The 140,845-nt window shown below is 49.1% G+C and overlaps 4 protein-coding genes and 1 long non-coding RNA gene across 14 annotated transcripts in view; 4 read left to right on the top strand and 1 right to left on the bottom strand.

Moving 5' to 3' along the window:
* The window catches only part of AKT2 (AKT serine/threonine kinase 2), a 47,778-nt gene extending 4,330 nt beyond the window's left edge, over window positions 1-43,448 (top strand). For 2 of the 7 annotated variants that reach the window (XM_040252727.1, XM_040252725.1), the window contains 14 exons: window positions 8,772-8,911; window positions 15,673-15,802; window positions 23,708-23,836; window positions 25,204-25,315; window positions 33,717-33,870; window positions 34,334-34,465; window positions 35,881-35,946; window positions 37,168-37,236; window positions 38,453-38,575; window positions 39,624-39,752; window positions 39,857-40,071; window positions 40,571-40,658; window positions 40,770-40,872; window positions 41,908-43,448. In XM_040252727.1, the coding sequence (XP_040108661.1) occupies window positions 15,757-15,802; window positions 23,708-23,836; window positions 25,204-25,315; window positions 33,717-33,870; window positions 34,334-34,465; window positions 35,881-35,946; window positions 37,168-37,236; window positions 38,453-38,575; window positions 39,624-39,752; window positions 39,857-40,071; window positions 40,571-40,658; window positions 40,770-40,872; window positions 41,908-41,987 (1,446 nt within the window). In that variant the 5' untranslated portion in view covers window positions 8,772-8,911; window positions 15,673-15,756 and the 3' untranslated portion in view covers window positions 41,988-43,448. Of the gene's footprint in view, window positions 1-2,721; window positions 2,909-8,771; window positions 8,912-10,457; window positions 10,748-12,142; window positions 12,265-14,892; window positions 15,002-15,672; window positions 15,803-23,707; window positions 23,837-25,203; window positions 25,316-33,716; window positions 33,871-34,333; window positions 34,466-35,880; window positions 35,947-37,167; window positions 37,237-38,452; window positions 38,576-39,623; window positions 39,753-39,856; window positions 40,072-40,570; window positions 40,659-40,769; window positions 40,873-41,907 lie in introns of those variants that run through there. The other 5 variants (XM_040252723.1, XM_040252722.1, XM_040252726.1 and 2 more) reach the window with 5 other exon arrangements.
* A 1,500-nt stretch (window positions 43,449-44,948) lies between these two features.
* Window positions 44,949-52,749, top strand: LOC120872471 (cyclin P). The gene is given in 6 exon segments (XM_040252859.1): window positions 44,949-48,766; window positions 48,769-48,983; window positions 50,470-50,559; window positions 50,637-50,792; window positions 51,378-51,536; window positions 51,650-52,749. Coding segments are annotated over 6 exon segments (918 nt in total). The 5' UTR covers window positions 44,949-48,699; the 3' UTR covers window positions 51,881-52,749.
* A 589-nt stretch (window positions 52,750-53,338) lies between these two features.
* On the top strand, window positions 53,339-57,618 carry TTC9B (tetratricopeptide repeat domain 9B). Its single transcript, XM_040252818.1, has 3 exons — window positions 53,339-55,739; window positions 56,314-56,496; window positions 57,400-57,618. Exons 1-3 carry the CDS (start codon window positions 55,325-55,327, stop codon window positions 57,507-57,509), a joined length of 708 nt encoding a protein of 235 aa, XP_040108752.1. The 5' UTR covers window positions 53,339-55,324; the 3' UTR covers window positions 57,510-57,618.
* A 158-nt stretch (window positions 57,619-57,776) lies between these two features.
* Window positions 57,777-74,256, bottom strand: MAP3K10 (mitogen-activated protein kinase kinase kinase 10). Of its 2 annotated transcripts, none has more exons than XM_040252691.1 (10): window positions 73,020-74,256; window positions 69,157-69,337; window positions 65,781-65,929; window positions 65,123-65,298; window positions 64,255-64,501; window positions 62,156-62,272; window positions 60,404-60,581; window positions 60,174-60,286; window positions 59,113-59,802; window positions 57,777-58,378 (listed from the first exon to the last, which is right to left on the bottom strand). In XM_040252691.1, exons 1-10 carry the CDS (start codon window positions 73,699-73,701, stop codon window positions 58,056-58,058), a joined length of 2,856 nt encoding a protein of 951 aa, XP_040108625.1. In that variant the 5' UTR covers window positions 73,702-74,256; the 3' UTR covers window positions 57,777-58,055. The 2 variants fall into 2 exon arrangements, with proteins under 2 accessions (XP_040108625.1, XP_040108624.1); XM_040252690.1 differs by lacking the exon at window positions 57,777-58,378 and adding an exon at window positions 60,043-60,079 and having other exon boundaries at window positions 59,300-59,802.
* A 91-nt stretch (window positions 74,257-74,347) lies between these two features.
* On the top strand, window positions 74,348-107,281 carry LOC120872474. Of its 3 annotated transcripts, none has more exons than XR_005723259.1 (4): window positions 74,348-74,567; window positions 94,959-95,083; window positions 97,708-97,797; window positions 107,239-107,281. It is a non-coding gene; the product is annotated as an uncharacterized LOC120872474 (long non-coding RNA). The 3 variants fall into 3 exon arrangements; XR_005723258.1 differs by lacking the exon at window positions 107,239-107,281 and adding an exon at window positions 98,134-98,546; XR_005723257.1 differs by lacking the exon at window positions 107,239-107,281 and having other exon boundaries at window positions 97,708-98,122.
* The last annotated feature ends 33,564 nt before the right edge of the window (window positions 107,282-140,845 follow it).

The following is a 140,845-nucleotide window of genomic DNA, read 5'->3' on the forward strand; positions in this document are numbered from 1 at the left end:
AGATGGGCAAGGTGACCTGAGGAGAAGGAGCAGCCTGGGGGTGTGGGGAACCACGGCGCAGAAATCGCAGGAAGGACAGGGCTTGGTGAGGCACAGGTAGGCTGCACAGAGGCCTGGGCGGCGTGCAGGGGGGTGGCCAGGCCAGGGGCTGAGGGCAGGCAGGGTCACTTGGAGCCTCACGAGACCGTCTTGAAGAGTGGCTTGGGCAGACTTAGGGTGTTAGAAGATGCCTTTTGCCATCTGAGAGGTTCTCAGGCTTCTCCCTGGGGCGGGGATAGACTTTGGAGCCTGTCAGTTTTCCCACTTCCCCCTTGAGTAGAATCTCTGATAGAGAAAGAGCAAAGACCTTGATGGTCGCCACCTCCTCTGTGGTTTTCGCACCGTGTTCCCCAGGGCCCATGGCTGTTCCCTTTAAGGGACACATGGGGGAGGCTCAACGGGCTGATCTTCTGCTCACCCCTCCCCAGCCCAGCAGCTGGGCTAATCTCAAACAACAGCACAGAACAACAGTAATGCCTGATAACAACTATACCTGCGGGTTCTGCCTTCCACTCCCCGCCTATGTGCCTGAGGGCCTGCGGCATTCCTGGCACTGCTCTAGAACTTGGATGGCGGGGCCTGCCTTCTAGTGGAGGCAGGTTCGCAGCAAGCAAGCCAGTGATAGGACTCAGGTTGTGATTAATGTTTCAAATTGATCAGCTTTCCCAGAGCTCTCAGTGGAATGAATGGAGCTCAGGGGAAAGAGGGAGTGGGGACCTAATGTTTTAGCTGGAATGATCTGCGAAGGCCTCCCAGGGGAGGTGACGCAGTGAGAGCCGTGGGAGGACGTGCATGAGTGAAGATCCCTCAGACGGAGGAGGAATTGGCTCCGGTTCCCACCTCCCTTGGACTTCCTTGGTGGCTCAGACGGTAAAGTGTCTGCCTACAATGCAGGAGACCCAGGTTCAATCCCTGGGTCAGGAAGATCTCCTGGAGAAGGAAATGGCAACCCACTCCAGTATTCTTGCCTGAGAAATCCCATAGACGGAGGAGCCTGGTAGGCTACAGTCCGTGGGGTCGAAAAGAGTCAAACACGACTGAGCGACTTTACTTTCCCACCTCCCAGGAGTGAGAACTGAGGCCTGGAGAGCCCCGGTAACCCATGCTGGTTCCCCCAACACTGACAGGCTTTGTATTTGGGCAGAGTGGCTCCCAAGGCCCTCCTCCCCCACGAACCCAGGAAGGTGCTTGATAACCAAGGGTGAGGGTGACCTCTAACCCCACACCTGAGCCTGGAATTTAAGGGTTAGTGTGGTAAGCAGGAGCCTGGCTCTTGATTTTCCCAGGCTCTGTCTGGAGTCTTCCTGAAAGGAGCAGAGCCCCTCAGAGCAGACATCCTTGGGCCTCTGGTTCCTTGGGAAGGGGGATTGGAAGGGAGCGTCTTTGGCAGTTGATCTCCAAGCCTCCAGGGATTCCAGGGACACCCTCCCCTCCCTAGGCCTCTCTTCAACTTCCCAAGAGCTTTCAGTGGAAGACTGTCAGCCACCAGGCCTCTGGGCTGCACAGGGGGGTGGTTCCGTGGCAGGCTCCTCTGGACAACCAGCCAAGCAGCAAGAGGCCCAGCTTGGGGAGATGGCCCTGGGAGCAGGACCAGGAGGGAGGGAGTGAGGGAGCTGGGGTGGGAGCTCAGCCTGGCCCCCAGCTCGGCATCCCCCGGCGCCCGCCCACATCGAGGCCTGGCTGCCCTAGGTGCGGGAATGGGGGACAGTGAGCCAGGCTGGCCAAGGGGAGCCTGCATGTCACAGGTTCCCTCAGGAAGTTCCTCAGGCCCAGCTGTCCTGCCCAGGACTCGCCTCCGCAGATGTTTCTAAGGGTGAGGCCAGAAATCCAAGGCTGCCCTGCTTTGCCACCTTGTGGGCCCTTTTCCGAACAGGCTGGGGTGCCTGCCACTCCCTTGCCTCCCTTCCACCCCCACCCCCGGCCTTTCCAGCCCATGTTCATCATCTGTGGGTCATCGTGTAGGAGTTTGGACTGGGGGCAGCCAACCTGGGTGTGAACCCTGCTCCTGGCTCCTCTCTTGGTTGCCTTGTAGCCCTGGGGCCTCATTTCATCTCTCTGAAAGGGGGCTGTCCCTGCCGAGAGGCCCTGGAGGGAGGTTCATGGAGCTAGCGTGTCCAGAGAATGTGCTCAGCAAATCTGAGCTGCTACTGCTGGAGATTGTCAGGCTGAGTACCTGTGAGTGGAGAAGGGGCTCTGGATGCGGCCAACCTGGGCCTGGGGGTTGGCAGGGAAGGAGTGGCAGGCCAGTCACTGGACAGGAATATTCACCACGCCGATCACCCAGCAGAGGCTCTGAGTACTCTGCATGAGCTCCCGCAGACACTCAGCAGCCTGTGAGGCAGGCAGCAGTCCCCCCATTTTGTGGGTGGGAAATTGAAGTGCACGGTGCCGCATAGGATGCCGTGTGGTGGTTGAGAACTGGCAGAGCGGGCTCTCTCTGCCAGGCACTGCTCCCCAGCAGTGCCTGGGAGCTTGAGGCGGCTCTTCTCCCCAGACAAAGGCTTGGAAGGTTATCTATTGGCTTTACCCAAAGTTAAAAGTTTGAGTAGGTGACAGATGTGAAATCTGAACCCAGCTCTATCTGGGGTCAAGTCCACCTTTTTAAGACTGGCTCTTCTGCTTGTGACCAACACCATGGCCACTGTTTCTGGGATTGCTCCTGTTGGTCTAAAGATCTTTTCTTTGCTTTCTCTCCTTCTAGACAGAGCTGACACAAAGCAAGCCTCAGTTGTCCTGGAAATGACTGAGTTAGATCCATGCGATGTCTGCTTGGGAGACGGCATGCGGCTGCCTGTGTCTATCCACCAAGGCCCATGGAGCCTTGACCTTGGCCAGCCCCATCCTCCCCCTGACAGGCCAGGGGGAAGGGGTGAGGGGTCCCCTACCCCCGCCTTGGCGTCTGATTGCTGAGTGGCTGTGAGCCAGCCCGTGGCCGTGTCTGGTTGGTTCTGTGCCCCTTCTCTCGCCGGGTGTCTCGCTTTGTGGCCTGTGCAGCTCTGGCCACCAGGGAGCAGCGCCTGCTCTAGAGGCGGACGCAGATAGGGAGTGCGCCTGTGAGCGCCCCGGGGGAGGGGGCAGAGACCCGGCTGGAAGGGCTGGGAAGGGCCTGGCGGGAAGGGCCTTGGGGCGACCTCCTGAGGCGAGGCATCCAGGCCGGCAGGGGAGTGTGGGAAAGGCCCTGAGGTGGGAGAGCCGGGCTGTGGTGGTGACCCGAGAGTAGGCCACGGTGCTGGAGCTGGGGGAGGAGGAGAGGAGGGTGGCAGACCCGGGTCATTTGGGCAGGCCTGGGGTTCCCTAGGGTCGTGCTTCTCAAACTGGCGTCCAAAGACCTAGTGGGGGGGGGTGCCGGTGCGGGGTGCCGAGCTCGGGTTTTGGGGTGGTGTCTGCGGGTTGTCTGCTCTTTTCATGTGTTTTCATTTAGCTGGTAGTTTTGAAAAGTTAATATGGGCCTGTCATGAATCATCTGGGTGAGTCCTTTCAACCTGCTAGTAATAGTATTAACATAGCTGCCACTTCCACCATAGCTCTGGCTAACTGAGGCTCAGGCTGGCCTTGGCTTAGAAGAGTTCGCCGTGGTGTAACTGCTGCTTGTCTTCCAGAGCACTGGCCTCACTGTCAGCTGTGCTTGCAGCAAGCTTCGTGGGGTCCCCATGACAACCCTGGGTTGTCAAAAAAAGGCATCTTTTGAAATAAAATAAATGCTTGGTCAGGTTGGTGTCAGGATCCATTCTTGTAGACAAGAATGCTGACGTTTGGAGAAGCGTCCCTTGCAGCCTGGAAGTGGTGGTCGGGATTTGAATTGAACAGGAGCAGGTGTGGGTGTGGGTCTCACCCTGGGGTGAGTGGGTCAGGGTCAGGCCCGGGGAGGGATGGTGTAGCGTGGAGTGGCTCCTCGGCAGGCCGGGATGATCGAGCCCCGGGCCGCTGAGCACCATGGTGCTCACCCTGACCCGCACCCCTGCCTTCAGGCTCCTGGTGCTGCACCTCCACTGTGCTGGCCACTGGCCACGAAGGGCTATTTAAATTTTAAGTAATTACAATTAAAGGGAGAATTTACTTCTTCAGTTGGGCTAGCCCTAGTAGCCACGCTTGCATCATTACAGAAAATTCTCTTGTCTGCATCTGCCTGCCATTACAGTCTTGGGCACACGGTTTATTCTCTCTGGATCTGTTTCTTCTTCAGAAGAACGGGTAGTCAGAGCATCTACCTCGCCGGGTCGCGGGCAGGATTGTCACACGCGTCCAGGCCTGGCTTGCTGTGAGCACTCAGCACCTGTGCCCACTGGCCCTGCTCAGGACCCTGTGTCTTTGCTCCAAGGTGCCCTAGGGATAGGGTGGGGACTCACACCACCAGCACCCCCCTCAGCTCGTGGCTGGGGCGGCAGGCGGAGGATGGCGATGTGGAGCAATGTCTATGAGGGAGGAGCCCCTCAGCCAGACTGTAGGGGCTGTGTGTGCGAGCGCGCAGACATGCTTGTGTGTGTCAGGGGCGGCCCAGTTCCGCAGGGCATGCAGGGCGGTAAGGGAGGGTGGTGGGGCTTGGTTTCTTGGGAGTGAGGGAAGAGGGAGGTGCAGAGGCTCGGGCTGGGGTGCTGTGAGCCCATCCATCAGCCGTGGCCTCCTGTGCAGACTCCTGTCCTCAGTTCCCCATCTGTGAGGTGTGGGTCCTTTGGTCCCCAAGGGAAGCAGGCAGCGGGAGAGTCAGGCCAGTGTGCAGTGCTTCTCCTGGGGACGGCTCCGGCCTCGCTGGGGCCGGGGCTCCATACACTGCTCCCTCTTCACGCTGGCAGTTCCCGTCCCTCCCCAGGAAATAGCCACAGCCCACTGTGGGGTCTTTTTTTGTTTCTTTTTTTGGCCATGCCACGTGGTACCTGAGATCTTAGTTCTCCGACCAGGGATTGAACCCGGGCCCTTGCAGTGAGAGCACCGAGTCTTAACCACAGTCCTGCTGGAGAATTCCTAGCCACAGCCCGTGTAGTGGCCTCCCAGGCCCTGCCCAGCCAGGTCCCCGGCTTTCTCTGTAGCCACGTGGTGCCTTGCTTCCCCCCGACCACCTCCTGGCTGTGTCTCATACAGTCCACACTTTCGTGCTGTTCTTCCTCGGCCTGGACCGCCCTCCCCCGGGTCTCCATGAAGCTGCCGCATCTCTTTCAGATTTCTGCTCAGATTGCACCGTGTCAGTGAGCCCTGCTCACCACCGTTTACAAAATCGGAAACTCTTGACCCGTTCCCACACACCTAGTCCTCTGTATGCCTTTCTCCACAATGTTTGTCAAACCCTGCTGTACTGTGTAGCTCACCTGTTTGTTTAACTTGTTTGTGTTTTAATGCCTGTCCGCTCTCCTCCTCCCTCCCCCTCTCCTCCCCCCTCCCCCCTGTAAATTCCCCTGGGGCAGGGAGTGCTGGTTTGGTCTCTGCTGCCTCCCCGGGGACCAGAGCAGTGCTGACCCAGCACGGGCGCCATATTTGTGGAATGAGTGGAGGCAGGATTTTTTGTTTCACCTTTACTTGGCCGAACTCAGAGCTCCAAAGCTGTGGTTCTGTTTGCCACCCCATCCTGAATTAATGAAAGCTCTGGGCCTGGGCCTGGCTAGGTGGGGCTGGGGACACAGTGTGGATCAGGGCCAACCCTGTCCCTGCTTTGCAAGGCCCCTAGTCTTGGGGGAGGCACTGTTCCCGGAGACTTATAGGAGTGCCTGAGCACAGTAGAGGTGAGCTCTGTGAGCAGACAGGACAGCTGCGCTCAGGAGGCCTGTGGCTTGGGGGCTGGGGCAGTCAGGACAGGCTTCCCTGAGGATACAAGGGTTTAGCACGTGAAGATGGGTCCGCACTGTGTCCAGCAGGGGAACTAGCATGTGCCAAGGCCCTGGGATGGATGCGGGGAGAGAGCAAGGAGTGAAGGGGGAAGTTGGTGGGGGGAGTATGCTGACCAGTGAGGCTGGAGAGCAGGCAGGGACTTCCTCAGGTGGGCCCTTGCAGCCTTCATAAGGGTCTGTGATGTGATCCCAGAGCTGTGCTGAGTTTCAGGGTCCCTCTGGCTGCAGATGGTGACTGCAGCCATGATATTAAAAGATGCTCACTCCTTGGAAGAAAAACTGTGACCAACCTAGACAGCATATTAAAAAGCAGAGACATTATTTTGCCAACAAAGATCCGTCTAGTCAAAGCTATGGTTTTTCCAGTAGTCATGTATGGATGTGAGGGTTGGACTATAAAGAAAGCTGAGTGCCGAAGAATTGTTGCTTTTGTACTGTGTTGGAGAAGACTCTCGAGAGTTCCTTGGACTGCAAGGAGACCCAACAGTCCATTCTAAAGGAAATCAGCCCTGAATATTCATTGGAAGGACTGATGCTGAAGCTGAAACTCCAATACTTTGGCCACCTGATGCGAAGAACTGACTCATCTGAAAAGACCTTGATGCTAAGCAAGATTGAAGGCGGGAGGAGAAGGGGACGACAGAGGATGAGATGGTTGGGTGGCATCACCGACTCACTGGACGTGAGTTTGAGTGAACTCCAGGAGTCCGTGGGGTCGCAAAGAGTTGGACATGCCTGACTGACTGAGCTGAACTGGCTGCAGCGTGGTGCTCTCAGCGTGTTTCAGGTCTGCGGCCAGGCAGACTCAAACATTTGGCGTGGTTTCTGTGGGTGCTCTAAGGCCCAGGTTGGCAGGGAACAGAAGGAAGCCTGCTCTGGTGCCTATTCTTGTCCCAGTGTTGTGTGCAGCCCACCCACATCTTCAGCCTGTCTTCAGTCCTGCCTGCTCCAAGTGGACAGATGGGGTGGCTGTGGGGAGCGTGTGGAGATCAAGAGAGAGAAAGGTGCCTTCCGTGCTGCCTGCTTACCGCGAGGCGGTGTAGGTAGAGGTTCACGGTGCAGAAGCGTGTTGTGGGACCGTGTTTCTGCTTTCAGGGGAAGGGACGACAGGAGACAGGTGCTGTGCGGTCGCTGTCCCAGGCACTGGTTGAAGGACCTCACGGGGATGAACTCATTCAATCCTCACAGCAACCCTGGGGCTTTGTTGTCTAACCTGCGAATGATGAAACTGGTGGGGCTGGGGGGCCACCTGCCCAAGGTCACGTGGCAGGTGGAGGGGCTGAGGTCGAGGTGCATTTGGTTCCCGAGGCCACCGTCACTCCTGCTCCTGTCGGCTCAGTTCCTTCTCCGAACGTGACATTTCCCGTGGACCTCCTACCCTCCTGTGAGAGACTCAGTTCCCCAGAAGATCTGTTGTTGATCGTGTAACTGCTTTGCTGCCAAGGATGCTGCAAATGAAGTTATACGTGGATTGTGTGATGCCCATTGATCTCAGTAACATCAGCTCGTGGAAAAAGAAGCAGGTCCGAACTGAGGCGGTGTGGTGGGGGCACGTTTGTGCTGCAGAAAGGGATCAGATGCAGGAGCGCACTGAGGGCTGACGGGCAGTGTCCGCACCTCAGGTCGAGGTTGGGTCTCGCATGTGCGACGCCTGGTTGTGTTCTGTTGGGGGCGGGCCCTCGTGGAGGATGGGGTGCTATGCTGGGCCCTTCCCACACAGGAGCCTGTAATGGAGGCACTGCTGTCGTCCTCACTGCACAGAGAATGGAGCTGAGACTTGGGGAGGCTAGAAGTTGAGGCGCAGGGACCTGAATCCAGGCCTGCCAACGCCACCAGCCTGAACATTCATTGAAAGGGCTGAAGCTGAAGCTCCAGTGCTTTGACCACCTGATGTGAAGAGCGGACTCTTTGGAAAAGACTGATGCTGGAAAAGCTTGAGGGCAAGCGAAGAAGAGGGCGACAGGTTGAGATGGTTGGATGGCATCACTGACTCAGTGGACCCGAGTTTGAGCAAGCTCCGGGAGATGGTGAAGGACAGGGAAGCCTGGTGTGCTGTAGTGCGTGGGGTCGCAAAGAGTCGGACGCAACTGAGCGACTGAACAGCAACTCCACCAGCCACGTGGTGCTTTGTGGCCCCAGCCCAGCTCCGTACTTCCTGATCTGGTGATGGGGCGAGTCATTTCACTTTGGTGGCTTAGTTTCTTCATGAGAGTGGAGAGGATAAGTGGGCTGTGGGAATTCCCTGGAGGTCTAGTGGTTAGTACATTGCTCTTTCACTGCAGAGCTGGGGTTCAGTCCCTGGTTGGGAAACTAAGATCCTGTAAGCCATGCGCGGTGGCCAAAAAACAAAACAATTTCAATGTAATTATGCAAGAAGATTAAAAAAAAGTCCTCAGCTAAAGAGTACCTGCCACATAGGGTTTCTGTGAGAGTTAAATTGGCATGTACAAAACACTTAGGTGTGCCTGACGTGTGCCAAGTCTTGTGTAGGCGTTGACGCTTCTTAGTACTGGCATAATGTCAGCCGTTGGGATGATACCAGACCCTTGTTGTGGGAATTTAGACTGCTCCCTGGGTTTCACTATTCCAGCAACAATATCCTCAGAACAGCATTCTCCCCTTTTGGCTTGGCCCCCAAGGGACACTGGGTTATGTCTGAAGACATATTTGATGGTCAGAACTCCTGGGGAGGTCATGCTGCTGGTTTTTTAGCAAGCAGAGACCAGGATGCTGCAAACCCCCTCCAGTTCTCAGGACAGCCCCAAGACAAGAATTATCTGAATGTTCCTGGTGCTGAGGTTGAGAAACTCCACCTGAGAACCTCTGTGCACCCACATAAGCGATCTGTGCGAGAGGAATTGCTCTAAGGACATGTGCGTTTTCTACTTTATCAGTTTTGCTGATGGGCCCTCACAGAACATGGCGCCGGTTCCCAGAGCTGCAGGTGGTGAGTGAGGGAGTCGTTTTGCCTGCCCAGATTCCCACCAGCAGACGCTGCCTGTCGAACGATGGGTGCCTATTGAATTTCCCTCCCGAGCAACTCCTCCTGGGAGTAGGTAAGCGCAGGTTGCAGGGTGGGTGACAGGCTCCCGGGGGATCAGGGTGTCAGGAAGGCGCCCCCTCCTCACTGTCTGCAGCTCCAGGAGATGCAGCGCCTCCAGGAGATGCAGCGCCTCTGCCTCCCCCTCGTCCCATCTGTGCTGTCTGGTGTAGAAAGCAGGTCAGGGAGAGATGAGAGGAAAAGACGAGTGGCAGGGAAAGGAATTTAACTGATTCTGAGCATGTTCTGGGCACAGGGCTCCCCTCTTCCACACATTCATTCCACAGATAGTTACTGAGTGCCCACTGTGGACCCAGCACCGTGGGAGATGCTGAGAACCCAGCGGTGCCCGAGCAGGCTGGAGCCCTGCCCTCGCCGTGCTGACGTCACAGTGGAGCGAGGTCGACAGTAAACTTGTGAACAGGTAAACGTGTACAGTAGCGTCAGTGGCGATAAGTGCTTCACTTTTGTGAAGGTAGCAGGTACACTCTTGACCGTGGAGGACAGGGTGACTTCGCACAGGAGGAGACACGTGAGCAGAGGCTGAAGAAGCCAGGCAGGGCCCGCAGGGACTTGAAGACCGTGCTCACTGAAGGGGTAGCGTGTGCAAGGGTCCTGAGGTTGGGGGCGGGAGCGCAGGTCGGGGGAGCCTCTGGTGTGTCTGAGGCACCAGTGCTGTGGAGTGTTCGGAAGAGTGAAGAGGAGGTGATGCAGAGTAGGGCTCTGGGGCTCCCGGAAGGACTGTGGCTTCTTTCACTCTAGGTGAGGTGGGGACATGACAGGGTTTGGGGGAGAGCAGTTTCCTCTGACCCAGGTGGTCGAGCATCCTGGAGTGTAAGAGGGGGAGGACAAGCACTGAGCTCACCTGGGCCACACAGTCCCCCTAGTGGCAGGAACCACAGCGATCCTGATTTTCCATTTGAGGAAGGAGGTCTGGAAGGAACCTTTCCAGGGCCCAAGCCTTTCCGATGGCTGCCAGGTAGGATGCGACAGCCTCTCTCCCCGGCCTTGTCATCCGCCACCCTGCGTCATCCTGTAAATCGCCTCTAACGGACATGGCACCAGCAGGGTGAGCGGAAACTCGGAGGCAGTTTGGAAACCGTTGAGAAATAAGACCTACGAGGCAGACAGGCAGAAATAAGGCCTGAAATTAAAAAAAGAATGGAGGAGAGCGTTTGAGACATACTGTGGAATGCGTCAGTGATATTTACCAGGTATTTAGCAGGTATTTGATTTAAAAATCAAACCCTGCTAGTGCAGTCGGAGTCCCTTCAGGGACCTGTCTCCAGTCACCTCTCTCTTCCCTGCTAAGAGCTGACCGTAGCAGGTGGTGATTTTCATTCCTGTTCAGCTTTCTTCTGTGTTAAAAAGACTCACCCAAACTCGAGCCCTACCCTTCAGGGTGCAGGTCCTTCCTCTGGCTGGATCATTGTGCAGATGGGAGCACTAAGGCTCAGAAGGGCCAAGGAGCAGCAGAACCTGGGGTTGAAATCCAGACCCTAGAGTCCTCTTCCTTATTCATTGGCGACTGGCCTCACGGTGAAACTCCAGGCGAGCTAGCCTGGGGTGAGAGGGGGCCGTGGAGGCTAGGAGGCCTAAGTTTAACTTCCTGTTATCATCCAGGCTCCCAAACCCAGGTTCTTTTGTTGTTGTTATTTCGTCATAAAATACAGAAAGATATCTTCAACATGTTTCAAACCATACAGTATGACAAATAACTGTAAAAGTGATGCTCTGTAATCACAACAATATTGTCAGCTCCCAGAAACCCCCCTCCTCTGTCACTCCCAAATGTAACAGCTCTCCTGACCTGTGGATATTTGCTTCCTGGATCTTCTGCACAGTTTCACTGGTGAGAAACAAGTCGTGTCACGTTGCCTGTTTTGAGCTTGCAGTCTGTGGACTCGTCCTCAGTGGGTTGTTCCGCATCTGGCTTCTTTCACTCTAGGTGAAGTTCTCACGCTTCATCCTGTTGTAGGCTTCAGGAGTCGGATCCTCTTTCTTGCTGAGTGGCCTCAAGCTCTATGAATTTACCTTAGTTTGTTTATCCATCCTCCTGTGGGTGGACACCTGGTCTGTTTCCAGTCTTGAGGTTACTGAGAATGTTGCTGCTGTGGATGATCTAGTACACGTCGTTTAGTAAACAAATACACCCATTTCTGTTGGAGGGCATGGAATTTGCTGGGTCATGGGTAGGGATATGTTGAGCTTTAATTCTTATTGCCAAACGGTTTTCCATAGTGGAACTGTTTTATACTCCCACCAGTAGCAATTCCTTTACATTCTGTTAACAGTTTTTACTTACTGATTTTTAAAAAAATCTGTTTATTTGGCTGTGTCGGGTCTTAGTTGCATCATGCGTGATCTTTCGTTGTGGTGCACGGGCTCAGTTGCCCCTTGGCATGTGGGATCTTAGTTCCTTGACCAGGGATTGAACATACATCCCCCACATTGGAAGGCTGATCCTTAAGCACTGCACCACCAAGGAAGTCCCCCTTGAAGACATTCTTTTTTGTTGTTAATTGTATTCACTTACTCCTTTATTTATTTTTGGCAGTGTTGACTCTTCATTGCTGTACAGGCTTTCCTCTGTTGCGGCGAGCAGGGGCTAATCGTCACTGAGGTGCACGGGCTTCTTGTTCCAGCGGCTTCTCTTGTTGCGGAGCATGGGCTCTAGGGCGCTCAGTAGTTGTGGCGCATGGGCTTAGTTGCTCCGCGGCATGTGGGGTCTTTCAGTACCAGGAATTGAACCCATGTCTCCTGTGTTGGCAGGTGGATTCTTTACCTCTGAGCCACCAGGGAACCCCCTAGCCCCCAAGCCCTCTTACATTCTTGACCACATTCTTGGTGGTGTCAGTTTTTGAATTTTTAGCCATCCAGGTGGATGGTTTCAATGTGCATTTCCCTGTAACACAGCCCTCCGTTGTGTGTGTGTTCCCTCCTGTGAGGTGCCCTTTCTCTTTTCACCTTGCCTCCCAGGTGGCTCGCCTCTAACCCACAGCTCCAGCTCCTACCCAGACCCTCAGCCGAGTGAAGCCCAGATACCCCAGGCAGCAGTGAGTGGGGTTGGGCCCCCGCCATGGGGCACGCAGGCCACGGCCCAGCAGGCCCTTGCGTGCTGGGTGTCAGCTCCCCAGGGAGCAGGCCATCTTCTTGGCTGCGGTGCTGGTGTTTCATCACCACAGGACTGCGTCAGACACCTCAGCGGAGGCGCCACCCTCCGTGGGAGGACGGGCAGGATCCAGGCAGGATGCAGGGGCTCTCCAGGTCCTCCCCCTGCCCTGGCTGCTGCTGGCTGCTTAGTTGCTGAAGTGAGAACGTAACAAGTGGCTCTGGTGTGCCGAGCAGCAGCCAGTTGGGAGACCCAAGGTAAAGCCTCCCCTGTGTCAGCGTCTGCTGTCCCTGGGCACGGGCATGGCCCTCTGGGGGTGTGGGGAGCGGGAGCGATCAGGGGAGACTGGAGGCGCGCCCTCGGGCTCAAGGCCACCCGGCTGGCACCGGCTCTTGGATTCTGCAACCTCGGCCACACCTGGCCGCCTTCACGTCTGTCTCTCTGATCGAGGCAGCCACGTGTTTGCATTTTCACTGGGGGCCAGGCAGTGGGCTGAGCCTCTGTGCACAGGGGTGCTGCTCACAGCGGCTCTGAGAGGGGAAGTTGCTGGGCCAGGGAGGGTGTGGGGAGGGAAGATGAGGGGAGGGCTGCAAGTGGACGTGGGGTCCCTGTCTTTGCTTGTACATCCGCTCTTCCTTTGGCCCCTGGGTTCTCCATCTCAGCCGAGTTTGGGAACCCAGCCCTATTCTGAACAGAGCTCACACCTGGAGAAAGTGTGGTGTTGGCCCCTGTGTTGGAGAGGAATTCCGAACTCCCCGGCACACCTGCCTCCAGGCCCTGAGCGTTCTCCTTGTCTCAGCTCTTCACTGGGCCAGCCTCTGGGCCCTTCTCCGCACTCCCAGAGCTCCTTCCCAATCCTCAGGGCTTTGCATTTGCTGTTCCCCTGCCTGAAATCTGTTCCTTAATGTGTCACCCCCCGCCCCGGTTAATTCAGGGGTTGGCTTGCGTGTCTCCCATACTGTATGGCTAACGCAGCACCCGTCCCTGTCCTCCTTTCTCCTGTTCGTGTTTCTTTGCCACCATCAGACCTTGTGTCCTGTATATCGTCTGCCTCCCGCTGGAATGTGACCTTCCTGAAGGCAGGAGCTGTGTCTTAGTGATGGACCAGGATAGAGTCTGAAGCTTAGAACATACTCAGAGGAAGATTGGTGGCGTGAACAGACCCTGGAATTGTTTCTGTGGCTGTGTTTGGTCCTGGGCTGGGGATCTTTTGGGGAGATTGTTTCTCTTTGTTCGCTTGACGGACAGACCTTTACTTTCTCCCAGGTCTCAGGGCTGAGAAGCCCACGCTCGGGGCATCCACAGGACTGGTCCCTGGTGGATGCTGACTTCCTGGCCACTGATGGCTGCCATCTTGGCGTGTCCTCACGTGGCAGAGGAAAAGAGCGAATTCTTGTGGTGTCTCTTATTTATTTATTTATTTTGAATCGGAGGATGGTTACTTTACAACGTTGTGTTGATTTCTGCCATAATCAGCATGAATCCACCATAGGTATACACATGTCCCCTCCCGAGACTTGGGTTTATTCATTGTGCCTTCAGTGACAGCCAGATGCTGGGCTGGTGTGCTGAATTAGCGCCTGTAGGTGTGGGGAGAGTTGATCACGGGGCACACAGCACCCAGTGCAGCCTCTGAGGTCAGGAAGGCTTCCTGGAGGAGGCGTTGGTTCAGCTGAGACCTTAGAGAAGAGGGAGAACCCCAGTACATGAAAGGTATTGGGGGTGGAGGCCTGAGGAGCAGAAGTCAGGCAGAGGGTGGGAGTGGGGGAGGAGGACCTGGGGAGGTGGGTGGTGGCTGGTGTGTGATCATCCTTGCTGTGGTTATTAGCCTTTCTTGAGGGCTTTCTAGGTGCCTCTCGACTTACGTGGGGCCTTCTCTGGTGGAAAAGACTTTGTTCCTTTTTGTGTATTCTGTGCATTCTGGGGAGCCATGGAAGAGTTGTGAGTAGAGAGGGACACAGTCAGATCCAGGTGGAGTATAGGGGTGGGCAGTGGAGGCTGGGAACCCAGGGAGAAAGCCTGGGTGGGAGGGGAGGTGGGGCAGGAGAGGTGATCTGGAAGCCGGTGGATGGGTGGTGGGGACCGCGAGGCTGAGCCAGGGTGGCGGGCAGCAGAGGCCAGGGCCTGAAGGCCCTGGAATCCCAATCTGGGGGGCCTGGGTCTTTCCCGAGGCCTGTGGGAAAGCACAGGTCAGATTTGAGGGTCCTCAGGCTGCTGAATGGGAAACAGATTGGAGGATGGGAGGCCCAGAAGGAGGTGGGGTGAGTCCTCATGGGAGGGGATGGTGCTGGACCTGAGCCACCTGGTCAGGAGGCTGGGGTGGAGACCCTGGTCACATTAGGATCAAAGCACAGACTGGGGGACATTTCGGAGTGAGGGTCCGGTGGTCCTGGGTGTGTTCAGTCCGTGGGCGTGAGCCCCTGGGGTGCCGCCGTACTTGCCAGGGGAGGGAGCCCCTTCTGGGTCCTGTCTTTGCAGCCCCGAGTCCAGGACATGGTTCCTCACCCGCTGTTTACTTCCCTGTCACTGTCCATCTTGTCTTCCTCTGGCTTCCTCCCGCTCACCTCCCTTCCCTCTGCCCGGGGCCTGGGCAGCCTGCCACCGTCACATGCCAGGCAGTAGTGTGTCCGGCCCACTAGCTCCCCTGGGGCACGAGAGAAAGCTGATGCCCGTGGTGTCCCCAGGGCCAGCTGCCGCTTCTCTGGGGGCCACCGTAGCTCCTGACCTGCTGTCCGCAAATAACCCCAGGCCAGGAAAGGCGAAAGGCGCCTTGGGCTCCATGGCCCCCGGCCAGGCCTGTGGCTCCAGGTAGGGGCCCAGCTGGTGGCTGCCTCCCCCGCTTCTCCCCTCCGCCCCGGGAACCTGAGACGAAGCAGCGGCCTCGGCGTCCGTCAGTCTGTCGGCTGCCGGTCCGTGAGGACAGAAGCAGAGGTCTCGGGGAAAGACCAGGGCCTTGTTTCAAGCCCCCAGGACTTTCTCCCAGGCCCCAGATAAGTGTGTACGCAGTTGGTTCCTTTCTTGTTGAAGATCCGGAGCACTGAGACCTTCCTTTCCTTTGTCAGCTGGTGGGGACCAGGAGGCTGAGGGAGTGACATGAGGTGGCCTGGTGCTGGGTAGAGGGGTGGTACTCGGTTTGCTAAAGGTGGCAGGTTGGTAGCACCTAGTTTGGAAATGAGAGTGTGAGCGTGTGTGTGTGTGTGTGTGTGTGTTTGGGGGTGGCAGGCAGATCCTGGTGGCTTTGAGCACGCCCTCAGGTGCCCGGGGCTGTCTGATTCATCCCAGGTGACCTCAGCGCTGGGCCTGGAGTGACGCAGGGGCGGAGCCTCCCACCCAGTCAGGAGTGGCAGTGGTGGGGCTGCCCTGCTGAGCAAGGGGTCCTGAGTACGGGGCGAGGGCACAGCCAGGGCCCCCTGCTCCTTCCAGAGGAGGGCTCTGAGGGCAAGGTCGTGTCCTTTCCTCCCCAAGACTGGGTCCCTGGGGACCCGACTGCCTCTCACTGGCCCCCTCCACCAGCCTGGGCCCCAAGTGCTGGTCTCTCCCCACCCTCCCTGGCTCTACCCTCGCAGAGCTGCCAGAGGGGCTTCAGGTGGGGTGTCTTGAGGGGAGGGGTCGCCACCAAACCCCCCTGCCTCTCCTGACGGGTGGGCTCCTCTCTTGTCTTGCAGACTGTGCTCTGTCCAGCGCTCCTCCCGCATGTCCTGCTGCCCCAAGCTGTCCCGAGCGAGGTGACAGCGCGTCACGCTGCCACCATGAACGAGGTGTCTGTCATCAAAGAAGGCTGGCTCCATAAGCGCGGTAAGGGGCTACGTTTACTCACAGGATTGCACGTCTCCCCCTTTTGCCCCAGCTCTCCTGGCAGCTGTGCCCTGAGAGGCAGAGGTACAGGGTCTTTACCACCTGAGGAGCCAGCATTCCGAGCCCTGCCTGCCCGCCTCCGCCAGTGGCTTCTTTCCAGCCCACGTCATGGACTCTTTGAAAGTAGTCTGGACGGAGGAGCTGTGGCTGCGCCTGGGCCTGAGTCTCCAGGCCTTGCTGACCCCCTGCATGAACCCCCAGGCCAGGCCTCAAAACTCTGCCTCTGCATAAGTGTTCCTGCTCATGGTCCCATTTCATAGATAAAGAAACTGAGGCCTAGAGTGGGTAAGTCACTTAGCTAAAGTAATACAGAGAGGCAATATCCAGCATTTACTCATCCAGCAAACACTCATAGAGTGCATAGTGTGCCAGGCTGGCCATCCCAGGCTCTGGGGGCGCTGTGGTGTCCTCTTAGAGTCTGCGATCCACTGAGGGGCGGGGGACAAACAGTAAACTGATGGACACGATGTCAGGTGACGATAAGTGCCACCGTGAAGAGCAGGCGCTCTGAGGGGAACGCTGGAGAAAGGAGGGTTCATGCAGTGGCTCTGAGGAGGGACTAGTATATGGAGGCCAGAAGCAGGTGAGGGAGCAAGCTGCACAGATAGCCAGCCAGGGGGTCCCAGGGAGTGGGTCAGCGAGGAATGGGGGCCGTGGGCCAGGAAATAGAGTGGGCCAGGGTGGCCAGAGCAGAGCGAGCGAGCGAGCGCGTGAGCCGCAGGAGGCGGGCAGAGCCGTGACACAGCACCAGACCACTGGCGCCTGATGCTGTGGCGGGGCTGGAACTCGTCTGGCATTCGGAAGCCCAGGATGTTGCGAGCGAGCTCGGGACCAGGTCTGGTTGTGCTGGTGGGCATCTAAGAGATGAAGTCACTTACAGGGGAGACACAGAGAGACTCGACCCTGGGACCCCAGGCCTCTGCCCCAGCACTGCCTCACTGAACAGGCTCACTGCTGTTTGAGGCAGCGGGGAAGAAGCATGTGCCGAGAGCCAGCTTGTCCAGGCACCCAGGAGTGAAGGAGACCGGCTGTCCTAGCTTCCGCGGACCTTCCCCTGCAGAGTGGGGCACCCGGCCTGGGGGGGCCACCACTTTGCACGCTCTCATTCACTCGGCAGACATGCATCAAGTAGCTGCCGTGTTTTAGGCACATTCTGGGCACTGGGGATACGGCAGTGAACCAGACGGGCCCACAGTTGCCATCCTGTGGGGATGTCATACATTAAGTGGGCGAGACCAGGGCACCTGAGTAGAGGAGTGGGTCCAGCGGGGCTGGTGCTGTGGAGAGAAGCCCAACAGTGTGAGGAGGGGGTGAGGGAGCTCTCAGAGAGGGGCTGGCCAGGAGGGCCTCACTGAGAAGGGGAGGTTTGCATAAAGATCCGAAGGAGGCAAGGGAGTGAGCCCCACAGTCAACGGGGGCATGGGTGAAGGGGACCGAGTTCACGGAGGGGGTGGGCTGGGCATGCTTGAGGTGGGCCGGGAAGCTGGTGGGCTAGCCCTGCCGAAACTGGAGAAGTGCCTGCGCACTCTGCACGGTGCCCAGCCCGCCCACCTGGAGCAGTGCCGAGGGTCCCCCACCGCAACCTTACCCCCCACCCCCACCCCGGAATGAGCAGGAGAGGAGCCTTCCCCATCCCCTTCCCAGGCAGGGTGGCATCCAGGGCCTCTTGGCCTACCTGCCTGGATTGGGCCCTGAGTTTGGGGCTGTTGATGGAGGTCTCTGCACCTTGGCAGGTGTCAAAGTTGTAACCCCAGCTCTGCCACTTCCTCTCAGTGTGACTGTGTCATCTCTCTGAGCCTTGGTTTCCCCTCTGTAAAATGGGTCAACAGCCCAGGCCTCTGGGAGTGTCAGCTTCATGAGAGCAGGGGTTTTATCTGGCTTGTTCACTGGGATAGTGCCAGTGCCCTAGAAAAGTGCTTGGCGTGCAGTAGGCACTTAATAACTGTTGGATGGATGCTTGGGATCGTGCGTGTGGATGGTATGAGTATAATAGGGTGTGCCAGGTCTCAGGCTCCTGAGTTTTCTGAGGCCCATGGCTCTCTAGGCTGGGGTGGGGCCTTCTCCGGAGGTGGCTAGAGAACTATGGCTGGGCAGTGGCTCCCGAGGCTGCTGGTGGCATTGAGTGAATCTCAGCCCCTCCCAGGCCTTCAGTGTCTCCGTTCGTCTACGGGGGCCCAGACAAGCTGCTGAGATGACCTTCTGTCTCGGCTTTGTACCGTACCCACACACACTCGTGCAGCCTCTCCTGGGTCTCCCAGTGCCTGTCGCTCCGAGCAGCAGCCAGAAGCGGTGGGCAGGGCAAGGTAGGCCCTGCCACCGTTCAGACACGTGCGCCACCCCGCCCTACTCCTGGTGGTTGAAATAACAGCAGCCCAGCTTACTGTGTGCCCACTTGGTGCCGGGCCTGGGGCTGTGTTCGCAGGAGGCCCAGTTTTGTTGAGTTTCTGTTACTGCCCCGTGAGGTGGGCACCGTCTTGCAGACCGGAAGCTTCAGCTCAGCAGGAAGGCTGAGTTGCCTGGGGCTTCAGCAGTGGGTGGCAGCACCAGGGTTCAGGCTCCAAGTCCTGAGCCGGTGCCTGGCTCACATGCTGCCTCTGGCTCGGCAAGGCCCACTCAAGGATCGGGTCCTTCATGCCATGTTCAGGTCCCCTTTCTGACACAGCCTCAGCACACTGCCAGGCCCCACCGGGCCAGGCCACGTCTGCCAGTTTACAGGTAGACACTGTCGATGACTATGGGCAGAGCGAACCCAGGTTCTAGTCCCAGCTCTCCCAGTTAACAGCCATGAGCCTCAGGCAAGTACTGGAACCTCTTTGTGCCTCAGTTTCCCTATCTGTAAAATGGGATTGTTGTGAGAATGTTTTCCCTTCCAGTTTTTTTGTAGCTTGTTACCGACATATAAAACCCCACAGGTAAGTGCCCAGATCATAAACTCACTCCAAAACCTGTGTCCAGGTCAGGAATTAGAGTAAGTCAATCCCCAGAAGGCTGTCTGCCTCTTGCAAGCAGTAACCACTCTCCTAACCTCCAATATCATGGGTGAATGTGTCTCGTTTTGTTTTTGTTTCTCACATTGAGGTAAAATTTACACAACACAGAATTAAGTGTTTTAAAGTGGACAATTCAGTGGCCTTGAGTACTTTCACATTGTTGCATAACCACTAGCTCTGTCTGGCTCCAGAACATCTTCATTTGCCTGAAAGGCTGCCCTCCGCACCGTGAATAGTCAGCTCAGTCTCCCTCCTCCCAGCCCCCGGCAGCTGCCAGCTTGTTGTTTGTCTTTATGGATGTACTTACTTTGGACATTTTATATACATGAATCATACAATATGTGGCTACTGAAGTCTGGTTTCTTTCACTGAGCATAACGTTTTTAAGGTTCATCTACGCTGTAGCGTGTATCAGACAGCACTTCATTCCTTTTTATAGACAAACAATGTTCCATTGTATCAAGATATCACATTTTCTTTATCCGTATGTCCGTTGATGGACATCTGAGTTATTCCTACCTTTTGGCTGTTGTGAATAGTGCTGCTATAAATACTTGTATACAAGTGTTTGAGTGCTTGTTTTCAGTTTTGGGGGGTACACACCCAGGAGTGGAATTGCTGGGGCACACGTATCAATTGTTGTTTAGTCACTCGGTCGTGTCCGACTCTGACCCCGTGGACTGTAGCCCACCAGTCTCCACTGTCCATGGGAGTCGCCAGGCAAGAATCCTGGAGTGTTGCCGTCTCCTTCTTCAGGGGGTCTTCCAGCTCAGGGATTGAACCCGTGTCTTCTGCACTGGCAGGTGGGTTCTTTACCACTGAGCTGCCAGGGAAGCCCCAGTAGGCATCTATGAGTATATATTGCTTATAATCAAATGTATTCTGTGTAGTTAGATAATATAGAAAAAAATATGTAATATCTGGATGGCACCTTCTGTGCACGTGACCCACACTGTATTCTGTCTGGCTCTCAGGGGGAGCGCCCAGGTTGCACAGGGCTGTGCCATTTTACGTTCCCACCAGCAGTGGCTCCAGATCCTCACCCACACCTGCTAGTTTTCTTTGAGTTTTTGTTTGTTTTTAATGAAAGCCATCCTGGTGGGTGTTAAGTGGTGTTTCAGCATGGTTTTGATTGACATTTCCCTAGTGACTGATGGTGTTAAGCGTCTTTTTATATGTTTGCTGGTCCTTGTTTGTTTTGGAGAAACACCTTTGTAGTCCTTCATGTATAGTGTTCAGACACTGCATGCTCAGTTGTGTCTGACTCCTTGTGATCCCTTGGACTGTAGCCCCCCAGGCTTCTCTGTCCATGGGATTGTCCAGGGAAGAATACTGGAGTGGGTTGCCATTTCCTCCTCCAAGGAATCTTCCCAACCCAGGATGGAGCCCATATCTCCTGTATCTTCTACGTTGGCAGGCGGATTCTTAACCACTGAGCCACCTGGGAAGTCCTTCACCCATTTTTTAAATTGTTTTTTTTTTTTTTTTTTCGGTTGTTGCTGAGTTGTAAAGTTCATTATGTATTCTGGATACTAGACTCTTATGAGACATGTGATATGCACATGCTTTCATCCATTCTATTGGTTGGTTGTCTTTTTATTTTTGTGATAACATATTTTGCACAAAATTTTTTATTTCAATGAGTCCACTTTATTTTTTTTTTCTTTGTTGTCATATCTAAGAATCTGTTGCCAAGTTCAGGGTTACAGAGATTGACCTGTGTATTCTTCTCACAGTTTTTATAGCTTTAGCTCTTATTTTTAGGTAGATGCACTTGGAGTTAATTTTTTAAACATGGTGTAGAGCTCCATCTCTGTTCTTTTGCATGTGGGTATCCAGTTGTCCAAGCACCATTTGTTGCAGAGACTGGTCTTCCCCAGTGGAATGGTCTTGGTACTGTTGTTGAAAATTAGTTGCCCATAGTTGTGTAGATTTATTTTTTGACTCTCAGTTCTACTCTTTTGGTCTGTATGGCTATCCTGTACCACACTGATTTGATTATTGTAGCTTTGTAGTAAGTTTTGAAATCAGGAAGTATGAGTCCTTTCCCTTTGTTCTTTTTCAGCATTGCTTTGGCTGTTTGGAACTCCTTGCCACATGAATTTGAATTCTGTGTAAATTTGAGGGTTGGTTCTTCCTCAACAGCAAAAAAGGGCTATTGGAATTTTGATAGGGAATGTTAAATCTGTATGTAAATGGCTTTGGGTAGTATTGCAGTCTTAATGTCAAGTCTCAATACTTGACACAGGATCCTTGCATTTTTTTTAAGTCTTTAGTTTCTTTCAGCAGTTTTTTTTTTTTTTTTTTTAATAATTTTTGTTTATTTACTTCTGGCTGTGCTGGGCCTACGTTGCAGTGAGCAGGGGCTACTCTAGTTGTGGTACACAGGCTTTTTAATTGCAGTGGTTTCTCTTGTTGCAGAGCACAGGCTCTAGGGCACACAGGCTTCGGTAGTTGTGGAACATGGACTCAATAGTTTTGGCTCCTGGGCTCTGGAGCACAGGCTCAATAGTTGTGGAGCACCGGCTTAGTTGCTCTGAGGCATTTGGGTCTTGCTGGACGAGGGATTGAACTTGGGTCTCCTGCATTGGCAGGCAGATTCTTTACTGGTGAGCCAGCAGGGAAGCCCCTGTTTTGTAGTTTTTAATGTATGAGTCTTTGCCTAGTTGTGTTGTTGTAAATGGATTTGTTTTCTTTAATTTCTTTTTTGGATTATTCATTGCTAGTATGTAGAAACAGTTTGTTTTTGTGTGTTGATCTTGCTGAATTTGTTAGCTCTGGTAATTAATTGTTTTGTGGATTTTTGTGCTTTTCTGTATATAGGATCCTGTTATCTGCAAATAAAGGTAGTTTTACTTACTCCTTTTCAAATTGGATACTTTCTGTCTTTTTCTCTGGCTAGAACTTACACTACAGTGTTTCGGAGCAGTGGTGAGAGTGGAAATCTTTGTCTTGCTCCTGATCTTAGCCAAGGGGAAGCGTTTGTTCTTTCATCCCTGAGTGTGATGTTGACGTGTGGGTTTTTCATAGATGTCCTCTTGTGAAGGAGAGTCCCCCTTCTCTTCTTAGCTTACTGAGTATTTTTATCATGAAAGAGTGCTGGATTTTGTCATACGCTTTTTCTGTGTCAATCTAGATGACCTTGTGTTTTTTTCTCCCCACTTCATTCTTCTGAGGCATACGATGCTGGAGGGTTGTATTCATAGTTTTGAACTACCCTTGCAGTCCTGGGATAAAGCCCACTGGGTCGTGGTATATGGTCCTTTCATGGTGCTGTCAGATTTGTGGTTTTGCTAGTTTTTGAACTTTACATACATCGAATCATTTAGTATTGACATTCGAAAGAATTCAACAAGTTAAAGCCTCTAAGAAACTTCGGATGGTGCCTGGCAGGCATGTGGTACCCTATAGTATTATCTAATCATCACCGTTGCTTACTGGGTGTCCTCCTCATGAGAGTAAACAAAGACTTAGAAAGCACACCTTGGCTTCTGGTGGCGACTTAGGGAGCCCACCCTCCACCCCAGTTACGTTGTGCACTTCGCTTGACCGGTGGGCTGATGATGAAGAGCTTTCGTTGATTTATTGGTGTGCTGGTCCCTGGCGAGGCTGGGCGCTTTGTGTTTGCTTTGTATTTGCCATCTCTCTCTCTCTCTCTTTTTTTAAAGCAGCTTGAGACACAGTTCACATACCATGTAGTTCAGCCACTTGGGGCCTTGAGTGTGTTTAGAGCTGTGCCTCCATCACCACAGTCAACTTCGGAACATTCTCACTACCCTAAAAAGGGACCCTCCAGTCCCCGCCCAGACTCGCCCCCTCCTCAGCCCTAGGCCCAATAATCAAGTTTTCATCTTGAGAAGTTTCCCTGTTCTGGACATTTTATATAGATAAAATCATAGAATTTGTGGTCCTTTGTGACAAGCTTTTTTCAGTTAGCATTGTAATGGTTCATCCACCTTGTAGTGTGTAAGTTATGGTTCATCCACCTTGTAGCGTGTATTAATACTTCACGTATCAATACTTTTTTGGGCCGCATTGCATTGCATATTGGATTTTAGTTCCCTGACAAGGGGTCGAACCCTCACCCTCTGCATTGGAAGTGCAGAGCCCTAACCACTGGACCGGCAGGGAATTCCCAATACTTCGTTTCTTTTAATGACCAAGTAATACTAATATTCCATCATGCGATATGCCACATTTCGTTTATCCGTCTGTTAGTGGCCGCACTTTGGAGTTTCTCCTCTTTACTATTAAGAGTAATGTTGCTATGGGTACTTATATATATATAAGTTTTTGTGTGGATATGTGTTTCACCGTTTCATTTTAGTCCTTAGCCACCCCTCTGAGGAGTGTGGTGTGTCCATGCGTAGGTACGCCTGGTGCTTAGATACTCGTGGTCAGAACAAGTGGAGGGAGTCGAGGAGCACATGGAGGGGACAGCAGCAATAATACCGGCCTGGCACAGTGTTTTGACATTCGATCCCCGCGCACAGCTGTAGAGTGAATACCCGCCCATGGGATTTGGCCCTCCAGGGCCACAGGGCATGTATGTTAGAGGCCTGGGCCTCCCCTGGGACTGGGCCATGCGCTGGCGAAGAGGGCTCACTGCTGGCCACACTGTGAGGCAGCTGGTGCCCCGGGGCGGCGCGGCGCCTTCCTGCCAGGCGTGACCTCTGGATCACTGGGCCCAGCCCAGCGCCCAGCCTGCGTCAACTGGGGCCGCCTGGAGGGTTTCTCTGGGAGAAGCACAATCCTCACCCTCTTGTCCATCTTCCTCTCAGTGTGGGGCCCCTTGCCAGGCACTGCCCTGGGGCTGGCTGCCCTGACCTCTCTCCCTCCTGCCCTGCCTGTTCAGGTGAATATATCAAGACCTGGCGGCCCCGGTACTTCCTGCTGAAGAGCGACGGCTCCTTCATTGGCTATAAGGAGCGGCCTGAGGCCCCCGACCAGACCCTGCCCCCCTTAAACAACTTCTCTGTCGCAGGTGCGTCTTGGGGGCACATGGGGCGTGTTCGTTCTGGACTGTAGGCCTGTCTGGGGTCTGTTTGCCTACCTTTCCTGCTCCACCTCTCTTTCCTGGGCCTGGGGGCTGTGTTGATCGCCAGTGGAGAGCTGGAGGAAGAAAGGAGCCGGGGCACTTCCCAGCCTTCTGGCCCCTCTGTGGCACCTGAGGCGGAGCCTTCTAGCCGGAAGCTGACCAGTGGAAGCCTGGCCCGTGCAGAGCCCCTGCCTGGGCCTCAGAACCTGCCCCCCCCCCCCGCCACCACCTTCCTTCCCTGCTGACCCGATGAGTCACCACGTTCTTGTCACACCCCCTAAGAACGTTTCAAAGTCACTCATCTCTACTGCCACTAGGTAGCCCAGACACGGTCCTCACCCCACCAACTCTCTTCTCTAGCCTCGTCCCCAGCCTTGCCTCTCGAGCAGCCCACCTGCCCTTTCTGGAATCTGGCCCTACTCCCCTCTCCATCCTGCCTAAAGCCCTGCCTTGGTGGCTTTCCCGTGTGCTGGTGACCCTGACACGGCCGTCGCTGGCCCCGGCTGCCCTCCCGAACTCCCCGCCTGGCCTGAGCTGCTTTTCTGCACGTCTCCTTGAGTATTCCCGCCATGAGATCCCCTCCGTGAGCCACACCATCCTTTGAGTCCCCTCTCCCTCCCCGAACCTCCCCCCAACCCCGCCCCGGCTCCTCCGGGAGGGCCTTACTGCCTCTCACCCTCAGGCCAGGGCAGCAGCGACCCAGATGCTTCTATGCACCCCACTGTGGCCCTGTGGTCTGCCTGTCTTCCCTCCCTTCCCCTCCTCTGGATGACCCCATGCCCTCCCTGGGCTTCCAGCCTCCCCTCTCTCTCCTCTGCCCAACAACCAGAGGGGACTCTTTAAGTCTGTTCTTGGCTCTTCCTGCTCCCTCAGGACACAGTCCAGGTTCGTCGCCATGCCCCCGAGCCCTGCAGGCTGGTCCCCGCTCACCTCTCCAGCGTGTCTCTCCCTTCTCTCCTCCTCACACGGAATTTGCTCTTCCCTAAGTACACCAGGCCCTCTCTCACCTCTAGGCTTCTGTGCCCAATGCCTTCTTCTGCCTTCGGAGCTCAGTACAGGGATGCCCTTCCTCTGGGAAAGCCTTCGGAGCCCCTGGACGGGGTTGGCTGCCTCTTTGGATGCCCCTCCACCCCCCATCACAGCCCGGATCGCTGAGCCATCGCTGTTGGGTGGGCTGTCCCCCTTACACACACACACACTGGACCTGTAGGGACAGGCTGTCTTGGTCAATAGTATCACGGGACTGGCACACGGGGGGTGACTTGGGGAACGCGGGCTGCCGCTCGCACTCTGCTCACATCCCTCTTCTGCAGAATGCCAGCTGATGAAGACTGAGAGACCTCGGCCCAATACCTTTGTCATTCGCTGTCTGCAGTGGACCACAGTGATCGAGAGGACCTTCCATGTCGACTCCCCGGACGAGAGGCAAGTCGGGGCCTCAATGTGGCCGCCCTTTAGGAGGGGCCAGGCTCAGTTTGAGGCGAGGGGTGCAGAGGGACAGATTCCCCTGAGCCCCTCCCTAGGAGTTTCCCATCTCAGCTCTTGTGCAAGCTAAGAGGAGCAGGGGTTCTCCCCATTCTGTGTCCTCAGATGGGAGGGTGTGCTGGAATCACGACAGTTTGTTAGCAGTGAGGCGCTCTGGGCCTCTGCTTATCCAGAGACCCGCAAAGGGTCAGGGAGCTTCCTTTTTAATGAGCATCTCCATTGATATAGAGGCAGGTGGTCCAGAGATTCCATTTTTTAAAAGATCATCTTATTAATCAGAAGAGATAGCAGTTTCACCTAGTTCACAAATGCAAAACAGCATGAGGAGGTGTGTAGCGAAAGCTTCATTCTCACTTCAGCCCTGCACGCCATATCCCCCACCGCCAGGCTGACTGCTGCTGTTGCGTGTCCTGCAGGAGCTGCTTCTCAATGAGTGTGGACAAGCTCCTTCAGACATCACTTCTGTGCCCTGCTCCTCTTGTTCTTTCTTTTTATATAAAAGGTGGCACCGTGCCCAAACTGTTGTTTTATTTAATGTGTCTTGGGGACTCTCTCTGCTTGTGTGTATATATAGAGATGCTGTGCTGCATTTTTCTTTTCAACAGGTGCACATCTGTGTCCCTGAGTTTAGCAGTTCTTTATTAATGGTGATTGGGGTTATTTCAACCTTTTGGGCTTATTAGAAGCAGTGCCACAATCTACGAGCCATGCCACCCTGAACACGCCTGATCTCGTCTAATTCAGAAGCTAAGCAGGGTTGGGCCTGGTTAGTACTTGGATGGGAGAAGCAATGCCACAGGAAAACAATGTGTGGTTACCTTGTTTGACATACTTGCAGGTGAATCTGTAAGGTGGATTCTTAGATGTGGAATTGCTGGGTCACAGGGAACATGCATTGGTAATTGTTATGACCAATTCTGTTGGTATTAGGCGTAATAGAATTCTAATTCTAAGAGGGTTATGCCCGTGTCTGAGGGTTCTCACAGCCTGTGTTTTCAAACATTCAACTTTGCACCGAACGTTTGGTGAGTGTGTGTCCTTATGTGTCCTGTGGTTAAGGGCCATGTGAGTTTCTGTTTCTGAATTGTCTGTTTATGTCCTTTGTCTGGTTTTCTTTGGGGTACTTGGTCTTTTGCTTATTTATTTCTGAAAGCTCTTTATATATTAGAGAGCTTAGCCCTTTGTAACGAGTGGCAAATATTTTCCCCTCATGTTGTTGGCCTTCACTTTTGATTTTTTTTTTCCTTTTTTTTTTTTTTGGCTGTGCTTTGTGGCATGTGGGATCTTCATTCCCTGACCAGGGTTCAAACCTGTGTGGCCTTCATTTCGAGAAACATTTTTTTTAGCTTGTCTTTGGGGTGCGCATTCAGCTGATCCTCTGGAGTACCCTAAATCAGTGCTGTCCAAGAGAAGCTTCTGCCGTGGTAGAAATGCAGTGTCCAGCAGGGTAGCCACTAGTCACGTGTGCCACTGAGCCACTGCCTAGTAGCCACTGAGCACGTGAAACGTGGCTCATGAAGCTGAGAAACGGAATTTTGTATTTTATTTAACTAATTCGAATTTAAATAGCCACCTAGGGCTAGTGGCTGCCCTTGTGGACAGTGCATTTCTAGAGTGAAAAGACATGCTACTATAATCTAAACTGTGTCATTGCAAAACTTCCCAAGGTTGAAAATATACTTGCCCCACTATGGGGAACAGAATGGTCATCTCAGGCCCCCTGAGATATTACTCAGATGAAAACTGGGCACAGGAAACACGGCCTGCCAATAAAAAGCCAACTGGGATCAAAAGGTGCATAGGGTCTAGGCGTTGGGCTGAGTTTTGAGGAATGGGGGAGGAGTCAGCCGCCGAGATAGGAAGAAGAAGGTGGCTTTGGGAAGAGAGACCAGCCTATGAAAAAGCCTGGATGCGAGGCAGCTTGTCATCCCAGGGACTGCAGAGGGTTCTGCATGACTAAAGAATCAAGAGCTAAGGGTCTTGGAAGAGGGGAAGCGGAGGCCTTGAAGCTGGCGAGCTCAGCTGGCGCCTGGGCTCCAGATGGAGGTCCCCACAGGGCTTGGCAAGCAGTGAATCAGTTGGGGTTTGTCACAGGGTTGCCGAAATATTCAGGGGGATGATAAACAGGAAGCCCTGGACTCAGCAGTACCTGGCACACACTTTGCAAGCCTGGAGCAGCCTTGGGGAGCCGGCAGAGTTTTAGTAGCAAGAGGCCTGCTCTAGTTTCCATTTTCATAATGCCATGCTCTTTGGCGTGGGGAAGAGTCCCTTTACTGAGACCGTAGGGACTGGAGAGCCCCCACTTTCCTCCTTTTCTTAGTACCTGCTGCTGCCACTGGAGAGGAATCTGATGGGATTGCTCTGAGACCAGACCCCAGATTCCTGACCTTAACCCTAGGGAAGGCACGAGTCCGAAACCCAGGAGAGGGAGGCTGCTCTGCTCGTGACTGTCCTCGCTGCCCTGCCAGGCCTGAGCCTGGGGAGCGAGGGTGGGGCGGGGGCCGACGGGGCCACTCCGGTGACCGGTCGCTGCTGCAGCAGCCTGCTGGCTTCCTCCCTCAGTGGGCTCTCCCCAGGGCACCTGGAGCAATTCCCCTACTCCCTGCCATGACTTGTTGTTTCAGGCGGACGAACAGTTTACCACTGTCGTAAATGAACAGCTAGATACCCTGCACTTAGGTTCAGCAGTTGAGCATGTGCCGTGTTGGCCTCATCTGGCTGTATTTTGTACTGAATCTTGAACTTCTGTTCATACTTTGTGAGACTTTCCTCCTTAATACATCAGCAGGCATCTCCTAAGAATAAGGAGCTGCTTCTACAGAATCTTGGTGCCCTTATCACACCAGAGATGATTATTTGTAATATTAATACTTTACTAACATCCTTCCCAGATCTGAGCCATAGTTAAATTTACCCGGTTGTCCTCAAAATGTTGTTTTTCAGACCAGGATTTGATAAACCAAGGTACATGCTGTCTGTGTCCTGTTTTAGTTTAACCTTTGTGTCTCTTCCCCCGCCACAACCCTGATTTTTTTTTCTTTTTTGACAAGCCAGACTGGTTGTCTTGCAGGATGCCCTATACCCTGGATGTGTCGTATTATTGTCTTTTGGCACTGTTTTCTTTGTTCTTCTGTGCCTGTATTTCCTGTAAACTGGAAATTAGGTCTGAATTAAGGTTGGCAAACTGTGGCCCAGCCTCCTAGTTTTATAAATAAAGTTTTATTGGACCACCACGCCTATTCACTTACCAATTATCTGTGACTGCTCTTTGCTGTCCTGTGGCAGAATTGAGCAGTGACCGAGTTGTAACAGAGACTGTGTGACCTGCAAGGCCTAAACTATTTACTCCTCGGCTCTTTCCAGGAGAAGTTGGCAGACCCCTGGTCTTGGCAGGAATGTTTAACAGGGCATCACATTAGTGTGATCTTTTTTAATGGAAATCTTACCGTGCAGTTTCTGTTTGGAATTCTGAGGCTCTTAGTCTCACTTGGACTAAACTCCAAAGTTGATGCCCTGTTCTATAAAGACCTGCATGATCTGGCCTCAGAGTACTTTCCTGCCACCAGTTCCCTCACTTTAGCCACCGTGGCCTCCATGCTCTTCCTTAAACATGCCAGGCACACTTCCTACCTCAGGACCTTTGCACTTGCTATTTCCTTTGCTTGGAATCCTCTTCCCCCAGATGTCATTATATTTCTGCTTTTAACTTTGTGGAGTCTCTGCTCAGATGCCACCTTCTTGGAGGGTCCTGCCTTCCTTCCACGACTGTTACCCTTAGCCTGCTTTATTTGTCCTCATAGCATCTGTCCTACCTGGTGTGACATTTTCTGTTTGTTTATTTGTGCCAGGAACAAAACTAGGTGTTCAGTAAATATTTGTCAAATGAATAAAAGAACAGTTAGGACTAATGCTCTGTTGAGCCAGACCCTGTTCTAAGGTCTTCACATGTATCAATTCACTTATCCTCACTACACTTCTAGGCAGGAGTTCCTCACCTGCTTAACAGACATAATGATGGTGAGACCGAAGCCTAGAGAGGTACAGAATAAAAAAAGAAGATGATCTGAAGGGCCTGTGTTTTCCCTGCCAAGCAGGGCTGGGCGCAAATCAGCCAGGGCAGCCCATCTGAGAGTGTCTGAGCAGAGGGGGGACCCCAGATGCCTCCAGCTGTGAACGCCCCTCTGATTCTGAGGGGGACCCTGGTTAGGGGAGAGGGCCCCATGTGGCGTCAAGACCAGCAGTCAGTTGTTCTTCCCGAGGCTGTGACGAGGACAGCCCTGTCACCTCCAGGCCACTGGCCTTCCCGCCAGGGTGCAGTTCATTCTGCACAGCTGGGTGGGCCCAGGATCTGGAGTCAGACCAGTCGCTGTGCCGCTCTCACGGTGGGGCTCAGCGGTTGTGAGGAACCAGGAGGATGTGGAAGCGTCTTGGCTCGGGGGCCCCGGAGACTCACGCCACCTTTTCTCACCTTGGAGTCGTCTGCCACCATCTCCTCTTGCCGTGGGACTAGTCTTGTGCTTCCTCTTGAGACTCTCAGCCTGTACTCCACACAGCAGCTGTTGACTTAGAGCAAAAAAGTCAGGCCCCGTCAGCCCCGATAGGCCCTTCCAGGACTTCTGTGATGTGAAGGATCCAGATTTCACTCCTTCATGCCATGGCCTCCCTCCTGCTCTCATCCCTTCCATTCCTCTCTGTTGGCTCCAGCCAGGCTGGCACCTGCTTGGCCTTCCACAGACACCCCAGGCTCCCTGCTCAGGGCCTTCGCCATGCTGGGGGCTCTGCCTGGATTCTTTTCCCTCCTGGCACTTCACAGGGCTACCTCCTCCCCTCTGTTTCACTTATTTCACAGCCAAGTGCCCGTTCTTGGCCCTGGGGAGCCCCATGTTCCGGGGAGGTCCTCCAGGTCCTGACTTACATGCCACCTCCTTGGAGAGGCCTTCCCAGACTACTCTCTGAGCAGGGTCTTCCTCTCTGGCCCCTGCCTTGGAGCCTTGACACAGGTGTCTTGCATGTTAGGCCTGAAGCTCCAATGGGGCTGGTTCCCTGCTGCACCCCCAGCTCCCGGAAGGTCTGGCACACAGAAGCCACTCAGGAGGGACTGGCTGGGTGACTCCTTACAACCCTTTGAGGTGTTTGCTCTCTCCTGAGCACTTGATGTTGGTGTCTCATTCCTTCCTTGGACAGCCCTTGGAACGTCAGGTGGCCTGCCTGTGGTTGCCTCAGGAAGGGGCAGAGCCCGGAGTCCCTGCAGGCCTTCCAGCTTCCGAGTCTGTACTCTCAGCCGTGGTGTTGGGCCCAGGGAACGTGGAGGGCAGACGGAGGTCCTAGAAGTGAGGCCGCCCAGCGTTCCATGGCCATTTGGCAGTGGGGTGAGGTCAGGCCCAGCTCCCCCTGCCTGACGCCGCCCTGCAGAGCCTGGCTGGGTTTGTGACCCTGGGCCTCTGCTTGCTGATTGCCACTGGGTAACTGTCAGCCCCTCTGTGCCTCGGTCTCCTTGTTTGTAAGAAGTGAATAATAGTACCTTCTTCAGAGGTATGCAGGGAGGACTCAAAGAGTTACTTCACATGAAGCATTTCAGCAGCTCTGGGAGCAAGCAAGTGGAGGGCCCTTGTGTTGTTTAGTGAGGGAGGTCCTCTCAGAAGTTGGGCTAGAAACACGGCGGGGTCAGGGCTCCTGAGAGGCAGCTTGCCTTTGCCACGCCCTTGGGCTCTGTGGCTGCAGCGTGGTGTCCCTGAGCCCACTCGTGAGCGCCCCCAGCGACATTGCCCTGGGCTGGAGGGCCTGGAGGAGTGCCGAGTGTGGGTCTCAGCGCCATGGCCCCTGACTGTGGAATGCCCACAGGAGACCCCACCTCCGTGCGCCTCCCTACTTCCCCTACCTCTGTTCCCATCGGGAGCATGGCTGCTCCCTCTGCAGCCCTCTTAAGGAGCATGGTGGTGTGTCTGGAACCATTATTTTCCTCAGCGTTTCCCTGGGAGCTTTCCTTTGAGGGGGTGGAAGGCCCATCAGCCGTAGCCTGGGGAGGAAGCTCCCCTCTGCCCCAGACACCATGTTGCAAACCCTTGAGGAGTATCCTGGACAGAGGCCCTTGCCTTTTCTCTGAAATTCTGAGTGCCGCAACCTTGCCACCTCGGTCCAGTTGGAACCAGATCCGGGGCGTGTCAGGCGGCAGAGAGTCACCCCCGACTGGCCTCCGTGTGCACCCCCGTTGGTTCCGGCTCCAGGTGGGATGGGTCTAGGCCCCTCCAGTGGAATCTTTAGCCCCTTCCTTGAGGCGAGAACTTTCTCTGGGTGCAGATTTTGTACATGGCAGCTCCCCAGCGTCTCAGTGCTGCCTGGGTACTGAGGAGGGGGCGAGCGGTGGGGAGGGGCTCGCCCAGTGCCAGAGCTGCTGTCTGAGCCCCAGCTCTGCTGTCCCCTGGTTCTGGTGCCCTCCTTTAGTGAGGAGGCTCCATCTCTTGTCCATTCAGACTCCTGAGGATGGACCGTCTCTTCCTCCCTTACAGACAGACGATAGTACACGCACGTCTTGGCCTGCAAATTGCTTTCCCATGTGGCAGTCCCTCACGGCCTCTACATGTGAGGTATATGCCTTTTTTTTAGTATATTCAAACTATTTTAGGAGATGGGTGATTTTTTTTTTTTTTTTCTCAATCCATGGCCATATACCCAAAGTCAGCATTTTCAGATTTTTAAGAGGACAGTTCTGATCGGATAGAGCATGTCGCTGGGTATGCTCCCCTCCCCCCCAGTTTTTGGAAACAGGAATATTAATGTAGGGCCAGGGATTTGTCCCATTACTTGTTCCAAGGAGGGCTTGGGTGAAACCTGTTGAGAAATGCCAGCCTAAGGTATTGGGTCGGGAAGGGGAGAGGCTCGCGCCGCTTGGCCTGGGTGTGCAGCAGGCTTAGGGCCACCCAGGGCTTTGGCTGCCTTGCTCAGCCGTTCCTCACATGTCTCCCGAGTACCCGCCAGGGCCCGGGTCACAACCAGCCCCAAATCCCCGCCCTCGTGGGGCGGACACGCATGCCGTCCGGGGCCCCCAGACTCTGCTCGGGCTTGAGGAGGGCCCCTTTGCCAGCCCCTGATAATCGTGCTCCCAGAACTTTCGCGACTGTCTTAGGAAGCAAGGTCTTCCTGAGTGATAGAGGCAGAGCTTCTAGGTGTGAAGTGGGATCCTGGGACTTGGGTGCTGCTTTTGCTCAGCAAACTGTGGAGCTCAGCCAGAGCTGGTCACATGGCTTTTATTGACATGATCAAAATCCGTAGGGGGCTCAAATGTTGGGCTAAACCCTTAAAACTGTGTGGTGGGTCCAAACTAGAGGGACGAAACTAGTGGGTCTGAACAATTGAGTGTCATTCAACCTCATCCTTTTCTGTTTTTGGTGTGTGGTCTTTTTCACTCGGGCTTCCCAGGTGGCCCAGTGGTAACGAATCTGCCTGCCAGTGCAGGAGACGCGGGAGACGGGGGTTCACTCCCTGCGTCGGGAAGATCCCCTGGAGGAGGAGATGGCAACCCACTCTAGCATTCTTGCCTGGAGAATCCCATGGACAGAGTAGTCTTGGTGGGCTACAGTCCATGGGATCACAAACAGTCAGACACGACTGAGCACAGCAGACATTTTTTAACTTATTTCTCCTAGGTGTATTTTTCCCCTCTCTACAGACCAGTCTGTTGCGAGTATCAAAAGAAAATTCTTTCCCAGCAAGTTTAAATCATGAGTGACAGAACTAGCTTATTGTTCTTAAACCTGCCTCCCTTCTGCTGGGACCTGCTTCCCTGTTTGCCAGAGTCCCCCTCCCCCCGCCGCCCCTCCCCCCAGTCCCAGCAGGATGGCCCCTGAGCTGCCCACCCCCAGACAGGCACTTCCAAGGGGTCCTGTTGGTCAGCTCTTGCCTTGTAAGATCTCCACCTTCTTTGGCGAATGAACGCTTCCTTCTGTTCTTGGTTTTCTTTTACAAAACACTGGTCACTTGTATGCATGAGCTCGTCATTTGTGCCCAGGGCCTCGGAGGAGCACTGTCTCCCTTGTTCAAGGCTCAGGAAGGCAGCTTATTTTCCAGAGCCTGTGAGGAAAGGTGGTCTCTCCTCTAGTCATGTAATTGCTCCTTGATTTCAAGTGGCCCTCGGGTCAGGCTCTTGCTGGATACACAGATAGTCTCTGTTCTTATTCTAGTCTCGCCCTCCCTGACCTGCCACAGCCAGAAGCTCCCCTCGGTCAGGCATATCTGCCCATAATGCTGGAAGGTGTTTAGTTCTTGGCTCGTGGGGCTCAGCCCCTCCTGCCCTGAGGCCCAGGCGCCCCAGGACTCATGGTTCCCCTGACGCATCCTCACACAGGGAAGAGTGGATGCGGGCCATCCAGATGGTTGCCAACAGCCTCAAGCAGCGGGGCCCAGGGGAGGACCCCATGGACTACAAGTGTGGCTCCCCCAGTGACTGTTCCGCAGCCGAGGAGATGGAGGTGGCAGTTAGCAAGGCGCGGGCCAAGGTGGTAAGTGCCGGAGTGGGGAGGAGAGGGCCTGCCAGTCTGTGAGCACCGCTCTCGCTCTCAGCCCTGCCCCGCTGGAATTCCACACCGAGAGCGCAGGGCCCCGGCCAGGACAGCTCCTGACTGCCTTGTGGGTGTGGTGATTTCAGGCGGTAGATGGCGCAGTACTGCCCTGGGCCCACGGGATGCGGGACAGCCTCATCCTGAGTGGTGGTGAAGACCCCTGTGCCCCCACCTCAGAGCCCTAGCCCAGCCCCCCAGGGCCCCGTGCCTGGGAAAGCCGATGGTGGGAGAGCCTCAGTCTGAAGGCCACTTCAGAACAAACAGTTGCTGCCTGGGGCCTCCCTGCTCCTGCCTGGGCATTTTGGCAACAGTGTCCTTTGAATTTTCTCTTCTCTTTGTTAAAATTTCTTCCCATGGGCCACATGCCAAGCTCTGACTGCCTGACTCTCCCCATCCCGGGCAGACCATGAATGACTTCGACTATCTCAAACTCCTGGGCAAGGGCACCTTTGGCAAGGTCATCCTGGTGCGGGAGAAGGCCACTGGCCGCTACTATGCCATGAAGATCCTGCGGAAGGAGGTGATCATCGCTAAGGTAGGCCCCCCCGGGCTGCTGTGGGCCAGCCACCGTGGGCCCAGCCCGGAGCGTGCCTGTGGTCGGGAGCACGCCCCAGGCGGGACACCTCCTGTGTCTCTTGCCGTGTCCCCCCACCCCTAGACCCACTGCTTAGCCCTGTGGGGCCCTGCCTGCTGAGTCCCCACTCTGGACACCAGGGAGGAAGGAGAAAAGAGTCTGACAGGGGCCTCACCCAGCAGGGCCTGGGGGGCCCACTAGGGCGGTAGCTTGGCTCAGGGTGTCTCAGGAGGAGGCTGGGCTGGAAATGGAATTCTGTTCCTTTTCTCTTACTTAAAGTTTTTAAACTAGGAAATTCTTAAAATACGTTAAAACTTTTAAAGAAAAATACAGTGGATTGCCCCATCCAGTCGCCTAGCTTCAGCGGTGCCGTTTGGCTGGTCTTATGTCCTTAGCACTGCACTCATCTCTTTCTGTTCTGGAGCACCTTAGAGCGCGTTCTAGGCACCAGAGATTCCCAGCCATCCATGCTTAGCTGTGTATCTTTAACAGGTGATGATCTTAAAGACTGTGGTCATGTCCAACAAAAATTAACAAGGCCCAGATGTCATTGGTGCAGGGCAGGGCTTCTCAGCCTCAGCTGTGACATTTGAGACCAGACCGTTCTCTGCCAGGGGGGCTGTGATGTGCCCCTGCATCCCTGGCCCCTACCAGGGCAGCCCTCCACCCCTGAGCTGTGAGTCAGAAACGTCTTAGACATTGTTACCGGTGTTATCACAGCATCCCTGGAGACAGACTTGCCCTATGGAGGGAGAGCAGGTGTCTGGGCACCGCAGCTCTCTAGGTACACTCAGATACCAAATCCGAGCCCGTTAGAGTCCGGGGGGCCCCTGTGACACTGCTGCTGGGCCTGCACCCCGAGTTTCTGATTCATGGGTCCAAGGAGCGGCCTGATAATTTGTGTTTTCCCAAATTCCCAGGCGACACTGATGCTGCCAGCATAGAGACCACACACCGGGAATCATTGCTCACAGCCTAGAGTCCTGACTAGGTCTGGGTCCTTCAAGAATGTGTATAGGGTCGCCGCCATTCATAGGAACACCACGGCCTGTGGCGTCACCTCAGGGCCCTCAATGTCTGCTCCCCCTCCTGCAGAGTCAGACTTGTCCCGTGGGTGCAGGTGGTGACAGCGGGGTCCTCCCTTGTCAGAAGTCTCCATCAGCTTTTCACTGGGTGGTTTTGACCACGAGTCACTGCGTGGCCTTGTCTGGCCCGGTATTTGATTAGGGCTTGTGAAGGATCATTCACGTTCTCTGTGTTGGTTAGGAACTCAGAGGAGTTCACCAGCCCGCTCCTCCTCCATCTTCTCAGGCTGGAGAGGGGTGTGAGGCTGGCGTGGTGCTGCCCTCCAGCCCCTCACCTGCCTCTGTCTGCAGGATGAAGTCGCCCACACGGTCACCGAGAGCCGCGTTCTGCAGAACACCAGGCACCCATTCCTCACCGTGAGTAGCGCTCTGCCGAGAGCAGGGTGCGCATGTGGGGCCCGCAGGCCGCCCTTAGGACAGAGCTCGGAGGAGGCCACGCCCTGGCTCTGTGGAGCGTGGGTTGGTGTTGGCTTGGTGGTGGGGGTGCCGCTGTATGGGCTCCCCAGGTGGCCTGGACTGAGATGCCAGGGTGGCAGCTTCTCTATAGATGGTGGCTTCGTGTCAACCCCTCGGCCGTCTGGTGATACCAGATTATGAAATGGCCCCAGGAGAGCATGGCTTCTCTCTGTACTGGTTAGAGGTGCTTAGTCCAGCGGGCTGACTTTTAGGACGTAATCCTAGAAGCAGATGCACCATTACTGTCCACCTAGGCTGAGCAGATAGACGCCTCTTGGGCAGCAGTCTCCATCGAGGCTGGCAGACGTCAGTTGGATGGACTAGGTGGAAAGTGGTTTAAGGGTCCTTTCTGTAGCTCACTCGCTGTTCAGGTGTCCTGCTGAACCAAAGCACTTGTTTAAATGAGACCTTACGAGGTTCTTCAGTGTAGCAGACAGGCAGCAGTGGAGTTGCTTGAGCAGGGGTCACCTAAGGGTCCTCTGAGGAACTCTGTCGGGCTCCTTAGAGCACAGTTTGAGAACTACTTGTTTGTTGGAGAATCACTTGTCCAGGCTATCTGGGGAGCTGGCTCCCAAGCCACTGCCAACCCCCAGCCAGCAAACCTCGCGTGTGTGTGTAAGTTTAACATTCCTCTGTCCATGGGATTCTCCAGGCAAGAATACTGGAGTAGGTTGCCATTCTCTTCTCCAGGGGATCTTCCCCACGCAGGGATTGAACCTGGGTCTCCTACGTTGCAGGCAGATTCTTTACTGCTGACCCACTGGGGAAGCCCCGAAATTTAACACACTGGACTGAAAAATGGGAGGCAGAGAGGCGTGAGGCAGCCATGGTTGCTCAGAACATAGTCTGTGCCCTGGCTGTGTTTCCTGGAGGCTTAATTAGAGGCGGAGGACAGGGTCGTTGAGCCCTGTAACCCCTTCCCTGCTTTCAGAGCCAGGAGCTCACTCACTCCCCACAAAAGGTGAAGATGCGATTTGAACCCTAGTCAGGTTATTCTCATGGCCCTGGCCGGGGCTGCGGGGGAGAGAGCGAGGAGGGAGTCAGCAGCGCCTGTGTCTGCTGGGACCCAGCAGAGAGCCCGCCGTCTTCCCACCTCCCATGCCGCCACCTTCTTTCCCACAGGCGCTGAAGTACGCCTTCCAGACACACGACCGCCTGTGCTTCGTGATGGAGTACGCCAACGGTGGCGAGGTCTGCCCCCAACCCCCGGCCTGCCCTTCTGAATCCTTCTGTTCCTGGGTGTGGGGGGCAGAGGGAGACTTACTGGAGTGTCTTTTTCCTTTCGCTCCCTCCCCCTGAGGCAGGTGGGGAGACAGGCTCAGAGACGTTAAGTGGCTCGTCCGAGTTCACACGTTTAGTGAGTTGAGGGGTGGGATACAGACTGAGGTCGAGGGCTGTGGGGTGGTGGCCGACAGTGCTGCAAGGATGTTCTTAAAGGCTGCAGAGAAAGGGTCTGCAGGTCAGGAACCCCGTCCTCTGCTTTCAGCAAGGTCTCCTGATGAGAGACATCTGCCACTCACCGTGCCCACCTGGCACCCGCTCCTCGCCCCACACCCTCTCTCGCTGCCACTCACCGTGCCCACCTGGCGCCCACTCCTCGCCCCACACCCTCTCTCTCTGCCACTCACCGTGCCCACCTGGCGCCCGCTCCTCACCCCACGCCCTCTCTCTCCACCACTCACCGTGCCCACCTGGCGCCCACTCCTCGCCCCACACCCTCTCTCGCTGCCACTCACCGTGCCCACCTGGCGCCCACTCCTCGCCCCACACCCTCTCTCTCTGCCACTCACCGTGCCCACCTGGTGCCCGCTCCTCACCCCACGCCCTCTCTCTCCACCACTCACCGTGCCCACCTGGCGCCCACTCCTCGCCCCACACCCTCTCTCTCTGCCACTCACCGTGCCCACCTGGCGCCCGCTCCTCACCCCACGCCCTCTCTCTCCACCACTCACCGTGCCCACCTGGCGCCCACTCCTCGCCCCACACCCTCTCTCGCTGCCACTCACCATGCCCACCTGGCGCCCACTGCTCACCCCACACCCTCTCTCGCCGCCTGCTGTGACTCACTGGCTTCATCCCCCATGTGATCTCGCCTCCCAGCTTGTTGCCGCTTGCTCACGAGTCGTGCTCCTCTGCCTCCTTCCTGTCACTCCCTCATTCGTCTGCCCCCTCCTGCATCCGCCCCCCCCAACTCTCTGCTTGGCGCCTGTCGTCTAGCCATCTCTCTATCCCTTGCTCACTTTCTTTCTTTGTCTCTCACATGAGTTTTCTGTGCTCACCGCGCCTCGCTTGGTCCTCACCATCACTCGCCGTTCGCGGGGCAGGTGTCACCGTGTCCCTGGGCTGGGTGCCATCCCCCCTCCTCTGGGCCAGGGGTCTCACCCTCCCTGCCTCCCTCCATCGGCAGCTGTTCTTCCACTTGTCGCGGGAGCGTGTCTTCACAGAGGAGCGGGCCCGCTTTTATGGCGCAGAGATAGTCTCAGCCCTGGAGTACCTGCACTCGCGGGACGTAGTGTACCGCGACATCAAGGTGAGCAGGCCACGCCCGGGCCGCGCACCCGTCTGCTGAGCTTCCCCTCCATGGAGGGTCTGTCTTGTCCTTCTTGGAGCTGAGCCTCCCACCCAGGCCCAAGGTGGTGGTCTTGGGCAGGTGGCCTGTGTGGGGCCCTTCCAGGCCTCCTGGGAGCAACAGCAAGAGGGCGAGTTGGTCCAGGCTCTTCAGAAGATGGCCGGGCAGAGCCCACCAGCGCCCAGCACGCACGTCCACTGTGACCCGCCACTGTGACCCGCCACTCTGCCCTGGGAGCACGCGCCAAAACAGGCGCCTGTGTGCATCTCCGCGTGGACACACACGCCCTGGCAGCTCTGTGCACACTAACCCCAGATGGAAGCCGCCCAAGTGCCCGCTGTTGGAGAGGGGATAGAAGAGATTGTGGTGGGTCCACACCGTCCGTACAGCAGTTCAGGAGGACAAGCTCTGGCCTCACGGGCTGAGGCCGAGGGGCCGCCCGAACAGCCGGGATGGGCCTGTGTCACCACAGTGTACGTGTAGGTGGGAAACACTGAACAGAAGCAGAAATGAAGTCCCTCTTCTGTTGGAGAAGGTGGTGGCTAACAGTGCAGCGGGGCGCCGAGGGCTGGTGAGGTTGTTTCTTGACTTGGTGGAGGTTACACAGAGGCCCACGGAAGTGCCCGTTTGTGTTATGTTCAGGAAAAAATAGAAAGATAGTGTTCAGTGTTCCTCACGCCTGAAGTGTGACCACCACTGCCCACAGTGGGGGAAGCCGCTCGGGCAGGACCTGGCTCCCATCGCCCCCTGCCCTCCCTTGCCAGCTCCCTGGGGGCGGCAGGGGCTGGGGAGGTGCTGGGGAGGTGCTGACCCCAGCAGGTCAGAGGGCCTGACCCCTGGCTGGGGGGCGGGTTGCTCTCTGACCCCTCCCCCCAGCACCCTGGCCCTGCCACCCCCCCAAGGCCACGACCCCCCACCCCAGGGAAGGGCAGGGGCGTGTGGGGTTTCGGGGGTGGCAGGAAACCCTGAGATACATGCTGTGTCCCTGACACGCTGACTTTTCCTGCAGCTGGAAAACCTCATGCTGGACAAGGACGGCCACATCAAGATCACCGACTTCGGCCTGTGCAAGGAGGGCATCAGCGACGGGGCCACCATGAAGACCTTCTGTGGGACCCCTGAGTACCTGGCACCCGAGGTGTCTGGGGCTGGAAGGCCAGGGGAGGCGGGGCCCCTCAGCCCAGGCCTGTGAGGGCCAGCTGCGGTTCCTTCGGTGGCCCCTCATTGCCCCTTCCTGCTCAGGTGCTGGAGGACAACGACTACGGCCGGGCGGTGGACTGGTGGGGCCTGGGCGTGGTCATGTACGAGATGATGTGCGGCCGCCTGCCCTTCTACAACCAGGATCACGAGCGCCTCTTCGAGCTCATCCTCATGGAGGAGATCCGCTTCCCGCGCACGCTCAGCCCCGAGGCCAAGTCCCTGCTTGCTGGGCTGCTTAAGAAGGACCCTAAGCAGAGGTGAGGGCTGGCCTCCACCCCGCGCAGCCCAGCCCAGCGCCGCCACTTCCCTCGGCCTGCAGGGGGCAGTGTCCACAGGTGCACGCGCCCCTGGAACGCTTGGTGTGTGCTGATTGACGGCCCCACAGCTGGTACTTAGGGGCGCTCCCTTGGCCAAGCCTGTCCTTAGGCTCCGCCTGCCCTCCCCTGCTTCCTGGGGACGCTGAGGAACAGGGTGGCCGTGCCTGGCCTAGGGTGACAGAGCCAGGATGTGAGCGGCTGTGGAGCCCATCCTCTCAGCTTGTATCCCCGTCCCTGGGGCCAGGTTGGAATCTCCAGGTTCTGACCCTGAGCACAGGGACTCCCTCCCTGAGCCGCAGATCCCTCCTCTGTGAGGTGGTGGAGTGTCCCGGGATGTTAAAGGTGGAGTCATTAGAAGTTATCAGGGCCCACACCGAAAGTCCGTCTCCCAGGACCCGGCTGCCCCGGGAAGTGGGTGCTCATGGCCGTCTCTGCCCAGGCTCGGCGGAGGGCCCAGCGATGCCAAGGAGGTCATGGAGCATAGGTTCTTCCTCAGTATCAACTGGCAGGACGTGGTCCAGAAGAAGGTGAGCCCCACTGCCTGCCTGCTCCCCACAGGAGCCCAGCCTCTCCTGGGTGACCTTGGCCGAGGCCTCCGCTCCCCAGGGACCTGAGGCTGGACTCCTCTATCTCCACAGCTCCTGCCACCCTTCAAGCCTCAGGTCACGTCTGAGGTCGACACAAGGTACTTTGACGACGAGTTCACCGCCCAGTCCATCACAGTCACGCCCCCGGACCGCTGTGAGTGTCTGAGGCTCCCCCTCCCGTGGGCCTGGCTTGGAAGCGGGGCTCGGCGGGGTCTGCGCTTGACTCAGTTCTCCAGGAGGAAGTTCACAGGGCCCCCTCCGTGTCTGGGCAGTTTACCCTGCAGTGAGCTCGCCGGGGCTCTCACTGTCGGCCCGCCTGTGGACCCAGTGAGGGCCACCAGGAGCCAGTGGCTGCAGCGCTTAGAGGGGGGAGTCTGGGCAGGAGACCCAGAGGAGTGGTCAGGGCCTGTCGTCATGTCCCGCACCACTTGGGGCTTTGGGGCTGCATGGATGGTTCCAATGATTCTGTAGCTGTTTTGAGTTCTTGCTGCCCCACCCCCCGACCAGTGCTGGGCCGTGCTAGAGACAACAGCAGTGATGAGATGGCCCTGGGCCCTGCCCTCAGGGAACTCAAACGTCCAGCTGGGGTGACACCCCGCAGTGATTGGGCCGATGCTGTTAGGAATACAGGTCTGGAGGAGCTCAGGGGAAGTGCCTGCCTCCTGGAGAAGGAGACAGGGCAGCTGAGTTCTTAGCAAAAGGAATGGCACACAGGACTCCAGAAATGGGAGCATTGCAGAGGTCGGAATAGAGCAGGGAAGGGTGAGCAGGAGAATCTTGGGGGCCACCTGGGAGAGTAAGGATGAGCCGGGGAAAGATTTGAGCAGAGGAGGAGAGGCCTTGGGAAGGTAACCCCACCTTGGCTTCACGTGGAGGAAGGGTGGTTGAGGATGGGAGTGGTGCCCAGGGCAGGAGACGGGACCACAGAAATCTTGGTGAGACCCTGGTGTGACCGAGTCAGAGAAGCTGGGGGGACGCTCGGGAGGCTGGGTGAGCAGGCCGGGGTCCCAGCCCCACGGTGGGGCTGTGCCTGAGAGGGAGGGAGGCTACTAAACCTCGGTCCACAGCCGAATTCTCAGTCTCTGGGGGTTGCGCTGTGGCCTGGCTGCAGCCCTGCCGGGGGCTGGCCATGGGGCCCGGGCCCTCTCCCGGCCAGCTCTCCCCCATCTATGTCCACTGACCCCCGCAGACGACAGCCTGGGCTCACTGGAGCTGGACCAGCGGACGCACTTCCCCCAGTTCTCCTATTCGGCCAGCATCCGAGAGTGAGCAGCCACCCGCCGCCGCCACGGGACGCACGCAGGCTGCTGCCATCACCACCGGGGGCTTTTTCTTTTCTTTTTTTTTTTCTCAACTTTTTATTTTGCCTTTTTTGTTTGTGTCCCCATCCCTCACCTCCTCTCCCCCATTTCCAGTTTTCCCCTCAGCCCTCCTCACCTCAGCGGTCCTCGCGGCCCTGCCTCCAGGATCCCGTCCTGCCCTCACCTTTGTTACAGACCAGGACTCGGGAGCCTCTCCTCTGCCTGCCCAGGACCAGGCCTTTGGGCAGTGGGAGAGATTCCGATTTTTAATCGACATAAAGCCCCCGTGAGGGGCGAAGCGTGGAGCCGCGGGGCCCGCAGGCAGCCCGCCTCCGCGCAGCTGCTCCTGTCAGAGGCTGCCTTCCTGGCCCTGTTGTCAGGCTCCGAGTGGCCTGGCGGGGGCAGTCCGGCCCCCTCCTCCTGTGGGGGTGAAAAAGCAATAATGTCCAGGGACCGGGGGTGGGGGAGCATCACCGGCCTGTGGAGGCTGCGTGCAGGATGGGGGTCCAGGCGCCCTCGCATGGACGGCCTGCTCTCCCCTCGGGGAACCCAGAGCGGGCGCGGCCGCCTGACCGTCTTCCCTGCCCCTCAGCTGCTCTCCTGACCCTGTGGATGAGGCAGGAGGAACACGGAGGGGCTAGCCTCCCCAGCCACCAGCCCCGTGCCTTACCAGGGCTTCCTTCCGGCCGGCCTTACCTCCCGCTGGAACCCGGGCCTGGCCCCAGCCCCTTCCGAGGACGGGGGCTGGGGTCTCCCCCCTTCTCTCTGCTTGGAGCGGAGGGGCGCCAGCCTCGGCTGTTACACATCTCGCACCGAGACAGTATTGGGCCCGCCCGGTGGACTTGGGTTGAGAGGGGGTGGGGTGGGGGTCTGGTACGTGCTGAGGGAGGGAGGGCCCCCTCGCTCTCTCCCGCTCTCTGGGCCTCACATTCTGCAGCCTTAAGGTGAACGTGTCGGTGCTGTGGGCACTCGAGTGTGTGCCTCAGACTGTGTGTGTCTGTGGGCGTCCCTGTGCATCTGGGGTGCAGATGCGCGTGGGGTGTGTGTGTGGGTGTGTGTGTGTGTGTGGTGTGAGTGGGCTCGGGCCCCACCCCGGCTCAAGCACTTCATCCCGAGGGGGAGGGGCGCTGGCCTAGCAGGGGAGCCTCGCCTGGGGCCCACTTGTTGCCCTGCCCCCCTGCCTCCCAGCATCTCTGGGTGTTTGGACTTAGTTTCTGTGGTTTTGCTCTCCCCACCCCACCTCCTGTAGGTAGTTCACAGAGAGACCTCCTGGGGTGGGGCGGGGGTGGGTTTGGGTGGGTGGGGTTCTTTTTTCCTGTGTGTGTATGTCGTTAATCTGACAATTCTTCTCCCCACTGGCCTGTCCCCATCTCCTCGTATTTGTACGGTACAAGCAATAAAGACACTCATTTCAGACTGGGGCCCACCACCCCAGCCTTTCCTTGCTTCCCGAGTCCAGCCCCTGGCACTGGCTGCCTCCTGCTCCCATTGCTCTGGTCACAGGGCCTGTTGAGCCACGAGGTGGGGAAGCTGGTAGAGGAGGCACCTGGAGTGCTCAAGCGCAGGTTGGGGGGTGAAGGTTACTTCGGCGGGGAGCTGGTGAAGAGTCTGTGGAAGGTGCCTGGACTGGGGGTACAGTGGACAGAGACCATTCTGGTCCCCCAGGAACTGCTTAGGCAAAAAGAGGCGGGGTGGAGAGATGGGTGGAAGGGCTGGGCCCTGGGAGCCAGTGTGGGAGGGAGTGGACTCATTTCCTAGAGGGGGGCACTGCCTGCACACACCTTCTCATTTATGGCCCCCAATTCCGATAAAAGTGAAGTCACTCAGTCGTGTCTGACTCCCTGCGGCCCCATGAACTGTAGCCCACCAGGTTCGCCATCCGTGGGATTTTCCAGGCAGCGGTGCTGGAGTGGGTTGCTATTTTCTTCTCTAGGGGCTCTTACTGACCCAGGAATCGAACCCACGTCTCCCACATTGTAGGCAGACCTTTACCATCTGAGCCACCAGGGAAGTCATTTTTCCAATACAAAGCTGTTAGAGGATCAGTGGGGTGTGTGGTGGCTGTCAGCCGGGGGCACCTCGGATGGGTTCATAACCCTCAGGGCTCTGTGCCCCTCTTGACGCCTGGCCTTTTAATCCTGGGGCTCCTGTGCTTGAATCGTTCCTCACAGCCCCTGGGCCAGGGCTGCCCCTCCTGAGCCGTGGCACAGGTGAATTTGATGTCAGATTTTCCCAGACGTTGGCCTTCACACACCTGGAGTCTTTGAGGTTGTAAATGAGGGTAGAGAAAAAAATCAGACCGTACAACAAAAGCTCAGATTCTGTTTTCTAATTTTATATGAATGTTATTGAGCTATCAAAGTGTGTCCATACGAGAAATGGCAGAGAGGTTTATAAAGAGAAGTCTTTTGATAGCAACTACACTCTGATGAATATTTTTTTTTAATAAGGCCTTCTGGTGCAGCTGCTGGAGATGACCAGTGCTGGGTCTTGTCACACTGTCGCTCAGACCTTCATCTACCTCAGCTGGTTAGCACCTGTCTGGTGTCCACGGACGGGCTCCCAGAGGCTGCTCAGCTGCCGCCCTCCGTTGAACGAATCCCCTTAGACGTAATGGTGGTGCTTATTTCACTGGCAGAACTTTTCCCAAAGCGTTTTAGAGGGAAGAGTTGTAATAAGATGTCATCAATTGTGAAAATTAACTTTTGAATAGGTCGATCTTTTGTCACATGCGTATAGACCGTTTCACGCGTTTGGGGAAAGGGGGAGGAAAGTCCGAACCACCCCTGGCCTTGAGCACTTGAGCAGTCATTCGGGCCCTCACGTCACCCCTGTGCCTGTGACGTCAAGCCACTGGGTTCCATCCTGCCAGTGTACCAGCACCCGCAGGCCATGATCCTTTCTCAGCTCCTGTTTTGCATCTGAGGGTCCTCCAGCCGCTTCACAAACTTCTCCAGGTGGAGGCGCCTCAGCTGGCTCGGCTACCCCCCAATGACACTTGGTCTCCAGTTTGCTTGCTGCTGTCAGCAGTAATGTAATAAACCTCAGTGTAACAAGCCATCTTACTGCGCTTGTGCTTTTTAAGTTTTTGAGGCCTAAATTCTAGAATTGCTCTATTTAAAAATACATGTCAGATAGCTTTCCCCTAAAGCGTAGCAATTCAAGTATTTTAAACTTTAATTTTGAAGTAACTGTGGGTCCTTTGAAGACTTTTGAAGCTTTCAGAATTACCACAGTGATTCTACGACTGGAGTAGGAGATGGTTCAAGATGAATTCAGAGCATCTTGTGCTGGAACGTAAGGAGCTGCTGAAACCAAAACCTCACTGATGGGGTATGTGAAGGGGCACGGGAGCCAAGGGGGAAGAGCCCCCAGTGGCCACAGCTGAAAGCAATTTGAGCAACAATAAATAGCATAATACTGGGTTACACCCAAGGGGTAAAATACTTTAAATGAGTTTGTGCTGATGGAAATGGTGGGAAGAGACATACCTGCACAGACTTACAGATAATTTCTGTAAATACTCTGCCTTCAAGGAGGGGAAACATGACCCTACCCCGCCCCCCCACCCTCCACACCGCTGCATTCCTCTGATGTGGGCTGCAAAGACACTCCACAAAGTACAGTGTGAAAAGTGAGGGAAGGCAACTTTTCAGTGGAGAAAGTGAAGCTATGTCAGCCAGGTGATCAAGGTCAACACAGTGGTGGATCATGTGGGCTGTGTGTGCCTTTGATAGGCGATTAGAATCTTACTTTACCCCTGGGCTCTTCCTTCCTAAAATGCATACTCTCAATCTAAGAGAAAATAGCCACCAGAAAAATTCCAGTTGAGGGATGTTCTGCAAAAGACCTGACCATGGGTTCTTAGAACTGTCAAGGTTCCAAAAAAGAAAGCCTAAGAAGCTGTCAACCAAAAGAAGTCAATGGGGTCCTAGGACAGCGAAGACACTAGGTAAAAATTCAGGAAGTCTGAAGAGTGCATGGGTTTGATAATACTGTATCCATATTGGCTTACTAAATTGTAATAGACCACACTAAAGTATTCATAGGGGAAAGTGGGTATGGGGTATATGCGAACTCTGTCCTCTCTACAACTTTCCATGAATCTCCAAAGTTTTATTTTTTAAAAATTTATATGTCTGTCCCCATACCAGAACATTCTCTTAACCACAGTCCAGTTACCAAAGTTCAGAAGTTAACATTGAGATGCTTTTCTCTTGGACCTTAATCAGATTTTCATTAATGATCACATTAGGGTCCCTGAATACAAAAAAAAGTAAGTCCCAGCCAACGACTCAATCCACACGTAACACGCTGCATTTCCATTGTCTGTCCGACGCTTACAGGACGGTTATTTTGCAGCGTGCCCGTGCTCAGTCGCTCAGTCACGGCTGATTCTGTGGCCCCGTGGACTGTGGCCCGCCAGCCTCCTCTGTCCATGGGATCCCCCAGGCAAGAATACTGGAGTGTGGTTGCCATGCCCTCCTCCAGGGGATCTTCCCCACCCAGGGATAGAACCTGCCTCCTGCATTACAGGCAAATGCTTTACCCACTGAGCCACCTGGGAAGCCCGGTTATTTTGCAGAATGCTTTTTGATCAGGTTTTGTTGTCTGGTGTTTCTTTGTGGTTATATGTAAGCTGTTTTTGAAAGAACTTCCTTGAAATGAGGTGCCCTTCTTGGTGTATCCTATCAGGAGTTACACAGGCAGTCTTCTGTTTCTGATGACTGACTCCTCAGTTACAGTGTCTGTCAGATTTTGTCCCTGTAAAGCTGCTACTTTCCCCTTGTAGTAATTTTGTTACAGCATTTTATTGTGCTTCGCAGAGACTGCATTTTTTTTTTAAAACAAATTGAAGGTTTGTGGCAACCCTGTTTTCAGATGATAGTTAGCATTTTTTTTTCAATAAAGTATTTTAAAATTAAGGTATGCACATTTTTTCTTTAGATATAATACTGTTGCACACAACAGACTACAATAGTGTACATAACTTTTATATACACTGGGAAACCAAAATTTGTGTGACTCACTTTATTGCAGTATTTGCTTTACTGAGTTGGTCTGGAGCCAAACCTGCACTACCTCTGAGGTCTGCCTCCCACTGCGTAGAGGTCCTCTGAGCATATACATATCCAGGTTCTCATCCGGTTCAGGCAAAGGAATGGCAAGTGCAAAGGTCCTGAGGCAGGCAGGTGTCTGATGCGTTTGGGGAATATAAAGACAGAGTGTCTCAAGGAGTGAAGACCTAGGAAAAGTAGAAGAAAATGAGGTTAAACAGGTAACTGGGCCAAAAAGACCTTGGGCCCATGGTAAGATGTTTGAGTTTCAAGTATGACAGGAAGCTACTGGTCCAGCATCTCACACTGTTCACTTTTCCCACCTCAACGACCTCTCAGTACCTGAAAATAGCAAGCTCTCCTGCCTCAGGGTCTTTGCTCATGCTTCCCCTGAAACCAGCCCCCACCCCACCCCCGCAACGACATACACACCTGGAACATTCTCCTATCTGCATTTCTGGCTCCTCTGACAGGTTTCAGTTTCAACATAACCTCAGAGAAGCCCTTCCTGTCTGTTCACTCATTCATTCAACAAATATTTACGTACTGACACTGGCAAGCCTCCTCGAGGCACTGAGAATACAGCAATGAAAAAAAACTAGATAGGCCCTGCCCTCATGGGGTTCACAGTCTAGCCAGGAGGGAGACAATAAATAAGGCAGTAAGTGCTAAGGCAAGAGTACGTGCATAGAATGGGAACAGGAAATGCTCGGGATGTCATTTTTTCATGGAGAAGGAAGTATCTGAGGAAACTGCCGGAAGTGAAGGATCTCTGAGGGAGGAGGTTCCAGACAGAGGGAACAGCCAGTGCAAAGGCCTTGAGGTAGAATTGTGCCTGGTGTGGGTGAGGCGGAGCCAGGAAGCCAGTGTGATGGGAGAGGAATGAGTGAGGGGGATAGGAGATGGGCTCAAAGGTATGTTTGGGGGTGGGAAGATAATAGGGCCTCTTGGACTTTGCACTTGAGGGCTACGGGAGCCCACAATGTTTTGAACAGAAGCAGAGCATAATCTGATGTATTAGGGGTCACAGCATCATTTCCGGCTGCACAATGGGTGGTGATTGTGGAGGGCAGCTACAGGAAGAGCAGTGAAGAGGCCACTGCACTAACCGAGCCGGATCGCCGGTGACTCGTGAGGATCAGCTACCCTGGAAGCTGTGGGTTTGGTAAAGGCAGCGACCACAGGCTCATCCCTGAATACCCACCACAAGGGACAGAGGCCTTCTATCAATACTTGTTACATGATTTTATAGCTCCCTTGCCTTGAGCCTTTAAGGTTTTGATCCCTGTGATGGACATTTAACAATCTTACAAATTCCTCAGGACCACTGTGTCGGGTAAGTTTTGAAATCCCTGCTTTATTGCTGAGGAGAGTGAGGCTCACAGGGCCTGCTTCTGATCGTAGTAAGTAGCAGAAAGAAGGTTTGAGCCATCTGCCTGACCTAGAGAGTTTGGATGGGGCAGAGACAGCCTGTGTAGCATTTTGTCTTTGCCTCTGCACCTGCCCAGGTGAAGCGTGCTCAGCACGCATGCGCCCACGCGCATTTAAAGCACCTGTCGCGAGTCCTCCGCTCCAGCAGGAAGAGGCGGGCTCTCGGCTTGACCCTTGACGCCAGCCCGAAGGATGCTGGTGAGATACAGGAGCCAGGTTCCCGTCTCTCGGCTTGGGCCTCTCTCCAGGCTCTTGACCCCAGCCCCTCTCCCTTGCAGAGTCCAAACGCCTGCCTTGACCCAGAGCCTCGGAGCACCTCAATCCCTGATGGCGTCCTGGCGGGCAGGAGCGTCTCCCCAGGACGCCCGGAGAGGGCCCTGGGGCCTTGCGCGCCGCCGGGGCTGGAGGAGGCTCTGAGTGCGCTGGGGCTGGAGGGAGAGCGTGAGTACGCCAGGGACATCTTCGCCGAAGTCATGGTGAGTGGGGTTGGGGTGGGGTTGGGGGGACACCCGTGGACCAGAGGGCTTTGGGCAACTCTAACGCCTCCCACATCCCTGGAGGGCAGCAGAGGCGGACGTTTGGGTTGGAGGAAGCCAAAGCTGACTCCCTGACCCAACACCCACTCAACAAGTCTTCCCTAACTCCCACCTCACCAGCCTCTCACGTCACTTCCCGCTGACTTTGCAGCCTTTACACTGCTGCCGCCCACAACTCGGCCTTTCTCTCGTGCACTGTACCTGTGTGGAATGCCCTTTCCCGGCCTCCTCAGCTGTTTGCAGCCCCTCCTTTGGTATACATAGTCTCTCACATTGGAGAAGGCAATGGCACCCCACTCCAGTGCTCTTGCCTGGAAAACCCCATGGGCAGAGGAGCCTAGTAGGCTGCAGTCCATGAGGTCGCTACGAGTTGGACACGACTGAGCGACTTCACTTTTTTCACTTTCATGCATTGGAGGAGGAAATGGCAACCCACTCCAGTGTTCTTGCCCAGAGAATCCCAGAGATGGGGGAGCCTGGTGGGCTGCCGTCTATGGGGTTGCACAGAGTTGGACACGACTGAAGTGACTTAGCAGCAGCAGTCTCTCACATTGACCCACTTATCAATTATTCGGTGAGTCATTAGCAAATGTTTCTGAGCATGTTCTAGGCACTGGGGATGCCGTGATGGACACCACGAGACAGTCTGCCTCAATGAGCAGAGACAAACAAGCAAATGTAGGCAATAATTTCAGAAGGGCCACAAAAACCAAAACACAGGCTATAGTTGTCCACAGATTCTGAGACAGGCATTGCCAGAAGAAATACTGAAGGGATACGTTTACTTCACATCTTGTGAGCATCTCTCCCATGCCAGGGTCTCTGTTCGGAACCAAGATACGGCTGTGGTCTGGACAGAAATCCCTGCCCTGCTGGCAGTCTAGTGGGGCAAAAAGACAAGACTTTGAAGTAAACACCAGATATCTCCAGGCTGAAAATACCATGAGGAAAATAGAGCAATGAGATAGAGATGAGGGGATAGGTGATGCTGGAGAAGGGCCGGAGTCTGAGGGCAATTAGGGTTTTCTCTTAAGGGTACTGAAAGCCACGGAAGGGTTTTAAGCTGGGGAGTTCCTTGGTCAGATTTATACTATAGAAAGACCCTCTGGGTGCTCTGAGGAGGATGGGTTGAGGGTTGGTGACTAAGACTGGAGTCTGGGAACCCAGGAGAAGATGTTCAGTAATGAAGTCCTGTGTCCTTGGGGCTAAACTGGAGACCTGGAAAGTGAGGCGTCCAGAACAAAGTCCAGGGTTCTAGATGGGGACACCCAAGAGGAGCGTATTCGGAAGAGGTGTTGGAGGCCAGTTTGTATGTGGCACTCGGGACGTCGAACTGATGCGAGGAGATTGAGGCACCCAGGGCTGGAACCCGGGAGGGAAGCCAGGCACAGGTGTGGAGACTGAAGCCGTCCTTGCCCGACCGCAGGTGTGCCGCGCGTTGCCCCGGAGGGCCCTGCCCCGCACCGTGACCCCGGAGATGCGCGCGCTAGTGGTGGACTGGCTGGTTCAGGTGCACGTACGTAACCGGGAGGGGGCAGGGAGGGGCCTGCGCAGCAGTCTAGAACCTTGGTGCTCACTCGCGCCCCTCCCCAGGAGTACCTGGGTCTGGCGGGGGACACGCTCTACCTGGCCGTGCACCTGCTTGATTCCTACTTGCGCGCGAGCCGAGTGCGCCTACACCGCCTGCAGCTGCTGGGCATGGCCTGCCTGTTCTTGGCGTGCAAAGTGGAAGAGTGCGTGCTCCCCGAGGTACTTCCGGGGCGGGGCTTGGGAGGGTGGAGCCATTCCTCCCCGCCTCACAGATTAAATGTCTAGTGTGTGCCAAGCCAGCACTTTACCTAGTCTTGGAATCCCAGCATGTCTCTATGTGGTAGAGGCTACCAATGTGTCCTTTTAACAGAGGAAGAGACTGAGGCCCAGAGAGAGGAAGACATTTGCCAGAAGACAAGCATTTGGGACTTGGACTCAGTCTTGAGGAGTTATAGTAGCTATAGTCCTTCTTGAGTATAGTTAACATGCATGAACGCAGTGCCTTACCAGAACTGCCTGGTGAAGTAGGAAGTCATATCTCCGTTTTATGTGAAGACACAATCTCAGAGAGCTTCATTGGATGTCCATGTCAGACAGTGAGTAAACGGTAGGGTTTGAACCCAAGTCTATCTGGCTGTGAAGCCTCTGCTTTCCGTGACTTCCAGACAGCAAATCAATGGCCCCATTTTACAGACCGGGAAACTGAGGACCAGAACGGGGATTGAAACGATCCCAGGCGCTCAAGTCCAGGGAGTAACGAGCTAGGGTCGAAGATTTCCCCACCTCTTTTCCCCCAATTCCCAGCCCTCCTCCCTCTGTCTCCTGGGCGCTGGCTCCTTCTCGCGGGCCGAGCTTCTGCGCGCGGAGCGCCGCATCTTGAGCCGCTTGGATTTCCGGCTGCACCACCCGGGCCCGCTACTTTGCCTCGGGTTGCTTGCTGCTCTGGCCCGGAGCGGCCCCCAGGTGCAAGGGGCAGGAGCGCGGCGCGGCCTCGTGGGTCCGGGCATGGCTTGTGCGGGCGGGCATGGCCTCGCGGGTAGGGGTGTGGCCTGACACGCTACCCGCGGAAACGGCAGGTGTGGCTTCTCGCCACTTACTTCTTGGAGCTGTCTCTGCTAGAGGCCGAAGCCGCAGGGTGGGAGCCGGGTCGCCGTGCAGCTGCGGCGCTGAGCCTGGCTCACCGAGTGCTCGACGGAGCAGGTTCCGGGCCTGAGCCGGCGCTTTACAGGTATGGCCGCTGTGGAGGGTCTCTGTGGCTGCAGGGCCTACCTTCTTTGTCGCCGTCTTTACTGTCTCAGAGAATATGAGTCAATTATGTGGGGGCGGGGCTAGACTTGTTTCCTGAGTGCGAGAGAATGGGGTGACTGCCTAGTCTGGGTGGGGTCCCATTTGCTTTTTCTCTGGAGGTGTCTCAGAGAATGGGGTGTTTATACAGATTTGGGGGCCCTAAACTTTGTCCTAGGGTTAAAAATAGGATTTCCTCAGGCCCAGAAGATGCTCTAACTGCGTTCCAGAGTTGCGAATGAGGGGTCTGCAAACCTCGAGTTCCCCAACTTTCCTCCTGGCCGCGAATGCGATGACCCTTTAGCTGCTCGAACCCCGTCATCGGGGCAGAGTGATCATCTTTTCCTCCAGTCCGTGCGCCTAGGGTAGAGCTGGATGTCTGTCTGTCTGTCCACCCTCAGCCCCACTCCTTCCTCTCCGCGGGTGCTGGCTCGCCCATAGCCGCGCCCTGAGGACAGAACAGAGGGTCCGCCCCTCGGCGCCCCTCCAGTTGCTCTGGAGGATGGGTGGCGTGTCTGACCCCGAGAGAGCCCCTGAGCAGCCCCGGGTACCCAAGTCAGCTTGTCTTCTCAGCCTCAAGCTCCGAGGACAGGTCGTGTCGTGTCCCTCGCTATTCTTGCCCCACCTCCCTTTCTCCTTCTCTCCGCCGCAGCCGAGCTGAGCTGGGCCCGCTCGAGCCGTGCATGGTCCGCGCTGCGCTCCGAGGCCCCGCGCCCGGCCGCGCCGCCGTCTTCCTCAAGTACGCGAGGCCCCAGCGCCAGCGCACCAGCCTCGCCGCCGCCTGCCTGCTCCGCCACTCCCCACCGGGGCCTCCCTGATCCCGGAGACCCCAGCAAAAAAGACTCTTCTTGTGCGTTGGTTTCCCACTTCAATAAAAAAGTTTTTATTCCGAGCGCTCTCTATCCTCAATGGTCAAATTCTGGCCCTTCTCTAGTTTTTGATTGGTCACTTCCGGGCCTCCCACTCACCTGATTGGATGTTCTCACGCTGGAGACGAGATGAGAATTCTGGATTACGCCGCCAGGGGGCACTGGCGGGCTTCCACAAGCGCCGCTGAGCTGGGGAAAAACGCGGATCTCAAACGCAAATACTTGGGGAAATTAGAGACGCTGAGAGGAAAATAGCAACGCGGGCTAATGAACCTTGGTCTCTGGGTTGGGGAGAAACTAGGAAGGGCGACTGTGAGAAACTGAGAATGCCTTTCCTAGTCATGAAGAATGTCACCTTCATGGTGCCAGGTTTTCAGATTTTGTTCGTAAGGGAAGTTGAAAATCTGCGATTCCATAAATATCTCTGCTTTTATATGTTGGCAACTAATTCAGTATTTTTAACGGTTGCATAAATCCAACACATCACATATACTGGCCTGCGAGGGTCATCAGTTTGTGATCGTATGGGCCTTGGATAGCAAGAGTTTGTTAAATGGGGTCTGGTTTATTTAACATCTGAAGTGCCCCAGTGTCAGTGGGTATAATTATAGTACCGACCTCATGGTGGTGTGATGAGGACGTGAGTTAACACAAACGTGAAGCTTTAGGACCGTGCCTGACACCTCGTAGGTACTGTGGAAGTGCTAGCACTGCATCTTAGCAGAACTGTGAGCTGGTACCGTTGTCCCCTCTTTCTACTGAGCCTGTAGCACTCAGACATTAGTAGGTTTGCTCAGAAAATAGTTGTTATGAATCAGTGGGTTTCCACATTTTCAATTAAAAACACGTCTGAGGTGCAGAAAGGTGACTGATGCTGTTCTGGAATATAGTCTCGGGAATATTAGACTCTTAACTAAGCCTAGGTTTGGAGGTGCTGAGAGGAAGTTTTCACCACTAGGGTGTTCACAGGATCAGGGAGCGACTCAGACAGTAAAATATAGAAATGCAGTTGGAATGAGAGGTGTCATGTTCCGACTTGGGTCTGTTGGGTGGGAACTGCTGTGGGAGGGGGAGGGGACAGTGGAAATGCAGGGTTGATGCTTGGGAATGAGACCCAGGCTAGGGTCTTGGTGGGGGTGGTAATGGTGCTATACATAGTTACTCATTCACTCATTCATTCCACAACTATTCATGAATGTGCCAGGAGTTCCATGGTGCTCCAGTGGTTAAGAATCCACCTTACAATGCAGGCAATGCTAAGTCGACCCCTGGTCGGAGAACTAAGATCCCTCATGCCTAAAAGCAACTATACCACACACTGCAACTAGAGAGTCCATGCACTGTAAGGAAATATCCTGCATGCTTCAACTAAGACCCAGTGGAGCCAAATAAAATAAGTGAAACTAGTTTATGTGGACGCTGACTCCGAGTCAGGCACTTACAATCATATATCTCAGTCTCAAGAATGATAAGGAACACTGGCTGCTATTTGGTCATTACTGTCCCACATGCTTTACCTACATAACACGATTCAGCTCCTGCAGCTACTTGGGAGCAAGCTCACTTGCTATCCCCATGTTACACACAAGGAAGGTAGAGGAAGACCGAGGAGCTTACTCAAGGTCTCAGCACTAAGCGGCTAAGGAGGGTTGCAGGACAATCATTCTCTGTTTTTCTCTCGAAAATCTCTCGTGTGTTTCTTGTTCTGCGCATTTTTTATGACTGTGACCCTCACGCTGCGCTGTCACTTGACTGCTTTCTCGCTGTCTTGTTCTACCCAGACAGTGAGCTAGCTGAGGGAAAGCAGCAGGTCTCTCTTGTTCATCGAGTTCTCCCCTCCTTCGGGAAGTCTTCACTCACCATCTCAGCCCATGCCGGGTGTGCCTCCTGTGGATCTGCAGAGCTCGTTGTGTTTCCCCCATTGCAGCCCTGGCCCCTCTGCCTCTACCTCCCAGGTTAGCCCACTCTGGGCTTCCACTGTCTGATCACCGGTCTGTCTCCCCAGTTGCCAAGGAACCCAGTGAGGGTAGACTCTGAGGTGCTCTCAGTCCCGCCTATGTCCCAGCATCACCCAGTCCCAGAACTGGGCACAGAAAGATATCAGTCAATATTTGTTTGTTGCACAGATAAACGAGTGTGTTCCACATTTGCTATCATAGCCCCGTGTCACGGATGAGGATACAGAATCACAGGTAATTTGATTTGTCCCAGTCAACAACTAGTGAGAACATAAGCAGGAATTTGGGCAGCTTGAATCCATGGCCTGTGTTCTTACCCAACTATGCCAGATGCCTACCGGTCTGAAAACCAGCTTTCCGTGAGGTTATCTTCCTGCTCTTTCCCCCCAGACTTGTTCTTTCCTTCTAGAAAGGTTCGGGAGCTCTGGGCATAGGGGAGGAGAGCAAGCAGCAGGGTGGGGAAGGTAAGAGGAGTGGGAAGAAGGGTTTTGAAAAGAGTGGGGTTTTGAGGGGTTTCTCTAGACCCATAGGGGGCAGGCGGAGTCGGCTGTCGGAGGTGCGGGGGCGGAGAAAGGGTGGGGACCAGCCCCGCGGGGGGGCGATGCGGTAGCTGCAGCGGCGGCCGCAGGAGTTTCCCACAATGCAGCGCGGCGCGCTGTCCCCGGTGCTGATGCTCAGCGCTGCCCCGGAGCCTCCGCCGCGCCCGCCTCCCGCCCTTTCCCCGCCGGGCCCCAGCCCCCGCCATGGATCGGCTCGGTCCAGTCCTACCCCAGAAGCGTCGGGAGCCCTGGGTGCGGCGCTCGACAGCAGCCTGCGGGCCGCCGTGGCGTTTAAGGCGGAGGGTCAGCGCTGCTACCGGGAGAAGAAGTTCCGGGAAGCCATCGGCAAGTATCATCGAGCGCTACTGCAGCTGAAGGCGGCGCAGGGAGCCCGCCCTGGAGGCCTGCCCGCCCCCACCCCCGGGCCTGCCACCAGCCCCGGGCCAGCCCGCCTCAGCGAGGAGCAGCGGCGCCTGGTGGAGAACACAGAGGTGGAATGTTACGACTCTCTCACGGGTACGGGCCGTCGGGGAGCGCAGAGTGCCTATGTCAGAGGGGCAGGACATGAGAGGCACTCCTCAAGCCTTGGGGTGGGGGCTGGAGGCTTGAGGGGGTTAGGACTGGGGTCTACGTGGTGGGGGAAGAACTAAGAACTTGATTAGGGAGAGGTGTTGGGAGTCTAGGGGACCACAGGGATGGAAGGAGCTGGGATGCAGGAAATGGGCTTTGGGCTGCCACCTGCGAATCCCAGGTGAGAACAACTTACCCTGGAGGAGTCATTCAAGGGCCCATCCCTCACCATCTCTGAGATCGCCCTTAGTACTCTCCCTAACAGACACCTCCCAGCTAAGGAAGCTCCGAGAGTCCCGCTGTGTGTTTTTCGCGCCCTCTAGCGGCGGCGCAGATTGATTCTGTCTTGATTGGTCAGAAGCTTGGCGTTCCCTGGTGGCCGGAGCAAGCCTGTAGGCTGGGCTCCGCCGTCTGAAACGGAAGGGATTGATTTTCTGGAGCCTGAAGGCCGGGCTCCTCGCGATCAGCCAGGCCTCGGTGTCGACAGGCTGTGAGAGCACCGGTTCTGGTGCTCCCGCAGCCTGCCTCCTGCAGTCGGAGCTGGTGAACTATGAGCGGGTGCGCGAGTACTGCCTCAAGGTGCTGGAGAAGCAGCAGGGCAACTTCAAGGCTACCTACCGCGCCGGCATTGCCTTCTACCACCTGGGCGACTATGCACGCGCCTTGCGCTACCTGCAGGAGGCCCGCAGCCGGGAGCCCACAGGTGAGGGGCGGGTGGGAGCAAGCGAGGGTGGGAGAGAGGCGGAAACAAGGGAAGGAGCATGAGGGCAGAGCGGCTTCAGGGAGTGCTGTGCCCCCTACCCCACGCCCACTCTTTACCCATCTACTCCTCACACACACACACTCATCCACTCACCTGCTAGTGATTCGTGTCCACTCACCTGTCGTTCCTGGCATTCACCCAACCACCTCTCAGCTCTTCGGTCATTAACCCACCCTGATACCTTCTGTTCACCTATTTAGTCACTTTCCTGGCCACTCACAACCTCCGCCCCCCGCCCCTCCACCCTGCGCCTCCGTCTCCATTTACCTATCCCCCCTCAAACTCATTCACCTACTTCACTAACCCATTCACACACTCACCTATTCATTCACCTTTCCTGGCAATGCCAGAAAATTAGCAGGGGGAGGGGTTGGCAGACGTGGAGGCTTGTTCCTTGCCTGGTGGGAGATCATGGGGCGGGGGTGGTGTGTGTGTGTGTGTCTGTGTGCACGCGCACATGGGGTGGAGGAGGCAGAAGACTCAGTTCTGTATTAATAACCAGTGAACAGGTGCATGGCCCAGGGTGTGAGGAGAGCTTTCCTCTAAGGGCTTTGGCGAGAACACACTTCCTCCAGTGTTGCTGGAGGGTGAGAAGTGTGACAGGAGTCTCTGAGCTCAGGCGTGCCTGGCTGAAGGCATGACAGATAAGAAAGTATGGAGGTGTGACACGTCCTGCTCTGCCTGCTTGGCTGGGATTTGTGAGAAGGGCTCTGGCGACACAGGCTGTGTGGGGGAGCCAGTGGAGGATGGGGACCATGACATATGAGCCAAGGTGGTGTGGATGTTACCTGCTGCCCCAGGACACACAGATAATGCCCTGCCCGCCTCCCCTGCTTCCTGCAGACACCAACGTCCTGCGCTACATCCAGCTGACTCAGCTCAAGATGAACCGCTGCAGCTTCCAGCGGGGAGACAGTGGGACCGGGCCTGGGACTGGGGACGTCGTTGGCTGAGGCCAACCTGGGGGAGTGTCCCTACTCCCCCCCCACCCCACTTCACCTCACCGTGTAACTTCTCCTGACTCATGTTCTCTGGTAAAGCACTCATCACTGGTGACCATAACCTCTTTGTGTGGTATTCTTGTGGGGACAAGGGCCTAGGCTACATCCCCTGGACTCAGAAATCCAGAGAGGCCCGGGACTGAGCATGGGGAGTGCTGCGCCACTGGGGATGATCTAGGACCTGGGCCTAGGCCAGGGAAAGACACACAGCCAAACGCGGTAGGGGGCAGGGGTTACCTTTAATGCTGCATTCTGTGCCGAATCCCCTATGACGCCCTGTCCCTGAGTACCCCTGCCCACCCTCCCCCTACAGCAGGGCAGGCACAGGGCCCCACCCCTGGGGTACAAAGGAATAAATTAAGTGCCCTCCCTCCCCCCTTCCCCAATAAATAGTGAGTATCCTGCCCAGGGCCTCCCCTGCCGTGTGGCACGGTGGGCTGGGGCGGGGCCTGGGGCGCTACATTCAGGGCCGCCCAGGTGGGCGGCTGCGGGTAGGCCTCAGCGGGAACCGTGGGCCCCGCACAGGGGCACTGTGCTGTCCTGGCTTTGCCCCTCCATGTCCATGTCGAGCAGCGTGGGCTGCATGCTGGGGAGCCCTGGGCTCTCCGGAGTGTCCGGCCTGCTGGGAGGTGAGATGCTGAGAGTCTGGCCGAAGGAGACCAGTTTCCAGGGGTCCAGGCGGGGACGGCTGGCGGCTGGCCGGGGCCTTGGGGCGAAGGTCAGGGTGGTGGGGCGGCCCGGGAACTCGGGGGGCCGACGGCGGGTGGGGAACAGGGCCTGGGGGTCGGGCAGGCGGGGGAAGTCCAGGGGATCTCGAGGGCCTGGTAAGAGAGGATCAGAGGAAGTGAGTGGGGTGGGCCAGAGGGTGGTGTTTAAAAAGCAGGAGTATTTACATGAAGATTGGAATTGGACTTCTCTTGACAAAAAAATCTGATTTTGTTGGGCCCGCTGTCCAGCAGAGTTTGGACCTTTACCTTGCCACCCCCACCCGCCCCCACCCCTAACTGCTCACTCGTCTGGATGCGACTCTGGGCAGCCCTTTATCTCTCAGAGCCCATCTCCTTGCTAGTACTCCAGACAAAGCCTCATCCCTCCTGCCTCTCCAACCCTGGGCAGGCTCACCAAGACCCAGACACCTTAGGCATGTTGCTGTCTGTGAATGGGGATTTCAGCACCTCACTACATAGGCCAGGATTAAATACAGTAATGGTAGAACAGGTAGCACAGTGCCTTAGTTCTTTTCTGTTCTAATCATCTTTGTCCTGTTAAACTATAGAGAATGGGTACCTAACACGTGTTAGCGCTAGTAATCATTCCCATTAATGTCACCTGCCTGGCCCCTGTAGTCATTAGAGTTGCCACCCCTGCTTCCTCCTGCGTCTCAGTTACCCAGGGATCCACAAAGCCTCTTGAAGCAGTGGGGACCATGGGGACACTCTCCCCACGCCAAGCAAGAGGACTCCGCGTCCAGCGGGTCCCTGCTGGGCTGGGACATAGAGCTTTGGCGGGGGCAAGGGAGATGGGCCCTTTTCTGAGCGCGTGGAGCGTCACTCACCAGGGCCGGGGCCCGTGGGCTCCGGCGCCCCTCGCTGCCCCAGCGCCCCATCCGACGGCGTCCGCCGGTGCCCGCGGCTCACAGCGCGCGCAGCCGTGACGTGGGTGGGCGTGAGCGACTGCCGGGGGTCCTTCTTGAAGCTCTCCAGCTCCAAGTCCACCAGGGGGTTGGTGCTGGGCTGGGGCGGGGGTGGGGAGGGTGGCGGGGAGGGCGCGGCCGGCGCGGCCTCGTCACTGTCGGAGCGCAGGAGCGAACGCGTGGAGTTGCAGTCGGACACCGACGACAGTGACACGAGGGTGGCGGAGGGCGCCAGGCCCGGGCCGGGGGCCGCGTCGTCGCGGCGGCCGGGAGAGCGCCCGGTCGGGCTCAGGCCCCGCGGGAAGCGGCCGCCGCGGGGGAAGAAAAGGCCGTCGAGCCAGCGCCGCTGCTCCTCGCCTTCCGCCACGCGCGCCTCGGCCACGTCGGCGCCCAGGCCCACGGCGCCCAGCAGCGTGGCGCAGCCCAGCAGCGCGAGCTCGCAGCGCCGCCGGGAGCCGTGCCCGAGCCGCGCGGGCGGCGCGGGCGGACTCGGCTCCCATGGCGCCCGGGCCCCCGGGGAGGGCTCGGCGGGCAGCGGCACCGTGAGGTAGGACGGGGTGGTGTAGGGGGACGGGGGCACGCTGTTGCCTTCGTCCGCCTCCGCAAACTCCTCTGCAACCGGAGAGGGCCGTCACTGGCCTCGGACTCACTTAACTCTGGGCCCGGGGCCCTTCGGCCCATCCCCCCACCCCGGTACTTGGAGGCAAGGGGTTGCCCCCAGTGACCCCACCAAGATCAGCAAGTCCCACTAAGCGTGGTTCTTGAGCATTTCTCCTCCCAACACCCCTCCCCTTGGGAATGACCCCCACCACCCAGGGACCAGCTATCTCCCATTCCAGGAATGCGTCCTACCCTTTGGCCAGTGAAATCCGGCTCCCTCTGTGCAACCCTGGAGAATGGTCACCCCTAGGTCTTGGGTTATGTTCCCCTTTGCCAGGGAATGTCCCTCTCCCTCCCTTTTAAAGGCACCCTCACCCTCTTACCCATTTCATTGAGGCTGGCAAAGCCCGGGGCGATGGGTGTGTGTTTGGGGGATTTGCCCAGGTTGGGGGCACTTGATGACCACTGTTTGCTTCCTTCTCCCAGGGCTTTCAGCCTGCAGGGGGCACCAAAGATTAGGGGGGGCAGTCATAGGCCTCCTGGCTGCCAAGGGCCTAGGAGAGAGGCACGGGGCGGGGGACGGGGGGCGGGGGTGGCTCCATGCGGCCAGTACCTCTCCTCTCCACCAGCCCGTTCCTTCTGCAGCGTGGAGCTGGGCCCCCAGGTCCGGCCCTTCTTCTTGCCCCCGACCAGCTCTTCCTTCTTCGGGGGGGCGCTGCTGCGGCCCCACGTCCCACCGCCACCACTGCTGCTGCAGCTGGTGCTACAGCCACCACCATCCACGGGGGTCACTGGCCCAGAGAAGCCCCTTGGTCACTGGGTCTCAACCTGTCCCAGTTGATCTCCAGCCTTACTCTCCCCGCCTTGGTCTCACCCTCCACCTGGAAGCCCAAGGGAGCTGGGATTCTGACTCCAATCATGACCGGAACGTCCCTGCTAGCCATCCTCATATAGCTCCCCCCAGATGTCGGGATGATGTCCTGGCTTCCTCAGTGTCATCACCTGTCACCCCTCACCAGTTAACTCTTCAGCCATCCCTTAATTCCCAAATGTTCACTAGCACCGTCTACGTGCCAAGCCCTGTGGGAGATGCTGAGAAGACAGCAGTGGTACGAGCAGACCAGACACTCTGCCCTGGCCCTGGAAGAGTTTACATTTTAGAGGCTGAGGACAGATGATCAACAGGAGTCACCCTAGGTTGTCCCGAGTCGGGGGCTAGAAGGTGGTCAGCAGTGTGGGGCATGGAAAGCTGGTAGGGGGGTTGGGGGAGTTAGGGATGGTCTGGTGTGTGAGAAGGAGAGATCTGAGCAGAGACTTGAAGGAGGTGAGGGAGGGAGTCAGGGGGACACAAGGCAGAGGGAGGAGCAGATGCCAAGTCCCTGTGGAGTGTTCCGGAACAGCCTGTCCCCTGCAGAGTCGACTGCTCTCTCTCCTCTGTTCCCATCACACGTTGAACATCCTGACCACCATGGTTTGGTCATTATTTGTCTCTGTGTCTGCCCAGGAGAATGACCTCTGGGTACAAAGCAGGTGCCCAAACAGCAGTGTGTGTCAGGGGTGGTGTGTGGGGCAAGGCCAGGGGTGAACGATGGAGCAGAATGGAGTGGGGAAGCTGACCGGGAATCCTTCACCTCCTCAGTGAACTCTGTACCTCTGCCATGCAGCTGACAGGCCATCTGCCCCATTCAAGGTCCCTGCCCTGGCCCAGCACCCTCGTCTCACCTGTCTCCCATCTTGACTCCTGCCCGCCTACAATCCCTACTCCTCACGACAGTCAGAGGGAAAAGGTCAAGTTTCCTCCATCACTGCCTTGCTCACAGCCCTCCAGAAGCTCCCCCTCAGATTTTAGATAAAATCCAGATTCCTTATCCCCACTCTTAAGGCCCAGGGCAATCCTCTCCTGCTGAACCCTTGACCATAAACTCACTGCTCTCCCTCCCATTCTTTCTACTTCATCCAAGTTGGCCTTCCCAGCTGATAATCAGCATACTTGTTCCTGCCTCTGGGCTTCCGCCTTTGCTGTTCCCTCTGCCAGGGACACTGTTCCTTCAGATCTCTGCATATGTTACCCCTCCTGACCATGCAGGTCCCTACTTAAACCTCAGCTTCTCTGACAGGCTTTCTTTGTGATTTAAAAATAGCAGCTCTTCTGTTTTAGTCCCTCCCCTGACTTCCTTGAGGGTGCATATCACTACAGGAAATTATCCTGTTCACCAGTCTGTTTACTTGTTGTCCGTTTCCCCCAATGAGAATGAGGGAGGGGGGTCCTACCCGCCTGCAACCCTGATGTTGCTCTGGCTTGGTGCCAGGTATGTGCTCAGGGAAATCTGTTCACTGACTGGTCAGGGCCTTGGGAGATACTCACAGCGAATGGCCCTCAGCCGGGGAATGATGCTGGGGCTTGCGGGTGGGCTGGCCCCATCTGAGCCTTTCCGCTTGTCCAGGGTTGGAGAGGCCTGGACTGTGATCTTATGTTCAAAACCTGCAAAAAGAAAGAGACTTTCCTAAGCACAGGGTTCCATGAGTAGCCAAAGAAAAGTTCCCTTTGAAGGAAGATAGAAGGAATGCCACCATTTCACATTCCTTAATGTGGTGGTTCTCAAAGTGTGTTCCCAGACCAGCAGCATCGATGTCAAGTGGAAACCTCTTGGAAATGGAGATTCTTGCTGCCCTCCCTGAATCAGGAACTGTGGGGGTGAGGTGCAGCAATCCAACTGCTGTGTAACAGTACCCAAGTTACCTCTGCTGCTCACTCAGGTTTGAGAGCCGCTGCCCTGAGGATCTAGGCTTGAGTGTCCAATATGGCAGCCATTAGCCACACATGGAAAGTAAGCACTTGAAATGTGGCTTGTGCAACCGAGGAACTGGAGAGTGTTACCTTTAGTTATTTAGTTGTAAGTAATTTAAATTTACTTTTAAAAACAGATACTCAGTTCAGTCATTGGAAACATTTAAGTATGTTTGGAACAACTTTGGTATGTGAATCTGCTCTTTCAACTGTACATTTTATGAAACCTAAATATAGGTCAAGAAATTTTGAGGAAAATTTAGAGCCCAGATTGAGATGCACAAGAATATAAAATGAACTCAGGCATAAGAATGCCTGAGTGAAGTCGCTTCAGTCGTATCTGACTCTGAGACCCCATGGACTGTAGCACACCAAGCTCCTCTGTTCACAGGGATTCTCCAGGGAAGAATACTGGAGGGGGTTGCCATGCCCTCCTCCAGGGGATTTTCCCAACCCAGGGATCGAACCGGAACCTCTTACATCTCCTGCATTGGCAGGCAAGTGAGTTTTTCATAACTGGTGCCACCTGGCTTCCCTGGTGGCTGAGCTGGTGAAGAATCCACCTGCAATGTGGAAGACCTGGGTTTGATCCCTGGGTTGGGAAGATCCCCTGGAGAAGGGAAAGGCTATCCACTGCAGTATTCTGGCCTGGAAAATTCTATGGACTGTATAGTCCATGGGGTCGCAAAGAGTTGGACACGACTGAGCAACTTTCACTTTCGGTGCCACCTGGGAAGCCCATAAGATGCATGCTGGATTTCAAAGATTTAGTGTGGGAAAAAAAGGTAAAATGTCTTATTTTAAAATTTTCTTGTAATGACTACATGTGAATATTGGGCTAAACAAAATACACTATTAAAGTTAATTTCACCTGTTTCCCCCCGCCTTTTTTCCATATGGCTACTAGAAAATGTAAAATGACACACACAGCCTGCATTATTTCTGTTGGCTGGTGTTATTCTAGGCACTGCTATAGGGCTTGTAACATCTCTTGTAACAGAGAGAGAATATCAGCATGAAGTGCCTTCTGACGTTACCTAGAAAGCAGTCTCCCCCCCCAAAAAAAAATCAAACCTGAAATTAAAACTGATTAAGCCTTGAGATCCAACTCTTAGGTTGAGCCATGTGAAACTTCTGTTTCTGTAGGTCAAAAATGGCTGAACACCAGCAATTTCACATGGTTTAACCTAATACCAATTAACAGGAAATTCAGGGGACAGAGGGACATGTTAAGAGATACCAGGGAGCTGCAAGCAGCAAAATCCAGACTATGGGAAATGCTCTGGGACAAATGAGGCAAGGAGGACAGAGAAGAAGATTTAAAAAGATATTAAACAAATAGCTGGGAGACAAAACTATGAGGAAAAGTAAGGAAGTGACGGCCCTGAAAGTCAAGGCAGGCGTTTACTCTTAGGGAATGGCAGGGGGATTGTTTGGAGGGGGCCTGTGCAGGCATCTGGGGTGGCTGTAGGGTCTCTCTGCTCTCCTGGGAGACTCTATTAATGCATTAAGCTATACAGTTTTTTGGGGGTCATTTTCTGTAGTTGTGATATATTTAGTAATAATAATAATAATAAAAGGCTTGAAAAGTAAAGAAATAAAAGGAAGAGATGACCCCTGGGTTAGCGCTGCTCCCAGCGGCCTCTCGGGGCTGCTGAAGGGGCGTGGCCGGGTACCGGAGGGCAGGCTGATGTGGCTGCCGCCTTCCCGCAGCTTTAGCAGGCGGCTGCGCTTGAAGTTGCCCTTGCGTTTGCGGACCCGGGGCTTCTCCTGGCTCAGCTGGCACATGAGCAGGTGCAGCTCCCGCTCCACGATGTCCATCTCGCGCTCGGCCAGCTCCTGCTCGCGCCGCCGCAGCTGCTCCTCCTGGAAGCGCTGCTCCTGAGCCGCCCGCAGCAGCTCCTCTTCGCGGCTCCGGAGCTCCTGGGGAGGAGATGGGCGGCTTGGGGAAAGGGCCGGAGCTACCCTGCCCCCGGGGATGGTCCTGGGGCTGCTGGGCTTGGTTGGTGTCCCGCACAGGCCATCCTGCTGTGGGACAAACTGGGGGCACAATCCAACTTACTCTTCACTAACCAGGTTGGGGGCCAGGGCAGGAGGCTGTGTTGGCCCAAAGAAAGGGCTGGCTTTTCTTTCTTTCTTTTTTTCTCTTTCTCTTTGATTTTTAATTTTTGAAGTTTTCAATTTGGAAATCATCCACAAAAGCATCAGTGCATCCGATGCACCCACCATCCATCCAACTTCGACAGTTACAAATCTTTTTTCACGCATCACCTTCCTGCTCCTCTCTCCCTCTCACTTTTGCTGTGGGGTTTTAAAGCCAATTTCTAGACCTCATGCACTGTCACCTGTAAATACTTCAGGGTAGGGTGTCTTTTTCTTATCAATCTGCCAACAGGAGGCTCTATGCTTAACATGCGAAAAAGGCTCCCTCACCCTGCATGGGACCCGAAGACCCCCGGGCTCAGGGGAAGGGACTCTGCCCCATCCATGGTATCAGAACTCAGGGATCTTGCTCCATCCCTCCCACCTCACCCCTGCCTTCACCTTCTCCTTGGTCCGGAGGTCATCGAACATGTGCTGAATCTCCAGCTTCCAGTCTTCCTGCAGCGAGTGAAAAGACTCCAACGGCATCTGGAACAGGGCTGACTGTTCGATGACTTCAAGTTGCTTCAAGATGCTGCCAAAATCTGGCCGCCCGTGGGGGTCTGGGTCCCAGCATTCTGGGGTTGGGGTGGGGAGGACAGCAGTGGGAGTGGAGATGTCAATGGCCATGCTCTGGGGGCATCAGCCTGCTCAGTGGAGGCAGGACTTTACGGGACTGTGGACAAATAGCTCCCATGGAGCCCGAGGGAAGGAATTCAAAGCCACGTTCTTGGCAGCGTTTCACTTGGTGAAACTCTGGGGAGAGAAACTCAGGGACCTGTTCCCTGACTGGTAGTAGGATCAAGGGTAAGGGAGGAATCCCAGGGCCAGTGAATCCTAATAGACTGCCCTCAAGCACTGTGGGCTTGCCTGGCCAGAACAAAGGTCTGGAGGCCATGGAGGTCTGGAGACTGATCATGGTCCCATGGTTCCAGCCCCTTCTCCCTCACTCCTGGGCCCAGTGGAATGTATGGGTGTGAAGGGGTGGATGGGTGTCTGGGCCTGAGGGCTCCTTGCCACCCCAAGCTGAGCCTACCCTCTCCATGGGGCCCTGGCTCACCCTCTAGTAGGCGGGCAAAGGGCTCGGGGCATGTGGAGGGAATGGGCAGAGTCAGCTTGTTCATAGCCACGCCATATGCCACGGCCAAGGCGTCGATTTCACGGTAGGGGACCTCACCCGTCAGCAGCTCCCAGAGCAGTACCCCGAAGCTGCAGGTGGGGGAGAGGGAGGGGTGATGCCAGAGCCCACCCTCATCCTCACCCACACCCCAGCCCTGCCTCCAGTCCCGTGGTGAGCCTCCCTCCCCCCAGCATCCAGCCCCAGCCAGTGAGGCCACAACTGGCTTTGACCTCCACAGCCTGATCTCAAACAGATATGGTGGGGTTGGTCCTCTGGTGTCTCTCCTTTGCTCTGTCCCTCTTTCCTCTCCCCTGCCTGAAAAACCTTCGGTGGGTTCCTTGTGCCCACTGGGCAAATCCACCCTGATCTTGCTGACCCTGCAGCTTCCCCCTCTAAACACTCGGCCCCTGTATGAACCCCAGCTGCATCTCACAGCCCTGCTAAATAGTTGAACAAATCCTGTTTTTCCTAAACTCTGGCCTTTGCACACGTTGTTCCCTTGGTTGAGAACACCCTTCCCCTTTGCCTAACTGTCCTTTAAGTCACAACTCAGGTGCCCTCTCTAACCAGGAAGGCTTCCTTGATTCCACAGCCTCCAAATCTGGGTCGGAGGCCCCTTCATTACATTGCCATTGAACCCTCTGCACTTACCTCTAAATACAAGTTAACACTATTTAACATTTACAGAACACTCACTCCAGGCCAGCATTACTCGAGTCCTGTAAGGCAGAAGGCACTGGGTAGGACCCCTATTTTATCCAGTGAGTGGGTGCAGGCTCAGAGAGGTTAAGTTGTTTGCCTAAGGTCACACAGCTTGTAAGTGGTAGAGCCACACTGCACTCGGGCCCACCTGAAGCCCACAGCAGCTGCCTTGGTGGCTACACATTCCAGAGCACGCGTCACTATTACTGTCACCTGCAAGTTCATCTTCTCCAGTAAACCGTGCTCCTTCTGGCTCCTCATCGGTGTTTTATGTAATGCCTAACACAGAGTAGATCCCCATGCTCCCCCATATCCAGGCATGCGTTCATTCATCATACACTTATTAAATGTCTGCTGTGTGCTAGGCACTGTTCTGGGTACTGGAATAAGATAGACACAGCCCCTGCCCTCATGCAGCTCACAGCCTCTCCTTTCTCAGTGACAGCTCTGGTAAATTTGAGCTGGAGGAATGCTGCCTGAAATAATTTTCCATCCTCCTTTGCATCAAAGTATGCCCATATGGCACGGGTTCTGGCCAGTGGGATAGGGAAGTGTGTAGTGTGCAACTCAGAGAAGGCAATGGCACCCCACTCCAGTACTCTTGCCTGGAAAATCCCATGGGCGGAGGAGCCTGGTAGACTGCAGTCCATGGGGTCTCGAAGAGTCGGACATGACTGAGCAACTTCACTTTGACTTTTCAGTTTCATGCATTGGAGAAGGAAATGGCAACCCACTCCAGTGTTATTGCCTGGAGAATCCCAGGGAAGGGGGAACCTGGTGGGCTGCCGTCTATGGGGTTGCACAGAGTCGGACACGACTGAAGTGACTTAGCAGTAGCAGCAGTGTGCAACTAATTTCCAAAAAGTCTCCTTAAAGGGATGGGGTCCCCTTTCCTCTTTTCTCCTTCCTACTGGTTGGAGACAATAAAAGCTGGAGCTCAAGCAGCCATCCTGGACCATGAAGTAGCCTTGGGAATGGAGGCCATACAAGGTGGAGGAAGATAACAGTGGACTGTAAGTGCAGGTGGCCAGACCTCAATCCCTCTACCTCTTCTACATCTCTGGAAACCTGTGGGGATGTTTTCATTGCCCAATGTGAATGACACTCCCATTAAAAACCCTAAAATAGGATTCTGAATTCCTAATTGTATATCAGTCCTGGGCTTTTACATGAGAGCAAAAGCATCCATATTATTTTTATTTTGGGTTTTCTGTTCTTTGTCACTGAAATATGGTTTCTATAAATGTTTGGGATCATAAGTGAATGCCTTATGTGAAGCAAGACTAAACTTTCCCCCAAGGGCTGTGCTGCTCTAGTTGAGACTTGCTGTCTGATCTGTCTGCCCCAGGACCATGACTTTGCTGCTTGTTCCATGTGGAGCCTCAGCTGGGGACTGACCTGGGTTTGGCTTCCTCCCAAGAGAAGGCTGAGTTTCTGCTGTCACCAGGTCCTGCGGGTGACAAACAGCCACCTCACTGGCCTCCTGCCCCCTCTCCTGTCCCCTGAAGTCCATCAGCCGAGGGAGCCTTTGTGATGCTCCATCAGATCATGTCGTTCACAAATGCCTCCAGTGGTTTTCCAGGGCACTTGGAATAAACCTGGAGTCCGCTCCCTTCTCTGCAGAGCCCTCGGCTCTCTCTCTCCTCCGTCATTTCCCACGACTTTCCTCCCTGCCTGCTCTGCTCCAGCCATGTGTCCTTTTCTGGAACACGTCATGCCTGTTCTCACCTCAGTATTTCCTTTGTGGCAGCTGCTCCCCCTGCCTGGGAAGCTTCTTCCCCTAAACTCTGCATGACTGGCTCCTTCTCGTCATCCAGAACTGGGCTCGAGTGCCATTTCTCATAAAAACCTTCCTCAAAGTCATCACCAGACCGCAGAGTGCTTTTCAGTTAGCTTCTTAGCTTGTAATACTGTCTAATCCTTTATCTGGTGGGTTAACTTATTATTTTTTAAAAATTATTTTACAATTTTCTTAACTTAAAAACAGCCTTTTCAGCTTCACATGTATGTATGTGAAAGTGAAGTGAAAGTTGCTCAGTCGTGTCTGACTCTTTGTGACCCTTTGTACTGCAGCCAGCCAGACTCCTCAGTCCATGGGATTCTCCAGGCAAGAACACTGGAGTGGGTTGCCACGCCCTCCTCCAGGGGCTCTTCCCGACCCAGGGATTGAACCCATGTCTTCTGTGTCTCCTGCACTGCAAGGGATTCTTTTCCCACTGAACCATTAGGGAAGCCCGTGTATGTATGTATTATTCCTGTGGGCCTGTTTTTATGTGCTGCTGTATCCCCTGAGCCCAGGGCAGCTGGATAAATGAATGAATGGATGGTTACCTATAAAGGTCTGTTTCCTGTCTGAGGAGTGGGGGCCGTGTCATGGACGGTGTTTTAAGGGTCTTTGGTGCTGACAGCTATCTTTATACCACCTCTGCTAGCAGAGCAGGCACCTGCTTTGGTGCTCATCTGCTGGTCTGACCTTGCTGGCGGCCCCCAGACCCAGATCCCAGCTCCCAGCGGCTGTGGCAGCCAGTCCCTCCCACTCTGCCCTTCTCCCCCTTCCTCCCTCCTCCACTCCCAGGAGGCCTCCCCTCCCCCTCCCCCACCCCACCGTCAGCACCTCCAGACGTCACTGCTTTTGGAGAAGAGGGAGAGACGGATAACCTCTGGGGCCATCCAGGCGTACGTCCCCGCAGCGCTCATTTTGGTGGTCTTGTGCCACTCGCGGGCGAGGCCAAAGTCCGTGATCTTGAGCACCGTGTCTGCGAGGTTGTGGTTCTCTATGGCCTCCAGGATGAGGACTGCAGGGTGGAAAGAAAGGGGGGTCATCCTGGATCTGCTTGGCTGCAGACCTGTGTCCTACCCCCACCTCACCTGGAATCTCCTATTTGTTCTCTCCTTGTCACCGTGGGTCGCCCCCTTCTGCAGTAGCTCCTTCCCAGGCCAGAAGCCCATGAACCCTTTCCCCCGGGTCTAATCGCTGCCTTAGCCTCCCATCAAGGGTTGGGGGGCTTCTCCTGAGTTCAACTGGCCTCCTGAGTCTAACCTGGGCTCCCAGGAGCTCAGTGAAAGGTTGATAGCCATGGCCTTGGTTCTCCTTGGTCTACGTCTCAGATTCCCAACCACCCCAGAAGTGGCAACTGCAGACGTGAGCAGGAGGGGATGGTTTTCCTTCCCCTTTTGTCCCCTGCTGTGCGGCCTTCGTGGCCCCAGTTCTACTCTTTTATTCGTTACACTCTTTGCCATGTGACTTTGAAGTTCTTTCCACTACAGAGGCAGCACGTATCTCCCCATCCTTTACTTTGGGTTGGCTGTATGACTCAACTGGTCTGATAAAATGAGGCAGAAGAGACAGAGTGCCAGTTCCAAGCCCCGGCCTCTCATGTCTGCTTGCCCTCTTGCCCTTCTGCCATCACCACGACAACATGCCCTGGCTAGCCTGCTGGTCCAAGGAAGATGAGCCCCAGCTAAATCAGTTTACCTCCAGCAGGCCTGCAAATGTATGAGCAGTAACAAAGGACACTGAGTTTTAAGACACCAAGTTTGCCGGGTGTGTGTGTGGGGGTGGTTTGTTACACAGCAGTATTATAACAAAATCTGACTGACTGATCTATCCCCCAAGCATATTGAATGGTTCCAACTTACTTGCTGCCTAGAGTGATTACTAAAAACAATAACAATCATGGCCAGTGTTTATCAGGAGCCTATTAAATGGCAGGTACAGGGCTAAACCCTTTAAACAAATTAACTAGCAAGCAACCCATTTTATTGACAAGCAAACTGAGGCTCTGGCATGTGACTCTACCTTCTAGAAGTCTTCCCTTCTCAAGTCACCAACTCCTGTTTGTGGTGTGACCCTGTGACACAGGGAACACTCCATGGTCTTACACTTTATTTCTCCCATGCTGGGCCTAATTCAATTCACTTACATATATATATACTGTACACACTATATATATATATATATATATATATATATATATATATACTAGTATAATATATAGTTAGTTAATACATATATTATATAGTATAATTTATAATATACTATATTAATACAATATACTATAAATATATATTATAGTATATAATAACATACATATATATATACTATACAGCCCATGGAATTCTCCAGGTCAGAATACTAGAGTGGGTAGCCATTTCTTTCTCCAGGGGATCTTCTCAACCCAGGGACTGAACCCAGGTTTCCCACATTGCAGGTGGATTCTTTACCAGCTGAGCCACAAGGGAAGCCCATGTTACATATACGTTATATAGAATAACATAATTATATATGTATATATAATTATGTTACCCCTGCTTGAAACCCTCTAATGGCTTCTACTACATTGAATAAAATATCCAAAGTCTTCACCAGAGCCCCTCAAGATTGACGTGACCTGGCCCTTTTACTTTTACGACCTCCTCTCCTTCTTCTGCCTAACTCCTGCTCTTCCAGGCACCTTAGGACCTTTGCCCTGCCCGGGTCTTCATAAAGCTGGGTCCTATGGGTTCAGGTCTCTGCTCAAATGTTGCCTTCCTGGACCATCTGATCTAAAGAGCTCCCTCTGCCCCATTCTTAATCTGCTTTATTTCCTTCAGAGCCCTTGATACTCTGAAATTTTGTTATCTATCTATTTAAACATCAACCATCTATTTCTGCCCACTAGAATATAACTTCCATTAGTGAGTGTGTGGGGTAATCTTATCTTGTTCACTTCTGTAATCCCCAGAGCCCAGGACAGTGCCTACACTTAATTCTGCTTCAGAATTATTAGTTGAATGAACCAGTGAATGAATGACATCAGATGAGGAGCTCCTCAGGGGAGGCTAAACGGGGGAAGCTGTGCTGTGGAGGCCCTGTTTCCTCTGTCTCAGGCATGTGTCCAATCAGTAGGGGGCCCTCTTGACCCCTTGTCCAAGTGGCATTGGCTACAGAGAAATTTGGGGCCGTGGGAGCATGTCCTTACACCCCACCTGCAGGCTGTGAATCAGCAGGGCGGGGTGTGGGGGTGGGGGAGGACTGAGAAGGGACCCTGGGCTTCAAGAGGAGCGTGTTGGCAGTCCTGCCTCCATTTACCCAGAATTTCAGCGTGAGAGCGTGAGCGTCAAAGAGGACAGGGGCCGTCTGTCTGTCTTGCTCAATTCTCCGGCCCTGGAGCAGGACTGGTCACACCCTGGGCACATGGTAGCTGTCTGTTGAGTGAATGCCAGACCTGGAAAGTGTGGAAGACCCCACCCCTCTACTCCAGGGGCTCACAGAAAAATAGTGGGGTGGAGTCAAACGTTTCAAGATGAAGAACTGACATGAATCAGAAACAGATGAGACGTGAGGGTTGAGGGCAAAGAGAAAACCCTCTGATATTATGTGAGGGCAGGGAACATGTTGGCCTCACTCACAACGGACCTCTCTTTCTTAGTATATGATCTGATCCAGTAAATACCAAACGGCAGAATAAACAAATCAACGCAGACAAGAAAGGGAGTGACATGGGGCAGAGGAAGGATGGGAGAGCCAGAAGGTAGGATTTTTCTTTCCCTGCTGTGTCCTAACAGTCAGGACAGAGTCTGGTACCCAAAAGGTGCTCAGGAAATATCCAGGAAATGAATGAAACCCCTAGATGGTGAGTGCCATAAGGGCAGAAACCATGGCTGTTTGGTCCCTGTTGGGCTTCAACGTAATAGCTACTCAGTTAATATTAACTGACATCATGAGAAGCTGGTTGATCTAGATGTAAGTTCTGGGGAACCTTGCCTTCCATCTGGCCCCAATACTCTGTCAACCAACCAATCAACTTTTGAGAGTCTTATGATAGGCCAGGCAGCCTGGAAGGTTTTACATAAGCCACATCCCTTTTCTTCCTCCTCCTCCTCTTTCCCAGTTTGTCTTGGCTAGCTGGGACAGAGGCCCAGGAGGACACCAGGAAGTGGTTCTCAACTGAGGGCTATTTTGCCCTACGGAAGACATTTGGCAATGTCTGAAAACATTTTTGGTTCTCCTAACTGGGGGGTGGGGAATGCTAATGGCATCTAGTGGGTAGAGGCCAAGGATGCTACTCCATAACTTACAGCACCCAGGTCAGCCCCTCTGCAACCCTCCGGTGCCAAACGTCCATAGCACTGAGGCTGAGAAACCCTGACTCTGGGCCAGGCTCCTTCTGCCTCTGCCTGGTGGACTATGGTAGCGCTGGACTGTAAGGGCCATGAGGGCAGGCCCTGTACCTGTCCTGTTCTCAGCAGGGAACATAGGGCCTGTCACAGTGTTCATGGATACATGTTTATAGAGCTACTGTGACTGTAGTCTTCAACCTTTCTGGGCTTCCTTTTCCTCCCTTAATGGGACAAGGACTGTCTCAGCCAGCCCTGAAGGTATACTGCTGCCCCCTCTTGCCCCAGCCAAGATTTTCTGGTGTCCCCCTCCCGCCACCAAGGCTTGACCTCACAAGGTTCAGTGGAAGCAAGTTTTTGGAGGAGGACACCACTTACTGTTGATGGACTTGAGGTCCCGGTGGATGATGGGCACAGGGGCATCATTGTGTAGGTAGTTCATGCCCCGGGCCACCTGCACAGCCCAGTTGACCAGCACGTGAGGGGGCACCCGGCGCCCTGCCAGCACCCTGCTCAGGGCGCCCCCTCTGGCATACTCCATCACCAGGCAGAGGTGTGGGGGGCTGAGGCAGGCGCCCCTGAGGGCAATGATGTTGGGGTGCTGTAGGGCTCCGAAGAGTCGGGCCTCCTGGCGCACCTGCTCTGCTGTCACTGCCGGGTCCCGTTCAGGGTCCAGCCGGGCGGCCTTGACCGCCACCTCCTCGCCTCGCCACAGGGCCCGATAGACCTTGCCAAAGCCCCCGACGCCGATGATCTCCTCTAGCTGCAGCTCGTGGAAGGGGATCTCCTGGGGCAGCTGGAGGCCGGCGGGCGCGGCGGGGGTGCCGAGGGCCACGTAGTTGCTGGGGAAGACGCCCACACGACCGCTGGGTAGCTGCCCGGTCCACCAGCCCTCGTCGCCCGACACGGCACAGTCCTGGGAAAGCACCTGGACGCGGTCGCCCCTCCGCAGGGTCAGCTCCTCGTCGCCCGCCGCCTCGTAGTCGAACACTGCGGTCCAGACGGGCCCCGCGGGGGTCGTACCCCACTCCTTGGCCGCCCCCCACTCCTCCTCCTCCATGGGGGAGGGGCCGGGGGCTGCGGGAGGCCGCTTCACACAGGCTGCCCGCGGGATGCAGAGGGCGGGCCCCGGCGGCCAGGATGGGGGGCAGTCCCTGCGGATTCTAGGGGACTCCTGGGGGCCATGGCTGGGGGCCCCTCCACAGGAGCAAGAAAAAGCCTCTTTAAAAGGGCAGGGTCGTGTCCCTTGATTCAGCTGTCCAGGCAGGGTGGGGTGGGGGAAGGGCAGCGGGTTCACCTGTCCCCCCTAAACGTCAGGGCGCTAAGAAGGCCTGGCCGCGCAGCTGCCGAATTCCTGCCGGGGTCCGCCGGTGGGGGACGAGGGTGAGGGAAGCAGGCAGCCCCCTTCCCCGCGCCTCTCACCCCGCGCAGCTCCACCGGCGGCCCCCGGCTCCGCATCCCGGGCCACAACCTCCGGGGGGGGCGGGGCTGGCGGGGCTCTGGGGGCGCCCGCCCCAGGACGGGGTGGCGCGCCCCTCAGCCTCCTCACTCGCGGGGCGGCCGGGCGGCCCCCATCCTCAGCACCGGCCTCCCGCTTGGCCCCAGCCCCTGCCCCCGCCCGCGCCGCTTCCCGGGGCCGCCGGCGGTGCCTGAGTGACGTGCTCGCTGCCGCCGCGCCGCGGTGCCGCCTGGGAGTTGTAGTCTCCGGCAGCGCGGCTTCGAAGTCCGTCCCCGTCCTTCAGTCTCCAGAGCCTGACTGCCGGCCTCGGGCCGAAATGGGGACTACGCGGGGCCGAAGGAATCCTCCCGGGTAGATAAGCCTGGCCTCGGACCCTCCCTGGGACGCGGTGGGCCGGACGCCTGGAGGAGGAGAGGAGGAAAAGGGCCGAGCGCTCCTCACAGTCCCTTCGAGGGCCGCGGCCCAAGGTGGGGTTGACGGTGACTGACTCGCTTCGCAAAGGGAAAAGTAGGAGCTGGGTGAATGGTGGTTACTGCCCCGAGCCGCTAACGCGGCCAGGACGAGGTCCCCACCGCTGGACTGCCCCTCGGGGGCCCGACCCGAGGTGCACGCCGGGAAGTGTAGTCCGTTCGGACTACACGCTGTACCGGCGCTGTGGGGAGGCAGCCCCCGGGAGAGCTCCCACAAGCTCGCGGGTCGGGCTGACAGGGAGGCCTCTGCTGGGAAGACGGGGCTGGGAGGATGTGTGGAGTGTCCCTGAGGAAATCACCGCCACATCTGCTTTCCCCACCAGCCCTGAGTTCCTCTGCCTCCACAGTCACAACTCGAGAATCCCCGCCTTTCATAATGGGAACTCAATGGCACCCCACTCCAGTACTCTTGCCTGGAAAATCCCATGGACGGAGGAGCCTGGAGGAGCCTGGTGGGCTGCAGTCCATGGGGTCCCTGAGGGTCGGACCTGACTGAGCGACTTCACTTTCACTTTTCAGTTTCATGCATTGGAGAAGGAAATGGCAACCCACTCCAGTGTTCTTGCCTGGAGAATCCCAGGGACGGAGCCTGGTGGGCTGCTGTCTATGGGGTCGCACAGAGTCGGAGATGACTGAAGTGACTTGGCAGCAATATGTATCTTATTGCTAAGTGCCTGTACACACGGTAGTACTAAACGCTCTCAAAGCCCCATTCTACAGATGACGCCTAGGGAAGCAAAGTGTCTTGTCCAAGGTCACAAATGTAAATGACAAAGCAACAATTTAAGGCAGATTTTTTTTTTTAAGGCAGATTTTTAAATGAAAACCCACCACGACCGCAACGACAGTAATGATTAAAAAAAAAAAAACAAAACACCATGCCTTCCCATTTAAAGAGTGGGTAAACAGTCCTGCAGAGGTTCGGCGAATTGCTCAAGATCCGAAAGCTTGTAAGCAGCAAAATTCTGGATCTTTTCACTAAGCCTCTCCTGACTGGTTGTGGGGGTCTGGCGCGAGGAGAGAAGAGGACTATGACGGGCTCTGGTGCCTGAAACCTAGAGAACTGCCCCACAGTCTCCTGGGAAATTGTTCCCCGCTCAGAGGGAAAAGGGTACCTGCTCTCCTGGCTACCTGTGAGGGACGCTCAGGAATTCTCAAGAATTCCTTGCTTGTTACAAGAGAGGCCCCAGCTTCTTGAGGACAAGTCTTGCTGCTATAACCTGGTACATGCTTTCTTGAAAAACCTGTAGTTCTGCAAAACAGTGCATGTTAAAAATAAAAAGGCTTTATGGGAAAAAACAGAATTAGGGACAGCTTGCTGAAAACAAGTATATGCAACTGTATAATGAGTTATGCAAAACCAGTAACGAATTCCAATAAAAATGTGCTCAGCCATCCCATTCTTTTTGACCCCATGGACTGTAGCTGGCCAGGCTCCTCTGTTCAGGGGATTTCCCAGGCAAGAATACTGGGAGTGGGTTGTCATTTCCTCCTCCAGGGGATCTTCCCAACCCAGGGATGGTGCCCACGTCTCCTGCCTTGGCAGGCAGATTCTTTTATCACTGAGCCACCTGGGAAACCCTAATAAAAATATAATCCCAGTTAAATCTCCATAGGGCATATGCACTTAGTAATACTTCCTGTTCCTTCTTTGCAATTTTAAAGGCTGGGGTTTGTAACTCCTTCACAGAGATGCCCATCTGGGGATACTTTCTCATGGAGATCATTTTCATCAAAAGTGAAAATCTGGAGAATTCCCTGATGGTCCAGTTAGGATTCCGCCTCCACTGCCATGGGCACGGGTTTGATCCCAGTCAGGGGACTAAGATCCCTGCAAGCTGCCCAGGGCTGCCAAAAAAAAAGAAAGAAAGAAAGAAAATCTGATTCAAGGTGTAGTCTTCATTAATCTGTTATTTTAATGTGGGAAAATATTGTTGCAGTTTCTTCACCTGCTTTCACAGCTTTGCCACATCCTATCTCATTGGAAAAGACCCTGATGCTGGGAAAGATTGAGGGCAAGAGGAGAAGGGGGCAACAGAGGATGAGATGGTTGAATAGCATCACCAACTCAATGGACATTAGTTTGAGTAACTCTGGGGAATAGTGAAAGACAGGGAAACCTGGCTTGCAGCAATCCATGGGATCCCAAAGAGACAGACAGGACTTTGTGACTGAACAACAATATCATTGTAGTAAATGTTATGGTTTTTGAAATCACTAAACCATCCATTGTGGATCTAAAGGAAGACATTTCAGTAGAATTGCAGCTTTTCCCTTTAATATCTTCTTTTTTTAAAGAATATCTTCTTTTATTACTAAGTCTTCCCCTTTAATTATGAGAAAATTTACCTCTGATTGCTTCAAAACATTAGCCTTCTAGAGAAAATTGCCTATTAACCAATATGACGGTGATATGCTACCATCTTATTTTGTTTACCAATTGTTTATGGGGTGATTCAAGTCAAAGAAGGTGAGCAGCAGAACAGGTGGTCTCCAAGCAGATACCTAGACTTTGGTGAGGAGGACTTGGCTTGGTTCTAAACCTGGGGGACTCTGCGATGGGAATGGGGAGTGGAGTGGCATTTGTGAAATCCATAAAAAAATCCTTCAGATTTTGGTTGGCAATGTAATGAATAATTATTAATTTGGGGAGAATCTATTACTTTGTAATACTGAGTCTTCCGTTCTTGGATGTAAATATAATTTTTTCCTGGGATATCTTATACGTGCTTTTTGTTTCACTGGCTGGACTTGACTGTTTTTACTTTTTTACTAATGGCTGGGATTTTTTTTTTTTTTTTCCTAATCAGTTACTGCTGTTTTTAATGCTGAGCTTGGATTTGGCTGCCTTGTTGAACTCACTCTTATTCATTCTAGAATAGCTTGACAGATAATTCTCCATACTATTCTAGCTAGATGGCCCTGGTGTCAGGGGGGGAAATAAAAGCTTAATTTTTCCAATCTTTATAACTCATTTCTCACCCCTCCCTCTTTGTTTCAGAGTTCCAATACAGTGTTGAATGACAGTCATGATAATGGACAATCCTTGTCTTGTTCTAGACTTTTTAAAAGAATGCCCCTAAGGTTTCATCAAGTATGATGTTTTCAGTACATTTTAAAAATTTATTCCTAATTGCTATGAAGTTTTTCTTTAGTAGGTATTGACCCTTATTAAATGCTTTCTATACGTTTATTGATATAATCAGATGACTTTTATGTTGTTAATGTAGTATCATCCTCCTCTCTTTCACTATTGCTGGATTTGATTTAATACCATTTTATTTAGAGTTGCTGTGCATTTGTTTTCATGAGTGGAATTGACTGACTCATGGTTTTCTTTCTTGTGCTGTCCTTGCCCAGTCATGACGTAAGGGAAGCTAGCGCTGCTCTGTTCTTTGAGGGAGGGAGCCGCCTACCTTTTCTTACACTCTGGAATGGGTTGTGATATATTAGAGGTATCTGTCCCTTGGACATTTGAGTGTAGAATTTGAATGTCATTCATGTTGGGTGCCTTTTTAGTAGGTCTTTGACTACAATTTCAACCTCTTCTGTGGATATTGGTTTACTCAGATTTATTACTTTCTCCCAGAATACATTTTTGTAATTTATATATGCCTAGAACAGTAATTTATCTGGGATTTCAGATTCATTGGCATGACTTTATGTTTATTATTTCTGATGAATCATATGGATCCGAAGTTATATTTCTTTTGGCTTTCCTGATGTTTATTTATTCTTTCTCTTATCTTTCTGGATCAGATTTGAAAAAAAATTTACAGTTTTATTGGTCTTTAAAAAGCTTTCAGCTTTTTGTTTGCTGAAAATAAGTAGGAGATAGTCCCTTTTACTAATTTTTTGGAGGGATATTTTATTTCATTAATTTCTGCCTGTTGACTCATTTTTTTCCATATTACATTTATTTTATTATTATGTATACCCCAGGTTTTGATATGTAGTGCTTTCATCGTCATTCAGTTCCAAAAAAATGTAATTTCAATTCCTCTTAACCCCCAAATTATTTAGAAATGGGTTTTTAATATCTAGGTAATGGATTTTTCCTTGATTTTCTTTTTGTAGTTGACTTCTAATTTTAATGAATGTATTTTGAATGACATAAATTCTTAGGAATTTATTGAGATTTCATTGACCTAGTACACAGCAATTTTTGGTTTTGTTTTGGAAGTGTTCTTCTTTTTTTTTTTTTAAATTTAAATGGTTTTATTTAAGTCAATTGTAGAGATCCTGGATGTTGCTTTTTGAACACAAACATGAAATTAACAAAACAAGCATTCATATTTCTAGTTTTAAACAAACACTTTAGTTCTACATGTGGAATGCGGATATTTGAAAGAGATTTTCAACAGTCAACACAATGCATGAGACAGTACACACTGAATTAGACTAGTCTTCACCTCCATCTTCATGTCTATGATCCCAAGTTGGCTGGAGGTTTGTGTGTGTGGAGGGGGTGCTGTTTTGCTTTTTCATTTCACAAATGATTGCTCAATACAAAATGAAATACACCAAAAGAAGAAAATAGTCTTTTTATACCTAGGGAAGAAGCTATTACTCTTAAAATGATCACTTCAAGGTAACAGACATCCACATTGACGTGGTTTTCTTTGAAACTTTGGTAAATCATTTCTTACACAGTAGGTTTGGCATTAACCCTGAATTTAGGATAGGTAGTGTTATGGAGGGCTAGCTGCTGTATTCCAACATCAGTATCAAGTTCATTGTCAGGAATTAGAGACTGTCCCAGATACCAAGCAGGACAACACTGGCCAAAAAAACAAAAAGTGAACTGCAGATAGGTCAAAACAAGCTACATTTACTCTTAGAAAAATATCATAAAATGTTATTCGATATGTTGTTTTAAAAGCTAACATAATAAAACACAATGGAATCTTCTATTTTTAACATCTTATGCTCAAATGGTCTTTATATAGGTTGTGTTTTAATAAAACACCTTAGACAACATACACACCCAGAGAACAAACATTAGAGACTTGCCATTTGGTGAAGGTTATTCTTCTACTTACTATAGAGCTCACATTTCTCTATTTATCAGATCAGTAGACAGGTTGGACTGTCATCACATTAAAAATATACAAAATTGTTTGCTCTATTAGACGATCTTCAAAGAAATATGTTTTCTTTAGTTTCAACAGGTTTTTGACAATAAGAATCTTATTCAAAGACGTTTTCCTCCTGGGTTAAGTTATTATTAGTCCAAGTGCTCTGAACACTCCCCCTTTAAAGGCTTCCATGAACTTAGTGTTTTTCAAGCTATAAATTTCAATAGTGATGGTAGAAACCACACCTCAGAGGGAAAGGCAGTGCCCTTTAGAGTTATCATTCAAACAAACAAAAGAGCTCTACCAATTTGTCACTTGTCCAATTTTACAGAAATTCCATTCACGTAACTCATTAAAATCAACCACAGTTTTACCATATCAAATGACCCAAAGAACACCGCGGGCATCCAGGGGAGATAGTTCACCAGTGCATCCTTCAGTTCAGTTCAGTCCAGTCGCTCAGTCGCGTCCGACTCTTTGCGACCCCATGAATCGCAGCACGCCGGGCCTCCCTGTCCATCACCAACTCCCGGAGTTCACTCAGACTCACGTCCATCGAGTCGGTGATGCCATCCAGCCATCTCATCTTCTGTCGTCCCCTTCTCCTCCTGCCCCCAATCCCTCCCAGTATCAGAGTCTTTTCCAATGAGTCAGCTCTTCGCACGAGGTGGCCAAAGTACTGGAGTTTCAGCTTCAGCATCATTCCTTCCAAAAAACACCCAGGGCTGATCTCCTTGAGAATGGACTGGTTGGATCTCCTTGCAGTCCAAGGGACTCTCAAGAGTCTTCTCCAACACCACAGTTCAAAAGCATCAATTCTTCGGTGCTCAGCTTTCTTCACAGTCCAACTCTCACATCCATACATTACTACTGGAAAAACCATAGCCTTGACTAAGCGGACCTTTGTTGGCAAAGTAATGTCTCTACTTTTGAATATGCTATCTAGGTTGGTCATAACTTTTCTTCCAAGGGGCAAGCGTCTTTTAATTTCATGGTTGCAGTCACCATCTGCAGTGATTTTGGAACCCCAAAAAAGTAAAGTCTGACACTGTTTCCACTGTTTCCCCATCTATTTCCCATGAAGTGATGGGACCAGATGCCATGATCTTCATTTTCTGAATGTTGAGCTTTAAGCCAACTTTTTCACTCTCTACTTTCACTTTCATCAAGAGGCTTTTTAGTTCCTCTTCACTTTCTGCCATAAGGGTGGTGTCATCTGCATATCTGAGGTTATTGATATTTCTCCCGGCAATCTTGATTCCAGCTTGTGCTTCTTCCAGCGCAGCGTTTCTCATGATGTACTCTGCATAGAAGTTAAATAAGCAGGGTGACAATATACAGCCTTGACATACTCCTTTTCCTATTTGGAACCAGTCTGTTGTTCCATGTCCAGTTCTAACTGTTGCTTCCTGACCTGCATACAGATTTCTCAAGAGGCAGGTCAGGTGGTCTGGTATTCCCATCTCTTGAAGAATTTTCCACAGTTTATTGTGATCCACATAGTCAAAGGCTTTGGCATAGTCAATAAAGCAGAAGTAGATGTTTTTCTGGAACTCTCTTGCTTTTTCCATGATCCAGCAGATGTTGGCAATTTGATCTCTGGTTCCTCTGCCTTTTCTAGAACCAGCTTGAACATCAGGAAGTTCACAGTTCATGTCTTGCTGAAGCCTGGCTTGGAGAATTCTGAGCATGACTTTACTAGCGTGTGAGATGCGTGCATCCTTAGCTTGATTTTAAAGTCAATCTTAGAGACGGTCTGGATGTCGCAGTTCTCAAAGAGACAAACTGCCTATCCATTGGCTAAAGATTTTTCAAGTTAATGAACATTTCATTTTCCACACTTTTGGTACCAAGAGATTTAACCAGAAAAAAGCTCAAACCTCAGGGTTCAAACTATAGCATGGAAAAATAAAGTATATAGCAAGCACCATCTACCTCCTTTGCTCTCTCAAAGATGTCAATACTCTATTCCAGTCACAGGGTGGGGTGAAGAGGCTGAAGCCCTGGAAGGAAACTTCACCAAAAGGGGGAAGAAATCTGTTTGGTAGCTATTTCAAAACAAGTTCCCAAACTGCAGAAGGGACTCCAGCCCCTTTGACTTGCAGGAACCACACATAAATAAAGGACAGAAAATACTACAAGTTAGGCTTATTTTAATCACCCAGAGGTTTCCAGTGCAAAGCACGGCAACTTAAATGCATATTCTAAATTCTTGCTCCAAAGCCGTCTTCTTTGTGCACATTGTTTGAGCTCTCATTGACCCCAGGTCCGGATTAGGCAGCGGCTGATTCCTGCTTTACAGCCCTGCCGGCCTAATGAGGTGACAGGGCACAAAGCATCCTCGGAGCCCGGGCGATGGCGGATTTACAGCCGCCAAGGGCCCTGAGGGTGAGAGGTCAAAGGGTCAGCTGGCTGAGACCGCAAGAGAATTGACCCTAGGAAATAAGGTCTTTTCCCTCTGGCCCCAGCTTCGACAGGTCCTTGCAAGAACTTGGTGTATGCATAGGGACCCCAGGCGCCCCGACGAGGGTCCCGAGGACCCGAGCAGGAGCCCTGACCTGGCCTCGGCCTGGGGCTGAGCCCGACTGTGTTCTGTCTTTAAATGATGTGCGTTTCAGTTGTTGGGATAAGAGGTCTGACCATACAAGTTTATTAATGATCTAATTCTTAACTATTATGTCTGTCCTTTTTCCCCCCTCTTTGATCTATTGGCTTCTGGAAGGTGTAATAAAGTCTCCCATTATGAGTAAGGCTATGTTCATTTCTCCTTTTAACTGTATCAGTGTTTGCTTCATGTATTTTGAAGTTACGTTATTAGGAGCATAAGGGTTTATGTTGTTAGGAGCATAGGGTTTATGATATTAATATGACATAAGTGAATTATTTCTTTTATCAATATGAAATAGCCTTTGTTGTCTTTCCTAATGATTTTTGCTTTTAATGCAACTCTTTTCTTAACATTTCCTTGGCATTTCTTTTTTCATTGTTTCATTTTTCTTCTTTTTTTTCTTTTCTTTTTCTGAGAGTTGATTTTACCATGCTGTTTCATTTCTGATACACTATAACAATAGTTTGTATGACGTTATTCTCTTATTTTTTTCTCCATATTCCCATTCCAATTTTCCTTTCTTCCTCCTCCTCAAAAACACACTTTGTAATGTGTTTGTGGTTCTTGGATATGAGAACTTTATTTCTTTTTTTTTTTTTTTAATATAGTAGTACTTTTATGTCTATATTTCTAAAAGATGTATAGTGCTTTGTATATGTATATGGTTTTAATTTATAGAAACTGAACCAGCTATATTTCTGTTTTTACATTTTTTGCTCAATATTGTTTTAAGAGCATCCCATATTGTTTGTGTATCTAGGTAATTGCTTCTGTTTGCTGCATAGCACTCTAATTTATTAGTTCACCATCCTTAATTATTCACCTACCAATGAAGAAGACCTACATTGCCTTGAATTCTTTGCTACTACAAACAGCACTTCAATTAAGAGTCTTGTATTTATATCCTTTGGGATGTGAGTGAGAGTTTCTCTGGATTATACACCAAGGTTGGGGTTGCTGGCTCATACGATATGCATACTGAATTATGCTAACCAAAGTGCATGATAGTTCCAAATTCTACATGTCTTCACTAATACTAGTCCCTCACTGACCTTTTCATTTTGACCAGTCTGATAGATTTTAAATGTCGTGTTGTAACTGGCCATACCGCAATACAAAATAAAAAGTTAAAAAAAGTTATAATTTTCTAACTGATTATTGTTAAGCACCGAGCCCATATCTCCGTACCAACCGAGAGAACAAGTCCACCACAGTAATGCAAAGGCAGGAAGGGAGTTTTATTTCTAGCGCGCTAGGGCCCAAGTCTCATCCCACACAGTGGAATCCGACAAGAGCCCTGAACAAAGGAGTATGGCTGCTTATATACAGGCAGGTCTTTGTCTCGATTACAGGGGTAGCTGGCATTACATGATTGGCCAGGCAGGATGAGCGCATATCCTGTCTCTTTTGGTTGGTATGTATGGGGAGTTTTCCTAATTTGGTCAAGGGATGCTCTGTTAGGAAGACATGACTTAGGTCCTGTGCCGAATATACCTTGCTGAGCCTGTCACGGCTGGAGTTTGACCCCTAACAATTATGAAGGAAGTTGAGCATCTCTTCAGACTTGTTAACCAGTTAGATTTCCTTATATGTTAATTGCCTATTCATATCTTTAAAAAAATTATTTCTCTGGCTACACTGGGTATTCATTTCTGCGCGTGGGCTTTCTCTAGTTGTGGCGAGCAGGGGCTACTGTCTAGTTGCGCTGCGTGGGCTTCTCACTGCAGTGGCTGCTCTCGCTGCAGAGCACGGGCTCTAGGGCACCGGGCTTCAGTAGCTGCAGCATGTGGGCTCAGTAGTTGCCTCTCCCTGCTCTAGTGTGCAGGCTCAATAGTTGGGGCATGGGCTTAGATATCCTGGAGCATGTGGGATCTTCCCGGACAAGGGACATGCATTATCAGACAGATTCTCCTTTTTTTTTTTAATGACACAGTTTTCATTTATTCAAAAAGAAAAAGTAGAAAGAAGGTATACCAACAACTTTACCCTTGATTCCAGGTATACCTTGGGCAAGCAAGTTGACAACTCTGAACCTCAGTTTTCCGAGCTGTAAAATGCAGAGTTATGATAGCTTAAAACCTCTCGGGGTTCTGATGTTGGGTAATTCTGATTCCATTATTCAGGGCACGAACTGTTCTATTGGCATCATGTCATCTCTGTTTTTGATAACCATTTAATTCCTCACTCAGATTTTTAATAAAAATGTGAAAACAAATATGTTGAAAGAAGTTCTAATACGTACTTTCAGCAGTTTTCCACATTGCAAACCTGCAGGTTAAGTGTGGATTAATCTACTCAGATAAGTGTTTTTTTTACCCTGGGTGGAGAAAACCATGGATATAGCCGTTACTGATAATTCTGTGCTTGATTCAACTTTAAGATTAGCTTTGTCTTTAAATTAATAAACTCTGAAATTTCTGGATTATTCAGATCGATCAGAGACAGACAGATTTCCCTCTTCAGATTTCCAAGCGGAGTAATGACCATGACTGAGACACAGTTTTTCAGGGAGTGAGATGGTGGACATGCCTGTGCTTCATCCCTGCCTCTGTCTTTTTCCAGATGTGCCAAGATTTTCCTTTGGGGAGTTCTGGTAGGATTATGTTGTGGTTTGTCAAATAACACTCAGTTCAACAAGATATACATTTACTTTTGTATCCCAGAAAGAAGACGATTCATGGTTGACTTGTCTCCATAGTGTTAGGGACTCAGACTCCACCATGAGTTTCCTCCATCCCCAAATCACTATGTAGTCAAAGATGACTTATTTGTCTCCAGCCATCCTGTCCACATTCTGGACATAGGAAAGGAAGAAAGGACAGATAATCATGACATATCCATTTGAGGACATTTGCTGGAAGTGATCTCATCACTTCCACCTGTATTCAGTGGATCTGAACATTGTTGCCCGTGTTGCCCGGCTTTTTAGCGTCAAGAGATTCTTTGAAATGTAATCTTGATTCCGGATGGGTATATTCCTGGCTAATACATGAGTGTTTTGTTACCCAGAAAGAACTTTGTCAGGCAGATTCTTAACCACTGGACTACCAGGGAAATAGGCCTATTCATATCTTTTGCCCATTTTTATATTGGGGTTCCTGACTGAGCAATTGAGCATGCATGCATACATTCTTAAATATTTGCAGGATCTTGTTGTATATTCTGGATTTTAATCACATTTTTTTTTTTTGAAGCTAGAAATATGTTCTCCTGGTTTGTCACTTATTAAACTTTTTCAATCATGTCTTTGTTTGCAGGAAAATTTTAATCTTAATATGGTCAAATCCATCTCATTATATGGTTTCTGTTTTCTTGGTTTAAACATCTTTATTCACTCCAAAGTCATAAAAATATTCTGCATTTTTCTACTAGCTGTTCTGGGTTGAATTACGTCTCTTAAAAACAGATATGCTGAAATCCTTACCCCGAGTAGTCCAGAATGTGCTTTTATTTGGAAACAGAGTGGTGGCAGATGTAATGAATTAAATTAAGATGAGGTCATACTGGAGTAGGGCAGGGCCCTAGCCCAATAAGACTGATGTCCTTATGAGAAGACAGCCACTTGGAGACAGACACCCAGAGGGAAAAGTGCCCTGTGATGAGAAAGGCTGAGACTGGAGTTCCGCAGTGCAGCTGCAAGCCGAGGAACTGCAAAGATTGCCAGCAAATCACCCAAAGCTAAGACAAAGCAAGGAAGGAGTCCCCTACAGATTCCAGAGGGAGCTTGGCCCCTTCACACCTCAATTTTAGACTTCTAGCCTCCAGAAGTGGGAGCCAATAGATTTCTGTTGTGTTAAGCCACCCAGTTTGTGGTACCTTGTTCTTGCAGCCTTGTGAAAGTAATATGCTAGCTTTATAGACTTATTATCTTTCATGTTTAGGTCTCTAATCCATTTGTTTGACCTTTGTATTGTGGTGAAAAGTAGGGAACCAACTTTTCTTTTCTCCTTATAAAGAATCAGTTTTCACGATGTTATCCTTTAACAGTCCATCTCTTCACTTCTGATTAGGATGCTTATTCTGAAATATCTCAAGGTTTTTCATATTCACGTGTCTCTTTCCTGTCCCTTTGATCAGTTTGTCTGATCATGTGCCGTTCCACCTTTGTTTTCTTTCTTTACTCTGGCTTTTTGGTATATCTTTTCGATAAACTATTTTTATTTATTTATTTGTTTGGCTGTGGCAGGTCTTTGTTGCAGCATGTGGTTGAACCCGGGCCCCCTGCATTGGGGGCATGAAGTCTAAGCTACTGGATCACTTGGATCACCAGGAAGTCTGTTTGGCATATCTTACTTGATACAGATCCTCTTATCTATCTGTGAGTCTTGATTTTTCCACATGCATTTTTTAATCCATTTATTTTGTTTCTTAAAAAAATCTTTCTGGAATTTGGGCTTGCGTTGAATTTATAGCTTGATTTAGATAGAAGAAACATCTTAATAATATTAAATTGTTGCATTCATGAACATGGTGCATCTCCCCTTGTTAGATTTCTTCTGTTTCCTTCAATAACATTATTATTATTTTCTTTTTTGGCCATGCCACATGACTTCTGGGATCTTAATTCCCAGACCAGGGACTGAATCCAAATACTTGGCAGTGAAAGCTCGGAGTTCTAACCATTAGACTGCCAGGGAATTCCCTAAATTTTTTTTCTTCATAAACATCTTGTGGATTGACAGATGAATTCCTAGATTACCTTTAAATTTTGTTACTATTCTGAATGGGATCTTATTTTTTGTTAGAGTTTCTAGTTGTTTACTATCATATCAGTTCAGTTCAGTTCAGTTCAGTCACTCAGCTGTGTCCGACTCTTTGTGACCAGGCCTCCCTGTCCATCACCAACTCCCGGAGTTTACCCAAACTCATGTCCATTGAGTCGGTGATGTCATCCAACCATTTCACCCTCTGTCGTCCCCTTCTCCTCTTGCCCTCAATCTTTCCCAGCATCAGGGTCTTTTCAGATGAGTCAGCTCTTCACATCAGGTCACCAAAGTACTGGATTTCAGCTTCAGCATCAGTCCTTCCAATGAACACCCAGGACTGATCTCCTTTAGGATGGACTGGTTGAATCTCCTTGCAGTCCAAGGGATTCTCAAGAGCCTTCTCCAACACCACAGTTCAAAAGCATCAATTCTTCGGTGCTCAGCTTTCTTTACAGTATAGAGAAGTGCTATTCATTTTTCCAGTTTGATTTTTTATTTGGCCAATCTGCTGACTTTCTGATAGTTTTAATGGTTTGGAGTTTCTGTGTGTGCATGTGTGCTTACTCGTTTCAGTCATGTCAGACTCTGTGCAACCCTACGGACTGCAGCCCGCCAGGCTCCTCTGTCCATGGATTCTCCAGGCAAGAATACTGGAATGGGTTGCCATGCCCTCCTCCAGGGGATCTTCCCCACCTGGGGATCGACATCTCCTATGTCTCCTGCATTGCATGAGCGTTGTTTACCGTCTGACCCACCAGGGAAGCCCCTGGAGTTTCCATATGGAATACCAAATCACATCCAAATAATGACAATTTTGTCCTCCTCCCTCTCATCCCTTATATACATATTTATAGTGACTTATTGCAGTGGCCAGGACCCCTAGGAGTAAACAGTAGTGGTGATTGTATTATATCTTCCTTCTGATCGGAAATGAGCTTAAGGGTCTATCTTAAGTGTGTGGTGTGTAGTAGATTTTGGTAGATAGTCCTTATCAAATTATGGAATTTCCTTTCTATCCCTAATTTTCTGAGAGCTTTTATCATAAATAGATGTTGAACGTTATCAAATGATTTTTTCAAGCCGTAGATGTGACCATCGGACTTTTCTCCTTTATTCCATTATTAGCTTTCTGTTGTTCATTAAGACTTACTCGATGATATTTTATTTTTCATACATTTATTGTATTTGCTTATCTAATATTTTATTTCGGAATTGTATTTGTATTTAGAAAGTAAAATGGGCCTTTAATATTCTTTTCCCAAATTGTCCCTATTCTATTTTGGAGTCAAGGACACCAGCTTCATAAAATAAATATCTTTCCTTTTTTTCCCCTGTACTAAGTTATATACTGCAGGTGTTACTTTTTCCTTGAAAGCTTGGTAGAATTCCCCTGTTAAACTTTCTGGTGCTTCTTTTAACTAAAGTTTCTTTAATGGCTGTTGGTCTCTTCAGAGTTTCCTGTTTCAGAACTGGCGTTTTCTATTCTTGTGGAAATTTGTCTGTTTTGTCAAGATTTTCAAGTGCACTGGTCTATATAGTTCAAAAATTTATTTTATCATTTGAAAGTATATCTATAGTTCCCCCCTTTTCAGTTATGCATTTTGTTTTTATTTGCATCTTTCTTTTGCTATCAGTTTTGCCTGAAGCTTTTCTATCTTATTAGAATTTCAAATTGCCAAGTTTTGAGGGTTTTTTTTTTTTTTGGTCTTCTCTGTTTTTTCACTCTATCAATTTCAGCCTTTAAATTATTTTCTTTTTCCTTTTTGGATTTTTCTCTGTTGTTTCATATTTAAGTTCTAAACTGAGGCTTCCTCCATTTGTTTTCAGTCTTTTGATAAAAATGTTCAAAGCAATGAATTACCCTTGAAACATTGCTTTTGTAGTGCTTTTATTGCCGTTCAGTTATAGGATTTATTTCAGTTATTTATTTTTGGCTGCACTGAGTCTTTGTTGCTGTGTATGGGCTTTCTCTAATTGCACAGAGCAGAGGCTACCCTGTAGTTGCGGTGTAAGGGCTTCTGGCTGCAGCAGCTTGTCTTGTTGCAGAGCTCTGAGACATGCTGGCTTCAGTAGTTGCGGTGCTTGTGTGCTGGACCTCAGGCTCAGTAGTTGTGGTGCATAGACTTGATTGCTTCATGGCATGTGAAATCTTTGTGGCCCAGGGATCAAACCCATGTTCCCTGCATTGGCAGGCAAATTTGTAACTACTGGACCACCAGAAAATTCCTATGTTTTCTTTTCTAAGTCGAGAGTTATTTGTAATATATTATTTAAGTTTGGGGGATCCTGTGTTTTTGGTGTTTAGAGCCATTTACACTAGGATGAATGACGATGGTATAATAAAGAGAGTCTAGAACAGGCTGCTTCAGAAGACATTCATTTCACAAAATGTCCCAGAGTAGGGGGGTGGCCCCACCCCAAGAGGTCATCAGGTCCCAGCTATCTTACTGCTTTGCTCGAGGCATCATCCTGGCTCATATGGGTGAAGCCATTTTAGGGTCACTAAATCTGTTCCCCTGTATCAGAAGACAGAAGGCAGAAGTATGGAATAATTAGCTTCATTTTAAAGACAAGACCCAGAAGTTACCTACCTTACATCAGCTCTTATTCCTCTGGCCAAAATTTGGTCATATAGCTATAGGAGACAATATTAACTAGGGTTTGGTCAGAAAAACAGAAACTGTACCAGTTATTTTAACAGAAAGAGTTTAATATAAGGAATTGGTTGAGTTGGTGAAATAGATGTTGAGATGACCAAATGGGGATGTTGTATTAGTCAGAGATAACAGATGCAGGCATTCACCCCCTGGGACTGAGGCAACAAAGGGAATAGGTTTCTAGTTGTTTATTGTTGTTGTTGCTTAGTCCCTAAGTTGCATCCAACTCTTTTTCAACCCCGTGGACTAGAGCCAGCCAGACTCCTTTGTTCTTAGGATTCTCCAGGCAAGAATCCTGGAGCGGGTTGCCATTCCCTTCTCCAGGGGATTTTCCCAACCCAAGGATCAAACCCGCATCTCCTGCGTTGGCAGGCAGATTCTTTACAACTGAGCCACCAGGAAAGCCCTGTTTACTATGATGTGAACATCATAGAGTTATTAATCATAATAAGGTTATTAGAATCTAGAAGGTTGAAGGAATATTCCTGTAGAGCCAGAACCCAGTCCTCTGACGAGGGGACAGCTGGTTTCGGTGTTTCAGAGAGAGAGAAATGAGACTGAGAATGTGGAAAAGACAGGAGTCAGCTGCTGCCATCAGGGAGAACTCCTGCTGGAGTAATGCTGACAGGAACAGCGGGCGAAACAGGAGGAAACATGTACTTTCTCCTTCCAGCCTTTTGTCTTTCTTGTGCTCCCTCTCAGCAGAATCAAACAGGCAGCTGGCAGCCTCAGAGCCAGAAAGTGGAGTGTGAAAGGGTGGGTTTGGGCTAAGAAACAATTAGTCATGAAGGCAGTTCACCCACCCTTTTGACTGCTCAACATCCATACATATGTTGGGTTATTTTTTTTGGCCATGCCATGCAGCAGATGGATCTTAGTTCCCTGACCAGGGATCAAACCCTCGCCCCCCACTTTGGAAGCATGGAGTCTTAGCCACTGGACCACCAGGGAAGTCCCATATGTATCTTTCTACATATATTCAGACTTCCATTTAACAACTATTAACATCATGTTTCACCTGATCTTGCACAAAGATGCTCTTATCTATTCTCCAAAGAGGGGAGATACAGAATTCCTCCTGTCATATTATCCATTTCTGTTTTGCCTTTCCTATTATTCTCCTTCTGGCATTCATTTGGATTGAGTCTGCTCCCAACATTTCCGTTTTCCCCTCTATGCTATATTGAAAGTTTTACACTTACTGTCTGTTCTTTTAGTGCTTACTCTAAAAATATCATCATGTGCATTCTACAAAATCTTCTCCATTTATAAGTTGTTCAAGATTTTAGTTCCTTTTTAAACACTAAAATTTGACATTGTTAGTGTACTTTTGGTAGAGTTTTGATATTTTTGGTATGTTTACCTCATGCTTTTATTTACTTTTTCTTTTCTTATTCTTTCTTGTGTTCCAGAACTTCATTCTAGGATTAGTTTTCTTCCTGCCAAACTATATCTCTTAGCAATTCTTTTGAAAAGGGTATGTTGGGAATTAATTCCTACTTTTTAGTTTGTCTAAACAATCATTTTCTTTTTGTTCTTGAAAGATATTTTGCTGGGCATACAGTTGTAGTGTGACAGTTATTTGATTTTAGCCCTTTGAGGATCTCATTCCACTATCTTCTGGATTATTGCTATTGAAAAATAAAAAGTAATGCTTGGGCTATTCTAATGATATTCTCTTTAGTGGGCTAAGGTTTACTAATTACCTACTGTGGATATATTTTTTTAAATATTCTGCTTGGGATTCATTGGGTTTCCTGAATTTGAGAAAGAATCTTTCTTATCAATTCTGAAAATTTTCCAGACATTATCAAATGTGCTTCTCTCCCTTCTATTATCTTTTTATTTGTTTTGGCTCTGCTGGGTCTTCACTGCTGCCCGGGCTTTTCTCTAGTTGCAGCAGGCAGGGGCTACTCTCTCGTGATGCACAGGGTTCTCATCGCAGTGGCTTCTCTTGTTGAGAGGCACAGCCTCTAAGGTGTATGGTCTTCAGTAGCTGTGGCTCCCAGATTCTAGAGCACAGGCTCAGTGGTTGTGGCACAGCATGTGGGATCTTCCCCTACCAGGGATCGAACCCATGTCTCCCACATTGGCAGGCAGACTCTTTACTACCAGGGAACCACCAGAGAAGCCCCTATCTTTTTTTTTTTTTAACCACAAGTTAGATGTATGTTGGACCTTCCTACTCTGTTCCATATTTCTTAACCCATTGTTCATAATATCCATCATTTTTTCTCCCTATGCTGCACCCTGTGTAATTTCTTCAAGTATATATGTGTTCTAGTTTCTTCTCCTTTCAATGGTGATATAATTTATTTCACTTGTCCACTGGGTTTTTAAATGTTCACATATGTAATTTCTAGTTTCCCTTGTTCAAATCTTCCTTGCCAGTCTTGATAGTCTGTTTTTTCCTTCAGTATTTTCAAAATACCATCTTTGATTTCTTAAAACATTAATCTATTTTGTATTCAATACCTTATAATTTAATATTCATACCAGCTCTGAGCCTGACTCTGAGGTTTGTCACTTCTGCTTGTTAGGTTTGTGGAACTCATGTTCCTTGGGATTTTCTGTGGAAATTCTTTAAAGCCTGGGTTTAGCATTTCCCTGGGTAGAGTTAGTGTCTACTTCTGCCATGTAGCTGTGGGTTGTTATTCAACCCCTCAGTTGAGTTGACTCTTTGAGACTGCATGGACTTCAGCACGTCAGGCTTCCCTATCCTTCACCATCTCCTGGAGTTTGCTCAAACCCATGTCCACTGAGTCGGTGATGCCACCCAGCCATCTCATCCTCTATCATCCCCTTCTCCTCCCACCTTCAATCTTTCCCAGTGTTAGGTAGGTAGAATAAGGAAAAGGAGTCCAAAATGGCGGTGGCTAAAAGACAAGGCAGGGAAAAGCCCACGAAAATAAAACAAAGGAAGGTCCGAGGACCAGAGTGAGGACCTCAGGTAAAACAAACAACACTCCTGGCGGACCCAATTTACATAGGACAGGCACAGGGAGAGAAACATGTATAAAAAGAGGAGCCAAAGCTAGCTTTCTCTCTCTCCCGCGCGCTGGGGCACTCTTCTCTTCGCGTCTTTGGATCAACGTGCCCTCACGCCTTGAAGATGGATTTTCCTGCTATCTTCTAAATAAAATAGAGCTGTAACACTGGGCTGTAACACTGATTTGTCTAAGAGCTATAACACGGTCTGTTTGAGACCTGAGAGCTATAACACGAGTCTGTCCCAGACCTGAGAGCTGTGACATGCCGAGGGGGCTTTAATGTCCGTCACTCCAAATCTTTGTTGTGACGAGACAAAGAATCGAGGAACATACACTCGCGTGACACCAGCATCAGGGCCTTTTCCAGTGAACTGGCTCTTCCCATCAGGTGGCTAAAGTACTGGAGCTTCAGCTTCAGCATCAGTTCTTCTAATGAATAGTCAGGGTTGATATAGCCAACTTGGGACCACTCTAAAATTTTGTCTGGAGGTCTTTCAGGCTACATAGATAGTACAAATTTAGACTTTAAACACACAGGAATATGGACTTACTGTTACGAATTCTCAGGGGAAATTTTTCTCTTGCTTTACTCATCATAAAGGCAGAGACAAACGTATATTCCCATCGTGTTTTTCAGAGGGAGGGATTTAAAAACGTACCAATCAAGGGTTTGCTGTCAGGTTCTAGAATTTTATATCAAGAACTGTGGTCTTTCCTTTCACTCTGATTGAGTCCCAGGATTTTTCTTCTCTGAAAATGGCCCTTTAACATCCTAGCTTTATGCTGATAACCCCAGAAAAAGCACCGAGTCTAGAGCTATCTTTACTTCTCTAGATTCATTTGTTTCTGGGGCTGTAAGGATATACTTCAGAGAAGGCCATGGCACCCCACTCCAGTACTCTTGCCTGGAAAATACCATGGACGGAGGAGCCTGGTCGGCTGCGGTCCATGGGGTCGCTAAGAGTCAAACACTTTTCACTTTCATGCATTGGAGAAGGAAATGGCAACTCACTCCAGTTTTCTTCCCTGGAGAATCCCAGGGATCGGGGAGCCTGGTGGGCTGCCGTCAATGAGGTCACACAGAGTCGGACACGACTGAAGTGACTTAGCAGCAGCAGCAAGGATATACTTAAGGCACACTCTCTCTCCTTCAAGACTGGCCCAACCAAGAGAAAATGTCTCCCCCGCTCTCATTGAATTAGAGTGCTAGTTTACATACAATTAATTGTACCCTATTCATTTTTAAATTAATTATACCCTGTCCCTAGCATTCACAGACAGCAAATTCAATTACTCATTAATCTAATCATTACTGCTTTTATTCAGAGAACACTGAAGATCTGTTTTTTTAAATTAGTTTATTTTTGGCTGCACTGGGTCTTCGTTGCTGCGTGTGGGCTTTCTCTAATTGTGGCAAGAGGGGGCTACTCTTCGTTGTGATCGGGGCTCCTCATGCCTGGGGCTCAGCAGTTGCAGCATGTGGGCTCAGTAGCTGTGGCTCTCAGGCTCTAGAGCTCAAACTCAATAGTTGTGGTGCACGGGCTCCACAGTTGCCTTGTGGCACGTGGAATCTTTCTGGACCAGGGATCAAACCCAGATTCCCTGCATCGGCAGGTGATTCTTAACCACTGGGCCAACTGGGAAGTCCCTGAAAGACTGTTAATATCCTAAAACCAAGGAATGTCTCTTATGGGCTGAACTGTCTCCCTCCCATCCCCACCCCAAATCATGTGTTGAAGCCCTAATCCTCAATACCTTGAAATGACTTTATTTGGACATAGGACCTATAAAGAGGTGATTAGGTGAAAATGAGGCCATTAGATGGGTCCTAATTCAATCATGATTGGTGTCCTTACATGAAGAGGAAATTTGAACACACAAAGAAACATCAGGGATGTGTGTCCACAAAGGAAAGAAGGCAGTCATCTACAAGCCAAGGAGAGAGGCTCAGAAGAGGCCACACCTGCCCTCCCCCTATCTTGGGCATTTGTCTCTGGAACTATGAGAAGTGAATTTCTATTGTTTAATCCACCCAGCCTGTGGTACTTTGTTATGACTGTCCCAGAAGGCTAGTCCTAGCGTCTCTGACGCTGTGATTTCAGGCACCATCTTGGCCTCGAGGGAAGAAACTGTGATTTGATACAGGGGCCTTGTCAGGCTATTCCAAAAAACAAACAACAACAACAAACAAAAAAAGGAAAGAAAAAGCAAAAGCTAACCAAATAAATAAACAAAACCCCCAAACACCAAGCTGTTCCCATCACACCCATTGCACGGCCTAGTTTGGCAGACAGACTTCTTCCCAGGCCTGGGATGTGTCTCACTCATGCAGAGTGTTTCTTTTTCCAGGGCCCTTCTGCTCAGGAATGAAGCTGAGGACGGGCAGCATCTTGGGGATGGGATGCTTCAGCCTCTGCAGATGACTTGGCTTAGAGGACCTGTGGGATGTGCAGAGAAGGAGAACTGGGGGAGAGGTGAGAACAGCAGGAGCTAGGGAGGGGGACGAGGGACGGGAACACTCTCTCAGGCTTGAAACCAGATTCTCTGAATAAGTGTGGGTGAGGAAGGCATTTTCTGAGGTCTAGAAATACAGGGGGAAATGCAGGAAGGGAATGGTGTCCGATGAGTTCAGGACTAAGTGAATCAGAGGCGGTGCAAGCGTCCCAGCCCTCCTCTGCCTCTCTTGATTATCTTGGGAAGCTGATTCAGTCATATATAATCGCATCTAGTTCACCTTTACTATTTCCCTTCCTCTGACTTCATGTATGACAAATTCATTCTATCATTGGAAAAATATTTCCTGAGCATGGTCGATGTGTTGGGCACGTGGCAGTGTCTGCCTTCATCCAGCTCCAGATCTGGGAGAGCAAGCGCTCACAGAGTGTTTCACCAAATGGCTTAAAAACTTAAACCTAAGATGTGACACCATAGAGCTCCTAGAAGAAAGTATATGCAAAACATTCTCTGACATATTGTTGTTGTTGTTCAGTTGCTCAGTCGTGTCTGACTCTGCAACCTCATGGACTGCAGCATGCCAGGCTTCCCTGTCCTTCACCATCTCCCAGAGTTTGCTCGAGCTTATGTCCATTGAGTCGGTCGTGCCATCCAACCATCTCATTCTCTGTTGTCCCCTTCTCATCTTGCCTTCAATCTTTACCAGCATCAGGGTCTTTTCCAATGAGTCGGCTCTTCGCATCAGGTGGCCAAAGTATTTGCCTTCCAGTGAATATTCAGGATCAATTTCCTCTAGGGTTGACTGGTTTGATCTCCTTGCAGTCCAAGGGACTTTCAAGAGTCTTCTCTAACATCACAGTTCAAAAGCATCAATTCTTCATCACTTAGGCTTCTTTATGGTCCAAATAAAAACAAACAAATGAGACCTAATCAAACTTAGAAACTTTTGCACAGCAAAGGAAATTGTAAATAAACAAGCAAGCAAAACCTGGAAAAGACAACCTATGGAATGGAACGTAGGGCTTGCAGTAATATGGGGTTTACATGGGATTGCAAAGAGTCAGACATGACTTAGCAACTGAACAAAACAAACAACAAGGATTTTAGACTCTTCCTGAAGGACATGGGAATCTACAGAAGTATTAGGCTGGGGAGCAACAATTAGGTCATGAATGAACTGTAGAGCAAGATCTGAAATGTTGCTGTTGTGTTCAACAACATCTTATGGAAAAACTTGAATGAATTTTTAGGGCAACTCAGTAGTACAGGTGAGAGATGATGGTGATTTGGAAGAGGGTAGATTCAGTGGGGAAAGAGAGAACTGACAGATTTTGAACCTCTGGAACATTCTAAAGGGTCTGATATGGAATGAGAGAGTGGGAGGAGCTAAGTGTGACTCAGATTTCTAGGGAGACTAAGGAGTCAGAAGAGAAGAGAGAAGAGGATCTAGCTGTTATTCTAGGAGGTCTGTCAAGGGGAAGAAAGAACTTTTTTTAAGAGCACGGAGAAGGAGGGGCTTCCCTGATATCCAGTGGTGAAGAATCCATCTGGCAGTGCAGGGGACGTGGGCCTGATCCCTGGTCTGGGAAGCTCCCACATGCTACAGGGCGACTAACCCTGTGCCCCATAACTCCTGAGCCTGCACGCTCTGGAGCACGTGTACTGCAGCAAGGGAAGCCACTGCAATAAGCCTGCCCACCTCAGCTAAAGAGTAGCCCCTGCTCACCACAACTAGAGAAAGCTTGAGGAGCAACACATACCCAGCATAGCCAAAAGCAAACAAATAATTAAAATTATTAAAAAAAAGAGTAGCCCCTGCTTGCCACAACTAGAGAAAACCTATGCACAATGACGAAGACCCAGCACAGCCAAAAATAAATAGATTAAAAAAAACCTGGATGAACCTAGACAGCATATTAAAAAGCAGACATTACTTTGCCAACAAAGGTCCATATAGTCAAAGCTATGGTTTTTCCAGCAGTCATGTATGGATGTGAGAGTTGGAAAGACTGATGCTGAAGTGTCAATACATACTTTGGGTACCTGATGCAAAGAGCCGACTCATTGAAAAAGACCCTGATGCCGGGAAAGATTGAAGGCAGGAAGAGAAGGGGATGACAGAGGACAAGATGGTTGGATGGCATCACTGACTCAGTGGACATGAATTTGAGCAAGCTCCGGGAGATAATGAAGGACAGGAAAGCCTGGCAAGCTGCAGTCCATGCGGTCACAAAGAGTCGGACATGACTTAGCTAATGAACAACAACAACAAGATTTAAAAAAAGAGTGTGGGGAAAGATTAATAATATCTGGAAACAGCACTGAGTTGCTAAGGGATAGCAGAGTCTAAAGACATTTGATATCAAGCTTGGCCACATGACCTGCTTTAGCCAATGAAATAACGCATCGATGTATATCTCTTTTGAGCTGAAACTCCAAGAGCCAGCTCATGGCTGTTCACATCTTTTTTCCCTCAGCCAGGAGATCGGTGGTGTTTTAGACACTGCTCCATCAGTCTGGGTGAAGGAAGGAGCATGTGGAGAACTTGGGCCACCCAGGTTGGACATGGCGCATGAGGGAGTCTCTACCTTTATGCGAGTCACTGGGATTTGGGTTCATTTGTTACTCCCCTCTCCTCCTCCAGACCTTGAAGTGTTTGGCGAGTGGGTGGATGAAGCGCCTTCAGTAAAGATTGTGGGCATAATCTCTGGAGAAGGATCTGGTGTTAGTTAAGGTAAGAGTCCAAGGGAACATCGAGTGAAAGACTTACAGGGGTTGCAGTAGCAGAATTTGGGAAGGATGGAGGGAGGCAGGAGCAGGTAGAGCAGAGGACAGCACAGAGAATGATGGAGATGAGAGAACCTGAGAGGACAAGAGGAGCTTGTGTTGGGGGAATTACCAAGGGAAAGAAAAGATAGGGAACATGATGAATTTGGTTATGACACTCTTCGGAGGGCAGTGGGTTTTCAAGTTCAGAACCACATATTGCTTCAGAAAGTCTCCTCCCCACCCTGTCCACTTCCTCTCACCTCTCTCTTCCTCTCACCTCTCATCATCACTTTCATCATAGTGGGCTGACTTCTCAGTTGCTGGTGTCCTTCTGGTAGAATGTGACTTCCATGCTGCAAGAGCCTGGCCTGAGTTGTTCATCACTCTACCCTGAATGCTGAACACAGGGACCCAGCTACCTGTGAGATGAATGAAGGAAATTTATGGATCCACCCTGTTCGTCTCTCGCATCAGTAAAGGGTGGTTCTCAGCAATATGTAAGCCTAAGTTTAGCTCTAGGCTTATGTTTTTCTGTCTTAGTCATTGTGGGCAAATTACTCAACCTCTCAGACTTTGTTTCCTTAGGTTTAAAATGGGATGCTAGGGACTTCCTTGGTAGTCCAGTGGCTAAGACTCCACCATCCCAGTGCAGGGGGTCTGGGTTAGATCAGCTAAAAAAGATCCTACATATCGCAACGAAAACTGGAGATCCCAAATGCCACAACTAAGACCTGTTACAGCAAAATAAATATCAATATTTTGTTAAAATGTTTTATTAAAAAATGAGATACTGATAGTTATCTAAATCATAGGGTTGTTTTCAGAGTTAAATGAGATGATTTATCTCATTTAAAAGACTCAGCATGTTGAACAACTATCCAGTTTTTGGGTACTTGTCCTAATTATAGAAAGACATCTGATGTCTTTCCATCTATGCTGATGACCATTGCAGACAAATATGCCAGTCCTCGGGCTTCCCAGGTGGCTCAGCAGTAAAGAATCCTGCAATGTAGGAAATGCAGGAAACTTGGGTTTGATTCCTGGGTTGAGAAGATCCCCTGGAGAAGGAAATGGCAACCCACTCCAGTATTCCTGCCTGGAAAATTTCATGGACAGAGGAGCCTGGGAATCGCAGAGAGTCGGACACGACTGAGCGACTGAGCATGCGCACACCAGTCCTCTTTATCAGAACTCCACCTAGTTTCCCCAGTCTCCTTGCTTATCAACTTTAGTACAGAGGAAAGGTTTGAATAGACCCTCTGGGGCTATTGAAGACCCAGCCAGAACTTGCCCTACTACACCTTAGAAGGAAGTGGCTCTCTCAGCTAGTGAGGAATGTGACTCAAAGAAATACCCAGAAAAAAGAAAGGAAAGAAGGAAGAAGGAAAGAAATATCCGGCAGGCATGGGAGTTTCCTACAGCTCCTGTAACAAATTATCACTGTCTCACTTCTCACACGGTTTGCTGAACCCAGGGTAGGCCAGGCATGAGAGAGCAAGCTGGAAGAAAACTTGAGGAGACGTAGAAACTGCAGACATGTTTATTCTTTCCGGGCAACAGCCATAACATAACCTTCTCTCCTAGCTTATGCAGCAGCTGTAACAGCAGCCATAACATAAAGGCACATACCTGCAAGGGCTTATATAGCCCCACAGACCAAAAGTAGCCCTTGGTCAAGTGAGTACCTCGTGATACACATGTGCAGTGCTTTAAATAATCTCAGCTGTGACATGATCATTATTTACAAAATGTGGGGCAAGAGCAAGAGGCCGAGGGGCAAGAGAGCCTTACTAAGCCATCTTGGCTAATTTGCTCTTTCCCTACAATCACAAACTTAGTGGCCTCTAACAACACAAATTTACTGTTTTACAATTCTGGAGGTTGGAAGCCTAAAATCACTCTCACTGTAATATCAAAGTGTCACAGGGCTGCATTCCTTTTGTGTGTGTGTGTGTGTGTAATTTTTTTTTTTTTTTGAGTATAGTTTCTTTATAATGTTGTGGTAGTTTCTACTCTACAGCAAACCCATGTCTTTTGCATCGCCTGCATTGGCAGGTAGATTCTTTAGCTCTGAGCCCCCCGGAAAGCCCCATTTTATACTTCAGCACATCTCAATTCAGACTAGCCATGTTTTAAGTGCTTCATATTGAGAATATTTTATTGGACAGTGCAGGTCTAGATCCTAAACTCTGCAACAGCCCCAGGGCCTAGAACAATCCCTGGTCAATGGGCATTCAGATTTGGTGGACATAGGAATTTATGGACTGCTCTGTTCAGGTTTAGACTCTTTTTCAAAAGCCTTGGACCACTGACCCAAAGAAAGAAGCCTAACTGGGGTATGTGTGTGTGCTGTCATTTGCATCTAACTTGCATACTCTCTCCCAGGTGTGTTTGCTCTCCAGTCAGCTTCTCTTTAGTGATTCCCACTGCGTCTGCTCTTACCTGGGCAACTTTTTTTCTTCTGGCCGAGCTGTGCTATGCAACTTTTGGGATCTCTGTTTCCCCAACCAGGGAGATTGAACTTGGGGCATAGCAATGAAAGCCTGGGATCCTAACCACTATGCTACCAAGGAATTAGGATTCCAGGCAACCTTGAAAAATGCACTGTTGAGCTGTGCTTAGTCCTGCCTGAAAGGTAAAGGACAGAAAGGGGACTCTGCATGGAGCCAATTCCCCGGGGACCTTCACAGGTAGGTGGGTCAAGAAGAAACTCCCAAACAGGCCTCCCAAGGCCCTTTGTGATCTGGTTCTGCTCCCTGCTCACCTCCAGCCTTGGCACATTGTTCTGGATTGAAACATGCCCTCCCCTTTTCAAATCCGTACACTGAAGCCCTGATGCCCAAGTATGACTGAGTTTAGAGATAATTGAGCTTAAATGAAGTTGAAAGGGTGGAGCCCTAACCCCATAGGACTGGTGTCCTTGTTAGAAGAGGAAACGACACCAAGGGCATGTACACTCAGAGAAAAGGTCATGTGAGAACACAGGGAGAAGGCGGCCGTCTGCAAGCCGAGGAGAGAGGCCTTGAGAGAAACCAGCCCTTCTGGCACTTTCATGCTGGACTTACAGAACTGTGAGAAAATCAGTTTCAGTTGTTTAAGCTATCTGGTTTGTGGTACTCTGTTATGGTAGCCCTGGCAAGCTAGCATCTACCTTGGCTCTCACCAGTCCTCAATGCTGCCCTTGAACTCCACTCTGTTAGCTTTCCTGGCATAAGCCAGCAGTCCTTCTTTTGGAGAATAACATTTTTCCCCCCCTGGGTGATAAACAAGAAGTAGCAGAGCTAGCTGCTCATCTGGGTGCATTGAAAGGAGACAAAACTGCCTCAGAACAAGTAAAAGAGACAAGCAGGAGTGCTCCCTTTATGCAGATTAGTGTCAATCACTGAATACATCACTCCTTTTAGTTCTTAAAACACAACACTATGGGGCTTTCCTGGTGGCTCAGTGATAAAGAATCTGCCTGCCAATGCAGGGGACATGGGTTTGATCCCTCATCCAGGAAGGTCCCACATGCCTCAGAGCAACCATTGAGTCTGTACTCTAGAACCCAGGAGATTCAACTACTGAAGCCCGTGTGCCCTGGAGCCCAGGTATGCATGCTAAGTCACTTCAGTTGTGCCTGTAGCCCACCAGGCTTCTCTGTCCATGGGATTCTCCAGGCAAGAATAACAGTTCTGGAGTGGGTCATTATGCCCTCCTCCGGGAGATCTTCTTGACCCAGTGATCAAACCCACCTCTCTTTCTTCTCCTGCTTTAGCAGATGAGTTCTTTACCACTAGCACGCCTGGGAAGCCCCTTGGAGCCCATGCTCCAAAACAAGAGAGTAGCTCCTGTTCTCCCCAACTAGAGAAAAACCCAAGCAGCAATGAAGTCCCAGCACAGCCAATCAATAAATAAATTAAAACTATTAAAGAAAACATCGTGAAGTGAGTACCATAGACCGTATTTCCATAACTCTAACAGCGAACATTTACACTTTGTCTAAAGTCTCAAGCACTGTGCTCTGAAGGAAACATGCACCACTTCATTTAATCCTCACTGGGACAGAGAAGGTAGGAACCATCATCACCATCCATATTCTGTATGTAAGGCCGGCAGGCCCTGGGCAGTTCAATCATTTGTCCAAGTCTGCAGAACTGGGCAACTGCCAAACCGAGCAATCTGATTCCAGAGCGCTCACTCCTGCCCACTGAACTCTGTGAGTCAGCAGAGAGCCAGGCAACCATAAACTTGCCCAAGATTAGGGACTTCCCTGATGGCCCATGGTTGAGACTCTGCCCTTCCACTGCAGGAGGCACAGGTTAGATCCCTGGTTAGGAAGTGAAGATCCTGCATCCAGGTCAGTGGTGCGGCCTAAAATTAAAAAAAAGAAAAAAACTTGCCTAAAGTTAAATAATCATCATTGGGGCTGTATTGGAATTTGGTTTTTTATCAAAAGTGCTGTCACATTCACTCAGTGGTCATTTGATGGTTGTCCACACTAGGAAAGATACTGTGCCCAAAATGTGGAGTCTGAAGACCAACACCCACAGTTACGGCCTAAAAGGAGGATCCAAATAGTGGAAAGACGGTCGTGCAAAGAGTTGTAATCCAATTCCCTTGTTGTTGTTGTTGTTAAGTTGCTAAGTTGTGTCTGACTGTTCGACACCAGAGACTGCAGCACTCCAGGCTCTTCTGTCCTCCACTATCTCCCAGAGTTTGCTCAAACTCATGTCCATTGAATCATTGATGCCATCTAACTATCTCGTTCTCTGCTGTCCTCTTCTCCTGCCTTCCATATTTCCCAGCATCCGGGTTTTTTCCAGTGGGTCAGCTCTTTGCATCAGGTGGCCAAAATATTGGAGCTTCAGCTTCAGCATCAGTCCTTCCAGTGAGTATTCAGAGTTGATTTCCTTTAGGACTGACTGGTTTGATCTCCTTGCTGTCCAAGGGACTCTCTAGAATCTTCTCCAGCACCATAATTTGAAAGCATCAGTTCTTCAGTGCTCAGCCTTCTTTATGGTCCAACTTTCACATCCGTACATGACTACTGGAAAAACCATAGCTTTGACTATACGGACTTTTGTTGGTAAAGTGGTGTCTCTGCTTTTTAATATGCTGTCTAGGTTTGTTATAGCTTTCCTTCCAAGGAGCAAACATCTTTTAAATTCATGGCTGTAGTCACCATCCACAGTGCCTGGAGAATTCCATGGACAGAGGAGCCTGGCAGGCTACAGTCCATGAGGTCACAGAGTCAGACATGACTTTCTGACTAACTTCCTGGAGGAAGTTATTGAATCCAGCAGAATCCTATAAAAAGCCCAGAGTTTGCCTTGGAAGTCTTTCTTCACAGGGGAATTTATGCTGGAGAAAAACCAAATAAGACTGGTCATAAATCACTTGATTAAAAAGATAATAATTGCAGTAGAAAGTGAGAGGGAAAAAAACAAACTCACTCTCAACCACATAACCACATAAGGATCTTAATAACTTTCAAATTTAAGAACAAGCTTAGTAAATTATTACCAAATTTTTAAATTGTCTGATATGACTATATAAACCATCTCTAACTTTTAAAGTAACCATTGCTTTTCATTTATGGATTTCATCTAAAAATATATCAAACCTTAAGAAGAATTCAAGTATAAATATCTTTAACAGGAAAGAAAAACTAACAAGTTTCATTAGCACTGGGAGTGTTCTTATCTTTTTTCTCCCTGGGTGTTAAAAGCTGGAGAACAGTAAATACTGTGGAATTCAAGAACACATTTGCCTCGACATCATTTTTTTCCTTCAAATAACACATTATGGATCAAAACTAACTTCCATTCTTAAAGGGGAGGCACATATTCTGATCTGTTTTTCTCTAAAAAAGAGATTTACGTGCTTTTCAGCAGATGAAAGTGTTAGTCACTCAGTCGTATCCGACTCTTTGTGACCCCTTGGACTATAGCCCGCCAGTCTCCTCTGTCCATGGTATTCTCTAGGCAAGAATACTGGAGTGGGTAGCCATTCCCTTCTCTAGGCGATCGAACCCGGGTCGCCTGCCTTGCAGGCAGATTCTTTCCATCTGAGCCACAGAGCTTTTCAATAGAAAAGGCAATAGTATGTTCAAAGCATAGCAACTTGAGAACATGATTTGCTTTAGGAAACTCAAAGATTTCTATATTTCTGGAACATAAAGTTCAGGAAAGAGATGAGACTCAGGCTGTAACTGAAGTTAACTTTGAAGAGCCCTTTATGCTATAATAAAAAGTAGGAATTTTACCCCTATTGGCTGGTAGTCAGTGAAAAGGAACAGACTTTTTCTTCGTCTACTCACCACTCAACTTTCCATACTGGTCACCAAATGCATGGAGGTTTTTCCCACACCAAGAAATTCTCCAATCGGGGACTTCCAGTGGTTCAGTCCCTTCCAATGCAAGGGACTCGGGTTTAATCCCTTGTCAGGGAACTAAGATCCCATATGCCGTGGGGCTACTGATCCTGCACACCACAACTAAGACCTGATGAAGCCAAATAAATGTATTTTAAAAAAGTTCTCCACTTCTCCGGTGGAGAAGGAAATGGCAACCCACTCCAGTATTCTTGCCTAGAGAATCCCGTGGACAGAAGAGCTTGGTGGGCTGCTGTCCATAGGGTTGCACAGAGTCGGACACGACTGAAGTGACTTAGCATGCATGCATGCATTGGAGAAGGAAATGGCAACCCACTCCAGTATTCTTGCCTGGAGAATCCCAGGGACAGAGGAGCCTGCCGGGTTGCCATCTATGGGGTCGCACGGAGTCGGACACGACTGAAGCGACTTAGCAGCAGCAGCAGCAGCAGCCACTTCTCTGCGGACACCAACTGGATGTCTTAGAATTCAATTCAGTTCTGATACCATCTACCTGGAGTTGGCCTGAGATCCCACGATTTAAGGACTCTGTCCCACGAGTCTAACCCCAAACTCTCAGATACCTATTGCAACTAGTGGGTCTTCAGGTTACCTGCAACCTCAGTACAAGTTGGCTACAAATTGGGGATTCCCACGATGCCCCCTCCGCAGGTTCAATGATTTGCTAAAACAGCTCACAGAATTCAGGAAAACAGATACTTACTAGATTGTTGGTTTATTATAAAAAGATCCAACTCCAGAGTGATTGAATGGAGGAGATGGACAGGGCAAGATATGGGAGAAGGATGCAGAGCAGGCATGCCCTCTGCAGCTGTGCCGCGCACAACCCGCCTCCCCCCTGCACCTGCAGAACGCTCTCAGGACCTCTTAGAGTTTATCATGGAGGCTTCGTTACACAGCTACAGTTGGTTAAATCATTGGCCTTTGGTGATCAGTGTCCAGCCTCTCTTCCTTCCCTGGAGGTGACGGGTGGGGTGGGGGTTGGAAGGCTGAGTTCCAACCCTCTAATCACAGGATTGGTTTCCTAGCAACCAGCCCTCCTCCTCAGCTTTCCCGCAGCCACTTCATCACCTTGAACTCAGGTGTGGTTGAAAGGGGCTTGTTATGAAGAATAAAAGACACTCACTTTAAAAAAAGATTTATTTATTTATGTTTGGCTGCGCTGGATCTTCATTGCTGCACACGGGCTTTCTCTAGTTGTGGCGAGCATGGGATCCTCTTTGTGGTACAGGGGCTTCTTCTGTGGCTTCTCTTGGGGCAGAGCACAGCCTGTAGGCACACAGGCTTCTGTAGTTGTGGTGAGCTGGCTCAGTAATTGTGGCACATGGGCTTAGTTGCCGTGTGGCATGTGGGATCTTTCTGGACCAGGGATTGATGTATATCTCCTGCATTGAAAGTGGATTCTCAGCCACTGGACCACCAGGGAAGCCCCCTCCTTTCACTTTTATTGCTCTTATCACTTAGGAAATCCAAGGGTTTCAGAGACTCTGAGTCAGGAAAGGGGATGAAGACCAAATATATATCTTTCTTAATATCACAACATCATAGGCAGCTATTGAAAACATATTGGCAAGAGTCTGAAATGATCAGTCATACCTATTTATAAAGTTTCTCTTGATAGCAACCCTGAGGATAGATTGTAAAAGACTGGGAAGATCATGAAGAGTCAATATCAATTATGAGGTTATTGTCTCTGAACTCCCAGCCCACCCTCCTATGCTCTGCTTTGTGATGCTGAGCTGGGAAACCACATTTCATTTATTCAGAATTTATTTTATTTTTGGCCACCCTTGGTCTTCGTTGCTTCAAGCAGACTTTCCCTAGTTGCAGCAAGCGGAGCTATTCTCTTGTTGCAACTGGAAAGCCCTAGAGTGCAGGCTTGGTAGCTGCGGTACATGGGCTTAGTTGCCCCACTGCATGTAGAATCTTCCTGGACCAGGGATCAAACCAGTGTCACCTGCATTGGCAAGCAGATTCCTAACCACTGGACCACAAGGGAAGTCTAGGGAAACCACATTTCTGTTTTGTCAGATGGTTCTATGTTAGACCCTGGCAATGGGGTTTGCTAGGAGATTATAGAAGTAAGGTGATTAAGTCGTCCTGGTTTGCTCTTGGTGTCCCCAGTTTTAGCAATGAAAGTTATGCTTCCTGGGAACCTCTTTCTGGGGTGGTTGGTCACCTTATGCAGAAGGGACTTGCCTGCTGTTCTTGCAAGTGTTACCTCAGCAACACTTCTTCACTCTGGTGGAGGTGGGGGGGGGCAGCAACCGCATTGCCTGAATCCAATTTGTAGTTTTCTAACACTTGCAAAGGGCTTCCCTGGTGCCTCCGTGGTAAGGAATCCTCCTGCCAATGCAGGAGACCCAGATTGGATCCCTGGGTCGAGAAGATCCCCTGGAGAAGGAAATGGCAACCCACTCAGGTATTCTTGCCTGGCCAGTGCCATGGACAGAGGAGCCTGGTGGGTTACAGTCCATAGAGTTGCAAAGAGTGGATACGACTGAGCGACTAAACAATAACAGCAACAACAGCAACACTTGAAAAACTAGTTTCATCAGAAACATCAGCGCCAGTTGGCTGGTGCCCTTTCTTCGCATCTCTGTTCCCCCAGCTCTAGGTGTGGTCCCTGCTTCCTGCAGTTGCTACTTCTATGCTGTCTTAGAGTTGTGGTCCTCAGAGTGCAGTCCCCAGAGCAGCAGCATCAGTATCTGCTGGGAACTTGTTAGAAACACATCATTCTGCCCCCATACCAGATCCATCAGACTCTGTGGTTGTCTTCTGCAGTCTGCCTTTTAACAAGTCTTCCAGACAGTTTGGCTAAGGTTTAAGAACCACTGCCTTAGGGATCTCTTTTTACCCTTGCAGTTATCTAGATAACAACTCTGTGCCAAGTTGGCAATTCCTTATATTATAGTCCATATGTTCAATTCTCCCTGTTCAAGTAACTGGTGTGGCTTCACTATCCTTACTGGACCCTGACTTGTTATGAAGAATAAAAGACACTTCTTTCACTTTTATCGCCCTTATCAGGAAGCCTTCTTCAGTGATCAGCGCAAAGAAATAGAGGAAAAGAACAGAATGGGAAAGACTAGAGATCTCTTCAAGAAAATTAGAGATACCAAGGGAATATTTCATGCAAAGATGGGCTCAATAAAGGACAGAAATGGTATGAACCTAACAGAAGCAGAAGATATTAAGAAGAAGTGGCAAGAATACACAGAAGAACTGTACAAAAAAGATCTTCACGACCCAGATAATCACGATGGTGTGATCACTCATCTAGAGCCAGATATCCTGGAATGTGAAGTCAAGTGGGCCTTACAAAGCATCATTACGAACAAAGCTAGTGGAGGTGATAGAATTCCAGTTGAGATGTTTCAAATCCTGAAAGATGGTGCTGTGAAAGTGCTGCACTCAATATGCCAGCAAATTGGGAAAACTCAGCAGTGGCCACAGGACTGGAAAAGGTCAGTTTTCATTCCAATCCTAAAGAAAGGCAATGCCAAAGAATGTTCAAACTAACGCACAATTGCATTCATCTCACATGCTAGTAAAGTAATGCTCAAAATTCTCCAAGCCAGGCTTCAGCAATACGTGAACTGTGAACTTCCTGATGTTCAAGCTGGTTTTAGAAAGGGCAGAGGAACCAGAGATCAAATTGCCAACATCTGCTGGATCATGGAAAAAGCAAGAGAGTTCCAGAAAAAAACATCTATTTCTGCTTTATTGACTATGTCAAAGCCTTTGACTGTGTGGATCACAATAAACTGTGGAAAATTCTGAAAGAGATGGGAATACCAGACCACCTGACCTGCCTCTTGAGAAATCTGTATACAGGTCAGGAAGCAACAGTTAGAACTGGACATGGAACAACAGACTGGTTCTAAATAGGAAAAGGAGGACATCAAGGCTGTATATTGTCACCCTGCTTATTTAACTTATATGCAGAGTACATCATGAGAAACGCTGCGCTGGAAGAAGCACAAGCTGGAATCAAGATTACCGGGAGAAATATAAATAACCTCAGATATGCAGATAACACCACCCTTATGGCAGAAAGTGAAGAGGAACTAAAAAGCCTCTTGATGAAAGTGAAAGTGGAGAGTGAAAAAATTGGCTTAAAGCTCAACATTCAGAAAACGAAGATCATGGCATCTGGTCCCATCACTTCATGGGAAATAGATGGGGAAACAGTGGAAACAGCGTCAGACTTTATTTTTTTGGGCTCCAAAATCACTGCAGATGGTGACTGCAGCCATGAAATGAAAAGACGCTTGCTCCTTGGAAGAAAAGTTATGACCAACCTAGATAGCATATTCAAAAGCAGAGATATTACTTTGCCGACTAAGGTCCGTCTAGTCAAGGCTATGGTTTTTCCAGTGGTCATGTATGGATGTGAGAGTTGGACTGTGAAGAAGGCTGAGTGCCGAAAAATTGATGCTTTTGAACTGTGGTGTTGGAGAAGACTGTTGAGAGTCTCTTGGACTGCAGGGAGATCCAATCAGTCCATTCTGGAAGGAATGATGCTAAAGCTGAAACTCCAGTACTCTGGCCACCTTGTGTGAAGAGTTGACTCATTGGAAAAGACTCTGATGCTGGGAGGGATTGGGGGCAGGAGGAGAAGGGGACGACCGAGGATGAGATGGCTGAATGGCATCACTGACTCGATGGACGTGAGTCTGAGTGAACTCCGGGAGATGGTGATGAACAGGGAGGCCTGGCATGCTGCGATTCATGGGGTCGCAGAGTCAGACACGACTGAGCAACTGAACTGAACTGAACCCTTTGTAATTCTAGTTGTAAATATTTCTTTTTCCATTTTGTCATCTGTAGTTTTTAGTTTGCCCATGGTGGGTTTATGTTTTGAACCTGTGAAAGGTTTTCATTTTTGCTTGGTCATTTAACAAAATGCTGTTTCATCACCTCTGAATTTTGATAAGCCGTTTGGCAAATATACCCCACTCTCACATCTCAGGTCATTAGGAGACTCACTAGTGTTTTATTATTTATGAGATTGTATTTTTCCACTTAGGTCATTGATACACTTTGAATTTAAGCTGGTATTCTGTGTGAGGAACGGACTCAGGCTTTTTGTTTGCTTGTTCATCTAGTTGATCCAATAGCACTAAATTAAAAACTTCCCTAAAGTTTCTTTCTGAATTAAAAAAGTATTACATGCATGTATAAGTTTCCATAAGCAATTGTTTCTATTTCTGGATTGATCTGTGTATGTAATTGATGCATCCACAGCACATTGTTTTATATTGTTTTTAATATCTGTTTTTAGCCCCCTTCTCCTTCTTTTTAATACCGCCCCCCCCCATATTTGCCTGCTGTACTTCCAAATGAACCTTATAATCAATTTGTCTAGCTGTAGAAAAGAAAAACCTGATGACATCTTTATTAGGCTTGGAGTAAATTTATAAATGAACTCAGAGCCCTGATCTCTTTATAATGTTGGCAGCTGTTTTTTTTTTTTTTTTTTGCCTTTCCATCCTTGGAATCCATGTGCCACCTGGTGGCCACCATTCACAACAGCAATTGTTTTCTCTAAAGCTGCTCAAAATAATAAACGTTGGTCATCTCACACACTTTCTGTGAGTCAGGTATTAGAGGATGGCTTATCTGGATGATCCTTGCTTGAAGCCCTGGCTCATCCTCACTGTGAAGGCCTCACTCTTCAGAAAGCTTGAAGGGGGCTGGGGGGATCCCCTCAGCCTCTTGGTCAGAGGTGTCAGCTCCTCCCAGGTGGCTCAATAGTAAAGTATCCACCTGCAATGTAGGAGACACAGGTTCAGTCCCTGTGTCTCCCTGTTCAGTCCTCTTCCCAGTTGGGAAGATCCCCTGGACAGAGGGTCCTGGAAGGCTACAGTCCATGGGGTCACAAAGAGTCGGGCATGACTGAGCACAGCACACACACCTCAGTTCCTCACTGTGCAACCCTCACCATAGTTCCCTTAGGACCTGCATCTGGATTTCCCTCAGGGCAAGTGGACCCGAGGTAGGAGATAGATGGGCCTCCAGTCAGCTGGTGTTTGTCAAGTGGAGTAAAATCTTTGTTCTCACACAGACATCCAAGGACAAAGCTAGTGACAGAAGCTGAGCTCTGCTGAAGTAAAGAGATAAGATGACCACTCCTGAGGTCAAGGAAAACTTCCCTTTCTGCACACGCGCAGGAAGACTCCTTGGGGGTCAAAAAGGAATGGGACCTGACCCCATAATAAGTGTAGGCATGTTCCCGCAGGTCTCTTCAGTGGGATCCATCTTAACAAAAAATTGTGCGGGCATATTGGAGAGGGTTCTAGGACTAGTTGGGTGTGAAAAAAAGAAACAAGAAAATCAGCTGAATGTAAACAAAGACGTGGAAGGACTGTCCTATATAAGTGATTTAAATCACCTCTTTACTGCGCTTCTCATTCAGGACACCCTCACTTCTCTCCAGAGATCAGGCCCAGAGGGAGTGAGGTAGAAGCTGCTATACTAGGTAATTTTAGACTTAGAGGAAATTTGCTGCTAGTACAGAGAATTCCCTGTGTATCTCTCACCCTGCTTCCCCTGATATTAATACTATAGTAGAGTGATCAAACTCTATTATAGTATTAATATAGTATTATAGCAGAGGGCTTCCCTGATGGCTCAGCTGATAAAGAATCCGCTTGCTATGCAGGTGACAGGTTCAATCCCTGGGTTGAGAATATCCCCTGGAGAAGGGACTCTCAATGCACTCCAGTATCCTTGCCTGGAAAATCCCATGGGCAGAGGAGCCTGGTGGGTTACAGTCCATGGGGTTGCAAAGAGTTGGACACGACTGAGCAACTAACACTTTCACTTTCAGAGTGATCACACCCAGGACGTTAAAATGGCATCATATTATTAATTTAACTACCAGCCTGGCTTGACTTTTAACAGTTTTTCTGCTGATGTCTTTATGTTCCAGGAACAAATCCAGGATCCTACACCGAGTTGTCAGGTGCCCTTAGCCTCCAAGAGTCAGTGACCGTTCCTCTTCATTTCCTTGTCTTTCATGACCTTATTCATTTATTTGGCCACTCCAAGTGGGCCATGTGGGATCTTTTGCAGCCTGTGGGATCTTTGATCTTCGTTGTGGCCTGTAGAATCTTTAGTTGCAGCAAGTGGGAATCTGCTTCCCTGATTAGGGATTGAACCTGGGCCCCCGGCACTGGGAGCATGGAGTCTCAGCCACTGGATCACCAGGGAAGTCCCCACCTTGACCCTTTTGAGGAGAACCAATCAGTTCTTTTATTAAATGTCCCTCAGCTTGGGTTTGCCTGTTTTCCATGGTTGAAATGAAGTTACGCAATTTTCTCTTTTTTGGCCAGGTGATGCTGTGCAACATTTGTACAGCATCTTTCTCAGTGCACCATATCAGACATGTCACTATGTCCTTGTGGGTGATATTGATCTGGGTCACTTGGTTAAGGCACAGTCTACTGCACATCTCTGCTGTAAAGTTCCTGTTTTTCCATTAGCAATTAAGAAGTATCTTGGGGAAGATACTTTGTGACTATACAAGTCTTGATTCTCCTCAGACTTGCACCTACGAATTTTAGCATGGATCTGGTCTGCAACAGCTGTACTGGGCATTTGCCTAATAGTGATTTTGGATGCCCCTTTCTCCTTCTACATCTGTTAGTTGGAATTCTATTGAAAGAAAGAGCCCTTCCTTTTCTCCATTACTTACATATTTGACTATTTACTTAAATCAACATGGACTCATGAATTTTTGTTTCACTCTGTGGATTAAAACCTCATATGGAGAGACTTTTACCTTTTTGACAACTAGCTGGATATGAAACAGTATACTGTCATAGTTTTAATGAGAATGTTTCTGAATACCGAATTCTAATGAGATTGAGCATCTTTGACTTTTTTCTGTTTGTGATGTCTAGGAAATGCTTATAGCAGTGTTTTTTTTTAATTTTTGTGGTTTCTAAAATTAAAAAATTTAAAATCTAAGTATAGTTGACTTATAATGTTTCAGGTGTACAGCAAAGTGATATGTTAAATCTGTTTAGTTTGTTTCCATTATAGGTTACTACAAGATATTGAATATAGTTCCTTGAAGTATACTGGTCCATGTTGTTTATTTATTTTACATTTAGTAGTGAAAGTGAAAGTTGCTCAGTTGTGTCTGACTCTTTGCAACCCCATGGATTATATAGTCCATGGAATTCTCTAGGCAGAATAATGGAGTGGGTAGCCGTTCCCTTCTCCAGGGGATCTTCCCAACCCAGTGACTGAACCCAGGTCTCCTGCATTGCAGGTGGATTCTTTACCAGCTGAGCTATCTTTTAATCCCCAATTCTTAATTTATCCCTTCCTTTTTCCCTTTTGTTAACCATAAATTTGTTTTCTGTCAGTGTATCTGTTTTGTAAATAAGTTCATTTGTATCATTAAAAAAATTCCACATGTAAGTGATACCATATGATATTTGTATTATTTATCTTTGACTTAATTCACTTAGTATGATAAGCTCTAGGTCCATTCATCTTGCTGCAAATGGCATTATTTCATTCTTTTTTTTATGCTTGAGTATATTAGTTATTGTATATATGTACCACATCTCATTTATCCATTCATCTGTTGATGAACATTTAAGTTTCTTCTATGTCTTGGCAACTGTAAATAGTGCTTCTGGCAGCTATTTAAATTTTTTTTTCTTCTTTCTCTAGGTTGGGATGTCAGGCTCACAGTATAGATAGGAGTCTATATCTTGTGAAATAGGCCTAAAATAGGTTAGGGCTTGTTTGTGTGTTAAATGCAACTTCTAGGTCTTATGTTCCATCCATATACTGATGAATCCTGTTGCAATTTGACACTGAAGCTCGGCTTGAAGTGTTAGACACGTGCGGAAGGAAGAGGGAAGCACACGGTTTGCGCAGTGGAGAACTTGAATTGTGATACAGGTACAACATTGACCTTGGTTGACCCCACTAGGGGCTCTGGAGTAGAGATAACCCATTAGAGAGGCTTCCCTGGTGGTCCAGTGGTTAAGAACCTGCCTTGCAATGCAGGGGACACCAGTTCCGTCCCTGACTGGGAAATTAAGGTCCCACATGCTACAGGGCAGGAGGCTCATTGTTGCAACTACGGAATCCATGTGCTGCAACAAAAAATCCCACCTGATGCGACTAAGACCTGGTACAGCCAAATTAGTTAATTAAAATTTTAATAAAGATAGCCCATTAGAGCTTTCCCCTATTTGGCTCTAATTCCTGGGCCTTATGTGTTTCCCCTTTCACTTTCATTCTTCCACAAGGGCTTAGTGGAGTTTTCCAGGGGTTACGTGCGTGATGGTGTCATTACTCTGCCTGCTAATGGCATGGGTGCATAGTGTGTATTTATTTTCCATAATAGCTTTATTGTGATAGTGATATAATTCACACACCATAAAAATTGCCTGTTTACAGTATTACCATCCAGTTGTTGTTGGTATGTCCACAAAGTTATGCAACTATCACCACAATCAATTTAAGAAATTTTCTTCTTTCCCCACCAAAGAAACCCCACCACCCATTATCAGTTACTCCCTATTCCCACCACCCCTAACCCCTGGCAGTGATGAATCTTTCTTCTCTATAGATTTGCTTATTCTGAACGTTTAACATAATATGGAATCATTCAGTATGTGGACTTTTGTGCCCAACTTCTTTTACTCAGCATAATATTTTCAAGGTTTATCCACATCATAGCCTGTATCAACACCTTGCTCTTTTTTATTGCCAAATATTCCATTGTATGAACAGACCACATTACATTTATCTATTCATCAGCTGAGGGGGATTCAGATCGTTTCCTCCTTTTAGCTATTCTGAATAATGCTGCTATGAACATTTGTGTACAAGTTTTTGTGTGGGTATGTGTTTTTATTTCTCTTGAATATGTATATATGTATATGTATATCTATAAGCAGAATTATTGGGTAATACTAACTCTATGTTTAACCCTTTGAAGAACTTCTAGACTGTTTTCCAAAGTGGCTGCACCATTTTACATTCCCACTGGTGATGTATGATGATTTTGATTTCTCTACGTTTTTGCTGATAACTATCTGTCTTTTTGGATTATAGCCGTCCTAGTGGGTGTGAGGTGGTATCTCACTGTAGTTTTGGTTGGTATTTCTCTGGTGGCTAATGTTGAGTACCATTTTTGTATTTCAAATTTCTCAGTTTTAATTTCTGATATAGTAAATATTGAGAGATGGAACGCAAACAGATGTGCATTGGGATCCTCAATAATTTTTAAGAGTGTAAAGATAACTTAAAATGTAGGCTATCTTAATACCATGAAGTTTGAGAGCCATGGATTGGGGTTTGGATTTACCAAACCCACTTGGCTCCTTGGGTGCAAAAGATACTTGATAACAGTGTCATCAGTCAGATATTGACTCAATAATTCTGTTTAATCATCTACCCACAAACTTCAGCAGCTTCAGCAAACAGCCTCCTGATCACCAGACTGAGGTCAACTACAGTGTGTCTGGTATAGAGCAGACTTTGGTGGGTGACTCTGCACCAGCCTACATGTTAGCTGGTCTTGGCTCTGAGCCATTGGTGGGATTCAGGTTTATTCTGTATGTGTTCATTCTGCAGCCCAGGCTGAAGGGGGCATACTTTTCTCAAGGGCCATCAAAGCCTTTGTGGGACTTACCTGGTGGTCCAGTGACTAAGACTCTGCACTCCCAATGCAAGGGGTCTGGGTTTGACCCCTGGTCAAGGAATTCGATCCCACATGCTGCAATTAAGAGTTCACATGCCTCAACTAAAGACCCTGCATGCTGCAGTTGACTCAGCTCAGTCAAATGAATGCATAAATATTTTAACATAAAATAAAACCTTTGTGTGCCTTGGTGGCTGCTGACAGATCTCCCTTGGCTAAAGCTATTCATGTGTCAAGGCCCACTATCAACTGGGACGGAAACTAAACTCCACCTACTGGGAGGAGCCAGTGTTTGTTGATGCCAAACCCCAACCTCAGGGTAGAGGCTCTGCACTCCAGTGTCTGCTTGGCTGGTTTCGTTTTTCAGAGAAAGAACTGACTTCCCCTCACAGAGCATCACTCATGCAGGACACCTTCCTGTGCCTGATTCCTGTCCTGATACAGCACATTTCTAGAGCTCGCTGGTGAACACAATAGCTTGTGTGTGTGCGCGTGCATGGGTGCATGCTCAGTTGTGTCAGACTCTTTGCAACCCCGTGGACTATAGCCTGCCAGGCTCCCCTGTCCATGGGATTTTCCCAGCAAGAATACTGGGGTGGGTTGCCATTTCCTCCTCCGGGGACCCTATAAGTCATCTGCTGCTAAAGTTATAAACTGGGGACCTGCAGGCCCACACTCTGTTTTTTAGAATTTCACTTGGGTCTTCCCTGGTAGTCCAGTGGCTAAGACTCTACACTCCCAATGCAGGGGGGCCATATTCCATCCCTGGTCAGGGAACTAGATCCCACACGCTGCAGCTAAGAGCTCTCATGCCACAACTAAACATCCTGAATGACCCAATGAAGATCGAAGAACCTAAGTGCTGCAACTGAGACCTGGCTGGGCCAAATAAATAAATAATACATATATATTTTTAAATCCACATACCCAGATTGGCTGTTTGCATATAAAATTCCTGTCTCTGTCTTATCTTGAAAATTCTAAAATCTGGCCCATGTTCCCCCATGCTGACAATCGATTAAGCTGAGTTGTGATCACCAACCTGACATTTTCATTTGCCCGAGCCCCATCCCTCCTTATTGCCTCACACCTGTCTTTATTCATCCACTTACCTGTTCTCCCTGTCCTTCTTGAGCACATATGTTTTTAAAACTGTGGTAAAATACACATTACATAAAAGTTTACCAATTACCAGGGTAACCACTGTACAGAGTGCAACTCAGCGGCACTGGGTACCTTTATAGTGCTGTGCAGCCGTCACCACTGTCTACTTCCAGAACCTATGCATCTCTCCAAATGGAAACCTGGCAACCCCCAATCTGCTTTCTGTCTCAATGGATTATGAATTATTATGAATTTTTAATCACTGCTCTAGATAAACCCTAACTAGTTTGAAAATCAACACACATAGCGTGATTTTATTTGGGTTATAATGTATTTGTATATGTGTCTGTAACACTCAGATGTGGTCTGTTGATGAGTAGGAAAAAAATGTCTGAAAAAAATATGCCACAAGTTCTAAGCAGAAATGACCTCTAGGGGTTGGGATCAGAAAATATTCACTTCTTGCTTTGCATAATTAACAGATAAAGAGATGAGAGTGTGGTGAGCTTTTGCTTTATGTTTGTGTATTCCTCCCCCTCTCACACCCTGTATAAGAAGGAAGAAGGACAGAAATACATCTGGGGCCATTTCAGCTATAAATAGTGGAGCCTGCCCTACATATGGCCTGCTTACAAGTGAGGTAACCAAATAAATCCCTTTTATTTTAAACCACTTGATTCACGTTATTCCTGCTGTTAGCTTCCTAACTGATATCTTTATAATGACGCCAACAGGCAGGTGCTGTCACCGTTTTCTACAAAAGGAGACTTGTATCGAGAGATGGAAATTCGCTGTTTAGAGACACCAGCTAGCAGATGCACGGTATCTTTTCTTGTCCCAAATCGTCTGCAGCTGGGAAAGGGTGAGGAAAAAAATGGCGGAGGCGCCTAGATGAAATCCTTCCGTCCCTTGGGCTCTGGATCTAAGAGAGGGTAAAGCGCAAGTGTCAGGTTACTCATGAGAAGGGCTCACACTCAGGGCTGCTGACTTATAAAATGTGGCTCTGGGCTGCTTTGCCTGGGAGAGAATCTGCCTCCTTTTACCAGGCTGGAGCCTATACAGTCAGTGTTCTTACCGGCGCCATACTGGGGCCAGCTCGTATCATCTAACTCAATCCCAGGCTCTGGCAGGAACTGGGGTGGCAATGAAGGGATGTCTGGTCTGGGTCTGGACCCTTCCCAGTGATGGGTGTCTGGAGACCACTTCCATCTCATTCGAGAGGGGAGGAAACTCTCATAGACAAGGGCATGGACGTGCCCAAGGTCGTTGAGGTAATTTCTTTGGAGCCAAGACTAGAATCTATATCTCCTGCTTTCAAGTCCTTGGGTTTTTAAAAATTTCTTTTTAAATATTTCGTTTTATTTGTTTGGCTTCAAGAGGTCTTGTTGCAGCACACAGGATCTTCAGTCTTTGCTGTGACGTGTGTGATCTAGTTCCCCAACCAGGGACTCAGGCTGAGCCCAATGCATTGGAAGTGTGGCGTCTTAGCCACTGGACCACCAGGCATGTCCCTCAAGTCCTTGGTTTTTCACACTCAAGTGACTCTAAAGACAGAGAGCAAGTAGCTTGTTCTTTCTCTCCTCTCCTGAAGGGTTGTGGATGATGCATGAGAGGAAAGAGTGGAGACGGAGAAACAATAATAATAGTAGTGCTTAGATAGGGCTTACCTTTATAGGCACTGCTTTAAGCCCCTTACCTTCTGTGTATTACCTAGTTTAACCCTCATGAAGTAGTAGTTATTACTGTCCTCAGCTCCACTTGACAGATGAGGAAACTGATGCACAGGGAGGTTATGTAACTTGCCCTGTGCCGCAGAACTAGCAAGTGCTTGGGCCAGGATTTGAGCCCCGACAGTCTGATTTCAAATTCCGTGAGTCAAATCCCAATAAGTATGCCCTGGCCTCACAGAGTTCTACTTCTTATCTGCTCCAGTAAACCAGAGATCTGAAACTTCTGCCATCACCAGGGTACCATTTTTAGTATTGCTTGGTGTTACTGTTGCTCACTGAACTTCTGCTCTGTGATAGCTGCTCTATGTATAGTCTTTTTTTTTTTTTTAAGAAACACCCGAAAAGAAGGTATTTTATTCCCCCCTTTAAGTTGAGAAGACTGAGGATATTTGCTCTGATCAAACATTTAATTGGGGAAAGTGCTTCTTTTCTATTTTGGTGGACTTGGGATGCAAATGAGATTTCAAATAAAAGACAGGTAGACATCAGAGTGAGGCTTCCCTGGTGAATCAGTGCTAAAGAATCTGCCTAGAATGTAGGAGGCATGGGTTTGATCCCTAGGCTGGAAAGATTTCCCTGGAGGAGGGCATGGCAACCCACTGCAGTATTCCTGCCTGGAGAATCTGGTGGACAGAAGAGCCTGGCGGGCTGCAGTCCACGGGGCCCCAAAGAGTTGGACACGACTGAAGTGACTGAGCGCATGCCCACATGTGCATCAGACTAGCAAAACTTCAGCTGATGGATAACATCAAGTCCTGCCAAGTGTGTGTGGGAGATGACGAGCTCATAAGCAATGTTGGTGGGAGTGTAAATTGCTACATGTTTTAGAGAGAAATCTTACTGTCACAGAATGCAGTTTTAAAATACATATATCCTGGGACTTCCCTGATGGACCAGTGGTTAAGACTCCTTGCTTTCACTGCAGGGCGCTTGGGTTCTATTCCTGGTTGGGGAACTATAATAAAATACCACATTCCTCACGATGTGGCCCAAAAGGTAAAAAATAAATAAATAAAAACTCATAAATCCTACTGAATCACTTTGCTGTACAGAAGAAAATAACACAGCATTGTAAATCAACTATACTTCAATAAAAAATTTTTAAGAAGCCATATATACCCTATGATTTAGCCATTCCATGTATATAAATCAATTCCACAAAATATTTTGATTATATAAAGACATAGGCTCAAGGATCTTCAGTGCAGTTTATTTTCTAAATAGCAAAAACATTGGAAACGGCTTCAGTGCCTCTCAATATAGGACTGGCTAGGTAATTATCATCAAAAAATTTTAGAATACTACGGGGAAACAGTGGAATCAGTGTCAGACTTTATTTTTTTGGGCTCCAAAATCACTGCAGAGGTGACTGCAGCCATGAAATTAAAAGACGCTTACTCCTTGGAAGAAAAGTTATGACCAACCTAGATAGTATATTCAAAAGCAGAGACATTACTTTGCTGACTAAGGTCTGTCTAGTCAAGGCTATGGTTTTTCCTGTGGTCATGTATGGATGTGAGAGTTGGACTGGGAAGAAGGCTGAGTGCCAAAGAATTGATGCTTTTGAACTGTGGTGTTGGAGAAGACTCTTTGAGAGTCCTTTGGACTGCAAGGAGATCCAACCAGTCCATTCTCAAGGAGATCAACCCCGGGATTTCTTTGGAAGGACTGATGCTGAAGCTGAAACTCCAGTACTTTGGCCACCTCATGCGAAGAGTTGACTCATCGGAAAAGACTCTGATGCTGGGAAGGATTGGGAGCAGGAGAAGGGGACGACCGAGGATGAGATGGCTGGATCGCATCACTGACTCGATGGACGTGAGTCTGAGTGAACTCTGAGAGTTGGTGATGGACAGGGAGGCCTGGCGTGCTGCGATTCATGGGGTCGCAAAGAGTCGGACACAACTGAGCAACTGAACTGAACTGAACTGATGTAGCTATTAAAAAGAACAAGGTTGAGTTGAACATGCAGATCTGAAAAGAAACCCACAATATATTGGGAAGCCAAAATTCAATATTCAGGATCTTCTCTGGTGGCCCAGTGGTTGAGAATCTGTATTGCAGTGCAGGGGACTTGGGTTTACTCCCTGGTTGTGGTAGATCCCATAACAGGAACTAAGCCCATGAGCTGCAACCAAGACCCAGTGTAGCCAAATAAATAAATATTTTAAAGAACAATATTCAGCTAAATTTTCTTGAAAGTGTTAGTTACTCAGTCATGTCCAACTCTTTGTGACCCCATGGACTGTAGCCCACCAGGCTCTTCTGTATATGGAATTCTGCAGGCAAGAATACTGGAGTGGGTTGCCATTTCCTTCTCCAGGGGATCTTCCTGATGCAGGGATTGAGCCTGGGTCTCCAGAATTGCAGGCGGACTCTTTACTGACTGAGCCACTACGGGAAGACAGATTTTCTTAGCATGACCCGTATATAATAATTAATAATGTGTGCATATTGTTTTCTCTATATATACATACCTCTATAAATATTAATCATAGAAACAGTCAGAAGTAAGCACCAAATACCTAATAGTTATTATTCAATACTTCTTGGAGTTGGAAAGGGCAAACTTATGTAAATTTCTTGTTTACATAAATGTTAAGTGATGGAATTGTGGGGGATTTATCCTTTCCTGTTTGTGTTTCTCTTTTCGATATTAAATAATACAGAACCATCACAATATTGTAAAGTAATTGTCATCCAATTAAAAATAAAATAAAAAAACAATTCAGAAATTCTTGAGATACATATCCCATGGACTTCCCAGATGGCTCAGTGGTAAAGAATCTGCCTACCAAACAAGAGATGCGAGTTTGATCCCGGGGTCGGGAAGATCCCCTGGAGAAGGAAATGGCAACCCACTCCAGTATTCTTGCCTGGGAAATCCCATGGACAGAGGAGCCTGGCGGGCTACAGTCCATGGGGTCACAAAAGAGTCAGATGTGACTTAGCAACTAAACAACTGGAACAACGTATCCCATAGGTGACAAACTAGGAGCCTGTGATAGAATCCAGCCTGCAGATATATTTTACTTGGCCCATGTTGCAATGTTTTCCCTAATTGAGTAACTGATAATAGTTATCAATGTTTTACACAGTGAGATCTTTCACATGAAAGTTCAGATTTCTGGATACTTTTGAAAAATGTGCAGAAGATCTGGCAATACTCAGCCACAACCTGCATTCATGGTGCAGCAACCTGGAGCTGAGCAATGGGAAGGTGCCCTCCAGGTAATTAGAAACTGCAGCCCTCCTTATGGTTTTGTCTATCCCAAGACTGCATCTGTAGTCATTTATCATTATACCTGCATCATAATTATTTTTCTTTAAAAATTAACATGTAATTCACTTACCATAAGATTCACAGTTTGAAAGTGTGCAATCCAGTGCTTGTTATTATTATTATTTTTTAATTTATTTACTTGGCTGCACTGGGTCTTAGTTTGGGCACCTGGGATCTTTAGTTTTGGCATGCAATGTCTTGGTTTCAGCATGCGGGATCTAGTTCTCTGACCAGGGATTGAACCCAAGCCCCCTGCATAGGGAGCATGGAATCTTAGCTACTGGACCCAGGGAAGTCTTATTTCAGTGGTTTTTAGAACATTCGTGGAACTGGGCAAACATTCCCATTAGGATCGCTCTTGGAGTCCATGGGGGATTGATTCCAAGACCTGCCACAGTTACCAACAACTGAGAATGCTCAAATCCCACAGTCACCCCTCCCTATCTGCAGTTCCACATCCATAGATTTAACCAACAACCTCAGATCATGTAGTACTGTCTGTATTTATTGAAAAAAAAATACATGTATAAGTGGACCCATGCAGTTCAAACTCATGTTGTTCAAGGATCAACTGTATATAATTCCAGAACACTTACACCATCCCTAAAAGACACTCTAGATCTCATCACCTCCCAGCCTCTGGCACCACTCATTACTTCTTGTCACTATTGATTTGCCTGTTCTGGACATTTCATATAAAGGGAATTATTTGTCTGGCTTCTTCCACTTAGTGTAATTTGTTCAAAGCTCATCCACATGGTAGCATGTATCAGTACTTCATTCCTTTTTTGTGGCTGTATAATATTCCACTTCATGGATACAGTACATTTTGCTCCTCTGTTATCAGTTGATGGACATTTAACTTTCTCCTGCCTTTTGGCTATTGTGAATAATATAAATGCTAACATGAACATTTGCGTAGAAATTTTTGTATGAACACATGTACCTAGCAGTTGAATTGATGGGTCACACAGTAACTCTCTGTTTAACTTTTTGAGTAGCTGCCAAACTTTCCAAAGTAGCTGTACCATTTTACATTCTGAGCGGCAAGGTATGATGTTTCTAATTTCTCTACATTCTTGCTAACACTTGTTATTTTATTTATTTGAAAATTTTTATTTATTCGCTTATTTTTGGCTGCACTGGGTCTTCATTGGAAGACAATGTACAGTGGAAACAGGGACAGACTATTTTCTTGGGCTCCAAAATCACTGCAGATGGTAACTGCAACCATGAAATTAAAAGACACTTGCTCCTTGGAAGAAAAGCTATGACCAACCTAGACAGTGTATTAAAAAGCAGAGATATTACTTTGCCAACAAAGGTCCATATAGTCAAAGTTATGTTTTTTCCAGTAGTCATGTATGGATGTGAGAGTTGGACCATATAGAAAACTGAGCGTTGAAGAATTGATGCTTCTGAACTGTAGTGTTGGAGAAGACGCTTGAGAGTCCTTTGGACTGCGAGGAGATCCAGCCAGTCCATCCTAAAGGAGATCAGTCCTGAATATTCATTGGAAGGACTGATGCTGAGGCTGAATCTCCAATACTTTGGCCACCTATGCAAAGAACTGACTCACTGGAAAAACCTTGATGCTGGGCAAGGTTGAAGGCAGGAGAAGGGGATGATACAGGATGAGATGGTTGGATAGCATCACTGACTCGATGGACATGAGTTTGAGCAAGCTCCAGGAGTTAGTGAAGGACAGGGAAGCCTGGCATGTGCAGTCCATGGTGTTTCAAGGAGCTGGACACGACTGAGGAACTGAACTGCACTGGGTCTTCATTGCTGGGCGGGCTTCTTATTGCAGTGGCTCCGCTTGTGCAGCACAGGCTCTAGAGCGTTTGGGTTTCAATAGCTGTGGTACATGAGCTTAGTTGCCCCAAGGCGTGTGGAATCTTCCTTGACCAGGAGTTGAACTCATGTCCCCTGCATTGGCAGGCAGATTCTTAACCACTGAACACCAGGGAAGTCCTTATTTATTTATTTTATTTTATTTTATTATAGCTGTCCTACAGGGTATGAAGTGGTAGCTCACTGTGGTCTTCCTTTGCATTTCCAGATGGCTAATGATGATGGGCACGTTCACATGTGTTTACTGTCCATTTCTACATTGAAAGAATGTCTAATCAAATCTTTTGCTGGCATTTAAATTGGGTTATATTTTTGTTGTTGATCTGTGAGGATTCTTTATATATTTTGAATGTTGTGGTTTGTTGTATAGTCGCCAAGCCATATCCAACTCTTTTGCAACCCCATGGACTGTAGCCTGCTAGGCTTCTCTGTTCAAGGGATTTCCCAGGAAAGAGTACTCGAGTGGGTTGTCATTTTCTTCTCCAGGAGATCTTCATGGATCAAGGATCAAACCCACATCTCCTGGATTCTTTACCCCAAGCCACCAGGGAAGCCCATTTTGAATACTAGATCCTAATTATATACATGATTTGCAAATATTTTCTCCCATCCTGTGAGTTGTGTTTTTACTTTCTTGAGTGTGCCCTTTGAAATACAAAAGTTTTAAACTCTATGTCCAATTAATCTTTTCCTTTGGTTGCTTGTGATTTGGTTATCACATCAAGGAAGCTTTGCTTAATCCAGGCTTATAAAGATTGTACCTGTGTGTTCCTTAACAGTTTAATAGTTTGGCTCTTATGTTTAGGTGTATGATGCATTTTGAGTTAATATTTGTATGATGTGAGGTAGGGGTTCATCACCTTTTGCATATGAATATTTAGTTGTCCTAGCACCATTTATTGAAAAGATTGCTTTTTCCCAATTGAATTGTCTTAGCACCTTTGTCAAAAATAAATTGGCCATATTTGTCTTTCTCTGTCTGATTTATTTTGTTTAGCATGATACCCTCCAGGTCTGTCCATGTTGCTAAAAATGACAAGATTTCATTCTTATGGTAAATCAAGGCTGTATATCATCACCTTGGTTATTTAACTTATATGCAGAGTACATCATGTGAAATGCCAGACTGGATGAAGCACAAGCTGGAATCAAGATTGCTGGGAGAAATATCAACAACCTCAGATAGGCAGATGACACCACCCTTATGGCAGAAAGCAAAGAGGAACTAAAAAGCCTCTTGATGAAAGTGAAAGAGGAGAGTGAAAAAGCTGGCTTAAAACTCAACATTCAGAAAACTAAGATCATGGCAAATAGATGGGGAAACAATGGAAACAGTGACAGACTTTATTTGGGCTCCAAAATCACTGCAGATGGTGACTACAGCCATGAAATGAAAAGACGCTTGTTCCTTGGAAGAAAAGCTATGACCAACCTAGAAAGCGTATTCAAAAGCAGAGATATTACTTTGCTGACAAAGGTCCATCTAGTCAAGGCTATGGTTTTTCCAGTAGTCATGTATGGATGTGAGAGTTGAACCATAAAGAAAGCTGAGTGCCGAAGAATTTATGCTTTCGAACTGTGGTGCTGGAGAAGACTCTTGAGAGTCCCTTGGACTGCAAGGAGATCCAACCAGTCCATCCTAAAGGAAATCAGTCCTGAATATTCATTGGAAGGACTGATGCTGAAGCTGAAACTCCAATTCTCTGGCCAACTGATACAAAGAACTGACTCATTGGAAAAGCCCCTGATGCTGGGAAAGACTGAAGGCAGGAGGAGAAGGGGACAACAGAGGATGAGATGGTTGGATGGCATTACCATCAATGGACTCAATGGATATGAGCAAGCTCCGGGAGATGGTGATGGACAGAGAAGCCTGGAGTGCTGCAGTCCATGGGGTCAAAAAGAATCAGACACAACTGAGTGACTGAACTGAACTATGTTAAATCAGGCAGAGAAAAACAAATACTACATGATTCCACTTATATGTGAAATCTAATAACCAAAACCAAATGAACAAATGAACAAACAAAACACAAACAGACTCATAGATATAGAGAGCAAACTAGACATTGCTGGAGGGGGAGATTGATAGGGGGATGGGTGAAATAGGAGAAGGGGATTAAGAGGCACAAACTTCTGGCTATAAAATACATAAGTCATGGGGATGTAATGGACACATAGGGAATAAAGTTAATAATATTTTATGCTGATAGATGGTAACTGATCTACTTATTTATTTGGCTGCATCAGGTCTTATGGAGAAGGCAATGGCAACCTACTTCCGTATTCTTGGCTGGGAAATCCCATGGACAGAGGAGCCTGGCAGGCTACAATCCATGGGGTTGCCAAGAGTCAGACACACCTGAGCGACTGAACAACAATTGAGTCTTAGCTGCGGTACGTGGGATCTTCCTTGCATTAGGCGGAATCGTTCATTGCCACACACGGTCTGAGTTGCTCCATGGCATGCAGGATCTTAGTTTTACAACCAAGGATTGAACCCAAGTCCCCTGCATTGCAAGGCAGATTCTTAACCACTGGACCACCAGGGAAGTCCCATATAAAGTCATTTCTGAGAACATGAAACAAAATCTGCACAAACAGAAAGCCATGCTTTTGAATAAGGAGCTTCACAATTTTTAATGATATAATTTCTCCTAGAACTCATAAGTTTAACCTGGTGCTAGTTAAAATCCCTAAAGGACTATTTTTCCCCCAAAGGACTTTATGAGTAAAATACTCATATAGCTTGCATGGAAGAATAGTGTCTCATAAAAAGCAAGAAAATTATGAACATAAAGAAAATTGAGAAGAGGTTAATCTTATCAGATGTTTGAACTCACCATAAAGCCATTGAGATAAAAATAGTGTAGGGCTGCCATATGACTTGGCAGATATATCAGGAACGTTAGAAATAGAGCCTGGGAAAAAATATGATTTTATCACATGTACAGGTGGTATTTGAATTTGGTAGGAGAATGGCTTATTTTTAAAAATGGTGCTGCCATTGCTATATTTAAAATAGATAACCAACAAGGACCTACTGTATAGCTCATGGACCTCTGCTCAATGTTGGTGGCAGCCTGAATGGCAGAGAGGTTTTGGGGAGAATGGACACATGTGTATGTATGGCTGAGTCCCTCCACTGTTCACCTGAAACTATCACAACATTGTATGTTAGTCAGCTAAATCCCAATACAAAATAAAAAAACTTTAAAAAAAAAGACAGGAACAGACTCACAGACATAGGGAACAGACTTGTGGTCTGAAGGAAAGACCAGGAGTGCGGCATTAGCGGATACGAACTATTGTATACAGGACGGATACGCAGCAAGGCCCTACTGTACAGCACAGAGAATTTAGTCAATGTCCTGTGATAAACCATAATGGACAAGAATATTTTTTATAGAAGAATGTCTATATATGTATAACTGAGTCACTTTTCTGTACAGCAGAGATTGGCACAACATTGTAAGTCAACTATACTTCAATAAGAAATAAAATTTAAAAAATAAAGATGGTGCTGGTGTAACTGGAAAAAAATAAAGCATGATTCCTGCATCATGCCGTGTGTGCATGTGCTAGGTCGCTTCAGTTGTGTCCTACTCTTTGGGACCCTATGGACTGTAGCCCACCAGGCTTCTCTGTCCATGAGGTTTTCCAGGCAAGAATACTGGAGGGATCGAACCAGTATCTCTTATGCCTCTTGCATTTGCAGGCGGGTTCTTTACCACTAGTGCCACCTGGGAAGCCCATATCATGCCATTCAGGAGACAAATTCCAGTGAACAAAATACTTATAGATAAAAACATCAGTAAAGATCTTGGAAGAAAACAAGAAATTTTGTGTACAGTTTTGTGATGGACAGGTACCTTTACGATAAGGACTCTCAAGTCTGTATAATAAAATATCAATAAAAATCCTAGGCAGATGATGACTGTAAACAAAGCAATGGGCAGGATTGTAGCATGCAAGGCAAATGAAAGACTGTTGTATGAATAAAAGAATAATAACCAAGAAGATTGGGCAAAAAATATAAATAGACAAATTATAGAATGAAAAAATTCAAGAGGCCAATAAAACATATGAAAAGATGCTCTGCCTTAATTATCCAGGGAAATGGCAGTTAAAGCAAAAATAAGATATCATTTTCTAGCCATTAATTGGCAAAACAGAAGATGACTTATGAAGTCAACACTGCTTGGAACACTAAGAAAAGGATCCTCTCACATATTGCTGGTGGCAGTGTAATTTGTTACAAAAACAAATCAGTAATTTATTTGGCTGCACCAGGTCTTAGTTGCTTCACTCAGGATCTCCGGTCTTCATTACTGAATCGAACTCTTAGTTATGGCATGTGGATCTAATTCCCTGACCAAGGATGGAACCTGAGCCTCCTACATTGGGAGTTTAGAGTCTTAGAACTTCCTCTTATTTACACTTGTGAAGGTTATCACAGATCTTTGAGTTGGAGGAGTTAGATTTGATATAAGAAAGTATAGTGTAGTTTTCATATTTAGTTACTTATAAATAAGCTTAGTAAATTCTTTAGTCTTCTCATAAAAATAAAATCTCATGACCAACATATCAAAAAATGTTTCATGATGAAAATACAGTGAAATAAAAAGAATTGAAAATTGAACACTTTTTCTTGACTTTAAAAATTTTAATTGGAGGATAATTGCTTTACAATATTGTATTGATTTCTGCCATATATCAACATGAATCAGCCATAAGTATACATATGGGTTGTTTGTTTTAAAGTTACTATTGAATTTGTTCCAATATTGTTTCTGTTTTCTGTTTTGGTTTTTTGGCCAGTGAGGCATGTGGGATCTTAGCCCCGCCTCTGCATTTAGGAGTGAAGTCTTAACCAGTGGACTGCTAGAGAAGTCCCTTTGAGAAAAAGTTTAATACAAGCATAACAAACAGGAGAATGCATGATTGGTAAATGAATTTTAATTTTAATGAATTTTCTAAAGTGAATATACCATCACCCAATCAACAGGATCCCAGAAATTTCCCCTCATGCCTCTTCTAGTACTACCTCTGACCTCCTCCTGAGAGGTAAACACTATCTTGTCTTCTAATAACCCAGATGAATTTTTCTGGGGTTTTGACCTTTATTTAAGTGAAATCATTCAGTATGTACTCTTTTGTGGCTGGCATCTTTCGCTCAATGTTATATGTGGGATATTCATCCAAGTTGCTGAATATAGCAGCAGTTCATCCATTTTATTATTGTACAGTATATCACATGGGCTTCCCTTGTGGCTTAGCTGGTAAAGAATCTGCCTGAAATGAGGGACACCTGGGTTCGAACCTTGGGTTGGGAAGATCCCCTGGAGAAGGAAAAGCTACCCACTCCAGTATTCTGGCCTGGAGAAGTCCATGGACTGTATAGTCCATGGGATCGCAAAGAGGTGGACATGACTGAGTGACTTTCACTTCACTTTCATATTACACAACTCATTGGTGGAGGAATTATGCACTATTTGTGTAACTCTATTGGAGGAAGACTATCATAAGCTTCTGTGTAGTTTCCTTCAGACTTGGCTCATGTACCTTTTCCCTTTGCTGATTTTGCTTTGTCTCTTCTGCATCTTTTCATAAGGATAACCAACAGCCACGAATATGACTAGAGGTTTAATCTTATGAGTCCTCGTAGTGAGTCGTTGACCCTGGGGCTGGTTGTCTTGGAGACCTCTGATACAAATGGTGTCAGAAGTGGGATTCACTAGACCCACCTCTAACTCACTGAGCTTCAGCAATAGCATTGCTTCAGAAGAGGAAATGAAGATGAAGGCATGTGATATGATGAAAATTTGGTTCCTGGGTGATTGTGGAGTCATCCATGGTATGAAATAGCACTGAGTTGCCATCTGTTGTAAGAGGTAGAAGTTGTTGTTGTTTAGTTAATAAGTCGTATCCGACTCTTTGCGACTCAATGGATTATAGCCTGCAGGCTCCTCTGTCCATGGTATTCTCCAGGCAAGAATACTGGAGTGAGTTGCCATTTCCTTCGCTGAGGGATCTTCCTGACCCAGGGATCAAACCTGTGTCTCCTGCATTGGCAGCTGAATTCTTTTCCCCTGAGCCATCAGGGAAGCCCTAGGTAAAAGTTACTTATGGAATATGAGAGTAATAGATCATTCCCAGGACAGCTGGCTCACTGGGTGCCCTGGCTGCTTTTGGCCATGCTGGCTAAAGTGAGGAGGAAGCATGCAGGCTGAGTGATGCTTCTAGTTTTTGTTTTCTCCTCCAGGAAGAGGAGAAAGGGCTCCTAAATTCCATCTTCCCACTTTGCATACCAGCCATGATTTTTCCTGAAAGCTATAATATTAATCTTGTAAGTGCTAAATTGACTTCTAGAGGTTTGAGTGACATTTCAATGAGGAAAAAAAGAGTGGTATTTTAGTTGCTTTGTATCTTGTTACTCTTGCACATGGCTGTATGGTAAAATTTATATAAAATGTTAAGTGCTTTTAATTTCATAAATTCTAGAGGGATCATCCTTATAGGAAGAGCTGCAAAGTAGGGAGACTCAAATTCCTTGCTTTTTTGCCACTGATGGATGGATTAGGATGAACTGTTTTGAGTATTGTAAACAGAACAAGTTTCCATGGGTGGTGATTTTTTTCAATTTTATTTTTTGACCCCTCATTTTGGCATTCAGGAACCCATGACCCTTGCAGTGGGAGTGCAGTGTCTTAACCACTGGACCACCAGGGAAGTTCCAATAGGAGATGATCTTTAACAATGACATTTGCCTATTGAAGTCCAAGGGAAAGAATGAGACAACATAAAAAGAGAGCCAATCTCCATATAAAGATACACTTTTGGAGTTTTAAGCAATTTTCAGTGAGTGTGTATATACTTGCTAGATGGGATACTGCTGCTGCCAGATTCATGAATTGCTTAATAAAGCCACTTAGAGATTAAAAAAAGAAATTTTCAGTTTTCTAAAGAAAGTAAAAATGAAAGTCACTCAGTCATGTCCAACTCTTTGGGACCCCGTGGACTGTCCATGGAATTCTCCAGGCCAGAATACCGGAGTGGGTAGCCTTTCTCTTCTCCAGGGGCTCTTCCCAACCCAGGGATTGAACCCAGGTCTCCCACACTGCAGGCGAATTCTTTACCAACTGAGCTATCAGGGAAGCCCATTTTTTAAGGAGCTCTTGTGAAATTGTATATCTGACAACTCTTATTTTTTAAGTTTTATTTTATATTGGAGTATAGTTGATTAATGGGCTTCCCAGGTGGCACAGTGGTAAAGAATCCACCTGCCGGCGCAGGAGATAAGAGTCAGGTTCGATCCTTGGCTCGGGAAGATCTCCTGGAGAAGGAAATACCTGCTCCAGTACTTTTACCTGGGAAATTTCATGGACAGAGAAGCCTGGTGGGCTATAGTCCATGGGGTCATAAAGAGTCAGACACGACTGAGCAAGCATACATATAACTGATTAATGATACTGTATTATTTTTAGGTATACAGCAAAGTGACTCAGTTATACATATACGTGTATCCATTCTTCAAGTTCTTTTCCCATTTAGATTCTTACAGCATATTGAGCAGAGTTACCTGTGCTATACAATAGGTCCTTGTCCTATGTCTGACAGCGCTCAGAGGCTGATGATTTTCTGGCCTGAGGTGCACATTTTGAGTGAATCAATTTGGACTCAAAGTTTGACAAGATAGAAAGGGCTTCGGAAAACCTTGCCTATCACTTGGGCTTGGAACATGACTGTCTGGCCCTGTAGTGTCTTTGCTGCTGCTGAAAAAACATCTGCTGGCTTAAAAAAAAATCCTGAATCAACAGATCCTAATTGCCTGGTCGTGTCTGTAAGTGAAAACCTGCTATGCGCTGTGCTGAAATGAAAGCAGGTATAGCTCAATAAATAGAACTCACACTCGAGGCCTGTTACAGATTTAGGGCAGCCCTCTGGGGGCGGCCAGAGCTGTGACAACGCTGTGCATGCTGGCTGGACCACCTGGGTCACTCACAGGTGCCCGCAGGAAAGGGTTTATTCTCTGATAGGACCATCTATATTTGAGCTCCCCACCAACTCTGTTTCTTTTCTTTCTTTTTCTTTGTAGATTTATTTTATTTATTTTATTTTTTGGCTGTGGTGGGTCTTTGTCTCTGTGCTTGGGCTTTCTCTAGTTCCAGCAAGTGGGGACTACTCTTCATTGTGGTGCATGGGCTTCTCATTGCAGTGGCTTCTCTTGTCATAGAGCACAGTTCTTAGAGCACACTGGTTCCGGTAGTTGCTGTACACAACTCAGTAGTTGCAGCACAGAAGCTTAGTTGCTCTGGAACGTGGGGAATCTTCCCGGACCAGGGATCGAACAGATGTCCCTTGCATTGCAAGGTGGATTCTTCACTTCCGGACCACCAGGCAAGCCCCTCAGCTCTGTGTTTCTAATGCTGAGTAACTGAATTCCTAACTTGGGTTTCCTGCCCCCAAATTGTGGGTTGGAAGAGGACATCACAAGGACTGTGACCCCTCCACCCACTCCTGACAGATCTGGCTCTTGACCCGTCTCTTGGGGGATGTCTCATTTCTGTTGATTTGTGTTCAGTTTTCTGAATTAGATGCACTGTTTAACAGTGGACCTGGAGAAGAAAGTGGCAACCCACTCCAGTATTCTTGCCTGGAATATCCCATGGACAGAGGAGCCTGGCAGGCTACAGTCCACAGGGTCGCAAAGAGTCAGACATGACTTACCAACAGAACAACAACAACTATTTGGATTTTCTTTTCTTTCTTTTTAAAGAATTTTTTTTTAATGTGGACCATTTCTAAAGTTTTTTTTTTGAATTTTGTTACAATATTGCCTCTGTTTCATGTTTTGCCTTCTGGCTGCGAAGCATGTGGGATCCCAGCTCCCCATCCAGGGATTGGACCTGCACCCCTACATTGGAAGGTGTAGCCCTAACCACTGGACCACTAGGGAAGTCCCACTTGGATTTTGTTTTGAACTGTGGCAGCAGACTTTTGCTCTGGGGCAAAAATCTGAGTTTGCAGTCCATTTCTGAGTCAGATTGGCAAATAACCCAAGGGAGAAAGTCGCTGTGGTTCATCAGTGGCAATTTACCACACTTGCAAGAACTTCCAGATCTTACCTGTTGTTCTCAAGGCCTTTCCCCCAGTGGGACTTTGTCTCCTATGTATTAAATATCTGGATACCATGGGAGTTGTAATTCTGGTTTTCTGAGGTTTTGGTTTAGCTATTTAGTCTCCTACCCAGCCAAGTTTTGCAATTTAGCAAATGTCTTAAGTAGGAGGTCCATTTATTTTCTATTTTTATATTTATTTCTTTATTTGACTGCAATGGGTCTTAGTTGCAAAAGATCCTGCAGGATCTTTTGTTGCAGTGTGGGTATAGTTGCTCCACAGCATGTGGAATTTTAGTTCCCTGACCAGGGATGGAACCCACATCCCCTGCATTACAAGGTGGATTCTTAACCACTGGACCACCTGGGAAGTCCTCAGAAGTCAGTTTCTTGAAGCCCCTCAAATCTCTGGTTGATCCCTCTACCCTCAACACAACTTCTGAAAGTTCTGAAACTTCTGAAAGTTCTTCACTATGTCTCAGCAGTGGCCCCATGCCTGGACCAAGCCCAGATTCTTTGGACCATATCCATGATTTGCAGAGGACTCTGGAGAGACATGAGGATCCTCAGCATTTGTTTGAAAATTCTTCCCTCTCTGGAATTTTATTTCCTTCAACTTTTTTGCTTTCACAGCTCTCTGATATCTTTAAGATAAGATTGTAGTAATTGATCTGGCTTTTCTAGTTGTTCTGAGCAGAAGCACTGGGTTGCTTCATACTCAGTTCAGTTCCGTTCAGTTCAGTCACTCAGTCGTGTCCGATTCTTTGCAACCCCACAGACTGCAGCGCGCCAGACCTCCCTGTCCATCAGCAACTCCCAGAGTTTACTCAAACTCATGTCCATTGAGTCAGTGATGCCTTCCAACCATCTCATCCTCTGTTATCCCCTTCTCCTCCTGCCTTCAATCTTTCCCAGCATCAGGGTCTTTTCAAATGAGTCCTTCACATCAGGTGGCCAAAGTATTGGAGTTTCAGCTTCAGCATCAGTCCTTCCAATGAATATTCAGGACTGATTTCCTTTAAGATGGACTGGTTGGATCTCCTTGCAGTCCAAGGGACTCTCAAGAGTCTTCTCCAACACCACAGATCAAAAGCATCAATTCTTTGGCACTCATCTTTCTTGATAGCTTCATAATACCCCATCCTATCCAAACATCAATGTCTTCTGTTTTTTCCTGTTTAAATCAGGTTTCTTGTGTGACTTCTCTGGTGGTCCAGTGGTTAAAACTCTGTGCTCCCAACGCAGGGGGCTCAGGTTCAGTCCCTGGTCAGGGAACTAGATCCCACATGCTGCAAAGAAGATCGAAGATCCCATGTGCCACAACCAAGACCCAGTGCAGCCAAATAAATAAATATTTTAAAAGCATCAGCTTCACTGTGGTATAATTTAAGTACAATAAAATGTACCACTGTAAGTGTACAGGTCAATGAGTTTTGACCAGTGTATGTTTGACCTATGCAACCATCATTACAATCAAGATATACAACATCTCCGCCACCCCCAATATATTCTGTCGGGCTTTCCCAGTGGCTCAGAGACAAAGAATCCACCTGCACTGCAGGAGATACAAGAGACTGGGGTTTGATCCTCAGGTCGGGGAGATCCTCGGGAGGAGAAAATGGCAACCCACTCCAGTATTACTGGAAAATCCCATGGACAGAGGAGCCTGGCAGGCTACAGTCCATAGAGTCACAAAGGGCTGGACAGGACTGAGCTAATGAGCATGAGTTTTGTCATGTTCCTTTGTAGTCAATTTCACCTCCTTCCCCAGTCCCAGGCAATTAGGCAACCATTGACCTGCTTTCTGTCACTACAGAGTGACTTTTCTGGAATTTCACATAAAGGGAATCATACAGTATGTACCCTCTTGTGCCTGGCTTATTTACTCAGCAAAATGTTTTTGAGATTTATCTTTGGTATTGTATCAGTTGTCCATTCTTGAGCAGAATTCTGTTGAACTATATCACTATTCATTGTTGAACAGTGTTCCATTCTGTGAATATACCATAATTGGCTTATCTATTCACTGGGTTGTTTCTGACTTTTATTATGAATAAATGTGCTATGAACATCATGTATAAGTCTTTGTGGGGATGTACATTTTCACTTCACTTGGATAAATACTTAAGACGTGAAACTGTTGAGTTGTATGGTAAGTATAGGTTTAACATTATAAAAAATTGTTGAATTGTCTTCCAAAGGAGTTTTAATATTTGACATTCCTGCCAGCAATATATGAGAGGTTCAGTTGCTCTTCATCATCAGTCTCTTAAACTTTAACAATTTGAGTGATTATGTAGTGATATCTCACTGTGGTTTTGTGTTTCCCTGGTGACTAATCTTGTCGAATGTTTTTTCAAGTGTTCACAGACCATTATTTTCTTTTGATTATTTATTCATTTATTTTTGGCTGTGTTAGGCCTTTGTTGCCTCATAGACTTTTTCTCTAGTTGTGGTGAATGGGGCCTAATCTCTAATTGTGGTGGGTGGGCTTCTCATTGCAGTGGCTTCTCTTGTTGTGGAGCTTCTGCTCTAGGCATGCAGGCTTCAGTGTTTGTGGCACGTGGCTCAGTAGTTGTGGTGCTCAATAGGTGTGGGCTTAGTTGCTCCACGGTACGTGGGATCTTCCTGGACCAGAGATGGAAATTGTGTCCCCTGCATTGGCAGGTGGATTCTTTACCTTTGGACCAGCCCCATCTAATTTATCGCACCCTTTATAATAAGTTCTCTGTCAATACATGCTACCTTAGTTAAATGTCCCCCACATTGTCTCCTTGAGAAAGGCTTCTTTCTTTCTTACCAAATCTTTAATAGGGGGAATTCATCAAGATCTTAGCAATCTAAGACTTCTCTCCTAGGAAATATATTTTTCAGAGATTTTCAGAATATAGACGGCATCACAGTTTATTCTCTAAGGTCTCACTTTTTAGGACTCACAATTATCTGACCTCATCCCTGTAGGGAATGCAGAAAAAAATGTTTACATCCAGTCACTTCTGACAGCATCTTGGGATAGTCTATTTAAACACTCATAATTAATTTGGATAATTAGTATGCCAAGAAAAAGATGTTTAGAGTGTTTCTTGGAGGCACTGTCATTGCTGCTAGAAATAACGTAATAATTACAGCTCTAGAGAGATGAGGTCAGGAGAACCAAACCTATAATAAAGGGGTTCAGATTTTCCCTCCCATGACAAGTCTAGTGATCATTGGATTCAGCATCCCAGAACAGAAGTTAACTTAAGTGAGTGAAGTTTTTATTTTGGACTTAGAAACTGCCTGGAAAAAAAAAGAAGTGAGTATTTGGAGATGAGAATCTACCCAAGATCTGGATAATAATACCTTTTCATGAGAACATGCAAGAGTCCCTGAGAGAGTCTGTGTGAAGGGCTGCTTTCCGATTATTGCAGAGAATATTCCTCTTATTCACTGCCTCCAAAGTCATCTCTCTTCCTTCCCTGTGTCAGTTCTGTCCAAATTTTTACCTCTGTCTGTGTTAGTTCTGTCCTTTGATTAAAGTGTCTTAGTCTGAGGAAAGTTCCTGAGCACAGGAACAAGATGAATTAAATGTATAAAACATGAAAGTATTAAATTATTATAGTGCACAAACTACTTTATTTTGGTTTTGATATTTATTTATTTGGTTGCAGCATATGAACTCTTAGCTGTGGCCTGCCGGCTTTATTTCCCTGATTACGGATTGACTGGGCCCCCTACACTGGAATCAGGTGGAGTCTTAGCCACTGGACCCCAGGGAAGTCCCCACACTATCTTAAATTAATGTTTAGGCCTTGTTTCCACTGGACCTTGTCTGGATGAGACTGAATTGGGGAAACTCATTTATGCTGAAAAGTTCTTTGAGTGCCCTGTATGAAGATTTTAAGACCTTGTCCAAATCTTTACTACAACTGGTGCGCGAGGAAATTACATTGTTGTAGATTTTGATCTTCAAATTGAAATAATACAGCTTGGAATTAATGCCGGATCCAATTACAGAAGGCATCTACCAGTGAATATCCTCAGAGTTGGGTCTTCATTCCTAATAGCAAACTTGGATCCAAGACTTGATTTCTGAGATGTGATATTAGTCCTACAATCAGACACCTGATGTGAACCCTGCCTTCAGCTCTGTATTCCAGGGGAACATAAGAATCTTGAAAGTAAATATGACAGATCAGGGCAGCGGCTAGCACAGGGTCAGTGTTCACAAGAGCTTAATGATTTAATGAAGTCCCTCTGAACCTCAGGGTAAATAAAACTGTAGGGAGGCATCTTCACGCTTTTTGCTCAAATACAGAGCCCATTCAGGAGTTATAAATAGGAAACTACAATACCCTACAGCTACAACACTAACCAGCTACAATACTCTCTTGGTCAGTGACACCTCTGGTGTGTGTGTGTCTGTTTCCTGGTCTTTCTGATTTTTTTTTTTTTTTTCCCTGAAATTTGTTTGCCTGTAAGATCGGGCTTCCCTGGTGGCTCAGTGGTAAAGAATCCACCTGCCAATGCAGGAGACGAGAGTTCAGTCTATGCGTTGGAGAGATCCCCTGGAGAAGGCAATGACAACCCACTCCAATATTCTTGCCTGGAGAACCCATGGACAGAGGAGCCTGGCAGGCTAAAGTCCATGGGGTGGAAAAAGGGCAGGACATGATTAGTGAGCACACGCTGAACTTACCTTGCTTGTTGAATTTCCTATTTATCATTTTTTTCCTGAAACTTCTTTGTGAAGCATTGATATGTTTAACTATTCTTGATTTGTACCACACAATGTTTTAAAAACCGCGGTATGAGATTTTAAATTTTTTATTTTTTTAAATTTCCATCTCTTTTCTTTATTGTTTTATTTTTTAATATAAATTTATTTATTTTAATTGGAGGTTAATTACTTTACAATATTGTATTGGCTTTGCCATACATCAACATGAATCCGCCACAGGTATACACGTGTTCCCCATCCTGAACCCCCCTCCCTCCTCCCTCCCGGTACCATCCCTCTGGGTCATCCCAGTACACCAGCCCCAAGCATCCAGTATCATGCATTGAACCTGGGCTGGCGACTCGTTTCATATATGATATTATACATGTTTCAATGCCATTCTCCCAAATCATCCCACCCTCTCCCTTTCCCACAGAGTCCAAAAGACTGTTCTATACATCTGTGTCTCTTTTGCTGTTTTGCATACAGGGTTATCGTTACCATCTTTCTAAATTCCATATATATGCGTTAGTATACTATATTGGTATTTTTCTTTCGGACAAGCAATTCCTACAGCTCAATTCCAGAAATTTTTTTTTATTTTTAAAGTATTTATTTATTTGACTATGCTGGGTCTTAGTTGAGGTGCATGGGATCTTTGGTCTTTTAGTTGTGGCAGGCAGGATCTAGTTCCCTGACCACTGATCGAATCTGGGCTCCCTGCATTAGGAGCATGGCATTTTAATCGCTAGACTACTGGAAGTTCTCATACCACACACTTTAATTCCTGTGTTAGATTTTAAGAAATTGGGTAGGTCAATCCACTTCATCATCATTATTTTTTGTTTGTTATTTTTAAAGAATGACTTAGTTTTGTATGTTTGTATGTTTAGTGGATTGATGTTGAATTGAGTCTACACCTTTGACGAAGTTTCAAATCTTGATGACATGTTATATCATCCCATCTAAGAACATGGAATTTAGTTCTGCTAATTCAAGATTTCTCTTATGCTATTTAATTTTCTTTACTTTTATATTTCCAGTACATTGTTGACATAGTTTACTCCTAAATTTTTAAAGTGCTTATTCAAAGTATATTTTAAAAATTTTGCACATTTGTAAAATATTTGGATAAATTACTAGTGTATTGCTTCTAAAATATTTCAGTTTTATAGCAGCAGTCTCCTCTCTGTGATCTATTTAAAGTCAGCCTTTGACACAGGGGTTTGTAAAGAAAAGAGAAAGAGAGAGAAAAGATAAAATTTAAAAAAAGAAGAAAGAAATTAAGAAATTTCAGTTGAATGTAACACATAAAATAATCTGTCTTTTGAAGAGGAATATTTTTTCCTGCAATTTTATTGAAAAAATTAGAAAAATATTGAATAGCTGTGTGCCTGGGGCTTCCTAGGTGGTGCAATGGTAAAGAACCCATCTGCCAATGCAAAAGACACAGGTTCAATCCCTGGGTCAAGAAGATCCTCTTGAGTAGGAAATGGTAACCCACTCCAATATTCTTGCCTGGAAAATTCCATGGACAGAGGAGCCTGATGGGCTAGTCTATGGGGTCACAAAGAGTCAGACACAACTGAGCACACACACGCTGGGTACCTGTGCTCATGTTATTCTTTTTTCCTAATGAAATGAGATTGCTTCCAGTGTTCATTGTCATATGAATCGTATGTACTCTTGGAATACACCTTTGTTATGTTGTCTTAATATTACTAAGATATACTGCTTGGGAATTCCCTGGTGGTCAAGAGGTTAGGGGTCCATGCTTCCATTGAAAGGGGTATGAGTTTGATCCCTGGTCAGCAAACTAAGATCCCACAAGTCACAGGCGGGGCCCCAAAAAGAAAAAGATATATTGCTCAATTCAGCTTAGGTCCTTGATTCAAAAGTTTTCAAAAATTGAATTGGTATATAGAAAGATAATATTGGACAGAGTATTTGATCCAGTCGAGTGCAACATAAGACACCCAAACACCTGTTTCTTGAAAATGCAATACTTTTGCATAAACAAAACAAACAAAACCCCCCAAAATCAAGCAAGGATATGCAGTTTTGAATAATACAACCAGTGAGTTTAATGTACTTTTTTAAACTCTTAAGTAGAGAATGTGCATTTCACGTTAAGAAATCTATTAAAGGCCATGTTAAAATAACTTTTGAGATGAAAATAATGACACTATTCATTTGTTTATTCATTTATTCATGTAATAGTTATTATGGACTGCCTACTAGTGACAGATTGTTCTAGACCCTAGATATGGGTGGAAAACAAGGGAGACAAATCCCTACTTTCATAGTTCTCATGCTTCTATTGGAGGAAATTGTCTTCCTTCAGTAGAAATTAGATAATCCAATGAAATAATTTCAGGTGTTATAAGTATTATGAGGGTTATACTGGGTGATTAAGAGAAACAAAGTTTAGGGATGGATTTTTTTTTCTTTTTTGGCCTCACGTGCTGCGAAGTTTTGGGGAACTTAGTCCCCTGACCGGTTTGAACCTGACCAGGGATTGAACCTGATCCCAAGCACTGGACTGCCAGGGAATTCCTCATGGATGGATTTTCATGCATGACATTAGAATAGGATTTCCAGAAAGGACATTTTAAAGAAATTCTGGTGGGAAATGTACTTCACTTGACTTGAAGAAATTCATACGTGTGTTCTGTTTCTCCCCAGGTTCCAGGTATCTGAGCATGACCATCATACCCCAGCCAAGGAAGGAATGATTTCTGTTGATGGGGCAATAGGGGCGGTGGTCCTCGCTCAGGCTGGAATAGGGACTGTGGGGAATGTCTCACTCCTTTGTCATTATATCTGCTCTCTCGTTAAGAGGCGTGGATTGAGACCAATTGAGCAAATAATCAACCATCTTGCTTTAGCCAATGCTTTGACCTTAATCTGTGGAGCAATCCCTCCAACATTGGCAGCCTTTGAGATGAAGTATTTCCTAAGTGACATCGGATGTAAACTTGTCTTTTATTTTCACAGAGTGGCCTGGGGAACCTCTCTCAGCGTCACCTGCCTTTTGGGTGGCTTTCAGGCCTTAAGTATTAACCCCCCGAACTCCAAGTGGGCAGAACTTAAATTCAAATCCCAGAAGTATATTACTACTCCATGTATCCTGAGCTGGATGTTTCACTTGCTGGTCAATGTCATAGTTCCCATGAGAATGACTGGACAGAAGAATGGCAGAAATGTCAGTGTGAAATCAAATCTTGGCCATTGCTCTTGTTTGTCCATTAATGCAATTACAGAATCAATCTGTTCAGTGATTTTCTCCTCTGTTGATGTTGTTTGTTTGGGATTCATGATATGGGTCAGTGGATCCATGATACTTTTCCTTCACAGGCACAAACAGCAAATCCAATACATTCACAGCACTAGGCAACCCTCCCCAACATCCCCTGAGACCAGAGCCACAAAATCTATCATGTTACTTGTGAGCGCTTTTGTCATATTTTATTTTCTCTCTTCTGCCTTTGAGATGTATGCTTATCTTTTTGACAATCCACAGTTGTGGCTTGTGAACACCAGTGTGGTCCTAGCATCTAGTTTTCCAACCCTCAGTCCCTTTTTGCTCTTAAAGAGTAACACCCATGTCTCTAGCCTCTGCTCTTCCTGCCGAGGAAGTTGTAGAACTTAACTCAGTTGCTGACAGCATTATACTATTTTCATTCATCCATTCGTTCCCTCATTCTATGAAGTACCTTCTCTGTATCATTCATGTTTTAGACAGAGTAGTGGGCTGCTGCTGCTGCTGCGTCGCTTCAGTCGTGTCCGACTCTGTGCGACCCCACAGATGGCAGCCCACCAGGCTCCTCCGTCCCTGGGATTCTCCAGGCAAGAACACTGGAGTGGGTTGCCATTTCCTTCTCCACAGTAGTGGGCAGCAAGGGTATATGCACCAATAAAGTCTGTAGGCAAATCTTGACATCAAACAAGCAATTATATGAATACTTATGTAATTTCAGATGTACAGGTTTCTGCCATGAGGAGCTTGGGGTAGTATGTTTCAGGATCTTGGAAGGCTTCCCTTTGCATCGGCAGTTTAGGCTACTTCCTAAATATTCTAGAGGATGTCGTCAGCCATAGAGGATGTTCTAGGCAAACGGAAAACACCATTTGCAAGAAGGAACACAGGACAAAGAACAAAGACTT

This window comes from Oryx dammah, unplaced genomic scaffold (genome assembly GCF_014754425.2).
Source record: "Oryx dammah isolate SB20612 unplaced genomic scaffold, SCBI_Odam_1.1 HiC_scaffold_13, whole genome shotgun sequence".
Lineage (NCBI taxonomy): Eukaryota > Metazoa > Chordata > Mammalia > Artiodactyla > Bovidae > Oryx > Oryx dammah.

Excerpts from the sequence above, each read along its gene's own strand:
- MAP3K10 (XM_040252691.1), bottom strand. The coding sequence starts at position 73,701 with ATGGAGGAGGAGGAGTGGGGGGCGGCCAAGGAGTGGGGTACGACCCCC. Across the intron at positions 65,299-65,780 it reads CTTTGCCCGCCTACTAGAGG|AATGCTGGGACCCAGACCCC; the intron begins GTGAGCCAGGGC and ends CCCCAACCCCAG. Across the intron at positions 62,273-64,254 it reads CCACATCAGCCTGCCCTCCG|GTTTTGAACATAAGATCACA; the intron begins GTACCCGGCCAC and ends TTCTTTTTGCAG.
- TTC9B (XM_040252818.1), top strand. The coding sequence starts at position 55,325 with ATGCAGCGCGGCGCGCTGTCCCCGGTGCTGATGCTCAGCGCTGCCCCG. Across the intron at positions 55,740-56,313 it reads ATGTTACGACTCTCTCACGG|CCTGCCTCCTGCAGTCGGAG; the intron begins GTACGGGCCGTC and ends GTGCTCCCGCAG. Across the intron at positions 56,497-57,399 it reads CCGCAGCCGGGAGCCCACAG|ACACCAACGTCCTGCGCTAC; the intron begins GTGAGGGGCGGG and ends TGCTTCCTGCAG.